At 41.6% G+C, this 104,302-nt stretch overlaps 1 protein-coding gene across 1 annotated transcript; it reads left to right on the forward strand.

The window, feature by feature from the left end:
• Window positions 1-6,194: 6,194 nt before the first annotated feature.
• PRDM6 (PR/SET domain 6) lies at window positions 6,195-78,147 on the forward strand. Its single transcript, XM_088534709.1, has 7 exons — window positions 6,195-6,696; window positions 14,305-14,612; window positions 54,446-54,573; window positions 58,309-58,433; window positions 61,427-61,769; window positions 71,087-71,263; window positions 78,033-78,147. Exons 1-7 carry the CDS (start codon window positions 6,195-6,197, stop codon window positions 78,145-78,147), a joined length of 1,698 nt encoding a protein of 565 aa, XP_088390835.1.
• Window positions 78,148-104,302: the final 26,155 nt, after the last annotated feature.

The following is a 104,302-nucleotide window of genomic DNA, read 5'->3' on the forward strand; positions in this document are numbered from 1 at the left end:
GGAAGAGTGCAGAATTTCACAGCAGGGTGTTTTAGGTAGGTTTCTAGCCTAAGGTGTATGGTTGTTCCAAGTGTTTGCAAGTTACATCAACCATTTTAGTTTTGGCTTCCTTGCCATGGATAACTCACTCTGGAAGATGTTATGGAGTAAGCCCTGCTGTAACAGGTTGCCAGCTGGAACCCTGTTGCTCTCTGTGCTGTAAAGCCAGTTGATTTATCTGTGTCATGTATTCCTTGAACAGCTGTATTTCAGACATACACCCTGGACTTGAGTTCCCATCTACTTGCAGTTCTAGATAACATTAGAGGAAGTACGTAGTAATGCAAAGAACTGAAGAAAAAACAAATCTGATAAAGCATCAGGAACTGAACCAAAACAGTGGTTGTGGAGTAGTAGGAAGTCTCCTGTGGTTTTTTAATTCCTTAAATTGTGCATTAACTATTTCTGCTTGACAGTTCATTTTATGTCCTGATCAGTTTAATTTATCTATATAAGGGAATTGGTCACTTGGTACTATTTACTTCTATTGCCATAGCATCCCAAAATTCTGTTTGGTGCTAAGGTTGACCAGACGTTTTCCACACTGAGCCTTACACAGCCATTTTGAATTCAGACGTGCACACTGGACGCAGATCAACAAAAAGATTACAGCTCACAGTTTCCTCGGAGGGTTAGTTGCTCAGGCCACCGCACACATATTCTCTTCCAAAAGAGCCATTCCCCCCTCCCAGAGACCTTGTCGACACATGGAATTTTACCAAAATAGCTATTCTTGAATAATGATATCAGAATGAGCACTTGTGTTCTGGAATTTGGCTTATTGGAATAAGACCCATATATGGACTTATTCTGAATAAGTTATTCCACTTTACCCTGGTCGTTCTGTGGAACTTCTTAGTGTAGATAAGAAGGAACAAAGATCACCTGCCTGCATGAGTCCACCAAAACCGAGGAATATTTCTGGAGCAGGTATTTCACACACGTATGTGCAGCCTTTTGTGACAACGGATGTGAGACAGAGGGAGACGTGGTCCCTGCCTTGAAGGCAGCTTTGGTCACCGGGGCTGCCAATCTTTTTCCTTTCAGTGTCAACAGATTCACTGGTGGCTTGCAAAAATAAAACCGTCAAAGTGTGAACCTAGAAAAAAATGATAGAAAATTGCCCTTTATGAAGAAGCAGTTATTAAATCAGAAATCTGAATTGTGGAGATTTTCTGTCAAAAAGCAGTGAGTTGTGATTTAAACTCTAAGCTAAAACAGAAAAAGGATTTTTAATTATTTCTACAAATGTCATGGTAAAACCGGTAAAACCATGGCGTTGTTGTGAGATAATACCAACCATACCAACTCTTGAATACCAACTGTTGAAATGTTCTCTTGACCTTATCATTCTAGTGTCATATGCAAACAATCATATTTAATAGATTCCTTATTTATGAGAGCTATTTATAGCTAAACTACAGGAAAACTTTCTAGACTGTGTTTTGCTATTTGAAGTAGCTCCTCGGTGCGTGAGCGTTCAAAATGTCTTTGTCTTGGGAAGCCTGAGGTTGCGTAGTGTAAAGGAGGCCTGATCCTCAGAGTGCTCCTTCCTGTCAGGCCTGAAACTCGGGTGAATGAGAGGCCTATGGAAATGAGCACTCAGCAATGCAGGAATCCAGGAATTATTAATCATGCTTAAAGATACCAGTATTCTTAGTCTTGTTATGATCTAGAGGATAGATTTTAAATTGTGTAGTCCTATCTAGATAATCTTACTAGATAATATTGGACTGGGTCTTTGACTAAAAAAAAAAAAAAAGAGCTCCAAAACAAAGCCTAGTTTTGAAAGTTTAACCTCTCATCTACCTGAGAATATTTTCAGAGGGGATGTGAGTGAAAGGAGGAATTAAATTACTCCCAAATTTCATGTTTTAATTCAACTTTATTTGTTCCCTGATGTATTCTACTTGGTCTTTACAGCTTCTCCCACACCTTGTTGGAGCAGAGCTGGTTTTGCTGATGGACATGAACATCTGAATCTGCCCGTTGGGGGCGTTGGTGCCTGTGGGAGTTGGCAGTGGATTTTAGAGCACTGCAGCCCAAGGAGCAGTATCCAGTCAATCATGGCCCAAAGTCATTACTGCTCTGGCTGGCACCTGCTTGGTGGTCACTGGCAAATCACTTAGCCATGGCACCCAGCGCAGAACTGAGCTGGGTGCCCAGCTCCATGCCCAGCTCCGTGCCCAACTCCGTGTCCAGCCCATGCCCAGCCCATGCCCAGCTCCATGCCCACCTCCATGCCCAGCTCCATGCCCAGCTCCATGCTCAGCCCCATGCCCAGCTCCATGCCCAGCTCCGTGTCCAGCTCCGTGTCCAGCCCATGCCCACCTCCATGCCCAGCTCCAAGCCCACCTCCATGCCCAGCTCCATGCCCAGCCCCATGCCCAGCTCCATGCCCAGCCTCGTGCCCAGCTCCGTGTCCAGCCCATGCTCAGCCCCATGCTCAGCCCCATGCTCAGCCCCATGCCCAGCTCCATGCTCAGCCCCATGCCCAGCTCCATGCCCAGCCCCATGCCCAGCCCATGCCCAGCTCCATGCCCAGCTCCACGCTCAGCCCCATGCCCAGCTCCATGCCCAGCTCCATGCCCAGCTCCATGCTCAGCCCCATGCTCAGCCCCATGCTCAGCCCCATGCCCAGCTCCATGCCCAGCTCCATGCCCAGCTCCATGCTCAGCCCCATGCTCAGCTCCGTGCCCAGCCCCATGCCCACCTCCATGCTCAGCCCCATGTCCAGCCCCATGCTCAGCTCCATGCCCAGCTCCATGCCCAACTCCGTGCCCAGCTCCATGCTCAGCCCCATGCCCAGCCCCATGCCCAGCCCCATGCCCAGCCCCATGCCCAGCTCCATGCTCAGCCCCATGCCCAGCCCCATGCTCAGCTCCATGCCCAGCTCCATGCTCAGCCCCACGCTCAGCCCCATGCCCAGCTCCATGCCCAGCCCTGTGCCCAGCGCGGTGCTCGCTGCCCCCACGCAGCACGCCCGTCCCGGGGAGGGGACCCCTCCGTGTCTGTGCATCCCACAGCGCCCCACGCAGCGGGACCTGCTCCCCGCGGGCGGCTTTTCCGCTTCTCCGCGGGGCTCACGCGCGCGGAGGCCGCTTCCCTTCCAGGATCGCGCTGAGGAAGCGGAGGGCACAGAGGGAGGGAGGGGAGGAGGGAGGCGGCTGCAGTGCAGGGAGCGCTTGAGAGGCGGCGGTGCCGCCGGGACGGCCCCTTCCCGGCTCCGAAACCTTGCGGAGCGCGAGTCCCATCTGAATAAGCGTCTGTGTTAATGAATTATTAACTCGGCTGCTCGTGACCTTAAAACGGGGATGAGGGACGCCTAGGGCAAGAAGGAAAGCTGCTGCATCCTTTATCGGACTCCTGTCAGATGGGACCGGCCATTCGTCTTCCCCAGATCAGGAGAATTCATTAATATGAAAGGCAAACTTTTTAATTGTGTGTCAAACGAAATCAGATAGGGTGTCCCCGATCCAATCCCTGCCCTAGAGGGCTTTGCTCCCTCTCCTGCTCCCAGCCCAAAATCTAAAATGAAACCCGCAGGTTCCCAAAGAGAGAGACATCCTTCCTAAAGACTATTCAAAAAAAAAAAAAAAAAAAAAAACCCAGGGAAAATGATGAATTTGGGTAGTTAATTTATCGATCTTGGCTCCTCTTCCCGCTTGTTTTATTTTAGAGGTCATTAATCAATGAAGAAAAACACCACCGTGTTCCCCCTTTGCATTTAATACACTTACCCTCCTTATTTATTTCTTTTGAGCAAATTCCTAGCAAATTTTCGCCAATCGATTCGGAGGCGATGGATTTCTATAAAGGTTTGATCGCTTTCTAAACGGTCAGTGTGATTTGTTTCAGCGCCCGTCCTCTAAATAATGAAAGAAAGAAAAAAGCAGCAAGAAGAAGAAAAACTCTCATTTTCTGCATCTCGACCCAGCGCAGCCTCATCGGGGCGGGGGATATTAACAATTAAGGGGCGCTACGGGGCAAAGCCAAAGCCGAGGGGCGGCCCGGGGGCTCCGGCCCCGCCGCCCGGACGCTGCTCCGCTCGCTGCACTGGGAAGGGAGAGGAAAATCCCAAGTGACCCTTTTATTTGTTTGTTTTGCTTATTTGCTGTTGCAGATTAAATCCCGCCTAATATGAACCCGCATGGAATATTTCTGTTAGCAACTCCAGGCAAATGCGGATATTGACAATGCACTTAAGCCCATTAGCTGGAAGCTTTCCCCCACTTCATCACGATTTTTTTTTTCCGTCGTGAAACGAATTTTTAGAGCCTGCTGCCACTAAAAGCAAATTGGTATTTTTAAAAGATGTCCGGTGGCGAAAACGGTTATAATTCATAGGTTCAGAACAAAAACTAAAAAGTGAAAATAATAGCAAACGAGGCGCTGCAATAGAAGCGTGACCAGGGGAAGAACTAGGGAAGGATAAAATATTGAATTAATGCAGTGAAAACGGGGAAAGCGTAAACCTTGATTCCCATGTGCAGCTCGGTATAGCTGTATATCCCTCGGCATTTCATACACATGATGTCGAGGACAGCAGCTCCGTCCCGCAGCTAAAGTCGCAACGTTTCACAACTTCTAAAAGTAGATTAGTAGAGCGCGAGGACTGAAAATTCATTATATCTGACACGCTGGAATTGATCAAAGACATTAAGAAGGTTTTTATAGGCTGGCTTTATAAGCCGTAAAAATCTTTTTTTTTTTCCTACGTGTGTTTGCCTTTGGCTAAGGTGTTATCAATCTATACAGCAGATGACGGATGACCTTGTCAAAAAGACGCCAGTCAAAACATTTTTTGCACCAGCTCCGTTGAAATTTCTGTTAAAATGTCCTGCCTTAGACGCAGACAGAACCTAAACAGGAGCCGCTTTCCCAGGCTCCGCCAGGACGGAGGGTGGGAAGGGAGTAGCTGGCAAACGAGCGGGGGCAGCGGCACCAAACGCGCACACGTCGCGCGCGGCGCCCACCCGCCCGGGCTGCGTTTCCCGCACGCGAGACGCGTTTTGACGCCGTAAGCACTTGGTGTTAACGCCTTGTCCCGAATGCACGGGACGCTCTATACGTGTGGTGACTGCAAGGCAAGCGGTAGCGCTCGCCCCGTTTTCCCAGGGACGCGGAGAGGAACCTGCTCGGTGCTCCCCGCGAGGCGACCTTTCCCAGCAGCCGGTGGAGGGAGGGATAAAGCTGAGCGGGCAACGGGAGAAGTAGTGGGAGACGGGAAGTTTGTGGCGCCTGGTCCCGCGCTCTGCTCAGCGCGGCGCGGAGGGGAAGGAGAACGAGGGTCTGCGAGCGAGGGGTGCCGGGGTCCTGCAGCAGCTCCCGGGAGCCTCGTGGGGAGCGCGGAAGCCGCGTGGGGAACGCGCGGGAGCCGCGTGGGGAGCGCGGGGCTCTGCCGAGCGCCGCGGGGCGGCCCGGGGCTTCGTGCGCTGCGTTGCGGTGCAGCCTTGCGCCTGGGGGGCACCTTTAAAACCTGAGCACGGAACAAAGTGGGGGAGGCTGCCAAAAAGAAAGGGGGGGGGTGGTGGTGGGGAGGGTTCTGCGCTCGCTGGTAACGTCCCGCTGCCTCCCCGCCCTCCCGCAGGCACCGCACACACTTGTATTTTGCGCTGTCGTAAAACCCACGTGTCCAGCCCGGAGCCTGCCAGAGCGCGGAGCGCGGAGCCCGGGGATGCGCGGCCCGCGCGCACGGAGCCCCGCGCCCCGCAGCTGAGCGGCTCCCGCCGCGACGAGAAACCCCCCCGGCCACGCGCCTCCGGCTTGGGCTCCCCGCGCAGCCGCCGGCCCCGCGCTCCCTGCCCAGGTAAGGGGACCGCGGGCTCCTTCCCCTCATACTCCTCCTCCTCTGGGCAAGCGGGAGGCGCGAGGAGCCGCGGCGCGCGCGAGATGAAGTGCCCTCCTCCTCCCCTCCGCGCACTTCGAGAGCGGAGAGGCGGGCAGCGCTGCGGGGACGGGGCAGCAGCCGAGGGGGCGGCCGAGCCGGGCCGCTTTGCCCCGCGCAGCCCGTGCTCCAGGCGAGGCTTTCGCGCCGCTGAGGGGTCCCAGGGTCCCCGGGCGGGCGGCGGGTCCGGGCGCTGCCGGGCAGCCCGGCCGGGGCGCGGGTCTCACGGGCACTCTCGCCTTCCCGCCCCGCTCTGCAGGCAGCGGCGATGCTGAAGCCCGGCGATCCCGGCGGCTCCGCGTTCCTCAAGGTGGATCCCGCCTATCTGCAGCACTGGCAGCAGCTCTTCCCGCAGGGCGGCCCGCTCAAGAGCAGCGCGGCCCTCGCCCAGCTCCAGCCGCCCGAGCGCGCAGAACCGACGGCCGACGGCGCGCGCCAGCGCCCGGCCTCCCTCTCCTCCGCCTCCTCCTCCTCTTCTTCGTCCACCCCGTCCTCCTCCAGCTCCTCCTGCGCCGCCGCTTCCCTGGCCGGCCTGGCCGCGCAGATCCCGGTGCTGGGGCCGCTGCCGAGCGCCGAGCCCGCGGGGGCGCCCGCGCCGCTGCCGCTGCCGCCGCCGCTGCCGCCGCCGCTGCCCAGGGACGTGTGCGCGGCGGGCGGAGGCAAATGCGGCCGCCCCCGCTGCACGGCCGAGGAGCTGGACTACTACCTGTACGGGCAGCAGCGCATGGAGATCATCCCGCTCAACCAGCATGCCAGCGACCCCAACAACCGTACGTATCGGGAGCGCCTCCCCCAGGGTGCCCTGGCCCGCTCTGCCCTGCGAAGCTCTTCCTGGAGCCGCGGTGCGGCTCCTCGCCGGGTAGGAGGCAGGGAGGGTGCTCCGGGACGGCTGCCCTCTGCATCCCAGGAAATGCAGCCCGAGACGGAGCGGGCGCCGCTCACGGCAAAGCGGCAGCTTCTAAGCTCCGGGAATGCACGCGGGCGCTGCGCCGGGCGCGGGGAAAGTTGCACTTTCCATCAGGAGGGCCAAGTTTTCCTTCCTCTCACCTCGGAGGATCGCTTTGCTTTCAAACCTTGTTGACACCTGGCTAGTTTTAATTTTTCATCCCCATCGAAAAGTGTGACACGGTCGCTTAGGATGGAAATCCACAAGATGGTTTTCGAGATAGGGGGAAAAGCTAGTCTGCCTGACTGACAGCATTATTTTGGGACGTGTGTTTAGGAGACATTTAATCCCGTTGTTGCCAATTATCGGCTTATTTTTTAAGGAAGGGTACAATGCCTCAGTTATTTACCGTCTGTATCGCCCGAGATCTGTGATTTTAGAAGCTGCTTCCCCCTGCGTTTTGTTGCTGTCTCTTAGATACTACACGGCCGAGGAAAATACCGGGGTGAAAACGGCTAGATTAACCGCATTGACTCACCAAATGTATCGCTCACAGTCTGAACACACAGATCTAACCCTGCTAAGACACTATAAGATGCCTTTAACTTGAGAACTTCTCCCCTCTTCTCCCTCTTCCCCTCCCCCCTTTCCTTCAAACACCCTCTCTTATTCTAGAGATTATTAAAATTCTTTATTTTTCTTCCCCCCCATTCCCATCTGAAATGCCCGTTCAAGGCAGGATGCTGAACTCACCAACGATCCCCAGGCCACGAGCACACGCCCGAGTCAGACGTGGCTCCACTGGGCTCCGTCTCGGGGCTGGAGTTTCCTGGGAACTTTGCGCGAGGCTCCGGCCGAGCCGCTCCACGGGCGCGGGGCGGGCGCCGTCTCGAGTGCCGAGTGTGTCGGGCTTCCCCCCGCCTCCTCTTCCTCGCATCGAAAAACTTCCGATGTTGGACACGCAGCGTGTCTCCGGCCTTGGTTTTACCCCACCGTGAGAGGTTGCCCTGTGTTCTCTGCTCTCGGCGCCCCAAACGCCGAGGTCTCGTAGGAGCCGGGCGCTCCATGCGCGGCGCCCGTTTTTGATCACCAGCCGCTCTGCGCGGACAGGACGTGCTTTATTTCCCAGGGCAGCTCCGCGAACCTGCGAGATAAAGGTCTTAATAACGAGAAATGAAAATTAAAAAATAATAATAAAAAAAGGAGGCCTGGGGAGCGAGGGGAGCCCTTTCAAGGCCCGGCGGCCGCCGAGAGCTGCGCGGGGCCCGGACGGCTCCTCCGCAGGCCGCGGCTCTCGCACAAAGGAGCCGCAGCGACCGCCGGGCCTCGCTCCTCCATCCGCCGTTATTTTTAATTATTGATATATATACATGTTATGTATATTTTTAAAGATCTAAAATCACCAAACTTGTTTGCTGAGCAACTTTTGCCGTGGCCGCTTTTTTTTTTTTTTTTTTAATATGTCTTTCAGGAGAGCTTTTCGCCCGAGAGTTTCACTCTTGCGGCAATTGGATGCGCTCGCTTTGGGACAGCGTGTTCTTAACAATAGACAAGGGGGAGCAAATAAATAAACAAATAAGCCAACTGGAAGTGGGGAAGGAGAAGGCTGCAGCCCGCCCGTGTCCCTCCATGGAAAGGCGAGCTGTAGGCGACCTGCTTGTCCGGGCAGAGGTCTCTGAGCGCCTTCTGAGTGGCGCCAGGAGTCCCCGGACAGGCGCGTTTTTATTTTTCAGTTTTTCGGCCCCTTAAATCCCTTCCGTGCAAGTGCTGCACTGGAGGTGCGCATCCGTGGGACAGGAAGGCGTCTTGGGTTGTGCAGGAGGTGAAAGTGGCGGCCTCGGAGCTCTCTTTGCTGCTCTGCTCCGCTTTTCAGCCCCCGAGGAGCCCCCGGGGCGCGTTACCCGCCCGCGGGCGCCCACAGCCGCCCGGCCCGGCCGGGCCCGATCCTCCCTCGGCCTCGGCCTCAAACTTTGCGCGGTCGCTGCCTCCCTTCCCCGAGCCCTGCCGTTCCTGCCCGGCCCTGAGCGCCCCTGCTCGGCCGGGTTGCCCCGCGGCGCCCGGGCCGCGCGAGCTCCTCGCCCCTCGCCGTGGTCTCGGGGCGCTGCAGCTGGGCAGCAGCGGCGGCCGCTCCCCGCGCACGCGGCCCAGGCGCCCAGTATCGGTTAAAACGGGCGCCGTTTAACTGATTAACGCCGCCCGCCGGGGAGCGGCGTGTCTGCACGGAGCGGTTTTAAGTTGAAAGGCATTTGCTAGGGGGTTAAATATATACAGCTAATTAGAGCCCCGCGGTCTTTGCTCGCAGAGGAGCGAAGGAGATCATGTTAAATCCCTGCTAATGTGGTAAGGGCTTGGAGACCGTTTTCCTTCCGAGCTGGGAATTTTCAGGAACGAGGTTGTTCCTCGGCCGCGGCGGGGAGGCACTGGCAGGGCCAAGGGGTGACGTCCTGGGCCGCGGACGGGGTCCGGGGGGCAGGACAGGGGCCGGAGAAGCAGCCGGGAAGCGGCCCCTTCCTCCGGGAGAAGCCGGCGGCTCCCGCCCCGCGCTGCAGAGCGCCGAGCTGCCCCCGCAGCGAACACGCGTGACATGTCACATAAGCAAGCGGCTCGCGCGCCCCTTCCCGCTCCGTTTGCGGGAGGACGGTGAAAATGTGCAACGTGTTGGGAAGCGGGGCGACCTGAGGAATAGTTGGATTTTTTTTTTATTTATTTTCCGGGCTGCTGGTAACCTATATGATTTAGCTATTTTACATCATTAGTTACCCAGCACCCTTAAACGTAGCAGATAGCCATATATTAGATTGAGGTTAGGGAAGGTGGTGACTGTTTATTTAGGGTGATAAAATGGTCCATCAGCAGTAATCTCCATCGATATGTGCCACCAGGAGATGAAGGATGAGGGGACAAGCCACAATTAATTGCCCTATAGTTTTGTAGGAGAGAGTGGAGCCGGTGCGGACTGAACTTCGATCCCCTCTCGCAGAGCCTATTCATCATCTCCGCATTGTGCAGGGGGGTCTCGCCGGGCCAGGGGGCGGCAAGGTTTATCTACGCGCAATATTCTTCTACCCTTCTCATACCTGACACGGGAATTTGATTCATTCATACGTTCAATCGAAGACAGCCAAAAAAAAAAAATAAAAACCAGCTCCCCCGCCGCCTCCGCCGTCCGCGGAAAGCGAGGGGGATCGCGCCGAAGTTGCTCGGGGCAGCGCGGCCCCTTCGCGCCTCCTCCCGCGGGCCCGGCGGGGTCGCGGCCGGGCCGGTCCGCGCTCGGCGCCGCTCGCAGCGCGGCGCGGGGAGACGCGGAAGCGCCGCGCGCCGCCCCGGCCCCCGCGGGGCTCCCCGGCGGAACCTGCGCGCCCTGCGCTCCGCGGCGCGGGTCAGAGGCCGCCGCGCGCCGCAGCCGCGAACTGCGGGTATCCAGCGCGGCTGCGCCCCCGAAGCCTGTCACCGAAATGTATTTCTTTTCGTTTATTGTTACAGCTGGTTTAGGCACGACGTTGGACTCTACTGACAAAAGATTTCTCCTCTCAGATTTCCTTTAAAATATGCGGTAGGGGTATTATTTAGCTTGGAAAGTGTTTAGAAGCTATTATATTTTGGGGGCAATGATGAGCCCTTTTTGTTTGGCCTAAGTTAGTCCTTTAAAGTGTACTCACATGGAGTTACAGTGCTGGCATGATGCTGTGTTCATTTTTATGGAGACAAATAAATGATAACATATTGCACTCCTCCCCAAAGGGCCATAGCAAGCAACTCTGCTAGGATATGTTTTCTTTCTTTTTTTTTCTTTCTTCTTCTATGTGATTCTTTCTTGCCTAAATCCTCCAATCTAGAGCAGATGAAGGTATAAAGTGAGAAACAGAACTGCTTCCAAAGAATCTGGTTGTGTTTGGGTCTGCAACACAGCGTTCCCATTGACCTTACCTGCAGAGTCTTCCGATTTGTTCAGGAGACACCGCTGGCTGCATACCTCCTTGCTTTTTCCATTTTCAACAATTCCCTTCATCTTCTCACATTTCTTGCATTTTTTTTTCCTCTTGGTTTGGGGCTCAACTGAATCTGCTACAGTCAGTTTTACAGTCAAGGTTTAATTTTGGTGGTCCTCAGATGAAGCTTATATTCATCACACAGATGCTCACTGAGGCCAAAAGAGGAGGGAGGCGACAGAGTGACTCTCCTTGCTGCCATGTGCAGCGGCTGCCTGGAAAGCTCGAACTTGCCCAGACACGTCCCTTTTGTGGGGTGAACGGAAGCAGCCCCTTCCTGTTGTAATCACAGATGCCATGCAGTCTGGACACTCCAGTCCTGTGATAAACAAGTGCTCCACGACCTGTGTTTTAGTGTCCATGAAGATGATCATGATGATCATCCTCATGAGACAGAGCAAGCCAGAGCCTGCTCTTGTGAATAAGTTTTTCTCCCTTTTCTTCTCCATCTGATATTAAGGACTTTCCACCCTTCTTCTTGAAGCCAAAGGAACATATGGGTGACTGTCTTTAAATGAATGGATATTTAAATGTACAACACTGTAGAAAGTATGCTTGGATATCCAAGTATCTGTAGATAAAAGTAAACTGCAGAAGGGGGAAAGGAGGAAAGGAGTGTGCTACTTTTTTTTTTTTTTTCTTTTTCTTCACCAAAATAAGGTAAAATGTGTCTAGCAGGGCACTGCATTCCTTATATACTGCCTGGGGAAATTTGGTTTTCTCAAAAGTAAATAAGAACTAAATAAGAACTAGAGATAGATTAAGCATGTGACTAGAAGAAGAAGGAGAATTTTAGTACTGGTTAGTATTAATGACTCCCTCTCATCCACAATCCATAAGCCAAAACAGTTTCAGAAGATGTCCCATTTTCCAAATTTTTGGCTTTGGCAGGACAAAGGGAAAGGAGCACAGCAGGAGATAAGATACTGCTACTGCCAAGCATTAGAACATTACCAGTGTTTTCAGAGAGTGGAAAATGATATCACTATGTGCAACTTACTTTCTGTAAAGGATGCCCCTCTTCAGTTTCTTAATCTCTTTTTTTTTCAAGAGATAGAAGTAAAATGATTTACCCAGATGTGTTGGTGGGACAAAGCGCAGAAATCATTGTCCTGGGCAGGTAATAAAAGTTGTGTGCAAGAAATTTTTGCCTGGCTAGTGGTGGGATGCAGGCGATCACTGCTGAAATTGCCTGAACAGAGCCATGAAGATGCCTTGGCATGTTTAATTTCAGTTGCTTCTGAGACTTGGTGTCTCCAAGAAAGCCATTAATAATCAGGCAGTTGGGAGGAGAGTTGGGCAGCTAAAAGATCGTCCAGCAAATGGGCCGGGTTTGAGGGCCTGCCCTGGCTGCTAGTGAAGGTCATGGTTGGACATCCGTTCTTTAAACCCTCAGCTTTCCTGTCAAATGTTTTCTTTCGAACTTGCATGGTGAGATGCCGGATTTGTTTAAAGTGTGCTTGCATGCCAATTTGTTTCTTTTTTTCCTATTTGGGATCCTGTCCCGTGTGATCTGTGTGTGCCAAACTCCAGCACAGCCCATGAGCGCTTTGGCTATGCCAAAAATGCTGTTTCTTGATCGCTGGGTTCGGAGGGGAAAGAAAAGATGTTGCGGTGAGGCTTCACTTTCCAAACTAGCTGTGGAAACAGCAACAACAAAAAAACCCCTCACCATGTGCTTGCTGCCCATTTTTTTCCTCTCATGCTTAGGAAGGGCTGTAGGAATATCTGCAGCATGAGAAGCTTCTCTCAGGACAACCCAGAAACGTTTTTCCTGGGGTCCTGCAAATCCTCCATCTCGAGCCGCCTCTGACTGATGTGGCCCAAGTGGGCAAAACCCCTCCATGCTTGTGGCCCAACCCAGCACAACAGTCGCATTGCGGTGGGGGCGATACTGTTAAGGGCCCCTTCGACCCTCCAGCTGCAGGGTGTCTTCCTGCTAAGCCGAGTCCCGTCCCCGCTAGGTGGCTTTGTGCCTCTCCTTGCTTCCTCATGGTGCAATTTCAGTGGGAATGGCTGGTAGTAGCTCTCAGAGAATGTGCCCCCAAATTTTCCAATCTGAGGCCATGTTTTCAAAAAGCAATTTTTACTGTCTAAAATGAACTGATGGGCAGATTTTCCTTTGAGGGCTCCGTAGGAAAGGGGCCTACATCACACAGTGCGTGGAGCTTCTCAATGCCTCTACCTTGGAAAGAGGAAAAGCTGAGTCAGTCCTGCTGAGAATTGAACCTGTGGTTACAGGCAATCTAGCAAGTCTAAATCTGCCGCTTAGACCGCTAAGCTCCGACTTCTATAGTGAATGCTTGGCTTTATTTTTATAAGGACAGTGTAGGTACTGTAAAATTGTTTGGGGAAAAAGCTGTGAGTACTACGGTGTTATTATTGTTTTTCTTTTGTTTGTGTTTCTGGACTTAATCTCTACAAAAACCTTTATTGTGCTACAAAATGTGAAACGTGCTGAAGACAGTAACCTATTTCAATAGAATTATTGTTATAATAACTCAGCATACCTCCAGAGAAATGGGTTTCCTGAACATGAAACATTTTCCTGGAAGTTGCACGGTTGTGGCATGTGCAATAGTGTGTAATGGAAACACTTTTCCTATATTTCCTTTACTTGTAAAAGAAAAATCACAGTTGGATCTTCCCAAAATAGAGAAACATCATCCATTAATAACAGCGGTTAGGGAAATTAACATTTCTACACACTGGTCTTTTTCATGGGAGCTGTTCACAAAACCAGACACGCTGGTTTTATTCCTAGCCTCAGCCACATGTACCAGGCAAAGGACATGTATTCCAGCTCAATAGAAAAAGCCTTTTTAAAGGTGTGCTGCAGATGTGGAATATTTGCCACATATTTTCAATTTCAAGATTAGATTAGGTTATGAGAAAGCAAGCATACATGAATGTTCCAATTTGTCATTCAAGAGGTTCTCTTTTTATTTATTTTATTTGCTAAATGGACTTCTAAATGGATTTCTAAATGTGTGCGCACACACATGTTAATGTGTAAAGTAGAGTGGATGTTGGTTCAGAATAAGGATCAAATTAAATCCCATTCCAGTTAAACCCTTGGGCTGAGCTGTGGTAAGCCGAATGAGGGAGACTTGTAAGAAATTACGAGTGTGATTTAAAATGCCTCATTGAAACATATTACAGAACCCTTCATCACAAGAGTGAGACGGTTTAAATGGTCTTTTTATTAGTCAAAAATTAATCTTAAAAATTGTGTCACAATAAATGAGTCTTGGCAAGACTGTGAACACACTGGGCTTGCAAAGTGTCTGCAGGGTTTCTGCGGAGCCTTTGGGATTTCTTATTAAGGGCTTTGGTAAGGTTAGGAAAGCTGTCCTAAGCGACATGCGAAAGGGCATGAAGTGTACAGACACAGGGCTGCTGTTAAATGCTGGGAGGGACCCCCGAGATCTCGCCTGGGGTAGCCATCATGATGGTAGCTGGCAGCACAGTATTAACAGAGGTTTTTCGTCCTTGCCTTCCAGGATGTGACATGTGTGCTGACAACCGCAACGGCGAGTGCCCCATGCACGGGCCCCTCCACTCGCTGCGCCGGCTCGTGGGCACCAGCAGCGCCGCCGCGGCGGGGCCCCCGCCTGACATCCCCGAGTGGCTCCGCGACCTGCCGCGCGAGGTGTGTCTGTGCACCAGCACGGTGCCCGGCCTGGCCTACGGCATCTGCGCGGCACAGCGCATCCAGCAGGGCACCTGGATAGGGCCTTTCCAAGGGGTCCTCCTCCTGCCGGAGAAGGTACAAACAGGAGCCATCCGCAACACTCAGCATCTCTGGGAAGTAAGTCATCACCTTCCCTTCCTTGTCACTGTTGATTATTTTGAAGTAGACATCATGAAGTGTGATTGTATATAGGAATGACACAATTTGATCCCAGCGGAAGAAAAACTTTGATTTAAGTAAAAAGTCCAGCCAGCAGATTTGGAAATGTAATCAATAGCCAGTGCAAGCCAAAACTTTGTCCCATGAAGAATACCCAGGAAACGAGTGGGCACCCGACAGATGAACTGGGCTTTTTTGGGAAGAGCAGGAGGTTGCAGAGGCTCTGACATGAAACACAGAGGCATTTCCAGAGAAAGCTGTAGGCTATAACAAAAAAAATTCTTCATATTTTGATCTGAGTATTAATAGCTCGTGCAGCTGTCAGGTCACAGTATGGGCTTCGTCATCTTAATTTGAGCAGAAGGCATGGGTAGAAATGGCAGATTGCATCCTGGGGCTGTCACTGTGGCCTGCAATGAGTCTGCTAAAGACGCTGAAACAAGAGAGGAAGCCTAGTCTCCAGCTCTGCCATTCCCACAGTGAAGGTGTCAGGGCTTGTTCACAATTTAGTGAAAGTCTAGACAAGTGTTGACTATTCATTCCCTAGTGGAGCCTTCAGTGCTGTTGTGTGAAAGCTACTTTTAGCTCTCCCTTTGAGATGGTCTTTTGTTTTTGTCACCATCTTAGAGAGGACAGCAGTGATGATCAATACGAAGGCATGCAGGGTGTGATAGTTCAGCTTATTTTGTGTTGAATACCGGCAGCAGTTGGACTGTAGACCCTCCAACACGTTCTTTCAGGCTTACAGGGACATCTACGGCTGTTGCTGGTCATAGCAATTTACAGTGGTCTCCAGTGAAGCACAGGAGTTTCATGCTTATTATACACATAAATGCTTATGAAAGCATGTCTTTTCTAGAAAGAAAAGACGATGTATGCTTATTTTGCATGTAGATGTGATAAAGGAACTTCTTATTTACAGGTATAGCCTCCTGTCTGCCCTACCTTTCACTGTTTATTTCCTCTTTGCTCTATGCTGGGAGGTAGCAGTTTTTCCTTCTCGTAAGTCCTCTGTGGCTGCAGCTCCTGCTGGTAGCAAGGGTAACTCCTACAGAGAGTTGGCAGGGCTCCGCCTGTAGAGACAGTGCTTACCTTCATTTGGACCGAATTGTACTCTTCCGAAAATAAGGGAACGTGCTTGATGATTAGAAACCTGACCAAAAGTCTGTGAAGATGCCAAGAGCATTCTTGATGTCTTCAGTGGATGTATATTAACAGGGAAAGGATTTTTCAAAGGCATTTGGTGTTATGGAGCCAATATGTTGCAAATATCAGTTATTCATAGAAAACCAGTGAAGATTTAGGTCATCAGTTCTTTGGTGCTGGTGATATCTCTTTTCATCATTCCCCCCCTGTTTTTTTGTTTTTGCAAAGTACCTGCTATGAGTGTCCTTATTCCGTTAGGAGGAGCTCCTATGCATTTCCTATATGCAAACAAATGCAAGTAATTCCTTAAGGACTTTGTTTTAAAGTATGAGTCATTGAGGCAGGAGAGACAGTTACACATAAAGGAGTAAAAGATCAGCCCCAGAAAGCACACACATACACTCAGAAAAATATTGGATAACTTGAAGTCTTTGTAGTTTTGTTGCTGCCTTCAGTGAGGCTGGAATTTCTCTTGCATAGCTTTTATTTTCTACCAAAGCCTAGTGATTTTGAAAAGAGAGTTTTGAGTTATGTTATTAATCAAATATATTTATGAGACACTTTGGTGATGTTGGCAGTTTTATTATCATTATGAGAAGGCATTGTGTGTTTAGATTATATTAATTAACAGAATATTAAACGAAAAGAATAAGCAAGACGACGCCTCAGCTTGCAGAAATCACTGGAATTTAGCTGAAGTCAATGGAATTAGAGTACTTAGCCTTAAATTATTAGCCTTAAATATTAATTAGCCTTAAATATTTAACTCATCATTAAAAAAACCATTGGACATGAATCAGTTTTATGCACATTAAATTAATATTGATACATATTCTTGTATTAAATAGGCATGATTTATTTTTTAGCCTAATTTGAGTTTAAATTAAAAATTGTTTGGAAACATCATCTGAAAACATCATATCTACCATGATAAATAACACAGAATGGGAAAGGGAAGCAGTACCCACTGCTAAAATTGTCCAACAAGCTAGAGCTCAGCTGTGAAGGGAGGGAGAGTGGTGGCAATGAAGGAAAGAGATGAGAACAAAGAATAAAAAGATGTTAAGGAAAAATAAGACACAGGACTGATGTGTATGTCAGATTCAGGCCACCAGCCTGGACTCAGCACTCAGCTGAGTTTTTTGTTTGAGTTTACTCTTTTGTTCTTAACACACAACGCAGATTTCCTGTTGGCTACGAACAATGTGTGTTGTGTGTGTGCGTATTTTAAGTGAATCATTTTCAAAATAGAAATTTTATTTCATATCTTGGAGAGGAGGTACTGTGGGTGGCTCACGGTGTCAGATGATTTCTGTTAATGCAAAAATGACTTGCAAGAGTCGTGCACTCTAAGCTATTAGAGGAATGTCTCATCGGTGTCCCTTTATAAAACTGACTGTAGTCAGTTCTTTTTTTCCACTGATCTTTTCAAGGTAGATGTAAACACAAAAATGTCAACAGACAGTTATTCGGTGGTAAGTCCTGATGGATCTTCAGAGGAAACTTATCTTTCTTAGCACCATAAATAGATTTCTAATATGTTTTTTTCTCTTCAGTGTTGCAAAGTTAGGTTGATAGATGTTTATTTTCATGTACAGTTCATTTTTTTCAGCTAGGCACTAAATAAGTAGAAGCACCATTGTAAAGACTTTTAAGCTTTGTTACTGATTTGGCGGCTTTTATTTAATTTGCTTTGTTGTGGGAAACATCAGAAGGATTGCGTTTGATATATAGCTCAACACTATGGAAATATGCTTCGGTCTGTCTGCACAAGTGTTCCCACCATGCACTCAGTGTTTGCTTTGTATGTAATCCATATAGCATAATGTACAGCCATTCAGAGTAAATTACATACCGTTCCATTACCTCACAACAGGCCTTGACACCTATGGGTGTTCATGGGAAATTATAGAGTTCTCTAGCAATCAGCCAAGATCATTTTTTATAACTTACAGAAATATCAGCCCTTCAGAAAGCCAAAAATATTAGTCATTTTTAGTTGTACTTCTTTTTCTTTCCCCTTTGGCCCCCTTCTATCCAATCCAGGGTTTGCTTATATTTTATAAAAATACAATAAACTCTGATTTGTCTAAAACAAAAACAGGACTGGGTGTATTAAGTAAACATGCTCTTTGGTACTACAGGCATTTGTTCCAACTGTGCTTGATAATATTTCTGATTTTTTTTTCTTTATTTTTTTCCATTTTGAAGTAACAAGAACAATTCCTTTCTAATGTTATTGCAAAGAAAAGAGACTTTCTCAGCAATTAGGTTTTATTGATGAGAATGAGATAATTTCCCTTAATGTGTTTTCTAATAAGGCATGTTTGATTCCAACATATATGAAAACATTATCTCAATTATTAATGTGTCCTTATTCCCTGGAGATAAATTAATCTAGTTGCACATGGTTTCCCCTTTCTGTTTAACATCAAAATTTAATAAGAGTAGACTTAAGGAATGTATACGATAAACGTTTAAAATTCTATTAGAAGAAAATACAGAAGTTCAAAAAGCATATGCATTTTAGTAGTCAAAGTTTTTCAGGCTCTGAACTTTAAACTGTGAATTTTGGAAAGAGCTAAATAGTAATGATCCTCTTCCCTGCAAATGCAGCTTAGATGAAGCAAGCTTTACTGACAGGGATACTAAAGGATGGAATCTTATAGTTTCCTTTCTTCTGTTCTCCTAGCAAACTGTTTGCTCTTCTCTTTTTTTTTTTTTTTTCCTTCCAGATACCAAGTTGCACTTTTTTTTGTGAGGTTGGAGAAATAGTCCAAGGATATCAAATCTGTAATTTTACCTTGTTTTAACTTGATTTAATTTAAAATTCTGTTTTTGTGAAATGATTGAGTTTTCATATATTAGGTTTTTTAAGGCATGAGTAAAATTTCCATGTAGCAGGATACTCATTAATAATTACAAAATGCTAAATATGGTCCCAATTTTCCTCGAACATGGACAGAATTAACTGATATGTCTTTTTTTTTTTTTTTTTTTTAAATAAAGTGCCACTTGGCACTTTACTGGCTCACTTGTGCTTCAAAGGAAGTCAAAAGCAATGATGGTGCATTGGACTTTGTGCGGACCTGGGACAGGCACGCTGTTGAGCTGTATGCTGGGCCAAAGCCGTGCAACAGATACTGCACATTTCTGTACCTATTAATCTGCAGATCCCATCCTTACCTTACAGATCAGGAACTCCCTGGTATTTTGGACCCAATTTGCTGTTACAACAAAACTCTAGGGGATTGAATTGTTTGCATACCGTAGTTGTATTAAAGTGAAATTCATGTTTCTCGGCAATCCATCATCTAGTATTCTAGACTGCTGTCAGCTCTGTTTCAAGCATGTCATGTTCATGAAATTCAAATAATTTTGGATCAAAAATAAACCTTAGCTGTCTTAATAATATATAATTATAATTATATATTAATAAAGCAGAGTAGCAGCTTGTTCCATTCCATAGTTGTTTTGCCTTTTCTGAGTATTTTGTGTGTGTGTCTGTGTGTGTAAGCCTCTCTTTCATTTTCCTTTTATTTGCTATTAAGAAAACACAAAGATTTTCACTTTTGGTGGATTTTAAACTCATACACTGCCTACAGGAAAAAAATGTGAACATTGTGCTCAGTAGCTCGCTGAACTAAAAGTTCACTGAGAATACATGTAGAACCACAGCTTCTTGAATTTATGTGCCTCCGAAGAAAATTACACTAAGCTGCTACAAAGCAGCTTGCCCCCATTAGTATTTCTGGATTGCTTAGTATCACATTTTTCCAAATAGCTTTTGTTAGTTACATACTGCTTCCCAAGGAACATCTAAGCTTACCTTGATCACAAATGTAAAAGTAAGTTTATATTTTATATATATATTTTTTTCCTTAGAACAGCTAAATTAAAAAATGAGATTTCTTTTAAAAATGTTGTCTGTTTACAGATAAGACTTTTTCTTGCCTCTCTCTTTGGTATATTTGTTCCGTGTTCACATCGCATCTATTGTATGTCTGGGCAGATATAAACCTGAGAATACATGGGATGAAAATAATTTAGCATGAAGATTAATCCTCCTCTTATTTAAATGAAGGGAAGTTTGGAAAAAATTTTGATGGGGTTTTGCACAGTGATCCAAAATCTCAACATTATTACTGCAAGCAAAAATTGTATGTATTGCACAGAGCATACACAACGACATTCGGAATTCTCCTTTTTTTTTTTTTCCCTGCTAAATTCCCATATCATGCAGCCCATTTTTTGCATGACATAAATAAAAATCTCACTTTGGAGACTTTATAATATAATGCACAAAATGTTGAAATGAAACAAATAAATATCAAGTTCATTTCTGTCCTTATTTGACCCACTACCTTTCCGTTGTGCTCAAAAGTGATTATGTCCCCGTCACAAAAATTCTAGAAGCATTTGAGTGCTATTATTATTATTATGTATTAGTAAGGGCAATCTTGACTGTGGGAGAATATCTAGTTTGTGAGGCTTTAAATTACACTTAATTTATGATACCATTAACAATGAATTATTTCTATTGACTTTTGATTAAATGTGGGTGAATAAAGGCAGCATTTTAATGACATATATGGATATCCAAAATATATTGCATACCAGATGCCAATAATATATTGGCGATAGCTGCAATAAACCAAAACTGCAGCACACCCTTTCCAGGGTGGTAAAGATGTTCAGTGTCTTCGTACATACATACATATGTACATATATACATACATGTATATACATGTGTATATATATGTATGGTGTTTTGTTCCCTCCGATTTTATGTCATCAAGCATGTAGTGACCGAAAATTGTAGCCCTTTAAATAATGTCAAAGCTGGCAAATTCAGCCTAACATATACTTTCTGTCTCCGCTCTTGGCACCTTTTCCAGATAAGTTACAGAATTCCATTATCCAAATTGTTACACATGTGTGACAGAGGTTGACCTTTAGTCATGTCAATCCTTTTTGTGTAGGCCTCAGGCTCCAGCCTAATGGCTCAAAGCCTGATTTACTCACTGTAATAAGGGCAGGAGGTCGAGCAATTGTCAGCTCGCCTGCTCGTACTCGTCTCCGAGCCTGCTTGAAGGCTGTTAACACAAAGCTTTTCAAAGTGAATTTACAACCACCACCACTGACAGAGGCCAATCAGTACACCATAAATGTCAGGTTAGTGAGATTGAGCAGTAAGTAAAGTACTGGCAGCCCACTATTGGCTCAAATCAATTGCTTAAGGTTTAACTGAGAATAGCAATCTATGTATAAGTACATCTGGGGAGCGGTATAAGGATAGAGAGCGAGCTGGAGCGCAGGTTAGGCAGAATTACCTGCTGGTTATAGCCATGCCACCAAGCCCGCCATTCGAGCTGCTGTGTGTCACTGGTGCCCGCACGCATGTGCGTCACCATCAGAAAGCTGTGCGCTCCACATGCCTCCTTGCAGCTAGAGAAATAAGGCCGTTTGTTTCTCTATGGGAAAAATAAGGAAAAAAAGTAAAACAGTAACTTATCATACATGACAAAGCAGGCTAGGAATATTTTTAAGTATCTGTGTTTACTAATGCTCCATGATTGTCTGTCCCCTGTTGCAAAGGAAACTGTGGCTTTTTGCTGCTGTTTTGTAACTAGAAACTACTGCAGAATTCAGTAAAGAGTGATTATGTACCCGATGGTGTGAATATCCATGAGATGTAGTTACCTGCAAGACTGAATGTTTTTATCATTTTGTGTAGTGACAGCTTGGACAACAATTCATTTGGCTTTGAAAGCATCAGCATTAAAATGTAAGAATCCATTAAAATGCCGTATGCCAGGATTTATAAATTAGGCAATTTCCTTGATTATTGCAATCATTTACAAAATTGATTGTCCCAGTGTGGTATAGGCAGATTTCAGCAACGCTCATTGACAAGAGGCACGTCCTCTAATATCTATACTCATTGTTCACTAAAAGAAAAGCCGCTCTATTATGAGGTTATTCTCCATCTCAAGGTCAATTATGCATTGAAATAACTCCACTAATGTAAAAGATCACACATCTTCAAAGGAGACCTACATCAGCTATTTATGGACTGCAATGATAACTGGAAAGCTATTTTTTTTTCTTTTGTTTGTAATTTGTTTGCTGATGGCCAAGGCATTCATTTGAGTCTGTAGTGCATATTCTCTTTGTGATCCATTATTGAAAGGTAATAATTTTAGCAAATTGAGGCTGTAAATATTTATTTGATTGAAGATATAAAAATCGATAATGTGTTTTATTTGTTGCATCTTAAAGGTCTAATTAACCAATAGATATAGTGTATAGTAACTTCATTTAGGTCAGTTATTTCTGGAAGACATAATAAAGACATTATGTCACATTACACACCCTTGAAATTTTCTTATATGGAAACCAGTACAATAAATCTGCAAAATACTGGCCATCAATCACACCTCTTTCTATTTGTGTGAAAATTAGCAATATGAGTGATGAAAATCTCTACCTGCTCTTACCTTAAAACACAGGTTGTTACTGAGTCTTTTTGCTAACCCTAGGTAAGCTGGCAACCCCATAGCTGGCAACCAGATAACTTGTCAAGCCTCATGCAGAGCAGTTCCAGGACTAATCTCTTGCAGTTGTTAATCCATCCTTGCTCAGACAACATTCCCATTGATGTCACTGGGAACTTTAATGAAGTCTTCAAGTATGAGTGAGTAATGCAGCATCACTTTAATTGCAATGCTTAAATCATCGTTTTCCAAGGTAGGTTGACTTTTCTTGCGGAAGCACAGAGCCACCTGCATGTTGCATGCCTCTGTACATGCAGCAGCAGCTACAGGTACTGTGGTCGGGAGGTGTTAATTTGACCTAAAGCTGATATTTTACTTCAAACGAAGAAAGGATTACATTGCCAGTGCGTTATGTACAGTTGGATAAATAGTAGCATCAAAGAAATATGTGTTTCATCTTTGGTGTCTTGTAAAAAATCTGTTGCTCTTAACTTTATTGTTTGTACTACACTGCATATTTATTGCATGGATTTAGCACGATGTGCATAAACAATTCCACATTTTACCAATAGCTCAACCTGATCTTTTTTTTGTAGAGATCTACTGGTGTATAAGCAAACTAATTTAGTGACCTTAGGGCATTTCCAGACATGTTTTGCTTTCAGTTATAAAACTATAAAGTAGAGAAAAGTTGTTTTATCATGAATCCTGTTCAGCCAAAGGTTACCTAAAGTCTCTACTCTTTACATCAGTCTCTTGTTTCACTTGCTGGAAATAGAAGAATGTTTAGTATTTCTTTCAATCTTAAACTAAAAAAGATAAAATCCACACTATGTGCCTTGTCATTCATAAAGTAGATGAGGTGAGCGAATCTAGAGTTCAAGATTTTTATCCAAGCATTCCACTAGGCGTTTATCTAGACGTTCCACTAAAGACCAGCATTTTAAAAAAGGGTGTATACGTTTTGCTTCTACTCTTTGTCTGATGTCACGTCAGCATTCACTATGGGACACAGCACAGTAAAAGCGCAGTATTAGCTTTTATCATTTTGTCAAAGAATGGTTATAGCAGCACAGATTGTAGGTGTTATTTCATGGGCCATGATTTTTACAAAGAAGTCATAACATTGGAGTCAAATTAAAAAAAGAAAAAAGAAAAGAAAAGAAAAGAAAAGAAAAGAAAAGAAAAGAAAAGAAAAGAAAAGAAAAGAAAAGAAAAGAAAAGAAAAGAAAAGAAAAGAAAATGAGGTTTTTGTGAGGGCCTGACTTCTGTCCCCAGTTTTGTTGTTCCTGGACAAGCAGGGCATGACAGAGATCTAATGTTGCTCGCAGATATATGAGAAGGGTTCAAGCGTAATTTTTATTTGCATCATCAGTTGCTAATAGAGAACATCTCCATTTTCAGTGGGAAATGTGTTATTTTGCTGAACTACTGATACTTGCCTGGGTTTGTGTTAATTTGTTTTACTGTGGGTAACAAGATTTCAGTGTCAGTTAAGGAAGCAGTGACAACATTTATTCACTTCTAGTGTGGAAAACAACTGGAAATGGCCACTGCATATTGCAAATAAATTTCAGGATAAAATTGATGTTAGTTTGAGCAGTGATGACTTTACACTGTTTTGGGGGTAATGATCTAAATTTATGTTTGGCCCAAATGTTGCAGTCACACTAAAAGTCAAAAGCTTTGTGGCTGTTTTTAGCACTCTTAAGTTTGGGTTCTTAATATACTGCTTTTGAGGTAGTTGTAGGCTCTTTCCAGGTCATTGGTGACTGCTCTCTGATTTTAGTGAAGAAGATACTTAAATGTCATTAAATAATAAGCAGCCTTTTGTCAGCAATAGTTCCTAGTCTCCAGCTGAGGCCAATGTGCCTTTCTTACGCTCTTACCAGCACCTCTGTCCAGTGACTCTATAGCTGGTGCTGTAGGAAGGTGTCATTGTCCGTTGTGTATTGCTTTAGGTGGTCTAATAGACAACATCTGCCGACTGCTAGCCTTGACTCTGTAATGCCACGTTTCTTCTGTGCTGTACTTTTAGAAACGGCCTGTGACAAATGTAACATCAGATAAGAGGTTGCAGTATCAGTCTGAGAGTGAGCACGATGTGTTAGGACACGGAGAGCGATGTTGCGCTTGCCGAGGCTCTTCCAGCTCAGCTGTTGGACGAGTGCTGCATCCTGCTGAATGAAACGACTTCTTTCCACTCAACTATACATCTTGGATGTGAACAAATTAGACTAGGCCAGCTATCACTGAGTGATGCAGTAGTGCTGGAATAACACTGCTGCCTTAAGGCAGGCAGATTGTAGATTGTGGCAATATCGTAAATCTACGGGATTTAGGATATTGCTTGGTTCTTTTGGATAGCATGGTGCAGTTTTTCTAATTGGCCATATTTTAGCCTGGATCTAACTCTTTGCATACTATGATGAATCCTTAATGAATATAGTGACTGACCTAAGGACACAGCTTTTTTTTTTTTTTTTCCAAAGTACTAAGTACGTGCAGTTAATTCAGTTTGAACTATGTTGTCTCCATATAAATGATTCATATTAGATGTTCTGTAAAATGGGGAATGAGAATTAATGTCCTAAACCTGATTTTAATCCTGTCCTAGTGGTTTAATCCTAATCCTAATAGTTTCCCTAAGAGGAATGATTGTTCTTATCTTGACCACATCTTGTGATCGCGTAGTCAGTCAAGTGGGCTGATTTCTGAATGGAAATTCATGCTAGTTCAAAATGGAAATATTGCTTTCTCATTTTACTTTATCCTGGCAAGGAGTGAAAAGGCAAAAAAATAAAGTTCTCTTTCAGAACAAACATTCTGAATAGAATTTGATACTTGATATCAAAATAAAGCATTTCATTTTCTTTAGATTCATTTTAACTCAGGACAAATGAAATTTGGAGCAGGAAAAAAACAGTTGGTCGGGTGCCTCTAAGACAGTATGCATTCAGGAAACTCAGAAGGAAAGACTAACACTTTATCAAAAGAAATGTGTTTCTTTTTAGCTAATGCAAAATATTATCAAAATACTTATGCAGAACTAGTAAGATCCTGCAAAATGGTTTGGTTTTGGACAAATGTATTTTTCAAGGAAAAAAGGCAGATTGCAGAATAGTTTTTGACTTATTTTAACAAAAAAGGAAAAGAGTTGCAGAGACTTAAAAATTACTTACTGCTCCTGTCATTTCTGGGTGCCATCGGCAAAGTTTACCATACCAAGACCTCAGCTGTACTTCCAGCAGTGTTTTCATTTCCAGTTTTCCTTCAGACTGTCCCCCACTCTTCATCCCCCTCTTTTTAGTCCCCATCCTGGAAATTGCTGAGTACCATAGTCTGGCTCTGGCTTTCTGCCAGAGGGAGACACTTACTAATAAACCCATTTCTGGGTTGGGAGCACAGCTTCGCTCCTGAGTCAACCTCTTCCATTGCTCATGGTCCATCACAGTACAGGTTAGTTTGATAAATCTAAATCATTCAGCACCTTAAAAGATAGGTAAAAGGGGTTTAGGAAGCTCAGAATTGAGTGCAATTTTATTGCAAAAATAATCAAAAGGAAGGTGGCCATTAAGTTACCCTGGACCCCACACTAATCACCAAGGATTTTTTTTTAGTAACTCTTCATTGATGTTTTAAATCTTTGAATCAATGTTGCTTTTTCTGAATTTCACTCTCCTTTTCTGACCAAACGAGGTTCATGCTTAGGTTTCCACATGCAGTATGGCAGATGGAATAGGAGGTGGCATTTTAGGAAGATTAACTTGTTTGCTTGTTTGTGTCGAATGGTGCCCGTTGCATCCCAAGCAGAGGGATTTGGCGTGTTTCTGCTGCCGAGCGATCTGCGGCAGAAGCCCCGTGTCCTGGGCTCGGAGGTGTCTCCAGCCCAGCGTGTGCTGAGTGCTCCTCCAAGCCTGGGTGGGCTCAGACAGCAACTGCCTGAGCAGTTATGTGACCTTGGGGTCTGCCATTCCCAACAAAAGATGGCTGAGGGTCAGGCTAAGGTCTGCAGCCTCCCTTTTCTCCAAAGACTACATTCATCTGTCTCTTTTCTTAACCTTAGTGGGTTTTGTTTATTTAATAAAATGTTAATCTTTTTGCCCTAAATTACCCTGAGGTGACAAGTCCTAGAGGCAATTGTGTCCCAGGAGTTTTACCTCACTGTGTGAAGTAGATTTTTCCATATATCTGAAAAGCTGTTTTGTACATTATTTCATTTTTTGCTACCAAGTCCAATCAAATGACATCTTTTTAAGGGTATAGCAACTGTCATGTTGGATCTCTTGAAGGGCTTTCTAGGGTCTTTATCTGCTTAATCCTTCATTCTGAGTTTATATTTCTTCCACATTATTACTTATCATTTCATGTCTTCTGAAATCTCATGGGTCCATTTGCTGTACTTCATGCTATTCATCCCCACTCAATGGCCTGTGAGCCATGCTGGCTGTATTTATGATTAGACGTAGCCTCTCAGGAGTCTATCAATCCCAATTTGAAATGACAAGGGTTGCTTCTAAAGAAGATGCCTTCTCCCCCTCTCTGAGGTTGAGCCAAGCACATAGCTTCCACACTGTGCCCAGCTACCGATTGGTAGATAATTCAGGTAAGCTGTGCCTCGCTCTGCTGTGTTTGACTTCCAAACTATGTTTTAAGGGATGTAAGACACCAAGGTTTTAAACCCACTGCTCTATCCCTGAAGAAAATGGCTGGTGCTAGCAATAGTTAAGTCAGGACAAGTCCATTTCTTGGCAATAATTTACAATCTGAGCAAACCTAGTGAAGCTATAGACCACTGTGGTGTTGATTTAAGTGTATTCTTACTGTCTTACACTAAACACGCCTTTTGTGATTCTCAAAAAGATGCGATTTTGTACAAAGAGGACAACCTGGCACTTCATTTCTACATGGAAGGTGACAGTTTATTTGGAAGGTTCACAGTAAGTTTGCTGTTGAGAGCATCCACTTCTAGCTGTCTCATCCCACATCAACCATGAAAGGAAAACATGTTTCTCTTTCACAGACAAAGCTGGGCTGATTGTATTTTAATACTTTGATAGTTATTTGATGGCTTTATTTAAATGATACCACAGCCAGTTCAACTCAATATTGATTTATTTGGTAAATCTCTAAAAGAAGTGATGCTATCTTATTTCTATGTAGGAAATACTTTGCAATGAAACATCCAAGGACCAGACTGCCACAGATTGAAAGACTGACTGAATTTCTACCTCTTTCAAGTTCTTTGATGGACTCACCGTAAAAATCAGAGAGCTAGATATTTATCTTCCACTTTTCCTCAGCAAATTCACATGTCTACGGGGCAAAAAAAAGCAGACGTTTAGATCATGGGAAAGATTGGGACAACAAACAAATGCAGGCTACTAGCACTATGTATTTTGAAGATGATGATGGAAAATAGGATAGCAAGGCAAGTAGTACCAGTGAGTTGGGAGAAGGAGCAAGGGTGCTCTCAGACCATATCTCTCCCACTGAAGATTACTCTCATTCTTTCTCTTTGTTCCCTGAGATTACAGGTAATTTCCCCTCTCTGTCACAAACTGGGCTAAAATTGTCTCTTGGGCACTACACTGATCATCTACCTGTTGGTTGGTTTTTGAGCAGCTGCTGCCTAAAGATGAGCTATGGCTATTCCGCAGAAAGGCATAAGCAAAAAGTTAAGAAATTATGGCATTCTGAGTTAATAATTTTTTCTCTATTTCTCATGGTTTCCTCCACTGTATTTTTCCTACTTTCTGTTGCCTCATTTAATTATTTTATCTGATTTTCCTAATTTATCTAGGTTTTGAGAGCTGCAGGTACTACAAAGGGTATCTTTGTTGAATGGTCCTGAACCTGCAAAGCTTTGCTTAGTTATCTTTAAGGGTGTCTTTAGTGCTTCACTTGGAAATACAATATCACCCCAAGGATGGACCAGAGGCAGGTGCAAATGGGCACAAGCTTGCTATGCCTATGGCCTAGACTGACCAGACACAAGCCTGCTGTGACCTGGAAGGTAGAAAGGAGTATGTCTGCCACTCCAGTGCCCAAGGAAGCTGGATTGTGCTCAGGCAGCTTTTATTACGACCAAAAGGAGCTTGGATGTCTTTGTGCCTTCTGATATAGCTATGTTCTCCTCTTGCCAGGGAGATGTTTCATGACTATTCAGCCAATGTCTTACTAGATTTTTTGTGAAAAGTTAAAAGATCAGATAGGGGTCTTCTCTTGCTTTAGCTGTAGGGGATTTACCCTAACAGTGCTTGTAATTTGTTCCACATCAACCGTGAGGAGATGATGCGATTGAAAATATTATCAATTAAAAATACTAGAAAATACTAGAGCAGACCTTTTGTGCTTTTATAGGAAGCAGTTTTGCACATACATGCAAGCGAAGTCACTACTAAAATTTGCTACTCCTACAAATCATACTGCTGAAAGTTGGATAGTTTCACATTATTGATTTGAAAAGTGCTGGTAACTACACTATTAAAAAAAAATCAATTACTGTGCCTAGCTACGATCAATTGCATAAGAATATTCTTCTTTGGTGTGCATGATGGATATAAATAGTACAAATGGAGGCCCGGGTGCTGTAAACTCATATACTTCAAAGTCTCTGCATGGTTCTGAACTCTCATTTACTCCTGTCAACCTTGTTGGGATCTGGTGATGCAGAGTAGCTTGCAGGAAACCTGGAGTGGCTTCCAAGACCAGGGACAGAGCCTCATCTTGATTTCAGACTCCAGGCTTTTATCACAGGCTGACTAGAAACAGCAGAGACAGCTTAAGTGAAAGTTCATTTCTGACATTGATGCTGAGAACCACAGAGCGTGGTATCAGAACCCATTTTGGAAAAATCTTTTACTTATGTGCTCACACATTTTTCGTATTGATTTTGACCATTTCCTATGGCTTTCAGTACTCTGTTTTCATGGTGATTGACTTGCTTTGTATTTGTAATGAATACAAAGACATTACTACCAGTTCTAGCAAAGCAAAAATGGTAGGAGTTTCAAAGTGGGAAAATATTGTAAAATCCTCCATCAGAGAGTTAAACTTTCCATCCTAGAGGAGCCTGGTAGAAAGGAATCAGGGGATGAGCAGAGAGATTTTGGTTCCATTTTTGTCTTTGTTCGTATGTATGGGAGGTGGCCCTTGAGTTCCCCAGTAGGCTTTGTGGCATTTGCCCTTAGCAAGTGAAACAGGCTTATGGTAGCTATAGCTATAAAGGGTGCAAACTGAGTGGTATCATTTGGCTGAATTATTTTTGAAGAATTACAATGTGTCTGGAGTCCCCAGACGGGGAGCTATGGGAAAATGGAACAGAGTTCAAGGCAGATATGGAGGTGATCAAACTCTGGAGAAAAAAAAAAAAAAAAACTTTGAATGGAAGGCTTAGTGGACCTTAGTATATTGTGTTCATTAAAGAAGAAGCTGAGTGGTGGTTTACTTTTTTGTGCAGATACATATAGAAAAAAAAATAGCAGAAGAGCTTGTCCATTCAGTGGATGAGACTGATACAGACAGCAGCTGAAAGCTGAAGTTAAACCTGTTGCTTCAGGTGGGATGACCTGAGCTCTTGCTCTCACAGGCTGTGAGCTCCTGAAGTCTTGGCTGTAGCTCCTGGACTGTGCATGAGCTTGAGAACCATGCATCTCCCTTGTAGCATTTCGTGTAAAGAGCACAATCAGATCTCGTAGTACAGGCCTTGAGTGGGTCGCTTGGTTGGGAATTTCTTCACTTAGTACTGTTGGCATTTGCTGCTTCCTTTTGCTTTTCAAGTGGGGCCACAGGGTTTGGGGCCAGGGCCAGTGTTCTGAGGTTTTCCAGGAAATCCTGTCTCTCGCCGCATAACTCGTTTGCTTGCGCCCTGGGCAGACTGCCATTGGCCCTGCAGGTTTGCAGGGCTCTCTATAGCGTAAGATGTGGCTGTCCTGACTCCTCTGGATGTTTCTTGTCTTAGCAGTCCCCACGGGGCATCAGGTATTTGTGACACGCTGGTCCTCGCCTTTTTTTGTGCCTCTTCCTGGTACAGGATAGTTTATGCTAGAAGATCGAGCAGTCCCCCATGGCTTTAAAATCTAAAAAGCTCTGGAGTAACTACAGAAAGTTACTGTGGCTGCGTAAACCTTATCAAAACTGAGTTCTGCTCAGTCTCCCAAGTAAGAGTTTCTGTGCTTATAAATTCCTCTCCACCCCCTTTTCTGACAGAGTGCAGCACATCAGAGGAATCGGCTGATAAAGACGGGGAGTGAGGAGAGGGATTATTATAAAAGCCAGCCATGTGGCTTTTACCCGGAAGTCTGCATATTACTCTTATACATGATGTGGCATACACAGGCTGCAGCTTAACCCAAAGCTCCAGAGAAATAATAATATGGGGAAAAAAAAAGTGATAGTAGCTCTTAATTTTCTTACAATGATCCCATTGCAACAACGCTGCGAATGACAAGACAGCCATAGTCTGCAACCCCCACTGTCACTTTGGCAAACCTTTTGATAAATTGGATCTTGATATTTACAGAATCTATTAAAATACAGCCCATCATGTGTTTGTTTATATGTTGACAAGATGATGTACACCCTGCAGGTCAAGGGTGATGTGAACTGTTTTGGTGTTCTTGTCAAAGCAGCTAAAAAAAGAGCATTTAAATAATTTTTGTGGAATAATTGTCCAAGAGTGTAAAAGCAATATACAGAATTCTTACTTTGAAAAAATCTCTCCCGATCTGACACAAAAATCTGCACTTGTTATCAATCAAAAAGACTTTCCTACTTCATCTCTAATATGTTAGAAAATTGGCAGCTCAGATAGAAAAACAAATAGCAAAATTAAACAGAAAGGAATTGATTTAACTACTTGGGTGGTTTATCCAATACCATAACAAATTTTTCATTCTGGCTTGTCATTTATTAATTATATATTTTTTTTCTTAAATGAGGCTATGCAGCATGTAAAAAGTCTTGAACTATTTAGCTATAAATATTCAAAGAGAAAATCAGCTTTCTGAGGGTATCAGATATATTTCTTTGAACATCATTCATATGTATTTGATTTTTCCTGAGCAAAATAGGAAGGAAAAATAGTGTCAGCAGCTAAATCACATCAGCCTACTTCTGCTTATAGATATGCCTTGTAAATCCAACAGAGGCTGCATCAAGGGTGATACCTGTGAAGAATTGCCCCCAAACTATATACAGAGCACTCTCATAACTTTATTGTATTTTAATTGTATTATATTGGCATTAATGGGCTGGGAGCTAAGGAGACAGTGTAGAAGAATCTTCTTTCCATCTCACATTTTTATTACATGTGTTTTCCTTGAAGTCAAGTGCCTGAGAAATAAACGAGACCTACTCCTGACCTGTCATAAAGCTCAAACACAATCGTATCAGTGTGATAAAATAAATAATGGAAGAGAGTGGGTAAGGAAGACGAGTTTTGTGGGAACAAATAATACGCAGTTTATTTGGTTGCATCATCTGCACATTATCAAATTATTGAGCATCCAAATATTTCACTCTGTGCTGACAACCACCATGTTTTAAAAGGGAACATGTGTATTTGAAGCAGAGAGTGGAGATCGAATGAAAAGTCTGAGAGAGCAGGATGAATGGAAAGCAGGAAAGAAAGAAAGGGCAGGTAAAGTTAGGGAAAGAAAGAGGTGGAGCTAAGCCATGTATTCAAACAGAGATCAGGAATGCTGCAGGTGAGGACTCGGCGTGGTTATGTGGCCACAGGGCATGAAATGTCCTGCAGTGTTGTGCTGACAAAGTGCCAGTGTAGGTTTGTGAGCAGCTCATGTTGGCTTTGGAGCTTCTTGTCCAGCAGGCAGGAGGTTGTGCTGATTTTGTTCCAGTGAGACCTTGTGCCTTGGCTCTGGTGCCCCTGAGAAAGCTGCCCTTTGGACTGGTCTAGGAAAAGGGAGCAGACTGTTCTTTTATTCATATTACCAAAAGGCAGCTGAAGGCTTTTCTGAGTTGGAATACTGCTAGTTTTCTTTCTTTTCTATTGTTACACATCTCCATGCCTGTTTTGGCAAGGAAAAGTGGTAATCATTCCGTTTCTAAGTGAAAGCCAAGATCCTCCTTCACATGCCCGGAAACTTCCCTCTTTCCCTTTGCTCCTTCAACTTGCCTTAACCTTGCTCCAGAAGCATTACTTCAAACATTTTGCTTCTTATTTGTTGTTTTAGACTTTGCTGTCCAAAGTGAACCAGCTAGAACCACTTGTGTTATTAGTTATGGTCTACAGATGATTAGTTGCCCTGTAGCAAGTGAACAAGTAGGAGCTGAGCTGATACCACCAAGGCAGAATCATCAGATGCTAATGTCATTTAGGTCACATTAGGCATATCTACACTTGCAGTGAGGTGTTGGGCTGGGGATACTGGAGTTGATATCATCCGGTGAATGTCAAATAAGAAAACCCGGTTAGATGATATTCTTTGATTTTAAATGTTAAGCTCACAACAGAATCAGAGTCATGATCAGGTCAGTGACAAACGCTGTGCTTATTTTCTGTAAGCTTATGTAAAGTTTTGCTGTGTAAAGCATTTATGTTGTATGGTGGAACATGAAGGAAGAGGATGAATGTGACCTGTAACTGGAGGGATATGCAAAAAAAATTATTTTATTTTATTTTATTTTATTTTATTTTATTTTATTTTATTTTATTTTATTTTATTTTATTTTATTTTATTTTATTTTATTTTATTTTATTTTATTTTATTTTATTTATTTCTAAACAGCTAACAAAGGCTGGAGTGCAGATTATACTCCTGTAAACTGAAAAAATGTATTAGAGACAAGTATCACCCTTGCATTTTTCATTACATTTTCCAGATTTTCTAAGTTTGTCAGACTGAATGCTCTTTGGACAATGTTTCTGGCAGCTTAATTAATTATAATGAAAATATGACAAAATGTGAATGCCTTTAGCTGTATTCTTTGGCAAGTATTACACTTTAAGAAGGACTTTATAGCTCTGAAAAGCAAAAAAAAAAATCCAATATATTAGCAAAGTTTTTTGTTTTTTATTAATCGTCTTTGTTATGTGCTTCCTTATGTGGGAACAGACTTGCAGACAAGAGGAAGAAAAACAAGCAAGAACAGAAGAGAGGTCTCTTTCAGTGTCAGGCTAACGGGCTCCCACGAGTACCAAGAGCACATCAGCTCCGTGGAGTGAGTGTGTGTAGAAATAAGGAGGTGCGGTACAAAACACAGTCGTCAATTAGAAGTACATATTCTTCCCAGTGTTAGCAATCACACATTATAAAACAAAAGAAAACCATTAAGTTGGCTGCTCCTGAGCGCAGCCTCTCCTGCCAGGATGGGGAAGCTGTTGTCCGCAGCTCCCTGGTGGTCTGCAGGGCCCTGCGGAAGGGATTATGTGGGGGCTGAGTTCAAAGGGGTCTTGCTAGGTGGTAGAGTCGGGAGCTGTATTTCAGCACCGGCGTGACAGATGCTTCCCCTGACACAAGGCAGGGCCGGGCACTGGTGTCCGCGCAGATTTCTGCTGTGTGTGCCTCAGGGTGGCTGTGTGCTCGCCCTGCTCGCTGGTCCCTGGCCTCATATCTGTGTGCGCAGGCACTTGGTATGTTCCTGCCGCCATGGCATAAGAGGAGCAAGTCTCAGTGCTTCTGCAGGGCATGGCTGGCCTTTCTCGTAGTCCCTTGCACAGTCCAGATCGTCAGATTATGGACAGAGTCACTGAATCACATGGCTACATGGTTTCACAGGTTCTTTTCTTAGTGTGTGTGCTGAGGCTTTGAGGATTTGTGGTGCCGTGTTCTGTGATTTGGCTCCTGCTCATTTATACTCTTGCAAGCACTGGGGAGATTTTCTGTCTGATTAGATCTTGCTGACTTGGCTGTGCCAGAGAGCAGAGTTGGTCCTTAGCGCCGGACAACACCAAAGCCCAAAGACCCAGATTTGACCGCACCAATTTCCCCTACCCCCTGGTAGGAAAGAAACCTCGTAGGAAAGACACCCTTTCAGGAGCCTTCTGGGAAGCTGAGGAGATGTCTGAGTATGTCTTGCAGTCGGCAGAAGGGCAGTGATGGTGCAGGGGCTGCCATTTGGGAGCCCCTAGAGAGAGCAGGACCGACGGGGAGCCGTGACCACTGCTGCCTGTGTGCTCCAAGGGCACCTGTGAGCCTCATCCAGCCCCGTGCCGCCTGGAGCAATGCTCTCTGCAGAGTCACCATCATCTTTCATGTAGAAACTATGCTTTCCCTTGGCTCATAGCCCTGGGGAAGGAAAAGAAGTCTCCATCCTGAAGTAAAGTCTCCTTTCTCCTCCATCTGATAAGGCTGGAATAGTTCAGCTCGCCAGGCTCTATTATTTTATTCTGTCATTCGTAATGTCAAGATTTTACAGCAATAGAAGCACTGGTATGCAATTATTGTCAGGCTCCAGACATGCTTATATTTCAGCCACTCGTGTATTATCTCAGGGCTTTCAAAGAATGACTTGAGGCATCCCAGCCAGTCAAGCCTTGAAATTAAAGCTGAGTGGAAGTGGCATGCTTTTGGGTTTTTCTTCTTTTCAGTATGTGCCTGAGAAACTTTCCCAACACAGTAGTTTTGTGAGCAATCTGACAAAAAGTGTTTCTCTTTGCTTTTGAGTTGCCCTGCTGGAATTGTTTATTGGCTAGGAGAGGTCATTTTAGGGAAGCAGCTTTCAGCAGTATTACAACCACAGCTCTCCTAAAAGCTGCTGTTGCTGCTGTGCACTGTGCAGAGAATAAAAAAAAAGCGAGAAGGATATTTTAGAAAGAAAGCTGAAAAAAGAAAAAAGAGAAACATGTTCTTTACATGTCAATGGCATGCTTACGTAGTCTGCTTATAACAGAGGCAACTGCAAATTTTTAAGACTGACATGATGCTATTTATTTATTTATTTATTTATCTAAAGAAGATATTTTTCAGTCAGAAAAAAACATTACTATAGTCACAACCTAACTTTAAGATGATAAAAATTATTTCTACCAATGTCATCCCTCCAAAACATGTGTGTACACAGCCAGCAACAGATAAACGGCTGACTTTTTTGTGAGCTTGTCTCAGTGAACCCTGAGGTGAGGCAGAATTACATTTGCAGTCACCAATATTCAGGATCTCTAAGTTAAGTCTCTAAGTCCGTTAACCTCGCTCATGATGAATTGCCCTCTGGAGAGGTCTGTTTCTCTGCTTTGCCTCTAAGAGGAGATTGGGCAACAGGGTTAGGTTTTATGCTTAACCCCAGGGACTTCACGTTGTGTTAGAAGATTCCTACCCTTAAGTCACTAACAATCTGCATTTTTAATTGAATGTGAATAAAGGATGTGATCAAAAGTGGCCCCATATTTATTACCACATTGCCCTACTGTAAGATCACCAGCAGGGCTATGCTAGATTTGCAGCCGAAGATGTGTCCACATCGCTGGGCAGACACCTACCAACTAGCCTTAATTGAAGTAGCTATTTCAGCCATTATTACTAAGGTTATTTTCAGCAATTGTGAGCTTATCATGGGAGGCAAATCTCTCCTTAAAGCTTGGTAAATAGCCTTAAGCATGTCCCACGCTGGTGTGGCTGCTCAGCTATCACTGCTAATTTACACCCACAGTACAAGCCCGTCTGCATCAGTCCCCGTCACAGACATGCTCTAAGTCAGTGGGATTTTAAATCTGGGGTTAGGTTTGCTGGGTATGAAAGCAGAATGAGGCCCATCTCTTTTCCTATTCAATGCATCTTATATGTCTAAGAAAGTAAATGCTGCCTAAATTAAGCATTCTCTGTTTTGCAAACACAGAGCCACTGATATTTTTCTTGCAAAGCATTTGTTCCCAGTTGTAGACATCAGAAGGTCAGAAGAAGTTCAGAATGACATGATGGAGTTTATCTATTTGTTTGGAAGAATGATCTGGTCATTGCCATAGCAAGTTGTATTAAATTCTTTTGGTTGTATGATAGAGGACTCTTATATTACTACCATATTTTAAATGTATTTATAAAACAGTTGAGCTTTGACTGTGATAGCTCAGATCTGTATAGTTTTATAATTGAGACATTTGCAAATTTACTGTTAAAATTATTTTGTTGGGGCCAAATATAGATGCATTTTAAAAGAAAAACTTTGGGTAATTGCATCATGATGGATCTTTTGAGTCCTATTCATTTCTACTCTCGAAGATATTAAATCAATACAACTCCCAGGATTGACTGTATGTAATAAGTGAATGATGTATGTGATGAGGTTTGGATTTTTTTTTTCATCTATATGCACGTTATATGAATATGTGCCATTAAAGTTGACAGAGCATTTAGACACATTTGCAGGGTTAACAGCTTGGCTTACCTGACCTGTAAAATGGGAATTACAATACACAGCTTTTACAATATTACAGGTGAAAGATACTACAATCATTTGTTAGAAATGAGGAAAGGTTTTTGTGCCCTTTCTCTCCCATCACTACAATTCTGTTTTTTAAAAAAGCCTGCTTTCAGCTTGCTTTTTTTTCCCCCTACTTTTTGGTTGTTTTTTAGAAGACTTGCACCCTTGCAAGCAGACAAATTCATATGCCCTGTCCGAATGGAAAAAATAGCACCTTCTGGCACTGCTTTAGTCCAGGCCTGGAATGCATTTAGTGTATTAGGAGTTGATTACATCATTATGATCTGGGGTCTGATTCAGACCCTATTTATAACATTAAATACTTTATTAGAAGCCAAGTTTTTGTTGTTTTTGTTGTTGTTTTGTTTTTCATTTTTAAGCCTGCTTGCTGATTTTGAAAGTTTTTAGTGAATTCATGCTTTACTTTGAGGAAATGAAAGTCACAAAAATAGCATTTTAAATTGGGTGATTGTGAAATATAACTACCAATTAAATGCATTTTTTAAATTGTACAAGTTTGTAAATTCATAGTTTTTATAATATTAAAACTTGTACTGATTTGCCTGTTGTGATTAAAACTGATGTAACTGATTTAACCATAGTCCTATCATGGTTAAATCTTGCTTTCATTTTCAGAGTTTGATGTAGTGGGTATTTCAGATGAAGTTAAATCTTCTGAAATGTGGAAAAAAAGCAGCAAAAAGCAAATCACAACAGGAAATGTCATTTGTTCTTTTGGGACTGCCAGACATTTTGCATAATACAGGATATCCTGTATATATAGTCAAGTCAAATATGGAAAGCATACAGGGCACGCTCGCTTATGTATTATCATGGCAACTGATGCTTTCCCAAACACTCAACAGCTTCAGCTTACGGGGGTTTAGAAAAGCAGCAACCGCATCTGGGCCTATTGCACGTGTGATTGATCCAGCACACGAGGTTTGTTGAGTTGGCACAAAATGTACCCAGTGATTTTTCTTACCCGGTGCTTCAGCAGATTTCACTGCTTCAAATTGGGTGACCTGACCTTCTTGTTGCTTCAGTTCCTGTGATGTGACTCCTGAAAGTAGTTGTGTGCTTTGGGGATGCTGCAGAGAAGAGCATCATAGATGCAGGCAGGCATTAATGCAAAAGAACAAATTCTCACTGCAGTCAAGGTTTGGGGACAATGGACACAAGTATGTAGAAAACAAACAAAAAAAAAACAGGCTTCATTAGTTCTGCTCCCTGAAAAACTAGCTTTGAAATTATGGAATGCTTCTGGATGTACCTCATTATTAAGCTTCTGGTAAGTGTCTTTTTCTGCTCAGGCAGTTTGTTTATTCATCCTTGATTCCAAGGATTTGCTCAATTTTCTAGTAAGTATCATATATTTCCTATCCAGATGCCACATGGGATTACCAGACAATTTACTTATCTGGACAAAATAAATGCTTTTCCTTTGAAGCCTGGAGTAACTCACATCCTTCTCTGCTCTCCAGTGGAGAGTGAAAAGTCTTTGAGGAAAAAGAAGCAAAATCTGCCATTATGAAATATTGTTGTATTCTGCTGGCCGATCCTTAGTATTTTTGACAGGATGAGTCAGCAGAGGCTAAAATCATAGTGCATTAACCTCTCCCATCTCACTCTCCCCATACTCCCAGTTTCTTGGAGAGGTTTTAGACACATTTGCACAGGCCAGGATGACAGTCCTGGGACTGCAGCAGCTGTTGGAGGCTGTCTCAGTACAGTGTCTTATCTAAAGTTGGCCGTGACTCTGTAATATCAATGACTCCTTAACGCTAAAGTACTTTTTCATCGTCTCCTCTCACCTTTTACTTTGATTTTTTGGCTGAAGATGCGGGGCTCTTTAGTTTACTGTTGTTAGGTGGAGTGAGTTCAAGACACTAAGCAACTGAGGGGTTTGAGTTGAGGAATGTTTTCAAAATAACTATAAAATATGAAATTTATGTTATCCACAATATGTTGGAGGTCAGTTCGCCCTCAAAACATACTGTCTGACAATCGTGCTTTCTTAGTGTGGGTTAGAAAAAGAATATAGTAGACTTAGGAAAACATCATAATTTAAGAAGTGACACATTTCAACAAAGACATAAAACTGTAGGCAGTACAGAAAAGAAGTAAAACCTTAGGAAACCATTACTTCATTAGGACAAATATTTTATATCTTTTAAAAGACTCCTTATTAAAAAGGGTGAGCTCTAGGACATTCATGTTTGTACGAAATCATAAATCTGCCACTTGAGAACCAGAGGGCTTCTTTCTATGGGTAGACTGATTTTTACTACAGCTTCATCAAATTCTTTGAAAAGAGTTTATCTGGGTAAATGGCTGAGGTGGCTCACAGATAGATATTTTTAATATTCTATCCCCTTGCAAGTGCCGCAGTGGAGTCAGCTATGAAAGCCAACACCATGCAGAGGCATAAAAAAAGGCTGAGGGAGGACAGAATTTCTTGCTCTTACCAGGAGCATGTTTCTTTATGATGAGCCCCGTATATCCAGCTTTGCTGCTGTATTTGCCACTTTGCTCAGCCTCTCCAGCCCTTTCTCCCTTTTCTTCCCTCTCCTCTAATATATGCATATGACTTGCAGTTACCTTCCCAACAGGCCAGCAGGCAGGGGAGGCCCCAAATTGCTTGGATTTTAACCTGTCCCCGTGGAGGGTCAGGCTTTACTTTCTCCTCAGAGAGGAGGAAGTTGGTGGAGCTCTGTACCCCACTGGGAAGCCCAAAGCTTTTATTTTCTGGCAGAGGGAAAGCAGAGCAATTTTAGCTTATCTTTGGAAAACTTTAAATTGCATTCTCTGTTGATCTCATTGCATTTAAGCAGCAGTTTTTTGTGATCGTATATGAGGGAAAAAGAGATAGAAAGTGTGTGGGGAAAGGTTACATTTTCATCACATTTGCTGGGTCTTCCAATTCATTTAGCCTTATCTGTGTCTTTCAGATTGTAAGCTCTTAGCTACTGTGACTGTTTTTATGTATGCCTGGAAGAGCCTATCCCTGGTGTGCAACATGTAACTAGTTGTGAATTGTCGGGGTTTTCCAAGAAAACCAGTATTTCTCCAGTGAAGGCAGATAAACTAAAACTTTGCAGAAAAATGTCAGTTTCAGATAAACTTCTGGTGAATAAAATTTTGAGGAAAATGGTTCAAAATCATCTAAATGTGCTGCTTTGACATTTTCTAAACAGCAAGTATTTCAGGTCAGAACTACTTTCACTTTGAAACTTTAGCAAGCTTATAATGAAACATTTGATTACAGGTTATGAAATCTTGCAATTATTCAAGCCAAAATTTTCCAGAAAACTTGCTTTAAAACATTTTGTTAATGTTACTCTTTTAGAAACGTAAGAAGGTTTTGACTATAGCCTGTCAGATCGTTCTGCATGCAGATCTGTTAGCCAGTGGTTAATTTCACCACTATATTAAATTTTGAGAATGTTGGGAAGGTAATTAAGAGATGGTTTATTTTGCTTTGTTTTTTCCCCCAAAAATTAAACCTGTAGAAAAATAAAACCATTTTTGCATCCATCATTTTATTGCTAAAATTGACAATTAGATTGTAATCACTGGCTCTACTGTTTTCTAATTAATTCATCTACTCTGATTTCCTTTGTGTAAAAATCAATATTTAAGGTGAGTACAATTACTCCTGCTCAAACTACTCTACTATTTCTGAAGTTTACTTGCTGTCTCTGTGCTAGCTGGCACAAGTAAATTGTGCTGTAAATGGTTGAGACAAAAAATGTGCCTTGTTGTCTAAAATTATTTTGGCACAGAGAGCTGTGCTGAGAAAGACTGGAAGGAGAAAGGAAAGCTGGATGGGGTTGAAGATGCGGAACTGAAATGGAAAATTGCAGAGTGGAATAGAGCAAATGCAAACAGCACAAACTTTTGTAGTCACTCCTTGGTTCTCATGCAGGTGAGGTGTTCTCAGGTGTTTGTTTGCTGTCTTGATGAACAGAGGGACAGAAAAAAAGAGCCTGATTAGACAGTGGAGAGTAGAGGCAAGGAAGGAGAATTTTGGATAATTTTCCATATCTATTTAAGAGGAAGCTGGAACTAATGGTAGGAAGAAGGCTTCTTAATTTAATTGGAACTAAGGATGGAGAAGAACTGTAAAGGCATAAATTACATTCTTGTAACAAGATAATATGCAGAAGAGCATACCATGTAGATCCATGCAAAACATGTAATCTTTCACAGAGCATATACATATGTTCTGGGTAACATTAGGAGTGGCAGTGAGTGACTCAGTCCCGGCACAAGGAAAAGTGCCTGATGCTGAATCACCAGCGCTGTCTCTGTCAGCATCTCAGCATCGGCACAGTTAGGTACCCGGCAGCTGCTGGGAACTGCTCAAAACACTGCAGCATGTAGCTCAGCTCCATGCATGTGCAGGAGTACTCTTACTCTGTACATCGTACCGTGTTGTACTACTTTTTGAGGTGTTAATTTATATTTATTTATAAATCTGTATGATTCTGTAACTATAAAATATGAGTTCATGAATTATACATATAGTGCTAATGAAAAGCAGTCTACAGTATTACTGTTTATTTTGAGACCAAATCTTCTTTGGACTATATTTTTTTTGGCATGAAACTAGAGTGTGAACATGTAAAAGAGAAAATGCTTCATTACTGTGCAGGTAATTTTCCAAAACAGATCCTTCCTTCCTCACCTGTGGAGGCTCTGGATCAGGTTTTAATTTTCACAGTGTGTTGATGTGATGAGTACATGAGCAGCTATTCATATCTGCTGTTCATAGTCTGAGATTAATTACAGGACATAGGTTTGCAATGATGAGCCTACCAGCATCTACCAAACATCGATCCCCTTTCCATGGAAATAAAAAAGGATGAGGGAAGGCTTGAACTAAAGAGAAGTTGAAACTTGTTGTGTTTCACCCACCTCAATAGATAGGAAAAACATTGTAATGCTGTGTCCACCCTTTATTTACAGTATACACAGTTCATGACAGCAGTTTTTATAACTCTAAAAATTGCACTTAATAAATATGAGATGATACAGGTTTTCTTGATTACTTAAACCTAAATGTTTATTCAAGCTTTCATGAGAAGTTTGTCTTAATTTAAACAGAGCTAGGGCCGCTGAACGGATGCCATTTTTTTGATGTGGACTCAGTACACATGAAACGAATCTTAATAACATACACATTCATTTAATTGGTAAATGTATCCTACAGAGGCTTTGCTTCATGGCTTGCCTACTGTAATCAGAATGAAACTGAAGTTGACATTTCATAGGTAGGTTATATTTATAGGTTTTATACTTCATTTCACATAATAAAATGATTGCTGGTTTTAATTTAAAAAATTCAGAGGAAATGTGTAAATATTGCTGCAGTAGTTCAGAGCAATGAGGTATTACTTGTATTTTCCCTTTGGTGTTGATGTTATGTAGAAGTTGGAGACACTAACACATTGTGGATATTGTTGCTGAGAAGGGGAAGGGAAAAAGATAGGCTTGAAACACAGCCCACGAGGTGGCACAAAGCCAACACACTGAAAAATGGCAAACGTCACATTTAACAGCTGGATGCAGAAATATTTCTCTTTAATTTGGAAGGAGAAAATTTTTTTCACAGCAGGGCACTCTCAAAAGAGCACAACATCAAAGAGGGTGGGTCTCCCCAGTCAAACATCATCTGGCTCCAGTGATGGAGCAAAATGAATGAACTGTCAGGACTTTTTTCCAGTGTGTATGTTTTTGCCAAGTGAAAAGTAAAAGGTTCAGTGGCTTGTTCTGATCACAGACCAAATCCTGATAATGGAAAGCTGATTCCTTAAAGTCTTCCTCTGATCAGCTGACAGGCCATGTCTGAAGAAGACCTCAGATTGATTGATGGTCCACTTTGTATTGATGGCCCCTGCCATCTTTAGAGATAAGTGAGATATGCCAAATGCTTAACAGCTCCGGAGGGCTCCTGTGATGGTGGCTCAAACAATGCTCTAATCTAACGTTACAACCCTCACAGAAACACACTCGCTTCCAAAGAAACTTAACATGATACTTACCAACAGCAGACCTGCGCTCTGGCAGGAAAAGAAATCATTTCTCATTCTCCGACATGCGCCCACTAGAAATACCAGTGTTAGTCCTTAATGCGTTCTTTTCAGCCGCTTTCGGCCTCTGACTTCAGCCTTGAAGAAGCTGCAAACTAAACATCACCATGCTGGTTTTCTAAGAATTCTAGAATTGAGCAAATTTGAAGAAGTAATACTGTGCAGGCATTTTTTAGTATTAAAACATGGCAAGACAGTTTGTACAGCCATTACTCATTTGTTTTATGAGGAATCTCAGGCATAGTTTATCATATACTTTATTACTTGACCTTTTAATCATCATCTGGGGAACTTGAGCATTCCAGACATTCCAAAATATTCCAAACTAAAAATAACAGTGCGCCTCATTATTGAAAACCCGCACAAAGGAGCTAAGTATATTTTCTAAAATATGTCATTTGTCTTGAAAACACTCATTTATGGCTAGTCTTAATGGTTCTCCCCAAAATGAGAGATTTAGAAAGGACTGAAAGAATTATTTAGTGGTACGGCAGAATCCCCAGATCACTGCTGTGCTGAGATGCATGCTCTGCGTAATGCAAAGACAATCCCTACCGCTATTTACTTACAGTCTCAGAGTGAAGATAAACAAAGGATTCACAAAAAGAATATCAATCCCTGTTTTTCTACAGCTTAAGGATCAAGATACAGAATTTTAAATGCTTGGATTAAGTAACATAACAAGCCTATTTCAGAACAAGACCTGAACCCAGACATCTTGAGGAGCAATGCCAGTATCTAAAGAGATTTTTTGACTGTGGTTTAGATCCCACAGAATTACCTAAGATGTCCAGACAAGATTCACAGGTGAGGCACAGGACTTAGAGCTGCCTAGCTTCTGAAGCTGTAGCTGGAGGTGCAGCAGCATGTACAGCGGCATGAAAAATAGGAGTAAACACATAAGTTTTAGATGGTAGAATTTAACTCTTTGCAACTCAGTCCATTTCCAGACTCTTATCCATTGGTCACAACTGTTACATGTGGATGTTAGCTGTGCAAGGAGTTTTATAGAAGAATTTATTTATGTTTATTTTATTTTCCAAGTAATTTATTCTTGAGTTAGGTTTACTTTTCAGTTTCAGTTCCTTTTTTTTTTTTTTTTTTTGGAGCATCCACAAAGCGTGAGTTGGGAATTTCCAAGTGAAGATGGTGGCAATCTTTACTATCTTGCAAAATTCTTGGTTTGCAGTTCTTGAAATTGCAGGACTCAAATGCATTTAAGCTGGAGGAGACTAGCTGATCATTCCTATAGATTATGTTCCCTGTGGCTAGACCTTCACACAGGGATAACAAATTACAGAGGAGTAAGTTGGCTCTCATGTCAACCTGCCTGTTTCATGAATTATGTCCTGACCCAGAAATCACTGCAGTGAATGTTTCTGTGTTCTTTTCACTGATTAAAATGAGTTTTCGATCCAGCATATCATGCAGGCCCTGCAGATCACTGCATTAGGTCAGATGCTCCTAATACAAAGTGAACATGTGCAGCAAAGAGAGACGTGCTGGCCTGTCTGTGTGCGAACACGTACAGAAGTAAATGAAATTTCCCCTCCTTTCACCCAAACTAGTTCTGTGTGGAGCTAGTGACTCATTTCAGTGGGAATAACCTGTGAAATCTATTTATTTGAAAATGAAATTTAATTGCTTTGGGGATTTCTGGACTTCTTGCTCTAGCTGATGATGATAGTCATCTTTTTGGAAGTCACAATATTTGATCTGGTCAGAGGAGGATTCTGAAGTAAAAAGCTATAAACTAACTTTCAGTGAGCAGTAAAGGAAAAAGATGCAGAATGGTTGTCATTCAGCATTTCTGTAGCTCTGCTGATGTAAAATATTAACATTACTCTTGTTTTCAACTTTCAAAAATATTTCTGTAGTTGCCTTACCTCACTTTCTGTCTCCACTATTCTGCTTCAAATCCATTTATGCTGTCAGTCCAGTTTATGCACACAATTTTCTTAAGTACTTCGTCCTGTGCCTCGTTTGTGGAGCAGTCTTGGGGCATGAGGAGACTATGAACAAAACTGCCTCTGTGACCCTTTTTTCATAGTGGTATTGATTTTTCTTTTATTTATGCTCAGTCACCACTGTGACTGTTTTTACTCTTCCAAGATCTCAGTCCTCCTTTGTCATCTCTAGAGATACTCAAAACCCAACTGCAACTGCGCAAGGTCCAGCAACTGGCCACCCAGCTGCAGCTGACCTTGCTTTGCACAGGAGGGTTGAACTAGAGGACTGTGAGAAGTCCACCTTCAACCTCAGCTATGCCACAATTCCATGAAATGCCCGATTTCAAATGAAACCGAAGCCTCTGACAATACATGCAAAGCAAGCAGAATAATTTCCAGTCTCAAGGTAAAAATCTTGCTTAGGAAGTTGGACCAAATTCAAATACCATTTACTTGCCCCCAAAGTGAAAGGGTCTGTAGGCAGTTTTCCGAAGAGCCCAGCTGACTTCTGTGGCAGATTTAAGTCTAACATGCTAGAGGACTTTTGTCAGTTCTGCTGTAAGAGTGTCCAGCATAATTCTGTGCCTGAGAAGCTAAGTACCTTTCTAAATTTGGTCCTTAAAAAGCCTATGGAGATAGACTGCTAGAGCTCTAAAATATTCTAACCCCCAAGGAACATTCAAGAACGGATCTTCCTCCCTCTCCCTGCAACTTCCTTCCTTGTGTATTAGAGTCAAGGCAAGTTAGAAATCTCCATTTATTACTGTATTTTCAATCTGAGTGATTTCTTTAAGATCACTGAGTGAGTCAAGCTAGGTACCTGTTCACCCACTTCAGCTGCATTGCTTAGCTCGATGGTGAGTGATGAAATTTGCTAAAACTTATTTCTGTACACACTGTTGGGGACTGCTGTGCTCTGTCATATTATGCCTGTGGCTAGATACACTGCTGTTTTAATTCTTCACCCAAGTGGATGGGTGTACTGACTATGTGGAAAAATGCTGAAAGAACATGAACATCTCAGCTGAATGACAAGGAACCTTTCTGGAGGTGAGTATTTGGTTGATTGTCAGAGAATGAATGGTGAAATAATTTTTTTTTTGAATTTTCATTTTGCCATATCTAAGAGTTTCAAGAAGCACCAAGACACTGGCTAAAAGCCTGTTGTTACTTTGGGCAGGCATGAATTGCATTTTCAGAGATACTGAGGCAACAAATGTCAGCATAAGTGTCGATCATCTGTCTGTGAACAGTGAGGATTTCCAAACAAGTGAGGATTTTCAGCATCAGACCCATACTGGGTTTCTGAAACTCCTTTCCTGATAGACATGTTGGGGCCTGCTTCTACCAGCCAGCTGGTGTGAGGTGGTTCTGCTAGAGTTATTTCAGCTTTGATTATTTGCTTCCTTCTTTTTAAAACATCTTTTGGTTTTATTCTACTTTGTTTTGCTTTTTTTTTTCCCTGACTCCTCTGACACTGAGCCTACAGAGCAATATTTTTTCTCTTTGTGCTGCATGTGCTGTAGAAATGAGATGTCAGAGAACAGTCTGTTGTCTCCTCATGTCCCTGCTGCTAGGGAGGCAGCACAGTAAGCAGTGCGGAGATGCCAATCCTAAGCCAAATTTTTTCCATTTTGGAACAGTCTGTGCCTGGAGCACTGCTGCTTTTCCTGCCACATCACTGGAACTGGCAAAAGAGCACAGAAACACACACTAAGGAGGCCGTGTCGTGCCGCCGGGTACCCATGGGTGCTTGTCCCTAACAGGCTTGTGTGGATGTGCATATCTCTTTCCAATTTCTGCATTGTGTTTTCTGCCATAGCTGAGTAACCCTGACTGGTGAGTTATTCCCTCTGATTCCCAACCTCCACAGGCTAGCATCAAAACAAACCGTTGAGACTCGTCTTTAAAAAAGTAACATAATGAAGTCTGCTTAATCGGCAGCGCATTGCTCTTGTGACACTCGCTGGAGTAAGGCCCCAGTCCTCCTACCACTTGCACAGATGCTTGATTTCACACACGAGTAGTCCCATTGAGATCAATGGGCCGACAACATGTGCGCAAGTGTTTGCTGGACCACGCTGCAAGTGAGACATGAAGCCTTTCACCTAACACAGACAGTTCAAAACAATGTTTATAGTTTCATATGCTACAATCCTTTGAGAAACATTAAATCTAAATAGTTTTTAATATTGGTTGGCAAGTATTCTCTTTTTAAAAATTTGCTAGATGATGCCTGCTAGATTAAAGAGAAGAAACATTAAGCAGAGATTACAAGATGTACAGTCCATATCAGATACGGCTAATTGTAGAAAATTGCTTTGAATAGCATGAGCAGTTAAAGATCATTGGCTGTCAGCATACGTTTCTCTGTGTTTTCACAGAGATGTTGCATCTGAGGGAGAGTATTGCCAGCAAATGTTGGAGAAAATTTTAGTCTGACTCTCCAGTATGGTCTCCTGATGTTTCCTCTGAGCTCACTTGCTTCAAATTTCTCCTCTGCTATGTGTTCCAGTGCAGCAAAAAAGTGTGGAAATCCTATATTAATGTAGAGAGTATAAGAAAACTGATATTTTGCATGTAATATAAAAATTACAAAAGCAAAAAAAAAGTTCTTTAAATAAACTTATATTTTCCAAATAAAAACAAAATAATTTTAATAATAATAATAATTTAATAAATAAGAACTATATACAAAACTGAAGTATTTCAAAGTAATCAAGTAGTTATTGCCATGGATTTATTCTGTAAATTAATATAGCTGACAGAAACTAGATTTCACTAGTTCATAACCATAATTTCATCATTAGCCAACAAACTTAGATGTTATCCACGGTATTTATGTATATTTTTTTACTCCGATGCCTGTCCATAAATACTCTGAAGGCATATTTTAAAAGGAAAAATAAGTCAGTTAATCTTATCAAGCAGCATTAGTATATATGAGGAGCATACACAACTAATATTTTTCTGAAATAATATCTGCATAAATGAATAGGGAGCTGGTCCAATTGGTTCATCTTAGAGTAAAATTATGTTACATGTATACTAATATTTTTTCATATCACTTTTATGTTTGTAAGTTGAAAATTATAGATTTATTAGTAATATAATGCATTAGGGTTAGGGTTACTACAATGTGATGAACAGGCATTTATTTATCCTACCTAAGAATGATTTAATTATTTACGGTATAGGTAATATAAAATATAGTATGCCATTAACAAAAATACTCTCTTATAAAGTATATGGTTATACAATAAAACATACGACTTTATTAGTATCTGTCAACAACACTGTTTCTTCTCCGATAAGCTATATTAGGAGAATTTTCCATGTTATCGAGCTTGATTCTGTCTTTCATTTTATTTCACATTTTCTTTTGTACAGGCAGACTAGTAGCTGTTCCTAAAGTGTTTGCTAAGTGGATTAGTTTGGCCACCAACTTAGTGAATGAAAGAAGAAAACTGTGATAGCTAAATGTGCAATTACTTCCACACAGTTTTGTCATTCAATGATTGTCAATGGAAAGCTACAAATTCAGAAAGGCCCTCCTCTGTAGCAGCTCCTTACATTTTGAATATTGGAAATCCTCAAAGCTTACATTGTTTACATTTGTCAGCATCAAACATGAACCCAGTTGTAGTTTGATTTTCAGCCTAAACTGCTCTCCTTCCACGTAATCTGTTGAAGGAATATTGTCAATTGTCTCTTCTCTTCTAGTCCCTGCAATGTTTCCCTATGAACTCTTCAAGTTTTCCAGTTAGGAGCTCCTTTGGCAACATGCTGGTTTCAGAAGGAGTAAGGCGCCAGTGTACTGCACTGAATCCAACCTAAACAAGCAAGTTTGCAAGTGATGCACCCCACCCAATTTGCTTTTGGTGGGATGTCATCAGAAATGCTAGCAAATAAATAATGTATACATGCCATAACACTAAAGCCATATGTTAGACAAGTCAAACCACTGAATTTTACTGTGCCTTTTCTCATTTGTGTCTCAGAGCATCAGAAAGAAGGTCCCTCAGGCACCCTGTGCCAGCTGATGCTCTGCAGACCCCTCTAACGGGGCAACATGAGCAGGGACAATGTCTCCAGTATGTAGAACACAGGCTGTATAGACCTAGTTCCCAAGGTAGCCTTCCAAAATCGCTTAACCCCTAAAAAAATAGCCATTATGCACCCCTGCAAGGCTGTGCAGCACAAGGTAAAGTCGACCCAGTTGCGATGTCTGGGCCAACAAAGATGGATGGCATTTGATGTTGTTGTGGCCTATACGCTCATACATTGCTATGGAAAGAATGTAATTTATGTGGATGCTACGCATGGGACATGTCAGTCTGTTTAATCACAACCTACTTCTCCATCCTTCCAATGGAGTTTAGAGTATAGCCATGGGTTTTAACTGCATGACTAATGATCTGTGAAAGGTTTGTGCTATCCTAACTCTTCCGATTGAAATCAAGGGTAAATATTCTTGTGGGAGAAGGCGGCTAATGCTGAGTACTTTTGAAAATCCTGTGACCTTATGCATGTGATGTCACCAAGAATAGCAATGAGCAGCAAAAAGATACCCGACTAATGGTAAGAAATAATTCTTGCATGTGTTGTGGTTTTCTTCACATCTCTTTTGATGTCTTGAAACACAAAAATGATTCTAATAGTATAAATGTGCAACAGTCCAAATTTTCTCCAGGAAAAAATCCACTTTGTGGACGAGTCTTTCTTCCTTCTGCCGGCAAGGAAAACAAGAGGTCAATTAAGTTGCACGCTAATACCTTTTTTATTTGACTAAATGGAAAAATAAAATGCAGGCAGAATTTCAAAAGACACAATCTTTCACCAGGCCATGGAAAGAGAACAAAGCAAAGCAACAGATAGAGAGGAAAGAGCTCCAATGAACTAACCATTTTTCCTCTCCCTGGCTCTTCTGCGAAATTGTTTTTAATTGCTTCACAGCTTGGCTTTCTCTGTGGCTGAGCTTGTATGTTCTGGCTTCTTTCTAAATTCATGGGGCACTCATGCCAGCAACTCACATGATAATCTTTAGCAGGAGAATTACATTTTGCCCTCATCTCGCTAAGGAAGGAGAGAGCACACACACACAAAAAAGAAGTGTCAGTACTGAAATGATTCAGTGTTCTCAAAAGGTTCTTTAATGGTCTTCCCTATCTTTTATACTACTTAACTCTTACATGGTCCTTCCTAGGTAGGTTGCCAGTGTGACAGATGTTCTGACGAGGACTGTTTATTTTATTAAGTAATAATTGTTTGTGGATTTCAGAGTACGGCTTATGTGAGATGTTACCTGCTGTAGACATGGTATTATTATTGTTGCCCTTAGGTATTTCTGCCATTGTCATCATAAATGTGTCTGCTGGATCCAATCAATTGTCAATAATCAATCCAATAAATAATAGTCATTTGTATTGGGCTTATATTTGCATGTCATTACAAGGTGATATGTAAGTGTCCATTCCAGTATTGCCCAGCTGGAAATCTCCTATGTTTTCTGAGGAAGAGAAGTGAAACTTGGTAAGAAATTGTATTTCGTACTTGAACACTGAATCAAAAAATAGAAAAGGGAAGACTTGGATTATGGTGTGCTGATTATGTTTGGGACTTCCTTTCTTGGAAAATGAAGCTGTTTCCGTCTGAAATCTAATAATGAAAAATTAGTGTTTAATAGTGCTCTACATATTGAATTTCTTCATCTGTAAAATACTGATAATCTACTAGTAATAGTTCGCAACCTATTAATTTTGGAGTCAGAAGAGGAAAAAGATACAGTAGGCATCTTAGATGACGCTTCCACGTACAACCAAAGTAGAAAGGAACAGTAACTAATATTCTTATACTACATAGACCAAGGACACTTACGGAGTTGGGGAAATGATATTTTGGCATGAGAGTCCTGCAATTTCCTAAAAGCTGTGTTAGAATAAATTGGATATAGTGATTTCATGAGGTGGACAAAGATTTTAAGTGAATTCAGTTTATCACAGAATTCTGCAAGTTTTTTAAATAGCAGCTACATGTGCAATTTGTTAGTGAGTGTTTAGGTACATACACACGTAATACAAGTGCCAGTGCATAGTGAATCTGCATAGTTTGTTATGATGTTCAGGTTCACAGTTGTGCTACAGGCTTTCTTTCTTATGATTCGTCATGGTTTGCTCCGTCATGTCTGTTTCTTTAGGTAAATATATAGTGGTTGCCAGATTTAGGCAAATGTATGACTGAGACCTGTTGCACTATGGTAATAGGAATAATAACCACATCAGTTAAGTTTTTCCAACTCTTACCTGGGGTTATGTGGTTTATTAAGTAAGCAGATACAAGGTAGTGTTGCTCTTTTCCTTTTAATGTTATGATTTCTTTTTCATTGCAGCTGGTTTTCTTCCCTGTAGGACAGGGCTGGGAGTGCTGGGGCACCCCTGGTTGGGTCTGGGGCTAGGATTCTGCCATGGTGGCTTTGTGTGTAGTGTCATTCACATCCTTAGAGGAAAGAGAGCACATATCACTGAGGCATGAATATCTGCAAGGGTAAATGATTTGAAAATCCTTAGATCTTCAAGATGAAGCGCTTAGATGAAGTGCTGCTTGGAAGCATTTGTCTTGTGTCTCTTTCTTACCGCTACTGCCATTGATTCAATGTGATAGGGGTGATAATGTCGCAGTTGGAGAAGGCAGAATTATGAACTGTTCCCTACTTTGCTTTTCCTATTTGATTCCACAGAACCTGCTGCTACAGTATGGCACAATATGGAGACTAACAGCAGGCTAAACCACTGATACCAAACAGAAAGACAAAGTGATGTTCTTGAATCTACTGTAGATCCTGCAACACTGGTAGAGCACTTGTTCCTACTCCAGGCCAAAGCTGGAGAGAAGGCCCAGATTCTGCATTTTCATGACACGATTTTCACTTCTCATGTCAGTCTGTGTCATATTCAGAAAGTGGTGGATAGGTCCTGGTGTGTACAGATTCAGCTGTCAGTACCACTTATGGCAGTCATCTTCCTTTTTCTCCTTCCTGTTTCACAGCATGTGGGGATTAGGAAGTTACAGATTTATATTTGGTTTTGCATATTTAGAATACTCTCAAATACTTACATAAGAGGTCCTGATTAGCAACAAGATACTATATATGAAAAATGAAGTACTCCTCCCAGTATTGGGGTATTTGTTTGCCTCTGAGGATTCCTCTTGCTTTGTCCCCAACTTTATTTCATCTGCCAGTGCAGGCTGGAGTAGGCAGTCCTGTAGCCCAGGAGCTTCAGGCAGGGTTGCACCTGGTCATCATCACAGACACTCAGGAACCAGTGGCAGCAATCTCAGATCTTCAGACATTTAATTCCCTGTTTTTTACGCCCTAGCTATGCAATTATTGTTCTTGAGCACTCCCAATCTCTCTTGGTCTAGAGCAAAAGCAAGGTTAGCTCTTAAACTTGAAACTCATGTGGCAAATTCTGAACCTTGCATATGTCTGCTAGTGCATTGTGAGAAACACCTTTTCTGTACTCTCAGAAATGTTCACAGAATCACAGAATGCTTAAGGTTGGAAGGGATCTCTAGGGATTATCTTGTCCAACCCCCCTGCACACGCGGGGTCACCTAGAGCACGTGGCACAGGACTGCGTCCAAGTGGGTTTGGAAGGTGTCCAGAGAAGGAGACTCCACAACCTCTCTGGGCAGCCTGTTCCAGTGCTCTGTCACCCTCACTGTTAAGAAATTTTTCCTTAAGTTCCCGTGGAACTTTTGATGCTTCAGTTTCTGGCCGTTTCCTCTAGTTCTATCAGTGGCCACGATTGAAAAGAGGCCAGCACCATCCTCCTCACTGCCTCCCTTGACACTGATTAGATCCCCTCTCAGCCTTCTCTTCTCCAGGCTGAGCAGGCCCAGCTCCCTCAGCCTCTCCTCATAGGGCAGATGTTCCAGGGCCCTGATCATGGGCTCCGTGCTGGCCTCTCTCCAGCAGCTCCACATCCCTCTTACAAGAGCCCAGAACTGGACACAATGCTCCAGGCCTCACCAGGGGCCTGCCCCCAGTAGAGGGGCAGGATCACCTCCCTCGACCTCCTGGAGACGCTCTTCTTAATGCACCCCAGGATTCCATTGGCCTTCTTGGCCACAAGGGCACACTGCTGCCTCATGGTCAACTTGTTGTCCACCATGACACCCAGGTCCTTCTCTGCAGAGCTGCTCTCCAGGAGATCGCTCCCCAGCCTGTACTGGTGTCTGGGGTTATTCCTCCCCAGGTGCAGGACCTTGCAGTTGGCCTTGTTGAATTGCATGAGGTTTTTGACCGCCCAGTTGTCCAATCTGTCCAGATCCCTCTGGATGGCAGCGCAGCCCTCTGGGGTATCAACTACTCCTCCCAGTTTGGTATCATCAGCAAACTTGCTGAGGGAGCACTCTGTGCCTTCATCCAGGTCATTGATGAATAAATTGAACAGGACTGGATCAAGGACTGACCCCTGGGGATCACCGCTACCTACCGGCCTCCAACTAGACTCTGCACATGTTAAATGTATTCACGTAATTTCCAAGATGATTTTCTTGATATTGAGATAGAATTACAGAATGGTTAATGCACTTATTTACAGCTGCTCAATTGAATGTAATAAATCTGTTTCCTGTTCAGTTAACAGAATTAGCACTCCTAAGTGTGCAGATCAAGTTAGGTTTAACCACTTTCAAAAGCAAAAACATTTTTGGACAGGATTACTAAAGCACGTTCCTCTGAGAAGGAACAATAGGCTTGAAGGTCAGGTTTGCTTTAGATAAGCACCTAATTGTTCTGATACAACTATGAAGCTTAACAAAGTAATTGCAAAAATTACTGCACTATAAAGCTTGTGAGACCACAAAAAGCTTGTGAGACCACAAGCTTTTACTACCAGTAGTACTTCCTAGATAGCATTTTTAATTGGATCAGACCTGAGGAGGGCAGGTGTGCATGCAGTATGAAATTTAACATTTCAGTGTCCAGAGCAATTTTATTCTTCGGCTTCAGAGGGAGGGCCCAGTGCAGAAGAGAGATATGATACTTTTCTTTTAAATTACCCTAGCTGGCTCTTATGTCTTAGCAGGGATGTCATATTTAAGAAAACTGTGATTCTCTCCGGACTGATTTCTCATTCACTACTACAGAAAATTATACTTCCCTAGGGAGCTCCTAAAGGAGTCTCACACTGCTCTTTTTCCTTCCAGTCCCATTTGTTTTGGTACTGAGAGTCCTATGGTTATGAATCTCTAATGCTTAGTATGTGCCGTGTGAGACTGCTGAAGTACATGCTCTGGCTGTGTCAGACATGTGAAAAAAGGGATACTCGTTTGGGGATTATGCGTACCCCTAGCTCAGATGTTCAGGCTGTTTCAACGCAGGCTTTCTATCCAGATTTTCTTGTTTATCTGGCAGTTCATTATTTAAGGCCAGCCTGTCAAAATAGGTTAAATATTCTTTGGGAAACATGGTCACATCTTTGAGACGCCACAAATATGTTTAATATAAAAAAGATTGGCTTGATAAGAGAAACAAGATAAACTTGCATCCTCCCAATACTTCTCTGTTGTTTCACTTAGGTTTGTAAGAGCCTCACTTCATAAGCACAGACCTCATGGCAATAAATTCCTGGAAAAGGCACGGATAGACACCAGCAAAGCAGTGAAAATGATTGCTGATGATTTGCTCTAACTACTTGACCTTGTGCCCTCTTCCCCAGATATATGACCAAGATGGGACACTGCAGCACTTTATTGATGGTGGAGAACCCAGCAAGTCAAGCTGGATGAGGTATATCCGATGTGCGAGGCACTGTGGGGAGCAGAACCTAACAGTAGTTCAGTACAGGTAAAGTATGCTTCAATTTACTCAGGGCAAGAAAAAGAAAAGATTTTTAGTGAAGAGTCTGACTGCGACTGTCACTGGTGCTATTGCCTTTGAATACAAATAGTAGCGCTTTAGCGCACATGTTCACTTTCGCTGGAGTAAAGTCAGGTTAAGCTTTGCTTTCCCAGAGCTGTGGCCGTTGCAGCAAGTACATCCGACCTGGTGCTCATGGGAGCGGGTTCAGCTCTGTGTCCCGTGTGAGCGCATCGCAGCGCACACAACACCCCACTCAGTTACAGTCTGAGCTGGAAGGAGCCAGCACTAGTCATCTCCTGCCCTGCTGAAGATGCATGTGCAGCAGCAAAGGCAGGAAGGAAAGAGCCTCACTCGAAATGAAAGTAGCAGCTTCCAGTTTTGAATCCAGAGGCTGCTTGGAAGAGTCCTAGGACACAAATGCACCACAATGTTATATGTCATGTGCACCTGCTAGTCAGAGGGGTCTTTGCGCTGATGCCTGGGATATTACTAACTGGAGAAGGTCAAAAAGTGAAAAAAGTGCAAAGAACTTACAGCACGTTTTACTTTCAGTGCACAAATGGATCCAGAAAACCTAGACAACGTGTTGTATAAATACATGAGCTCAGCTCCAAACAAGCCTTTTGCCTCAATCAGAAGCAACTGCTTGGCACCATTAAACATAATAGGAAGTACATCAAAGGATGCCCTGTGTTTGGTAGTCACAGCGAGCAATCCTGGGTTTTGGAGAGGGCAGGAGTTTCTTTTCTTTAGGAAGAACCTTAGACATCTTTGGAGTCTCTTTAAAATTAAAAATAAAACATACAAAAGCAAGCTAAAATGAAATATATATAAAGTTTGACTCCCCCATAGGGTTCCAATTTAACAATGGTAAAATTCTTCAATTGGATTTTTAGGTTTTTTTTTTATTCTACGGCCAGTGGACTAAGTAATGCCATAATCAAAAAAGACCAATGTTATTTATGCATTACACAGCTTTTATTATACCCTCAAACATTTGCTGTTCATAGCTAAAATCCTGTCAGATTCTAAATAAACACAATGGATAATGAATGGAGATCACTGTGATGAGAGAGTGTTTTTGTGGGTATCTTGTGAACTGTTTCTCAGTGTCGTTGTGTGTGTGCATGCATTTATATATACATACATATATATATATATATGTGAGTAGATATGTGGATGACAAACCTAAATGAAACGTGAGCATGAGAAAGTCATTACACATCTGTCAATATTAAGTGGATTTTACAACTCTCCTTTCATGATGGAGTTTTTACTTAGAGTTCCCTCTGTTGATCTGTTTTCGATTACTTCAGATCTTTATAAAATGAACTACAAAAACACAATTTAAAAAACTGGCATCCATCACTGGTGACTGCGTCCAAGTGTAAGAAAATAGAAAAGTTGGACACTGGAAAAGCAGCCTAATTTTTATTGTACATGGACGTCCTCCTCACAGAAAGTCAGCTGGTTTAAATTCATTCTGTTATGATTTGTAATATCTAAGTGGAATTTTCTTCAAAGCGCTCTTGATTGATTGACCCTTAGCTGAACGTTTTGTTTTTATTTTGAGGCTGACAATAATGTTTGTTGGCATGTGTTCTGCTTCAACTGCGTTGGGACACCATGAAGCTATCTTTATGAGTCATCCAACCACAATACTAAATACATGTCAGCAAAGGAAATATTATCCGAAAAGGGAAAAATCCCTTTGATGTACTTCAGCATGCAGAGATTTCTGCGAGTTTTGGAAGCTCTGTACGCTTGTAAGGAACGGTGTTCACTTACACGTTTTTTTTCCGGCCTACTCCAAGCCTCACAGACCACCCATTGCTCCAAAACAGTCCTGCTCTTTCAGCGGCAAAGCGTGGTATTTGGTTTTAGCACATTCATTTGCTGGGCTGCCGTGTTTATGTTAGGAGAAGCCAAACTGAGAGACAAAATGTTACAAGGGTGAAGTACAAAGTGGACTCAATTTTTCTCAAGTTAGGAGATGCTGGTAATTTATAGCACAGCCTTGCTTGTGATTTTTATGTAGTAGTGGAGAGGGCTAATGAAACACACAACTCTGGTAAGAAAGGGTGAGAGAAGACAGGAGGAGGAGGAAGGATGGAGTATGCATGAGGAAGAGAAGGAGAAACACAAAAGGGAGAGTTTTTGTCACACATTCCCAGAACCATCAGGAAACCATTCTGCTTAGCTAGCAGTGCCCTCCTGAGACAGGGTGGCAGTAAGTGAGAAAAATAACAAGATAAATGAATTTTTTGCAGCTGCTAGTAAAATATTGAGAATCTGCACTTTTTTATTGATCTTTATGATCCTGTTGCCAAGAGCCACTTTGCGGTGACAAAATATGTTGACAAGTGCATATCTCACTGCCATGAAAAATGTGGTAAAGGATTCTCCTTATGTCTGCAGTGTTATACAAGGAACAAATTGCATCACTACGGCCAATTCTTTACAGAAAGTCTAAATTTAAGGCTTACCAACCCTAAACACTTTTATCTTGAGCTTCAGGCCAACGTTGGTAGCAATTCTTCACTGAGAAAACCAGTTGAGGCCTAACATTTTTTTTTTGGTCTATAGATATTTTTCTGCCTTACATAAGCTGTTATAAAAAATGGTCATTTCTTGGTACTTTGACTGTATCATTTTGGTATGTAATCCTTCAGCCAGAGTGGAGTGTTCTACTTGTATGTATTGAATTTCTATCCATCTCACACAAGGGTGTTTTACTGCTGTGTACAAAGCCTAAAGGGAAAAGCCACTGCAAGCTTACAGTGTTTTTATTTAATCTCTTAGGTGCCTGATTCTGAGCTTTCACAATGATTGTCCCTATGTAAATCTCATAACCATAGACATATCACTCTGAACCTATTCACATTGATGCAACATCAGGATAAATCCCTACTTTTCACTCTACAAAACTTTTTTTCTTTTTTCTTTTTTTTCCCCCAAGATCCAGGTTCATAGTTTTGCAATATCAAGAGTCTTTTCCCTCAGAGTAAGGCAGATAAAAGGCATCACTTTTCTTGTAACAGCAGTTCATACTTCCTGAAGGGTCATCTGTGTTACCCTCACGTTGCAGGCAGGGGAAGATTTTTGTGACTGCATGTTCAGATTAACTTCCTTTTTTTTATTTTTTACCGGGCCAAAGTCTATCTTATTCTATAAGCCAAGATCTCTCTTTTTGGTGATGTATCACCGCAATGAAAGCCATCCAAGAAATCCACAAACTCTGTCGCTAAAAGCACATATTCAAGTGAAAAGGCTTGTTGCCTCTTTACCCCTGTATGCTAGCTATGCCAGTCTATGTAACAAATGCAAAGCCGTGTCAGTTGCTTCCCTTCTTGCCACGTGAGCACCAACAGAGCACTCTGATGCCTATACAGGATGAACAAAATGCAGCATTTCTAAAACCCCTCTAAAAGGCATTGCAAGAAAACAGCAGTTTTTATAGCATCTTGAGGTTTGTAAAATCTTGATGTTTAACATATTTTAATTTCAAAATGCCCATTTGTCACTCTATACTACAGTAAGTTGTAGTAAGTATAGTGCTTCACCAATTATAAATTCTGTTTAAAAATAATTGTTAAGATATTCTCTTGGTTTTCTGCTGAAATGCTTCCAAAACAGTGGATTTCTACCACAGCACTGTGTATATCAGAAGGAATGGAGTCTATTCCTAAACTAGGCTTTCTTTCTTTTTGTTTTGATTAGGTCAAACATATTCTATCGGGCTTGTATAGATATTCCCCGGGGCACCGAGCTGTTGGTGTGGTACAATGACAGCTACACATCTTTCTTCGGAATCCCACTGCAGTGTATTGCACAGGATGAAAATTGTAAGTTGTTCATTGTATTTCTATATGTGTAGCTGTAATTCCTGTTTTACAGCTGATCAGTTACATTCCTCAAGTTCTTTTAAGACATACTAAGTGAATGTGGTAAGCTTCATGTATACAAGATAAAACCCTGATTCTGATATACTTAAGGTATGTAACATCATGGTATAATTACCTAAACAAACTCAGGTGTTTGAAAATGTGTAGAACTTTGCAACCACATAGCAGATTTCCCAACATAGCAGCCCCACATAGCTTGGTAGCATGTGCAATCACTCTTCCTCATAAGTGATTAGTTATCATTTTATCCTTAATTGATTTGCTTGGCCCTTTCCATTATTATCAGACCCATTACAGGAGACTGTCTAGCCAAAACAGTAATGTATTGCAGCTCCATGAGGCCTCTGTTAGCAATTCCTCATTCTGTTACCACAGAGTATGTTGAGAAAAATCTTCGACTGATTGTTGAGATGAGGTCTTTGTGGTTAAAAAGCAAAACCCAGCTCCTCTGGCTACAGGATAAGTATAAGTAGCCTGAAACAACAATGAGTCTCTGTTCCATCATGTCCATCCCCATTTCCATTCATATTTTATTTTTATTTTATGAGAAGCAACCACAAAATTAAATGTACAACCCAGGCCTGGTGCAACCAAGCCCTGGATGCTGCTGTCTGCAACGGATAGGAGAGCCAAACATGCCCTTAAGTTTCCCTGCTTGCATGTGGAGCTCGGTTAGAGCTGTCTCAAAGACATCTTCTCCATTTTGACAGCTTATGTGGTGGAAGAAACCAATAATAGATGCTTGATTGACTTTGGTCTAAAGTCCCTCTGTGACTGCCCATACATAATCAATTATATATGAAATATATTTTTTTCAGTAGAGTACTTGCATATTTAAATAGCTATGCTGAAATGAATGCATGTCTCCTAGTAACTTAAATATTGAACCATGCAGCAATAGAACAGCAAGATGCTGAGGATTAAACTGTTGAAAATAAATACCCTTTTTCATCTTCAGTTTTCAAATCTTTCGGGCTTGAGAAGAATTTAAAATAAATGAAGTTACTGGCAGGAATTTTTGCTGATAAAACTTAACTCTCTGCAGTATACAATAAAGAAATATTTCTACTTCCGTGAGTAAATCTACTTTCTAGGTTACAAAACCTTTACTTAAAAAGCAAAGCATCATAATTACAATCTCTAAATAATTCACCTGCTGTTTTGCTGTGACAGAAACCAGAGTTTCATCCACAGAGAGACTAAGAGTAGATGAAATGCATCTTTGAGCATGGAGCTGGCCCCAAGCCGGTATATGACTTGCCTGTCTCTTTAACAATCAGGGTAGCCCTTCTGCTCCTTCTGCTCATTTTCTGCAGAGGGTATTTTCAGCCGGTGCAACCTCTGTTTATATTATTTAGGTCTTAGGGTAAAAAATCAAGTGCAGAAATCACCCCTTGTGCTGAACACTTTTAGAGACATGTAGGGTATATTATAGCTCTGGAAACCTGTGCTGTGACACCTTGAATAATACAAATTTACTCTGTGGGACAGGAAGGTTTTGGGGCGGATGTTGGGCCCTGTAAGGCCTGAATGTCCCCATTCCAAGACAAGGCAGGGACCCTACCCATGCTGTGCCAGCAGAGGGGCCCCCATTCCTAGCAGGAGGTGTGGGGTACCATGGACACCAAGCAGGAATTGGAGGGCCAGCCTCATGCCAGTCCCAGATGCACCAGATGCTGCACAGGGCCATGCAATGTATTCAGCACCTGAATTTTTGAAGTGAATTCTTATTATTCAAGGTGTTGCATAATGTATTCCCATATGCAGTCTTAGAAAACTGTTATAATCACTTACCTAGGTACAAGGGCGTTTCAAATCACCTGTTTAACTAGGTAATTTATACTTGTGTATAGATAGACACATGCAGACACGCTCTGTGACTGTAGCTAATTGTGAATGAACATACATAGACGCATGCACATGTACATATTTAAAAATTACATTAAAATATAATGCCATGAAAGCATGAGACTGTTCTTGGTGCAGGTGACCCAAATGCTGCCTCTTCTGCATTGTGACACAGCCTTTCAATACCTGATTCCATGGCTTATTTTCCCATAGGACCTTTGTTTCATTCACTGCGTGGTCTAGATAGTACCCAAGGAATGAGGCAGCAGCTCAATCCTCTTTATGTTGGACCAGCCGCCTTTCATTATCATGCAACATCCAAATGCAGTACTGAGTCATTTCTTTCTGAGAACAGGGTGTTGCACTGGTGCTGAAATGTCTAAGTGCTTCAAAAGCTGTAGTTAATACAAGACTTCCACACAACTAGAAACTATTCTCCTTCCTCTTTTGCAGGTGGACAATTGAGGCAAAAAGATCTCTCTATATTTTGCATTGTTTTGTGGTGATCTGACTTCCCCTAGCCTTAATCATACCAGTCATGGTGTAGTTCCTGGCTTTGCATTGTATTGGCTGGGTGGTTGTGTATGAGTTGTACTAATAATAATATCCTTGGGGGCTGCCTTTTGCTAGGATGGGGGAATTACTACTGCAGTAGATTTTCAAACTCAAGGAGTGTCTGAGCACAGGGCTTTTTCCCCATGCTCTCAGAAGTCATGCTTATCAGTGATACAACAATTGCACATGCTGAGTGCAACATGTAAAGTCAGCGTATTGTGAGTGCTGCAGCATTTTCTCTCAGACGACAATTTCACTGAATAACAAATGTGCATCACAGTCAGGATCCTCTGAGTCCTTGCAAACTCCCAGGCATCCCTTTGCATGAGCTTTTGTTTCAGGGTCACTGAATCACCACCATCCATTCAGATTACTGTCTCATTCAAACCCTTTTTATGTGCATTGTTAAAATAAGTGTTTAGTTCATGTAACAAAATAATGGATATTGATATTTTTTGGTGTCTCCCAAGACTGTATTGGTTTTAAAAAGCATAAAAAGGATCTTATTTACTTTTTTTGTTTTCTCTCAGTGAATGTCCCTTCGACTGTAATGGAGGCCATGTCCAGACAAGACACACTACAGCCATTTAATAAAAGTAGCAAACTGTCCCCTGCCACTCCACAGCGCTCCATAGTATTTCCACAGACTCCGTGTAGCAGAAATTTTTCTCTCCTGGATAAGTCTGGGTCCATCGAGTCAGGATTTAACCAGATCAGTGTTAAAAACCAACGAGTTCTTGCAAGCCCAACTTCAACGAGCCAACTAAATTCTGAGTTCAGTGACTGGCACCTTTGGAAATGTGGGCAATGCTTTAAGACTTTCACCCAGCGGATCCTCTTACAGATGCATGTGTGTACGCAGAACCCTGACAGGTAAAACCCAGGCTCTCTTTATTTCTGTATCTACTGATAGTCACATCACTGCTTTCTCCTTTTATCAGGCTGTTATCGTTTCCAAAACCAAGCCATTACTAGGAGGAGTCTGTACAACATAATTCATCTGCAGCTGTGTGAAGTAAGCCGATAAAAGCCATTGTTTGACTTCACTATTTGTAAAAACATTTGGTGCCTAAATGTACAGATAAAAGGAAATAGCTAAGGATATAATCTTGTTTTCTGAATGGTTTGGTTCATCTGTTGGAGGGAACAAAATAGAAGGAAAATTTATGAATATCATAGATGGAAAAATGAGGTCAAGATAATTAAAAGTCTCTCTGTCTTCCAAAGATAATCTTACTTGCTTCTCAGTGGCTGTCATAGTCATTTCAGGGTTCACCTATAGTGTGCAATGTGTATGAACTTAATTAAGTACTAAGAGGTAATGAATTGGAATTTTTTGCTTAGTACTATTTTTCTTCAGAGCATGCAAACCCATAAATCGTGCAAAGCTGTCAAAAGGAAATACCTACTCTACTAGTGATGTGGAGGAAAACAGATGCCACTTATTCAATAAACTAATATCCACACAGAAGAAAAATGTTGACTAGATACCTCAGAGTCAAAGTTGGTTTGAAAGTTCGTCAATACAGAATTTTATGGCCATGAACTGAGGATGAAATTTAGCTGAACAAGTGAATTAAAATTTCAGGTACTCTGACCGGTGGCACAGTAAATATAATGGAACCATTATTTATGAATCAAAGCTGGTTTATTTGACAATTTTGATAGGTGGCAGGACAAAAGATAAAAATCAAATTAATTCAATAAAAAAGGCTGCACGTGTTTTGTCTCTTCTTCACCTATTAAGAAGGTTTCAGCAGAACATCAGAATCCCCACAAAATCATTGTAAAAGCAGCATGTGAATGTGAATTACACGTAACCAAGTGCTACAGAAAATAGTCACCATGACTCTGAATGTGTGTATGCAGAAGTACTCATGTCTCTATGTATATGTGATTGCCTATGCATACACCTATGCTTGTGTACTTATGTGGGTGCACGCACATTGGAGCATAAATCCAGTTTTCCAGCAAAAAGCACCAAGGGCCCTTGGACAAGCTAATCCCATGTAAGTCTACATGAAATTTAAAGAATTCATAATATTTTGAATGTAACAAAAGTCTTTTATGTTCTTTCAGTGTTTTATTTTTGACTTTTACACTGGCCTTGGCAAAGTAAGCCTATGCTAAGGAAACCCATGGACACAGTTGCCAACTTAAGGTACTATAAAGACCACTCTTCCAGGTTGTGAGGGCTCTCTTATTTCCTGTGTTATAGCCTATAGCCACTTACAGCATAAAATACTGCCCCAAAAGGTAAAGAAGAGGTATGTCAATAAGCTCCACCACATATTTTTTCATTGATTGATCTGGTCAGGTGCAAGGTCCGGACTTCATTCTTTCCATTACCTGAACCTGTGTCTCCTTCTTAATAGACCCAATTTGCAGCTGCTCTTAGTACAGAGGCGTTTCTACTAGCAGGGCTCTTCCCCACTGTAAGAAGAAGTTAAATATTCATTTTGACAGAGAGAAAAGGTAAAGTGGTCTATCCTACAGCAGAGGCTGTCACCCTAGAGGGGAGAGCTTTGCTTTCCTATTTTATTCTTATAAGTGTTTTATATTAAGTATTCCTGAACCTTAGGTCTTTCCTTCCTTCATTGGTAGGTTACTGGTGCAAGATGTCTTATTTTTTTCCCTCTCTCTCTTCAATGAATTTTTAATTTTTAATTTAGTATTTTTAATTAGAACACTAAACTTCACGTAGAGAGTTCAGAGCAACTCATAGTATATTAGACTCAGGTTGCCTACATCAGGGACTTGGATAGATGGTCCATTTGAGGATGCTTGAGTTGGAGGGGGTGGTTAACTGTGGTAAGGATGGAATTGTAGGTGCTGAATCCCAGAAAAATGTTCAGAAAGTCTCGAAGCTTCAACTTAATGCCTCTGTCTCAGTATTCATACTGGATAATACAGCTGATTTCGTCTTTGGTGTTTGGGGTTTTGTGAATCCCATTTTTAAGCACCTTTTGCTTTTGTGTTACACAGAACACCTAAAATCCAACTGAGCTGATGCAAGGTACATTTAGGATCAATCCATTGCATAAATTTTAGATGCTGGCATGCTCTGTTTTGTGACACCTATGATCCCTCTGTAATGGCTTTTCATTCTATAAATTGAATAGACTCCATGTGGAGGCTAGTTTTGTTATGCTTCTTGGCTCCTGAGAGATGTGCCATGAACAAAGCTGTCATAAAAAATCCCAACAGTTCTTCTTTAGGGCACTGTATGGGAGTTTGGTCATGCAAATATCACTAGGCTCAATGCATTTATCACTTGAAACTAAGAGTCAATGTTACCATATATCATAACTGTCTTAGGATCTCGGTTCCCATAAACTCAGTAAGAATTCACTGTAGTCAACTTAGGTCATTGCCAGCCTTTTGTCCTTTAGTGAGTATTGGTAGATCCACTATTTAGGGATATAGTGGCTGGAAAAAAGTTGTCTTTGATTTCTTAAGTATGCCTGATTTCTCCAAGGGAAGAATTCCTAGTGTTGTACAAAAACTTCTTGTAGTCAAGCCAATAGGGTGCAATCAATCTGTGAGATAGCACCTACCTGCCAGCCCGCAGTGCTGGGCCCAGCTCTCTGGGCTGCATATTCTTGCTCGTGTCCACAGGCCTTCACCAGCCAATATGCAGCTCCCTGTTTACTGTCACAATTTTGGGCAATACATTGCTGCTGGGGCTGGAGCTGCCTGCTCCACAACATGACTTTAAGCCACTTCTCATGGCTTTGCATTTGGTTTTGAATGATCCTGATTACCTCTAGCATGAGGTACAAAGAAAATGTCTCTGAGTCTATTGAGGAGTCCACTTTGAGGACTGAAATTTGAGTAAAGCAAATTTGGGGGGTTTGCTGGGGGGGAGGAAAAAATTGCTTTAAAGCCACTCTGATTCAGAAAACATCTGTGTGAGAGCATAAGGGTGGTCAGATATATATAAACATATATATAAAAGCTTCTTTCAGATAGATGGTGAGGGAAAAAATGTCTCATTTAAAAGGCAGATGGTTTTAAAAAAGTACTAACAATGATGAGCCTAAAATAGGGAGAATTTTCAAGATCATCTGCTGCATTTACTGTTTTATAGTGAGATGAAGATTTTATTTTAAGTTAAAATTATCTTTAAACAATATGCTAGTTTGGTTGCAATTGACTTCTTGCTTTCTATGGAGGTTTTTTCTTTTGTTCTGTTAAACTTTGTAGGGTTTCTTTTGGAAGCTAGTGGTAGATGGAGCTAGAGAGGAGTGAAGATTCAAATCTGCCTAGATTTGAACCATGGGACTTTCTAAGCCCTTTTTAAGCCTTGTCCAGGAAGAAGCAAATTGAACAGCTATCCCTTAAAGCAGGAGTCAGAATTTTTTTTTCTCTCTCTTTTTTTTTTTTCTCTTTTGCTGTTGCAGAAATTCCCAACTCATGTATTTGGGGGGCGGGATTCAGACAGGGGTAAGCGAAAACTTTCGATCACAGTGAATCATTTTTAGAGCAATTTTTTTTTCTTTTTTTTGTTTTATTTTTCAACAGCAATGTTTTTTTCTAATAACGACCCCTATTTTTTTTTTAAAGACGTCTTTCTTCTTCCTCACTTTGATCGTCCTGTTCAGTATGTATTGGTGTTAAGGGAAGGCAGATGCATGCAATTCCCAGGGGCTGTTCGTGGCACGTTTTCATGTACAATCTGTACATCTGTGTGATATTTACTCTCATTGATTGTCATATATTTAAGGTGGTAGTTTGAGGGAAGACCCTCTGTATGTATGTGCATGGCTGGTGGATTGTGAATGTTACCCAGCTCATGTTGTTTCATGTTTATCTGAAAGATGATATTGTACTCATGTTTTGTTCCTATGCTCCAGCATTAAATGTGTAGACCTTTTAAAAAAGGGGAGCTATGAGGCTGAAGTTGTCGATAGATCCTTTTCTCTGAGATCATGGCTTGGTCCATTTCTTTGTAGGTTTTTGCCTCTGACCTTGATGCCCAAGTGGGCTGTCCCCAAGCCTACTTATTAATTTAAATGTCTCTCCATGATGGGAAAAAAAAATAGTGAACAAGAGCTTTCTATTTCTGTTTGAAGAGAGGCTGTGGAATACTGCTCAATTAAAGTAAATATCCTGCTAAATGTAATGGTCGTTCTTGCATAATCTTTTCACGAAGGTTTGCAAACTTCCAGCACCAGCAGCGAGTAATACAGCAGGGCTGTATTATTATTCAATCCACACCTGCAAAAGCTTGGCAGCGCTTGCAGAAGCTGCCTTTCCTGGTTCCTTCATGAGCGCTAGGGAGGCCGCGCGGGAGCTCGGCTCCATGGCCGCCGTGCAGACCGCTTGGGCGCTCTTGCTGACGCGTTGTGTTGGTGGGAACCCAAGGCACAGAGCTGTCGTGCTGCTGGTAGGGATGCTTCGGTGCGCAAGCGGGCAGCATGCTTCACCGCCACCTCGCTCTCTGGCCTCAAGTCGGCTTGCTAGAGGCAGGCCCAAGCATGGGCAGAAAACCCTTGAAACGTGCTCGTGATTAGCAAGTTCAGGCTCTGAATTTGATAGAGTGTGTTACTGGTCGTTTTCCTTGGCTAGGGTATCTTTGGAGACTTCCTCACTCGTGCGCTCCTGGAAAGGGCTCTAGGGCAGGAAGAGCTTTTTGCTTAAGCAGGCCCAAAGGCTACTAAGAAAGGCTTTGGAATGTGCCACAGGTGCCTTCCCTTTCGGTTATATCCCACTTTTCTTTGTCACTGTGTGAAGATGACCAAGGCCTGGCCCTGAGATCTGAAGGGACAGCTCTCCAGCGTGTCCCGCTTTCACACCTTGCAGCAGCTGTGTTGCGGCAGCTGCCCCCATCCTTGCCCTGAAACCCTGCCTGGCGTGCTGCGGCCTGCTCTGTCTTGGCTGTGTCCCACCCCAATGCTTTGGCATTGACCTGTTTGGCTTCTTCTCCTTAGCCCTAAACAGTGGGGAAAGCACTTTCAATGACATGTCATTCTTTCCTCTTTCAGCTGGTGTTTTTCTAGACTTTTCTAAGTGAGAAAAAAAAAAGAACAATGTGCTGTTTTGTCTCCCTGACAGTGTTTCAATTATGGGTATGGGCAAATCGTCTCTGAAAGACTGGCTTGGAATCCCACTTGACCCCAGAAGATAGCAAGTGGCATTTCTGCAGAGGTCTCACTGCAAAACTAGCTCACCGTAAAACACAGAATTTAAAAATTAAATGGAATATAATTCTGAGATTTTTCACATTGTAAGGATTCAGCCTACTTCAAGCGTTCTCCTCAGTTTGTGAAGTAGGCAGTATTTAATGTTGGCTGGATTTTTTTAGGATGTTGGGTTTGGAAGGTACGTTGTTCCAGGAGAGAAGCAGTGCAAGATAAGTAAAGGGCTCTGTCTCTTCTGCTAAATGAAAATCTAAGAAGAACCAAACCAAATGCACAGCTCTCTGTCAGCAGTTTTTCCGGCTGAGAAGGAATGCTCTCTCTGTTATCTCCCAACATGCTGCCTCCCTGCTGCAGGAGCATGGATAGAAATGATACTCAGTTAAGCTCCATAGGGGTACACGGGCTTTTTACTGATGATCTGTGTGATGTAATATCACCCAAAAGGAAAAGTTACAAATGTGGGGAAACTATGTAAGTGGAAAAGACATCACTAAACAGCAGTTACTCAAGGGTTATCAAAATTGAGGAGTCAAAAATATTCATTATTTTTTCTGAGACTTTGGAAATGCAACTTGAGGAACTTGCAAAAAGTGAAACTAAATAATCACAGAAACCTGAAAGCTGTTGTGGGCTGCTCTCTGAATTTCACTTTAAATAGCCTGTCCTCATACAGCTGGAAACTGTAAGGTCAGGGTCTCTAGAGAAAGCTGAAGGACACTATCCGCTGGTGCATTAAGTTTGTCTGCAGACGTTAGGAAAGCGACATAACAGATTAGAGGTGCATAAGGCCTATGGCACCATGGCAATTTTTCTAATGTTAGAATTTGCTTCTAGGTAAGTAGCTGTCCTTCCTCTAAGATTGGCCAGGAAGAGAGAGAATCAGGAAAACATGTAGCTGGGTGTTTAATGAAAAGCCTTGGAACTTCTCGTCTTGGCTGTCAGCATATGGCTGCATGCACATCACTTTAGCTGCTTTTAAATGTAACTTTCTTTAAAAATAAAATACTGACTCAGAAGAAGTTTGATCAGGCCGAATTAGCATCTGCAAGGCACTACAGGATCCCTCATGGCAAAAATCATGAAGTAGAATTTCAAAGATATGCTAGTTCTAGTCTATGTGTCAGATGCAGAGAAAAGATTTTTATAGAAAGATTTCAGATAGTCAGTGTGTACTTTTGAGCCCCAGTGCACCTGTTTTATTCAAATAATCTCATTTATGTTTGCAAATCTGCATGTACTTGTGCAGAGACACAAGACAGACTTGCGGGCTTCTGCCTATGAAGTAGCCAACATTCATTTTGCTGAATATGTATTTTCTGGAGCACAGCACCAACCTGCTCCTGGGCTTATATTCACACAGATACCATAGATTTCAAGGTGTGACCGAAGACATGTTCTCGGTTGTTCTGATGGCTCTGCAGTGCCTTGCACTGGGGACACGTTCAGCCACGCGGCACCGCTTTGCCAGCTCAGCCTGTGAAGAGACCCAGTTTTGTTTCCTTCTCCTTGCACTTTCTCCCGTTGGAGCACAGAGGGTCCCTGCTCTGCCAGGGTTGCTGTTCTTGTGGAATCAAGCACCACTTACGTCCAGGGTTTTCTGCATTGCTTTATTTTTTTTATTTATTTCTTTTTTTCATAAGCAACATATTGATTTTATCTTCTGCCAAGAGAAATTTCTGAGTGCAGTAAAATGTTCACCAGAAAACAAAATGATAACTTTTCAAATCACTGAATGTCTTTTACTTTTGCCCTTGGAAAAATATTGTCGTGTCCAAACATTCACTGTGAACCAGTTCACAGGACAAATTAGATGTGATGTTTATAAATTGTTATAGTGCCTGAATGTATATATCAGCTTTCCCTTTAAAATGAGCTTTGCTTACTTTGTGTCATTTATCTAGTTTGGAAAAAATTACTTTCTCTGACCATTTTGGAATTAATCAGAATCACCTGTGTATAAACTGCAGAACTACCCCCCTAAAGAGCAGGAGACCATTCTTTGATAGCTCTTCTGCCAAGGTTTTTGCGAAGGGAAAAAATACATTTTCAGCATGCTAATTTTATTTATTTATTTATTTATTTAAGCTCTTTGTCTTGTTCACCAGCCAGTGAACTGTATCTTGGGTGCATATAGTAATATGCTTTGTAAACAAGCCCCTTTTGAGCCAGTGAAGGGGATAGAAACTTTTTAATTGGCATCTGAATGCTCAGCTATTACTGATTTGGATTTTTGACTCTTTGCAAACAAATAATGCTGTGAATTTTCACCTCATGAAATTAATCACATTGACTGTTAAAAAAAAATAAAAGATTAATTGGTTTTGCTTAGTGTTTTATTGTTAATGGTGGTAGCTGTTAAAAATAGATAACCAGAGGCTAATAGATGTTAATGGTCCCTTTCACTATTAAAAAATCAATGTTTCTTGGATACAGAATATCTTAATATGTTCTTCCTGGTTAAAGTGTTTAATTTGAAAACAAGAAAACATTTTTTTAAGTCTACATTCACAAATCAGTTTTGTTTTACCAGCACTTGAATTTTCATGTCAAGTTTGATAAATATTTCCTGTGCAAACTAAGCATGCACTCGAAGAAAGGAGAAGGCTGAAAAACATGTTGCTTCTTGTCTTCTGACAATGGAAACAGATATTCAGTAGACGTCATTGTTTATGTAAAATATTATTTTGCATGTGTTTATGTAATTTTTAGAAGGCCACATCAACCACGTTAAGTAACCCTTTTGCAACTTTTGTATACATCTTTCAAAGTTGTTGGAGAGCAGTTAAAATTTCAAATGTCAGTAATTAAAACTGTAAACTATTGAGTTATTGACCAATACTGAGCTAATAATCAAGCTAAAAAATTCTACAATCAGTGCTCTAAAGCACTGTAAAATAATAGTGTGTGTGAGCAGTGATGCAAGTAGCTGCAATTAAGCAGCTCACTTGACAAATGAGATAGTTTGCTTTATTTTGCACTTAATTGAATTGTTGTCCATGCTCGGTCACCATTGTCTCATTCTCTTGAGTTTGGGTTTCTTCCAGTTAAACCTATGGCTAAGCCTTTCTCTCTTCTTAGGGAGAGAAGAATTAAGTTGCTGGTGGCCATCACTTACTTCTAGAAATGTGGCCACTGAGAGCTTTTCTTCCATGCTGGTGGGCAGTGTAAAAAAACACATGTATATTCCCAGAAAAATTCTTATTTTTCTTAACAAGTGGTCTCATAAACCTGCAGGACTCTGCCACTAACTCAACCTTCTGTGTTTACTATATGTTTGTTAGGATTCTGAATTTGCAGCATCATTTTTTTTCCTTGTTTGTCTTTAACAAAACAATAACAACAAAAAAACAAAAACAAAGATATGAGTTTCATTTCAGGTTCACAAAAAAGGTTTTTTCAGTCTCGGATGGGGAAACTCATTATTTCAGTACCAATACTGAGTTCTTACTAGCAGTAAGAAAACACAAAAAATAATAGTAAAGAGGGTGGCTATTTTTCCCCCAAAGGGTCTCATTGGAAAAGATGATCTTAAAATACAGGTAAATAAAAAGAGAGTGAGCCTAGCCATATCCAAAGCAATGTGAAAAACTCTTATGTGAGTAGTCACTGAATCCATGGGAATATATTACATCAAGTAGACACGTCTGTAGGCAAGACTGTGGCTGGCATCCACAGATGGAGAATGCCTTGGGGCTGTTAACTCAAGGGTTTTTGTGAGTAAGAGGTGCAGTGTTAAACTTAGGAGAAATGCCAGAATATGATGTGTAGGACAAGTTTGTTAGCTTTCTGCTGATTATTTCATTTATTTATTTATCGCAAATGCCCTGCTTTGTTGCCCGTAGACTCTCGGGTAATTTTGGCATAAAGACTTCACATTTGCTTACGGGGTTCTGCAGTTCTTGTTGGTCTCCCAGAAGAGTCCCAGGGAGCTGCACCTGCCATTCCCTTTGGAAACTACCAGGAAGATTAGGTGTTCCTACCCGCACAGCCTCCCGCTCCCTACGGCAGAAAGCGCTGACGGTGCCGCGTGTCCGTGTCCCGTTGCAGGCCCTACCAGTGCGGCCACTGCTCGCAGTCCTTCTCGCAGCCGTCGGAGCTGAGGAACCACGTGGTCACGCACTCCAGCGACAGGCCCTTCAAGTGCGGCTACTGCGGCCGTGCCTTTGCCGGTGCTACGACGCTCAACAACCACATCCGCACGCACACCGGGGAAAAGCCTTTCAAGTAAGTGCTCGCGTCTGCCTGCCGGCACCCGGGAGGGAAACGCGTAGCTGCTGTTCGCCGTTCGCAGGTCCCCACCAGCCCAGCACGTAGGAGAGGTTCCCCTGCAAAGCAAGGTCAGAGCACCAGCCAAATCCATTAGTGGCGTGACTAAAAATGGGGCTCAGCATTAAATGGGGCTTGTTTTCACATACCTTGCATGCCCAGAGCAATTTCCTGTCCTCTGATGAGAACTTGATTGTTTTAATCAAATGACAGCTAAGCTACCGTCAGGGAACCATAGCTGAAAATACACTCGAGACTGGGACAGGCTGCACTGTAAGAAGATTAATACGATTCTTTGATGTCAATTTGTTGAGGTAGATGAAGCTTCACGTAACAGCTAATTTGGACCTGGTTAAAATGCAGGGGGAGAACATGCATCTCTTTTTTTAGTCTCAGAACCACTGCCTAAAAAACCCAACTCTGTCTTGTGGTGTAAGTCTGGTAAGCTCAAAATAATAAATTGCAAATGCTTAGCTGTCCAAATGATTAAAAAAAGAAATATGTCTCCTGGTCAAGATATTTTTTTAATTAAACAGACTCTGCTGACTTCTGCAGTTTATTGACTTCTGCTCTTTATTGAAAGAAAAAGCCAAGCACACATTTTGGGCTCAGAAACCTTCTGTCCTCTCTTGTCATCTCCTGCCGTAGCACAGCTGAACCAGGTAGAATTTACCAGGACTCTATCTGCCTAACAGAAGGTGTGCTCAGAGGCAGAACACATTTCTTCCATGTTTGGGCCTGTGTCCTTGCTACCTGACAAACACTAGTTCACATGTGTATTGTACCTACAAGCAATCCCACTCTTGAAGAAAAACAACGTTAAAAAAATCTCTTCTGTAAACCAGCTGATTTTCCTAGGAGGAAGGGGAATCAGGCTTGCAGAAGGTGTGAGCCCGTGCCCCTTCACCAGAGGACGGTGTTTCCTTAGTCTGCTTTTCTACACTTGTCTTCCTGTCCCCTTTTGTCTCCTCATGCCTATGTCTGGTTAATGTAAGAGAGCTGAGTCCCGGGGGCTGTCAGGACCTGTGCTTTGGTACAAGCGCAGCAGAGATACCTCTAGAGATGCTTTGCCTCCATATATGGCTGGAAGGATGCATGGCCTCCATACATGTGTCTGCTGGGGGCAGGAGGACGGAGCCGGCCACCAAATGCCGTGCATCCTGCAAGGAAGAGTTTGCATACCAGAAATCACAGCCAGGGTAGCGCTTTAGGGGGAAAAGCTTGGAAACACAGACAAGGTGCCTTGACAAGAACTCCACCAGAGCTGGGCTGGTTCGTACTCAGAGCCTGGAGAAAGTGAAGCCAAAAATAGTGTGAGCAATCAGATTGATTTTATCTAGTTGCTGTGTAAATAGATTTTAGTAATTAATGGAGGAGGTTTCCAGGTCAAAATGGAAAATAGATTTCTTTTAATGTTAAGGTGTTACTTATGTGTAACCTTGTTGACTCCACTTAATTTTTTTCCTTAACATCCTGTTTTTGTCATGTTTCCAATAGATCTGCTATTTTGCCCCATTTAGAGTCATTATTTTTCCCCTTTGGTTTGGTAATTTTTTCCCCTTCTCCAAAATGGTCTCGACTACTGCGCCATTTCATTTGTGAAAGAAACAGTTTAATGTATATACTCCAATTAACCAGTGCTCTAGGATTTGTTTTTCACTGCTTATACAAAGGTATTCATGTATTCCATATACCTGCCCTTTTGGCAAGGTATAGTGCAGAGCAACAAAAAATATGCATGCTTTGTACTGCTTCTTTTTTGTATAGGCCCAAATTTTTCAGTCTTACAGGGTTTTATTTAGTTTCTTCCTTAAATACAGGAAAGAGCAGTCCCAGTTGTACTCTGCAAGACTCAGTGAGGTCTTTGGAGGAGGTCGCCTGGTAAAGTCACACGGAGCTAAAACTGGAGCTGCAGTTCCTCCGGGCTCTGCTAGTCAGATAAGGAGGCAAATGTGCCCTGATCCTGCCAGCTGCTCAAGAAGGCAGAGCTGCCCTCTGTGCAGGACAGCTTGAATCGAGGGAGAGAGGTGGACAGTTTACCTAGAAATCAATTCTCCCACTTTGCGGGTACAAAATAGAGATAACTGCAGCTCATCTTGATGTCACAGATACCATTGAGATCCTCCTCTGAAACAGTGGGGTCCAAGACCTGATACTATATAAGCTAATAAAAATAAAGCAGTAATTTCCAGGAATAAAGAACCATAGGTAGGACAAAAAATATTTTTTTGTGGCTTGGGAGTGCAATTTAGATTTGAAATGTATGTTCGCAAAGGGGGCTGAGGGGGCTTATTTAAAAAGCGCAAAACCAGGAAGTCAGTGGATATAAATGTTCTGTACCTCACAAAGCTCTGTATTTCTGGCAACATACATTCTTCTGTTGAATAATATTTTTCTTGCTAACAAGCGAGATCTGTAAAAGTGCTTGGAAACTATTTACATTTTAGATAAGTTTGACTAAAAATACAGGCATCGTCTTAACAGTATTACTAACTTCAGTTTCACAGATGAAAATATACTCTCAACTGCACGGTTAACTTGCATTAACTCTTTCTCATTAATACCTCATTAATTTCTAATGCAGTAAGCCATTTATGCTTGTATGTGGTATTGGAACAAATTGTGGTGTGTATGGATTAAGCAGGCAATGTCAAACACTAAATGTATATTTTTGTGTATATTGTTTTCAGAAGGTGATTTTAAAACTGGTGAACATGTGATGAAAGGAGTCTAAAACATTTCAGAATTAATTGTTATTTAAAAGGAAATCTGTGAATGGTTATAAGGCTGCTTATGTGAGAAAGCCTTCATAGGTATTAGGTTACTTTGGATGTATGGTGGAAGAGTTTTCTATTTGCTTTTCCTTATAGATAACGATGCTAAGTGAGGTTATCTGTAGTTAAAGCTTTAGCTACATTGCCCGGACTGCAGGTCCAACTGGAAGGGATTTCTTTTCATGTCATCACAAACTATCAAGTCAGCCTCACCATTGTAATGGTTTTGTGTATTCTTATCTTGCTGCAGTCTCCACTATGGCTGCTAGTCTGGGAACAAAGCTCTTGAGCAAGTAAAAAGGTAGGAGAAAATGGAAAACTGTTGGCCATTCCCATTTTCTTAAATCTTTTTCTACCATCTTTCCCATTTCAGCAAAATTGGAGGCTAGTTAAACAAACTGATATTGCTGCTTGCAGAATCAGTAACCGAGCAAAAAAGAAAATAATAATAACAACAAATTAAGAGAGAGAGAGAAGATTCCTTCAGATTGGGATAAGTCTGGTGTTTTTTCATTTTCTTATTGAAACACAAAGCCATGGAGCATTCGTTTAGGGTTGAATATAGACATTGCACCTGCAGTGACATCTCAGCTTATTTATTTATTTATGTATTTATTTTTATTTTATATTTTAAAGACTCTCAGATTAGGTTAAAATTTAAATTTAGATGTAGTTTTGAATGAAATCTTTACTGTGTTTTTTGAAACTATGAGAAAAAAACATTTTTCTTAAAATGGACCCTCAATGTGTTCTTCATTCGGAGCCATTCACTGAAGTTGAAATGAACATGGTAGTTAAACTCGTTCTGATTTTAACTGTTAATGTGATTATTTTGAAGTTATCATGCAGCAAACAAGCATACCATGTCTATAAGGACTATTTAACCAAGCTATGCCTCAGAAAACCCAACAAAAACACTGCTGTTGGTGTTGTTAGTGCAATTCAGAAACACAAAAGTTGCCCTTGTTTACCTCCCTTTCAACCAAACAAATCACAACAAATAAGGTTGTAGAAGTAGGTCTTTTGTATGATAGGCTGAATGTTGCAGTAAATCATTGCTCCTTACAATTAAAATGAAGGCATGTCTGTTATGAAAAAGATAAAAAGGATACAGGTTTCAGTCATGGCATCTAACTTGGCGAGGAGTCTTAAACTACTTAAATTTGAATCTATATTGTGTCCAGGGGCTGTTCAAGTGCCATCAAATGGCGTTACGTGTAAATTAAGTAGCATCTGAATTAGTAGGAAGCAATATTGCTGATACTAGCATGTACAGTGGAGGCTTATGCCAAAATTTAATTCTGATAGCCACGTTTTGGTGGAGTCTTGAGCCTTTACTTTGTGAGTGATCACAGGATAGATGGATTGGTTTTCCTTCTTCATTGTTATGGCTATTTTTAAACCTCCCAACACATTATAAGCTGCATGTGGTTAATATATAAATGCATGCATGCACACATGCTCACCAGGCTCGTGGATGTGGGTAACCGCAGCAGTTACTCTGCCACGATTGGGTTGGGGAGGATGTTCTTTTACAGGATAAAATCTGCAGTATAATTCAGGAAAAAAAAAAAAAAAGAGTCCTCTTTTTCTCACATTTCTGTTTACCATGAGATGTTACACTGACTGCTGTGATGCTCTTATCCTCACCTTTCCCATCAGTTTATATAAGGCAATGCCTTCTTTGGGTCAAACTGAAAAGAGGAATCAGGAGGATAACACAGTCCCTTTCAGTAACCCAGGTACTATAATACTGTGTATTCAATGCTGCAACCCAGGAAGCACCACCAATGCTCTGCCAGTGCCTAGAAATACCTTGGGTGCTACCTGAGGGTTAGCTCAGGGCATTAGGTGCCTGTGCAGTCTTTATTCTGACTGTTGCCCGTGGGCTGCGGAGCGCGGACAGCACAGCCAGACCAGCAGCCAGGCTTGGCATACACCTCCCTCCTGTCCAGAGGGCAGATGCCCTTGGCCACAAATTAATTCTTTGCTCCCATCTTTCAGCCTTTTTTGCATCTCTGTGGAAGTGTCCTGGAGGTCTATCACTGTCCGGGGGGAGCGGCTAGTGGCTGCAGTGCGGGAAATGTGAGTTGAGAGGAGTAAGGTGTTGCCTCCCTTGATTTGCAGGCGGCCATTCTTCTCCAACTGTATCTTTTACAGCTTGGTTATCCAAGGAGCCAAACCCCCTAGTCCTCAGCAAGCAAAGCACTTGTCTTGGTAGACATCAAAATAACAAAACTATCAAGTAGGTGGTGATATCTCATACAGACTAAGTTAACCACCTGCAGCCTTAAAATTGATTCAGATTCTTCTGTGATATATATACATATACGTATATGTATGCATATAAAAATAATATGATAATTTGCAAGTTTGTCAGGCAATGAAAGGTAGTATATTTTGACACACTAATCCAGTAACTAATGAGTTTTCTAATAAACAATCAGCAGTACACTAATGTGTCATCAGCACTTCAGGAGCTCTGGAGAGTGGATGATCTGCACACAGACGTTAATGAATACACTGAAAATCATTAAGTGATCAATACTTCTGAGTTATTTTCATTGAGCTGATAGGTCTGATACATTAAAGCTGACATTTTACATTTGTCAAGATCACAGTGCAGTTTTTAGCAGTGGAATACACTGCTAAAAATATTCCCTGAAAGACAATCAAAGAAACACAACTTAAAAGTGTTGACACTTCAGATTGGTACAGTAGCCTGGATGAATGACTCTGTAATGTCTGTGCTCAGTGTTCCTGAAGCAGAAATTACTTACTAAAATTTACTAATGTGAATAACATTCCACAGTTATGCATGTATGTAAAACTGTCTATCTTTGCTTTCTCTCTCTCTCTTTGTTTTTGTAAACAGCTAGCTCAGTTACAGTTCACTTTTTATCATTCATATCAGAGAGAAACAGGAATATGAATTAGTCGAGATCATTGTTTTCCTTGTTTCTCCTTTGAAGGTGAAGAATTCATCATAGCGATGCTTTTATGATAATCTTCTTTGAAGATAAAACATCTCACAGCACCGTTAAATCAAAGGTGGCTTCTGGAGTGAGTGCCTTTACAGGGAGAGTCTGCTCTATCCATACTTGCAACTCATCAAACACCTCTATCTGGCATTCAGAATGCAAATTGAGAGGCTAGTATTTGGGAGATTAGATGCAATAGATTCCCTTTAGAACAGGGAGCGAGGTTTCACGCCAAGCTAGCAACATGCCCATCCTGTCCCCTTAGAAATGCAGCACCTTTGATCGTTCATTTGCACATTATTTTCATGGCAGCTCTCTAAGGAGAGAGAAGACAGAAAGACAGTAAAGAAAACACTGGTGACTGTTAAAAGTTCTTTCTTGCTCACCCCCCAGTTTTGTCAAATACTGTGGATGTTTTCAGATAATTAAGCAATCGCTAACTCTGCATGCCTGTTTAAAATGAACCCCACTACATAGTCAGATGAGATAAACACAGAGGTTTCTCTTGTTCTAACACTAAACGATTATTACTTTGTGATTTCTCTTCCTCCAATAGGCAATTGTGGATTTTAAATTAGCAGAAGGTGAAATTCTATTTGTCATCAATTTCTTCCAGGGGTTACAGAGCAGAAAACTGCAGACAAGCCACTTCTTTGATGGCTCACTCCTAAAAATCTCTTTTTGTTCTTTATCTATTTGAACTGACAGTGATCAGAGCTCCAGCAGGACAGCCCTCTCTGGAGAAATCACCTTCCCCCTGCCTATTGACAGATTCCTCTGTTCTGAATCAGACAGGCCTTGTCCCATCACGGGCATCAAGGCCTTGGAAGTAGCCACCAATTAAACCTCTTGAGCCAGTAAAATCTGAAGCCACTTTTGAGTGTCTGTTCCGATTAGGCAGGATGAGACGAAGCCCGTCGCCCCCCGCCAGAGCAGCTCCCCGATCTCAATTTTCTCTCTTGCCTTCACCAGGTGCGAGAGGTGTGAGAGGAGCTTCACACAAGCCACCCAGCTGAGTCGACACCAGAGGATGCCCAATGAGTGCAAGCCAATAACAGAGAGCACAGAATCAATTGAAGTGGATTAACTGATTGACTGGTTGGAATTAAACTGCAAGGAAAGTCATGATTAAATGTCATGGACACTTAAGCAAAACCAAAGATTTCCTCTGAGCAACTTTCAATCAGTCCCAGAAAACCAAAAGCAGTAATAAAATAAGTAAGATGTTAAGAGATATTGATCCTGGCATGAAAGTGAGACCAGGAAAGAGATTATTTATTTATGACTGGGGATGAGTCTTATTTCAGTGGACAAGTTACTTGGGACTGTTAACATTTCAAGTCCCACCATGTATTGCTTTATTTCTAAAAGCCTTTATTTAATACCAAAGTGAGGAATCTGAAGGGTTCTTCTGCTCATAGTTATGACTGAGAATGCACATGGACTTGTTTATTGTTGCACCTTTCTTTGTAGCATGACTCAAAAAACCCAGATGTAATCCTTAGATTAGGCTGGGCTGGGCTAAGTTGGTCTTGACTTGGCTGTAACAGAAATTGTGTGGAATGAAAAGTAATCAAGAACTGTATCTGGGTCAGTGTCAGCCTCCTCAGACCAAAGGGCATTTCATTTCCATAGTCTCATGCCTCACACTCTGTGCACTTTTTCATGCAGGTAGCTTCATTTGACAGCATTGCAATTGGCACAGATATTCTGGCGGGAAAAAAAAAAAAAAAAAAAAAACCACAACCCAGGAAGTGTTGTGTATCTGCAAATATACATACATAAAGAAGCCAGTAGGAAAACGGGGTTAAACTAACAGAACTCCTGAATTCAATCTTATGGGTTTAAAAGACAAAGATGATAATAAGTGTTTTAAACACCACTCTACTTGCAAATCCTCTTGTAAGGAGCAAAATGAAAAGGTAATGTTTATTTATTAGGGTATTTGATTTAATACCTTGCTGGTTTCCACGAAAACAAATTTGAAATCCAAGATATAGGCCGTTGATGTTTTTAAATCTGTTGTTTAATCTGATGTTTAAATCATTTTCAACTGAAGATGCTCTTCTATTAGATGATTTTTTAAACATTCTTGAAATAAACTTCAAAACCAAAACTAAGTTGGAACCCAGATGCCATGTAATGGTTTGGGTGCTTTGTAGCAGCCACTACGGAGGCATTCTTGGTGCAGTCATGAAGGGAACCAAAATACTCCCAATATCAAAATAAAAGAGTTCAGATGTCACTACATTGGTTTGGTTTAACAATTTATGTTTTCAGTTAGAATGGCTTCATATTTTATAATTTTGTGTAATTAAAGAATATTCTTCACTTTTAGAGACCAGCAGTGCTTACATGTTGTTTGTCTCAACATATCTTAGAATTGTAATTCGATGCAAAGGTAAAATTCACAAACCAAAAACCCTCAGTAGTATGAGGAGATGTCGTATCATGAAATAGCAAAATATATTTGGTGAGATTTTGGGAAATAAATTCATTTGCTTTTGCATCAAAGCTGAAGTGTTGGATGGCTTAAAAGGGCTCTATTGTTTATAGCAATTATTTTTAAAACATTTTGGTGAGGATTTTACATGTATAGAGATTTAAGTATCCAATTCTGCAAAGGGCTAGACAAGATCAGCTAAATTTTACTCGCAGGTTCAGACCGCTTGTGCAAACAGATCAAGCAGAAAAAGAGCCTACAGTAAAATATGAATAAAATCAAAATTAATTAAAAATCTAGCATATGCTTATCTCAGATACATCTGTTTTATTATACTGTATAACTACACTGTAGAGTCTAGAGCTCCCAAAGCTTTGCAGGGAATAACTTCAGGAGTTACTGTTTTTGTGTTTGTCTATTAAAAAAAATAATAATGTGGGGATAACAATGGGGATTTTTATCATTGTTCTAGCATGTAGCAGATTTCCTCATAGAGAACTTTCTGCCTTGTGAGTTTTTCAGCTATTTTTCAATGCAGAGATACAGGGAGTGAACAATTCCGGAGTCACTTGCCTGATTTTAACCATCAAACTATGAGAAGTTCTCAGCTACTATATAAATGTGTTTTGTTTTGTTTTAGGTTCTGAGAAGCATGGGAAGCTGAGTAGGAAGAATTATAACATAAAGGTGATGATTTGAACATCATTCTGTTACCAGCAAGGCAAATTTAGCAAAGAACACAAAAACTGATCCTAAACCTTCCCGACCCACTCCTGGAAATTCACATCCTTCATTCTTTTAGAGAATTAAAGTAAAAAAAAAGCTTTTGGGGAGAAGGAGTTGAGGGAGGCTGCATTTTATTTGGCATTTGGTTTGAACAGTAGCTTTATGCCATTTCTGTAAGTACACAAGGTGTTGCCCCCCAAAAATGGAGGATGCAGTAAATACAAGATTTGGGAATGAGATATGAAAAGCAAATGGGAGCTATCTGCTGGATCAGTGACTTGGGCTGCTGCACTATCTAAGTGTGTTCTCCTCATCAGGGACTTCAAAGCACTCAGCCTTGTGCAGAGAGGGATTTATATTTGAAGTCTGTGATGCAAATAGCACATAAGAATGTGCTTACAGATACGCCAAGCTCCCTGGTGAAGAGAGATAGGCTTATTCATATGTTTTTAATTACATGTGTCCAGGCATTCTCCCGAATGGGCTTAAAATAAAGATCAATTATTTCAAGATTTTACTGGATTTTTTTAAAATGCACCAGAGTGAGATTTCTGCAGATCTTATTATTTTCTTACAAGTAATTCTTTCTTGTACAAATCACTACGTTGTGCCAAATGTTTAAGCACAATTTCCTTTATTGTATTATTTTATATATGACACTTTCATAACAGATTTGGCAGCATGCAAGAGCAATTCAGTGAAAGACCATGATTTTATAGTGAGTTTTTCTCAAGTACGACATTTGGCATTCAGTTACAATATAGTGAACATAAAAGTAATATGGATAAGGCAAAATACATCCTAGATTTGGACTAAGAAGAATCTAGTTTCTCTCTGCTCTTTCTGAATGCTGAGTGAGTTTCTGTTCATGTATTGACAGACCATTTAGGTCTTTTACAGATACAATATGTGCTTGAAAACATTAAACTAAAGCAGTAAGTACAGTACAATTATCTTTAAATTCTTTAAATGTAGTGAATATGTGCCTGCCATTTTAGACTTTCTGGAGCACTTGGGGATCTCTGTTTTGTAGTTTAGTAAATAAATACAAGACAGTTTTGTTTTATCTTGCCTTTTTTTTTTTTTTTTTGTCCAACCCTGAGCGAGTTGGAAGTCATATTTAAAACCTGTGCCTAGTTCTAATTTTGTTCACTGTGTGGAAAGGAAAGTTTATACACCCATGGGGATATTCCTTTCAGAACAAAGTTAGATCCAGTATAAGTCTGCAGTTATGTAGTCGTAGTGATGATTTTTTGTTTTTTTATACAAGTTGATTGTTTTCTCTTGAAAGAAAGTTGAGAATAATAATTGTAACTCATTATATACTAGAAAGTTAAAGGCAATGACGTGTGTATCTGTTATTTTATTTTGGTAACATCATCTCTCCTTTTAATAACTATTTATTGTTTGTATGGTGCCATTAGGTTATATGATGCTGTCTTATAGATGACAAAATGATGTGGTTTCATAAGAATAAATAGGTGTAAGTCTTCATTGCATTTGAAAGACATCAGTTGCTATGATTTATCTTAAATTTACCATTAGTGCACTCTTCGGTTCCATCTTAGTCGTTTCTGTGGATAAGTTTCCAGGAAATAAAATATTCTGGGGCAGCATGAAGTCTTTTTTTTCCTAAATTTTGTCTAGTTTTTGGAAGTTTAGACATGATCAAAACAATCCAAAAAAGGGAAAAAAGAAAAAAAAAAAAAAAACAGCACACACACAGTAGATGTAGGATATGCTGGAGGGGTCCTCTGTTGTAATAAAAATGATAATGACACTGTAATTAGAAAGGTAAACAGCTTGCTTGCATTTTTCTTTTTAACTTCATAAAGCTGCATCTTTTTTACTGCAAAGGACCAATTAAGTCATGCATGTAGCTGTATTCTTGTGATATAATCTGTAAAGATTACATTGTGTTTAAATGAAAATAACAGGCACACATTTAAAAAAAGAAGACAAATGTAAATATATTTGAGTAATAAAACATTTCTATTACTATATCTTAAGCCTTTGTCTTGTATTAAGGTTGCAAGAAGAAGTTTGTGCATGGTGTGGACAAAAAGTGTACACAGTTAAATACACACAGCTGTGAAGGCAGCCTCAAATGATCCAGAGGCCCTTGCTGTAGTTTTCACTGGGTTTCTGAAAGGATGTTGCAGCCTGGATGGTGAGAAGAGGGTTGAGAGGAATCTCAGCTTTCTTGGTGACTGGTGGGTCATTCCCTGTAACCAAGTTTTGCTCCATACTCTGGACTGTTCTTGTTTATTTACCTGAATCTAGGTTTACAAGGATCACCATCTAGTGGACTAAGACAGAATTTCAAAACTTGGGTTGATTTGATATTAAAGCTCCTCCTTTAAAATTATTCTAAAACCAAAGCTAAAAGCACTAACCATGCTCTGCTGCAAGGGACCCTCAGTGCCTTTTGCAACATTATTTCACTGCTGTCGTATTCGTGTCAAAGATCAGTGATTAGTTCACTAAGTCAACCCCTGTTCCACTTGAAAAAATACCACTTGAGTATGAGAAAAATATGTCAGTTTCTGTTGTTTTTCATGTTATATGACCTTTTACATAAGCACCAGAACCACCACGGTAGAATAATTGTGCAAAACTACTGTACTTGAGAAAATACTCAAGTAATTGGCCAGCAGACTGCCTGCTGGTTTGCAAGTAGCATGGATAGTCAATCATTTGAGGCAAGCTGCTATTCATGCAAGGAAAATTCCTTATAACAAGAGATTGTATTGAGTCATGCTGTATGAGATTATATCGCCAAACCCATGTAATCTGTCATGAGCTAATGAGACACAAATGTCTAAAGGGGACAGCGGGTGGAGAAGTCCTTTGGCTGACGGCCCAAACTATGGTAGAAGAGTCCTGGGGTCCACGTTCTTGCAACCATTTCAGTGCGTGACTTAGAAGGGGTGAGAGTCAGGTCTGCTGATATTTTCCTTTTAAATCATTTACTGAACTTCTTTAGCTGAGTTTAGGGCTAGGGAGTTTGGTGCCCTCTTGCTTCCACCTCTACAGGTCTTCATGAGCTCTTGCAAAGGACCAAACTAAGGCTTAAAGGGCAGGAGGCCAACAGAGCTAGATAGTGGCAGTTTTTATTATTATTATTATTTTTTTTTAATGAGGTGAACAGTTGCTCCCAAGTAAATATAGCAAGATTAGTAGCTTCTGTGTAATTTGAATAGCTTGTTTGGCACTGCCTCGGTTAATTCCAACCCAGTTACTTCCAATGGCCATAAATCCAAGGTAGATTTGAACTGGTGAAACAGAGATCATAGAATCATAGAATCATAGAATGCTTAGGGTTGGAAGGGACCTCTAGAGATCATCTAGTCCAACCCCCCTGCATACGCAGGGACACCTAGAGCACGTGGCACAGGACTGCATCCAAGCGGGTTTTGAAGATCTCCAGAGAAGGAGACTCCACAACCTCTCTGGGCAGCCTGTTCCAGTGCTCTGTCACCCTCACTGTTAAGAAATTTTTCCTTAAGTTCCGATGATGTTGGACGTGCTCCACTCCAGTGTCTCATCCTGCAGCCAGATGCCCATTTGTAACTGATGAACAACCATCTGCACAATATTTTTGACTGTGAGCTTTGTCAGTCCCATCTGCCATGGTTGTAAGGGACCTGATAGTTGTCTGGCCTGAACTGGCAATGTAGGGGCTTAGCATACCCAGCTACTGAAGTAGAGATATAGACCCTCCAACATACAGCGAACATTCTGTGATTGACAGGTTTCTAAGAAGAGGCTGTGCCCAAGGCAATGTACTGAACAGGGGCTTTGCCTTTTCCCTCAGTGTTTTCTATTAGCCCACCCGAGGTAGTTCTCTGACCAGCTAGTCAAGAGATAGCCCTCTTTTGATAGTAAGTGTTTACACTTAACTCTCCCTCATTTTCATGAGCATAAAAAACAAGAAAGCTTTTGATAGCTCTGAAAAAAGTAACAGCTGGTTTCCCTTCTGTAAGGTCAAGAATAAACTAATGCTGCAGTATCCCTGGATCTCCAAACACAAATGGAATCAGCCAAAGGACATGGGGAAGAATGAGGGGAGTAGAGTCTCTCATAGGAAGGTAGATGTGTTTTCTGGGATCAGAATCTTTGCATGCAACTTAGCAGGCTTCACCTTTGAAGGCTGCATTGACAAACCTTGATTTATTTTATTTTACTATTACAGCCAAGCTTAATTTGAGAGACTCCCACAGTAAGTGCTTGGAGAGCCATATCAGTGAATCCTAGGCCATCCTCTGTAGCCATAGCTGGATCACTCTAGCTTTCTCCCAGATGTCCTCTTCTCCATCGACCAAGGCAGATGAGTTTTAGCAGTACTTCCCCATGGGTTTAAATTTTTCCATTATTTAGGCTTCTCCCCCTCACAACTTGGCTCTCATCATTTCCATCTATTATACTTTTATTTTTCTCTTCAACGGTCCCTCATCCCCTCTCCGACATTACTACATTCAATCACTCTCCCCCTCTCTTGAGTTTCTCCAAATGAGCTTGCAAATGACTAAGGAAAGAACTTGCATTTGTTTATATTGGCACAATGAGTCACATAAATACATTTTTCTACTCTAGGCCTCCATAGAATGAGTCAAAATATAATGGTCATGCAGAGCCTTTGACCTGGATTTTTTTTTTTTTTTTAGAGAGCCAAGAACATTTTGGCTTACAGAAGACACACTACTAGCGATCAAATATTCTTCTGGAAACTATTTAGATTTTTTTCTTTAACCTTTTATACAGGCAACTGTTTTCTGGTTTTCTTACAGCATAAAATGTAATTAGTTAGCTAGTAAATAAAAAGTTTCACATAGAAAATCATTTTTAGAAACAAAAATCATAGTTAAACGCATGCATACAACTGCACTTGTAGTATCTGTTTTGTCTCTCTGTGTCTTTTCCTCTGTTTGTTTTTACTTTTTTTTTTACTATAAAACATTAAAAATCTACTTCTGCTTACAGGTAAGATCTTCAAGAAAAAGGATAAAATATTGCTGTAACACTGCACAATTGTTCTGCTCAATGAAATACAGTGATTTAATCAATCAGTGATAAGAACACCATGTATCTTCCATCTCATTTTTGAAATTACTTACTTGATGAAGATGTGCGTACCTTGAAGGTGGGCATCTTCTAGTTTTTCTTTGCCCTGTGCTAATAGCAGAGCTCCTAGGAGACGATCCTAAGATTGTTTTACATTTTTCACTCTCGGAAATTATACTTTAAAGAGAGCTTGCTTGAAATGCAATAAACAGAAGAAAAAAAAAGTGCCTTTTTTTTATTTTCAGCAGAAAGAAAAAAAAAAAGAATCTGCATTAAAAATGAATGTTTTGTGCTTGATTCCTGCTCTTCAGGAAGTCCATTCCAGCTATAGATATTTTGAGCAAAACATCCTGCCTAGGTGTAATTACTAGAGAAAAAAAAAATAAAGTACTATTTGTATACTTCAAATCATGTCTCTCCATAGTTTTTAATGGTTAGTCATTCTGTGGAATCTTCTTAATAACATTCTTGATTGTTAAATTATTTTTTTTACTATGTCTACAAAGATCATCTATCTCTGTGTTGCATGCTCATATGGTCTTAATTCCCCTTAAATCCTAACGAAGGTAGTGCATTGTGCAGTTTTTCTTAGACATAAACATGCCATATTATAGGTCATAGAAGATTTTTAAGCAGCTTGGAGCTTTTCTCTTCCCTCCCTTTGCTTTGCAGTACCTCTGTGGTTTAGAGTGTTCCTGTGCTGCATATGGTTGCTCTGAGGGCCACTGATGAACAGAGGAGGGTTTTGCAAGCAGCCCATGTACGACAGCTCTTGGCCTGTAAAATCCCATGGCAAACTCATGGCCACTTCATTACGCTTCTAAATTTCCATCAGATGTGGAAGTTTCCAGATTCGATTCCCTCCCATTAAAGAACAGAAAAATCTCCCTTCTATCATTTACACTCTAGGTAAAAAGGGGTGAAGCAACCCCAAGGGAATGAATCAGAAGCTGTTTGCAGATATATCTGACTCATTCCTGCTTGCTGTCGTTACCTAAAACATATTTCAGGAACTGCAGATAAGAGAAAGAATCTGCATCACTGTTTACATATGGTTAATTTTCACTTCTTTACACAATAGTTTGTTCTCTATCCTGCTCACTTTTGGATGTGTCATTGACAGAACAGGTAAAATCACACATACCAGTACAAATTACCCAATTTAATTAGGATAATAGCCTTATTATAAGAACATACTGTGTACATGTTAATATAGTAATGCCATTAAAAACAACATTTCATGACATGCTTGGCCAAAGGTGGAGCTGTCATAGCACTAGAAAATATTTTTTAACCCCTGCAAGCTTTTACATACACAGTAAATAATGTGTGTTTCAACATTCTCACTAATGTGTACCTCGGAACGATGGCTTCATTTTGAAAGATTTTGAGTGGGTTGTTTTTCACAAAATGCTCAACCCATTCAGCCCAGGAAGGCTGAGAAGATGAAATCTATCCCCAAATCTGTCACAAGCAGAGCTGTAGTCGTTTAAAATAACCAATCCAATCATCCAAGTCTTGATTGTTTGATGTTCCTTCTGGCTTTACACTGTTGATTAAGAGGCTCAGCAAAGAGGTGAAGTTGCAGAATAGCAAAGGGTGCCTTGACCTCAAGAACTTGAAGTCAGCAGGTCACTTATAGTGACTGTGATTTATTGATCAATAAACACAGCCTCTCCAAACCCATTTCTTTCTTCAGCAGCCTATTTTTGCAGGCATCATACTTTCATTCAGAGGACACATGCAGGGGATTTTCTCACAGATTGTGCATTCTCACATATAAAAATAAAACCTATCCACAATTGTGCTTCACCTTAATGACTTCTTTTAATAAGCTCAATTCTTGGGAACAGGATGAACTGACAATCCTTGAGTTTTATAGATGCTACTGAAGATTTCTAGCATAGTATACTGGAAGAAAAATGCTAGTTCTCACTTCCTTAAGGAAAAAAAAAAAAAGATCCTTAGCCATAAGGCTCCTGTGGAGTGAATCATATGAAAAATTTTAGCGAGAAAGTAAAAGCATTTTTCTTGTGTAACTTTTTGTTACTGAGGTCCTGTGTGTAGCACAAGGACAATAGTTTGTAAAAATGAAAGGGATGTTTTTCAAGGTGAAATATTATTTTAAAAAGTACATTAAAATAACTGAAAGAAAAAGAGAAAGCAAAGGGAGAAAAAATCATGAGGGCTTGAAAATGAATGTTTATACTGGAAATATAGTATGATTTATAACAATTCCAAGAGATGGCTTTGAAGCACAAGAAAATAAATCACACTTTACTAAAGATCTAGGCCAGACTTAGGCGATCAAAATGTATGATGATTTTAATACTATTTTTATCTGACACATTTTTCTTAATAAGTGTTGACTCCTACTGCTTATAGTCTTGATGAATTATGTAATTCATGGGTTACTCATACAAGCTCTCCCCATATAGGTATAATGTACACATGTATATGTATAGTCTTATTTTTTTATCTCTCTCTTTTTATCTCTCTCTTTCTAACCTTTAGTAGGTCTCTCTTCCTCCATAAGTGAAAAGAAAATGGAAATGGAGAGGAAGCAAGTAATAAAATTGAGTGTTCATAAAAATAAGGAAAAAAAGCTTTTAACCAGGCAATCTTAAAGTCTAACTTTAATAGGCTTCACCAGAAGGACATGTATACACCACACACAGTTTTTTCATTAAAATTACTCTTCAGTTAAGTCCTTCGTTTGTCTCTGGGTTCAAGATACTGCATTTTGCCTTGCATCAAAATAAGGTAATCTTCCACATGATAGATCATCTGGCTACTGTTCTTAGACATGGTCATATTTGGGAACTTTTTGACAATCTTTACCCTATGTTTAAAATTAAATGCTCCATGAAGGAATAATAAATAAGTTTCTTCTAACCATTTCTGAGAGAGATGAATTATTTCTGTTCTGTTTCTAGAGAGTCAGTCCAACCCACGCTGCCTCTGAGAAGGCTATTGCTCTCTCACTGCCCCAGTTCTCTGATCTTGGAGTTCTCATCCTGCTCAGCAAGCCCTGATACCCTAATGGGACACCAAATTGACCAGATTCTTTCCTAAACCTGAAGGTGGCAGAGGATTTAAAAATCCAGGAAGAGAAATCCCACATGCTGCATTCCATGCCAAACTAAACCACATTAAAAATAGAGGTTTATATAGATAAACACAAATGCCTTTAAATGCCAGTTGTCTAATAGAAATGCCAGTTGTCTAGTAGAGACAATCATGTATTCTGCCTGCAATACTAAGTTCAGCAGCTAAGGACTCCCGCTTACTCATTTGCTGGCAACTTTGCTTTGAGTGCATGCGGCCTGAGGCAGAAGGTGGGTGAGCTGGGGGCTGGCCCCACCTCTGACAGTGCCTGGTCCACATAGGGGCTGTTTGCTGCCTGTGCCCACTCTTGTCACTACAGAACTGCCATCTGAGAGGAGACATACCCACCACCAGAGCTGAGCCCACGTGTGACATAATTTATGGTCTAAATGCTCTTCCATGGTACCCCTGTGTTTCTAAATGCTTAATGCTGCTAGGAGTAAATGATTTCTTTCCACTCCTGCTCAAAGTGCCAGAAGGCAGGCGAAATTTAAACACACCTAAGATCAACACTGTGAGTTTACTTGGCCTCCACATCTAGCAACACTGCCATAAATTTCTTAGGCTTCTTATTTGAGAATTTAAAAGGCCCTATAGACTTGGAAAAGTTTTTATAACAATGTTTCTTCTATATGGATTGTAAACGCTGGAAATCTCAAGAGCTGCACATTGTATTGTATTTGGTCAGAGAGTGAGAATGCGACCAAAGCCATCCCATTAGATGCTCCTTCACCATCAACCATTGCAGTGCTGGCAGCATCCCAATGCCAGCAGCAGCCAGGCATCCCAGCATTTTGCTTTCCAATATTCTTTCAGATAATGCTCCTGGTTGGCAGAAACAATTTTCTATTTAAACTTCAGATCTTTTTAGGTTTAGGAGTTTCTTTTGTTGCCTCTGCCAGGCACGCACATATCTCAGAGCCTTGTGACTGACCTCACAGCACTTAATAATCTGGTATCTCGACAGCATGGGACACCGTAAGCAGCCCAAAGCGACCAGGCCTAGCTCCTGGTGGGGTTCCTGGTTCCTGCAGATCAGCACATCACATACCTAACCGTGCTGCTCTGCGGCGTCTGCGGTAACCGGCAGCCTTGGGATGGCCTGCAACTAACACCAGTTTAATTCTATCAAAGAGCCCTTTATTGCAGAGAGTCTATGTGAGCTCCTCTACCCGCAGTTGGATTATGTTTTCCTCCTTAAAAAATATACTGTGGTTGAAGTCAGTGAAGCGTTCTTTCCCAATTTGCGTATTATGCAATATGGAAAGTATTTCTCAAAGGATCCACTATTGTTTGCTGCGAGTGACCGAGCCCCCGAAGGGAAGATGGTGCCAGGCTTTCACGCGGCGCAGAGGCTGCTTCAGCAGAGCTGTTGCTGAGCGCAGCGAAGGAAATGGTTCTTCCTCACCCGCTGAAAGGCAACGCAGCACTGTGCACTGCATTCAGGCCACCTTATATATTACTGCCACCGCTGCAAGGTTACTGCTACCGTAGGTAGCAGTGTCTCAGCTTACCCTGAGGAGTGCCGTCCTGCTGGTCCTGGGCCAGCGGCCCGTGGTTACCTCAGGAACACGGACATGTTACACAGTGAGCGAGGGTTTGGGTCCCTCCCCGCTCCTCACTCCTGTGCGTTGCTGAGGCGCAAGTGAACTCCAAGGCTAATGATACTCGTGACCACAAGCCGGCCTTCCTGAGGCCCACGTGCTGCGGGAGGTTCAAACACAGGCCCAGGGGAGCAGAAAGACTGCCCAACAGCATCCCCATTAATTTCTTCCACCTCCCCCCACCGTGGCATTGACTCCAGCCTCAGCGTCATGAGTCATCATTTATGATCTCTATAATTTATTGCAACGGGCATGAGATATACTACAAAATCAATGACAATGAAGGCAAATTCAGAACTGAGAGCAGGGCCTGTAAGTCACTAACACTTGAAAATGATACAGTGAGAATTATTACTCGGCCTCCTTCCTGCCACTGCTGTTGGGGCGTAACGCACGTGCGACAGCAGGCAGAGACCAGTCACTGCATCGAGCTGCCGGCTCTGCTGAACCACTCGGACTCCTTAGCACTTAAAGATGAACTGCAAATCAATTATGAAAATAGAGTTTAGTCCATATTTATGGGCTGAATGTCCCCACCAGCCAAGGCTCTAGGGGACATTCAGAGCAGAAACACATTTCAGCTGCTCTTTTAAATAATTCCTCTTCCTCCGTGAAATCCTCTTGCTAATTCCTGGCTCTCTGCAGATATTTCAGAATTCATCGGTCCACGATGCCACAAATACAGTGGGCTTCAGGGTAATGCTCATGGCTCTTAAACATGCTGTATCCTTGAAGAGCATGTTCAGGAAATGCCGAGTGTCACTGTGGAAGGGAAGGCATCTGCACGGGGTGCTCCTACTCATCACTCTGGGAGTCTAGAAAGACATTTGGGCCTCAGTGGCTTTTATGTTTATTTTTCACATAAGCTGAATAACATTAAGGAGTGATTTTCAATGAATATCACATTAGAAGTGCTTGCCTGCCTATTAGAGTGATCACTAGCTCAAGATTGAAAAGTCTTGAACGTGTCATTTCAAAAGGTAAATCCTCCAGTTATAAGGCCCAGGAAAAGCACATCTGCATCCCTTGTTATTTGTCCACATCAAGAAAACTGTTCTGAAATAAACCTACTCTCTCTGATAAGGTTATTCTAAATATTAAGGCTCATCTTCAGTAAGGAAGAGAGAAACAGAAGAATTAATTGGGAAGATATAGTTCCTAATTTTGTGGCACTTTTATTATTTCTTTTGCCTAATATAACTTGCTTTCCAAATTGCAGTCTTTCCAGTCTTTCTCTCCTCCTAATCTCAGTTTGGGTCTTCCTTATAGAGCAAAATCTATTAACAAGGCTTGTGGAAGTGTGAATTTAATACAAGAGAAATGCTTGTTTCAGAAAGGGAGAAATAAGAAACAGAAGATAGACTAAGAAATGGAAATAGAGAAAGTTCAGGGAAGAGCAATGAAAGTGTAAGCAGTGGGCTGGGAGAAAGTTGTTCCACATGTGTAAAGGGTGGAAAAGTTATGAAGTTAGAAAGGGGAATATTTTTAAAGCAAATGTGACAGAAGCAAATCATTTTAAATTTTGGTGCAAAGCTTTCACTAATTTTTTGGAGTTTAAATTCATCCTTCAGACTCCATTAGGGACAGGTGCTCTCCATGGCCACGCCCCACATCCAGCCCTATTTCTCACCTGGATGTGGAGGGATGACGAAGGGTATAAGAAGCTGTTTGTTCCCAAACCTATTGCAGTTTGGGATCAAAAACACTGTCAGTGCAGATGCTGGACTGGGAGCTGGACAGCTGTCCCAGGTCCCTCAGGTGAGACCCAGGCTTATCATGGGAAGGGGCTTCTTTTGTTTTTGCTTTCCTAACAATGCCAGAGGGCCAACAGGATTAAAAGCAATTCTGTGGAAAGTAACATAAAAACAGTATGTAACAAATCAAATTTTTTTTTCCTTTTATAAATCAGCTGATTGCCAGGTCTCTTACAGGAGTTAACTGGATCTTTAAATCTGCTGTATTTTAAATAAATATACTTTTTTTTCTTTTTTTCTTTTTTTAAAGAGAAAACAGGGGAAAAGTGAATAATAAGTTCAAGGCATGAATAGTTTTCCTGATTGTCAGAGGACTCACCCATTAGTTCTTCCCTACAGATCATCTTTGAGGAAGGCAAGTAATTCCCTCTGGCTTCACCAAGAGCTCAGAGTTACACATCTGCATTAGTTCTCTGTGGCAAGAGAACTTTTCCTGACTCAGGGCCTGTAGTCTACTTCACTCAGAGCTATATGCATGCTTCTAAAAAATCGTATGCTAACACCCAAAGCAGCTTTAGATTGGTCTATAATGTTGTAGGACTCTGAGGGATGCTTGGATTTATCTTTTGTGTCCTAACTGTAAGATCTCTATCCAGTATTTCAAGACTATTACAGGATTTTCATAAGGGAAAACATGTTTTTGGCAAAACCACAACAAAACATATCCTTTTGTCTTCATTCAAGGTTACTTTTCATATAAATTTGTTTGTTGCAGAAACTAAGAAAAACTGAAAGAAAAATGCTTTGGGATCTTGTCTTCCAAGTTTTGAATAAAAAGATAAAAGGGAGTGGAAACAAATTATAATCAATATTTTTCATTTTGCACTGCAGAAAGGAAAATGACTCTGCTAAGAGACTATGCACAACCTTAAGCAATACCAGATGTGGTATGGGGAGAAATATTAACTACTGATCACAATTTGGAGTTTCTTTCAAGGCAGTTATGAACAGGTAAATTTGCTGAGTGAAAGCGAGATGCCAGAAGCAGCAGCCAGGTAATTAAACAGAGTCAGACCTTCTGTTTAAAAAAAGAAAAAAAAATCCCACAAGCCTCCTGCAACTTGTAAAGCATTATATTATTTTTCTGAAGTGATGATTCTACGTGAGATCAATGTAATGTTGTTCTCACGCACTTCCCAAGCTTTGATGTAGCTGAGGGGAAGTTTCATGCACATCGCAGCTGCTGATAAGCTCCTTTGCAGCCTTTCTGCCCCAGTGAGGCCGTGGGTGCTGGCTTGGAGCCCAGCCACTTGCCAGGTGGGTTTCAAAGGGCTAAGCCTGTGCCCACATGCTGCTGGGGAGAGCAGGGAGAGCTGCCTCAGCCCCAGTGCCACAGGGGTTTCTGCCCCCGCAGAGGCAGAACCGCTGCCTCTTTTTGGGTGGCCATGGGGGCAGCGGTGCTGCTGTGGTCCTGTGGGGTCCTGTGGGGCAGCCACGCTGGGTGCATCTGGATGTGCTCTCCTAAGTGCTTCTCCATCTTCTAGACTGTGCAATCATCTGAAGCGCCGGTTGTTGTGTTACTGTCACAGCTTTGGTATGTACTGCTCATGTGTGTCTCTGTGTATCTTGATTAACTGGGAAGTGCTACTATGGTGTGAATACTACGTTACAGTGTCTGCTGTGCTGCATTAGTCATGTGAGGATGTGCAACAGTCATCTCATCTTGGGTGAAAATCAGATGATGGTTAGTAGTTGCTTCAGCTTTGATTTGAAACATGGTCTAGAGTAGCTCTAGAAAATCTTTGCTTCGCTTTATTGCACACACAGAGAGGTTCTAGGGTGTTGTCTGGACTGCAGTATCTTCCTCCCAGACAATAAAAACCTACCACAAAGCAATTCTTCCCCTGCCCAGCCCCAGCTACACGCCTGACTCTTCTGAACAAATTTTCCCCTTTTCACCAGTTCTAGATTGTGTTACAAACACTACAAAAACTCTACAAATACTACAAAGACTCTAGGGAACAATCCTTCACAGACAGGCAGACAGGCTAAATGAGGTAGGGTTTTGCCAGCTATATTTATTTTTCTGATCTGTGATCTGTGCAGTATATTGTAAAAAGCCAAAAAAATCCACATAGTCTCAGAGGATAGCTCAGACCTAGATGGAAGGCCAAGAAAAGTCCACAAGTTTCAACTTCAGAGCAGGCCAAGATAAGAGAGCTTGGGCTCATTAGATCTCCAGCTCTCAGATTTGGGTTCTTCTAAGCCTCTGCCTGCAGCTCTGTCATCTTTCCTCCAGTCCTGTTCTGCATGAGGCAGGGAGAGGAACCTTTGCACACTCCCTCTGATTTTAATGAACTGTGCCTGTGCTCGGAACATCTCTATCAGCTGCTGTATGAGACTGCGTGATAATGCAGAATTATAATAGCTCAAATATACATGGCTAGCGAGTGGCTTTTAAAACTTGCTGTATAACCTCCCTGTGAAAGCAGTCAGTGAAAGCTGCTGCTCCAGGCCGAGGGCTTGATTCACCCTTAGTGCAAGGTAGACTCAAGAGACTTACACCAAGGTTGGACTTGACTGTAAGTGCAAAACCTTTTAAAACTCCTCTTGTATTTCCTCTGTAACTTAAAAAATGCACCCCAGTACATTTTAATGCTGTTGCAGTAGGTCAGCAGCCCAGCAAAACACACACGATTCCATTAAATGTAATGAATTGGAGTCATCATTCTGTACATATATATTTGTGACAGGCCTGTATTTGTGTGGTCGTGTTTGTAGGCTGGGGAATGCACTAAATAATTCCTTTGTAATCGCATAACTTCTCTCCCATTGATCACTCCAAGGGTGTTATGTAGATTGTCTTTTTCTTCAAAAGATTAGTTTCCTACCTTCTACCTCACAAACACATTGAAGAGATAATTACTTTGCATCATATTGCTTAAGTTATTATCATTCATCTACTTCTATAGGTTTCATGTAAATGAAGATCTTTCTATAGGAAAGTATACCTAAATGGTATTTAAGATATTCCGTTAGAAGCCTGCGATCCTTGTTCAATCTTTATCCTGGCAGAGCTCTTACTGAGGTCAGTGGGCATTTAGCCTGAATAAAGACTAAAAGTTGTGAAATGCAGCCCACTGGGCAAAATTACTAGAGACGGATAAATTAGCTTGGAGAGACTTGTAACGAAACAAAATCTATGCTCAAAACCCAGAGCAAATGAAGCCAATGCTTTGCATTAGCTGTGGGTATACCTGTTGTGAATATTCATATTCACAGCTTGTGTCCCTCCCTCCTGGCCTCAAGCATGTGTGAACTGTGGCTTCCTGCTGTGGTGGCTGCTTTTCAGGAGAAGGCTGAAATCAGGAATTTCTACCTCCTTACTGGAGCTCGGCTCTGCAGAAAGGCCCAGAATCTGCTGGGGCCTACAAGGGCAATGCTGGGGCATGAAGGAGGCAGCTCTTGCTGCAGGACAGTGGTTTTCTTTACTAAATAATCAGAAAAGGCCCCCAAATGCAAATATATATATGTTTTTGAGAAAGAGTAAATTAATTCCAACACTCTACCCATTATCGCTTTCTCTGTTGTTTAGTGCCTCTGATCTTTCTGCATCTCCACAGCTTTCTACCTGGGGCCAAAACTGACTTTCTTCTCACTCTGGGTCAGAGAAGGAGCTCTTCCAGCTTCAGCCAGGGAACAAGGGAACGAGAGTGCTGTGATGAAGCATTCTTAGCCCATGCCAAGGTGAGGTACAGAGACCTTTTCTCTGAATCAAGAATCACGTGCACACTGCTTTGCTCTTTGTGCGTTCTGTATATTTATCTAAAAGGAGATGCCCACACATACTGTTTTTAACTCTGAACTTTAAGGTGAACCCTGAAATCGTAATTCACATATGTACACAACTTTGTGCTCAGTAGAGGAGGTAGGACTGTGATGGGATTGTGCAGATGGAAGGATAGTCACGACAGCAAAATATTTGACCAGAGACTATAAAAAGTTTAGATGAAATCTTGTTGACAGTGTGGTCCAGTTGTATTTTGTAACCAAAAAAGGTTTAGATAGGCTAAAGAAAAAGCATCATACCAGTGGGCATTTAGCCAAACAGAATCCTCTCAGGCTTGGCTTCTACCTCTTACACTTAGTTTTTGTGCTGCATAGGGAACAAAAAAAATGCCTTACCTCTCCTGTTCAAGCAAAAAGACAGCAGATCATTTATATAAATTCTAGTTAGAAAATATATTTTAAAAGCCCCATGTTCTCAATGTCTGCCTGGAAAATGTTCATTAATATTCTTGAAGGTATTGAAGACAAGCATTATAAATTTAATCTTCAGATATTATGGATCTTCAGTGATAAAACTCAAAAATAAATAATAAAGCATCTCTTCCAGATTATTTAAACTGCAAAAGCAAATGTACCTGCTATATATTAACACTGTCAGGCACCTAGGCATTACAGTGGATTTTTAATGTGTTTCATCAAACACTTAAAGGCACTTTTTAAAATATATGACCCCCTAAATAAAAAACATAGGACGTAATCTTCAAGGCACACTGATTAATGCAAAATTGACTTGAACAAATGCAGTTTGTGGCCATAGTCCAGGAAGGTCTCTTGGTGCTAAAGAGTTTCATACAATAGTTTTCCATTTTCAAAATCACATCAATTTTTACTTACAACGTTTTGAAAACAGGTACAGCTACTTTCAATCAACTGCCCAGCAATAATTTAAATTCCCTTACCATTAAATTGTGAAAGTTTGAGTCAAAGGAAGAAGACAACACAGAGCTGACTTTGTGGCTGCCATCACCCCCAGAGCTGTCAGCTGCTGTGCAGGCTTGCCTGTGTGGAGATAGCGTGGGTAAAATTGTTCATTGCAAACAAGATACATGTTGAGTTTATCCTTTTTTATTTCCGCTTTTTGTGGACCAATACTAATTTCTCCAGATATTCCTGACAACTGGTTACAAAATATTTACATGACCAGACCAGCATTTACATGTGAACCCACGCTTCCAACTGATGCTGAATGAGTATATAATAGTAATCATTGTCTGAGATGGTCTCTTCCTTACTTCTGCAGCACTTGTTTGAGGATCCTGTGATCCTCTGAGGATTTGTGATCCTTTCCTGTAATAATTTCCTATATGATTTTGTGTAGTTAGCAGCAGTCACCCAGCCGCCAGCCAGAATAAAAGCTGATATCAACACTGGCTTTGTATTTATGAGAAGGGTTGAAACTACAAAGATCTCAGGCAGTGTACATAAAATGGGGAATATAAATAAACATACAAAAACATAAAATAATTAAGCATTTCCTGAAAAAAAATGCTTTCATATAAGATGGTCACAACACATGAACCTTGGGTCTGCCTGCGCAGAGTGTACTGTGGTGTGCTGTGGAGTGGGACACATCTTCTTGAGGGCAAGAAGTAAAGTGCGAGGAAAGGCTGTATTGCAGTTCATGTGGTCAGGGAACCCTGACCTGAGTCTGCTGGGTAAAATACATGACTTTCCCCTGGGCTCCCCTCCTGGTGCTGCTGCCTCCCTCGTGGCAGTGGGGTCACTAAGGCTCCTGGGGCACCTGGCAAGAGCAATGAAATTGCTCGCGCTTCTACCCCATGGCAGGGTGAGGCGAGGCTCGACCAGGACAGATAATCCACTTCTGGCTTCCACAGAGGAAGAAAATGTTGAGATGGAATTGAAATTGTGGCAATAAACACACAACTTAAAACCTCGCAGAAATAACATTTTTCTTGTGAAACCAGTGAGCAGATCATTCCGTGTAGGCACTATTCACAACGCTCTTTCCGAGGCACTTGGAAATACTAGAGGAGTTTCTGGAGCAATTTTCTTCCCCATCAAATTTCCCATCCTTCTACTCATTTGAGGGAAAAGCAGGCCTAACTGTGACGTCCCCATCACAGGTTCTTAGAGTTCATGGCTGCCTCGTGACCTGCTGGTGGAAATCAGAGATAGGCAACATGGAGGTGTTATTTGAGGCACCTCACTCGTAAGTGGATCAAAAAGCATTAAAGCACTCATGAAAGAGTTCACCACATACAAAGAAAAGAAAAACAGGAAATGAAAAGAGAAGCAGAGAGAATAAAAGTTCAGACAAAGTTTTCAGGGTTCCAACATCAATATTCTTTTTATAAGACAAAAATGTTTGAGCCATTTTTTATGAAAAGAAAAGCCTGTTTTATTGACTGATGAAAGCTTTATGATAGCTCTATGATCTGGTCTATAATTTCTAAATCGTTCCTGAAATTCTCTCTCAGGAGACCCCCCTGTGACAGCCTGGGGAACTTGCAAACTTGCATTTCAACAAAGTCACAGCCATCTTCACTGCTACAAGATAGGAATTGTGGTTACTAATGCAGTTATGTCTCGATCATTTAACCTGTACCAACTATATGGCTTAGGAAAACACATGGATAGCAGGACGATTTTGGCCATTAGTGCCTTGTGGTTGAATTGCTGTAATGCTGCTGATTCTCGATAACAGTTTGGGGGTGTTGCAAGTATTTCATGTGAGGAAAAATGGACAAGCTAGAGACAGAAAAAGCAAACCCTTCTACGACAAGACTTGAGTCAGTGTTTAGAAATCGCTAACACTTTCAACGATCAAGGGAAACTGTACACAACTAGAGCGAATCAGAACCATCATCCTGCAACAGGGAGATCCCAACCATGGCTCCTGAAGTGATTTCTAGCATCACACTGGTTTCTTTAAAACCACTGGAAAGACAGGGTGCAGAAGGATGTATGCTAAGAGAGCAGCAGCCTACAGAGTTCCCATGCCCAAGGACCAGGAAAGCTTTACAACCCAAACTTTAAGTCCTAATGAAAGGCTTGCCCCCGCTGGGTCAGGCCTTTGGAGAAAAACAGAACAAAAGTATACAGTAAGGACATTTTCTCCTCCACAGTGATTCACGGCTGCCTCCTGGGGCTTCTGCAATAAACTGGATGAGCAGACTCAGACTTCGCAGCCCTAGTAGTGGGTGGGAACCAAGGGTCATCCCATGGAAATCCCCTCTTCAGCTGCCCCCCATCACAAGAGCTACAAAGCTGCTTTTTGCACAAAGAGCATGTTTTAGATCATCCCCCTGCCTTGATATATGAATGGGTCCAGAGAAATGGCACGCAGGCCATGTAGTGAGGTGGGGCAGAAGAAAAGATAGAGATGATATATTTTCCTGAATTTTCAGCTAATAAGTCTCTAGTCTGTGGGAAACTAGTAGATTTTTTGTGTGTGTGTATGCCATGTGTGCCTATATGATGTGAGAATTAATAAGTCTTTCCTCGTCTAAAAGAGTTAGTGTATTTTGTATTGGCATAGAAATAACCAGATATATCTTCCAATTTAGTCCAGCACTATACATTTCTTTTTTCTTTTCTTTTTTTTTTTTTGTTGCTGTTTTTACTTCCCTTCCCCTCCCCACCCCCACCCTGGGTAATTTCCAAACCTTTCTGTACACTGCAGTTGTGAAAGCTGGTAATTTTATGCATATTCTGCCCATTATTTTATGCAGATCTCTGTGCAGAGCTTAATGAGCCCATGCAACGTGAGAACTATGGCAGAGGACCTTGGTGGGCATTTGCCAGGCCAAACACAGTTGGTCCAGTCCAAATAAAGCTTTCAGTGGTATCTTGAACTATGAGATGCACTTAGAAATGACACATTTCTTTACAGAGAGGGGTTTACAGAGGGTCCAAGAGCTCTTGGGGCACCTTGGGGGCTTGACTCATGTCAGGGTGCTGAAGCACACTCCAGCTGAGAAGAGTGACCAAATGCAAGCCCTGGTGCAGGGGTGTTTTCCCCCGTGCTGTGAGGGGAACGATGCTCCTCCTGTGCTTGCTGTGGGATCCAGCAAGCGCGCTGTGTCCGGTGCCACCAGCAGCCTGGCGGGCGATGGCCTTGTGCCAAGGGGGCTCAGGACGGCGCCGCTGCCTCGCAGTGTGTTCAGAGCTCCGGCCTCTCCACCCCACGCCCGGGCGCCCCAAGCTCAGCCAAGGGAACTGCCTAGAGCTAGTCGAGGGATGCCAAAGCCTGTGCAGCTCCTCACTCTGTAACCCAGCTTGCGCTCGAGGCAGAGCTAAAGGCATGGACTGAAGGCTCCTTCGGGGTAGCTTCACAAGTGAGCAGGGTGGCTCTTGCTCTGAAGGCAGCAGTACTGAAGTGCTTCCCAAACTTGGCTTGGGTTACGGCTGAGACACCCTTATATTCGTTTTTTCATGGGGAAAAATGAGTTGGAAGTAGCCAAACTTATATAATGTTTTTCTTTCCTTCCCCTGCCCCCCATTCCCTCTGAATCTTGCATTCTTTTGCGTTGTTTGAGTTCCCTAGTGTTTTATAGGCGAATTCAGAAGTCTGGTGCTCTGGAAACAATTGTTATGTCAGCTGACATTAGCGCAGCAAGCACTTTAACTATTTTTCCAACATATCCATCAAGTGCAATGGCCAAAACATTAATTCTCATTACTCTTCAACAAAGTCTCTCATTTTCCTCTAATTCTGTCACCAGACTGCCTCTATGCAGTTTTGCTTTATGAATATATCAAGTCACTTAACTGAAAGGACTTTGGGAAGCTTTTTTTAGGGATTTTTGTGAACATAATGTTTGTGAATATGCTAGGTCATTTATGAAACAAATTTGAGATCCTCATGTCCTAAACTAATAAAAAACACATATGCATCAAATCAGCTGAACAATATAAAATTATGTATCACTGCTACTAGCTTGTAAACTAAAGACGACACTCAGCAGAAAACACACGGGGAGGATCCCAGCAGTGGCAACCTGGATGAAGACTTCCTTGCTGCCTGCAAGCGCAGGTTCGTGCACACAGCTATGAAAGCTTCATCAGCCAGTTTCAGACCTTCCTGCTCTAAATCTTTGTTATGAACAATGTTCAAGGCAGCACAAACAAAAAGTTGGTGGAATATTAATTTGTTTTAGCTGTAATGAAGCAGTTACAGACTCAAGTCACTTAATACTGAAGACATGCTTTTCTAGTGTTTGAGAGCTCTGAAGTTCAGAGCACTGGTGTAGATGAGCTGGTGTCCAATGTAGCAGAGCACAGTTTCTTGACAATATCTCAGATACTCTTATAACAATTGATAAAAATGGATAAATGTTGCCATTTTAGAATTATGACCAAAGCAAAGCAGTCTATGGCTAATTTTTAAATGATACATCCATGTAGCTCCATCATACTTACAAAGCTGAATTTTTACCTTCAAATGCCACATTAAAAATGTGTGCAAGAAGTAGAAGATAAAGGAAACTGGACACTGGAACATGTCACTGGATTTGTTTAAGGAGAAGAATCAGGGCAGTTTAACTCCAATGTCCTGTCTTGGTGCACTGAAGATTTATAAAACAAACTCCCACCAACATTAACAGAGGTTACTATAGGTAACTGGCCTTGTAAATCAAGAATAGAATAGACTCTATAATGCATAATATTTTGAGGTATTTATCACTTCACTGAGGCAGACAGGATTTGAGCATGTAAATCCTAATAATGGTAACAGTAATTCTTCATTCCTGCGCTTGCATACCAGGGAGAATACACCACCGGTTCTGCAGAGGGCTTCTATTTACACCCCCTCATGCTGCTCCGGCACTTTGCAGACGAAGCACTTTCCAGTGGTCCATAGAGACCAGCACAAATGGGACCAAGGAGCATTCAAAATTGTGCTGCCTTTCTTGCTACTATTGCAAGCACACATCTAATTTTGTGTGTTTCTTGATCAGTCTGCTATTTTCTCTAACTTTCTTCCCTGTTCCACAGCACTTTCTTTCCTAAGGAGCATGTATATTTAGGTTATTCTCTATTCAATCCCATATCATGACAGAAAAAATAACATATACAAACCACAGCTGAATCTATATTCAAAAACCTCAAAACATTTGAAGTAGGAGAAAATAAATGATTCTGGGGTGAACAATGTGTTAAAGTCTCCAGTTCTGCTAATATGTTCCAGAAATGCCCAATGACTTTAAGAATACATTGCAACCTTCAGATAATCGTTAATGCGCGTAAGTGTTTTGCAGGAAAAAAGACATTTTGTGTTATCTGCAAAAAGCCCTCTTGAGTAAGGCTCCGTATCTCCAGGTATTTCTTTTAAAGGAGAGCAGTTTAATAAGAATAACAAAGCTAGAAACCAAGAACATTAACTTTCACTTTGCCTAGCTACATGCTAGTACTCTTGCTGTAATTATAACACAGAGGTCATTCCAAAGGAATTACCAGCCTTCAAATGATATGAGACAATTATTCTCCAGGGAGTCGGACAAATTTGTAAGACAAATACAGTTGAAATTTCAGACATCAATCTCTTTTTTGCCATAGCATGGGAACAAGGGAGCTGTGAAATGTAATTTTACCCTAAGGCCCAACAAATGATCACATTAAAATGATTTAAAAAAAGAAAGAAAAAGAAAAAAAGATTTTACATGCGATTATATCTTAGAAGTGAATGTAGTGTTAGATTTTGTAAGGCTTCCTATGAATAATAGTCTTTAACAGTACAGATGTTGGTATTATTCAATAGCCGCGGCCTATATGCAGGCCAACTACCTAGTCATTAAAGACAGAATCAAGTGTCAGCATACAGGCCAGTGTGTCCAGCTCCTCAAATTCAGATGTGTTTGTAAGCAGGACGGGCAGCAGTGGATTGTCAGGATCCTCCTGGCAAAAAATCTTGCCTCCTTGGGTTCAGGCTGAATTTTGTTTTACCACCTCAGGTTGCTACTTACGGATTTTTTATGGTAGTTCTGTATACTGGGGCATTTTCAGAAATGGCTATGTTTAACCCTGCCTGTTACACCTTGTTCTGAAAGAAGCCAAGCTGGTTTCACATCTGTTATGGGAAGCTGCGCGGACCAAGAGTCTTTTTGCTTTGGTCTCGATAACTGTGATGGAAAACTTGTAGGGTAAAAACTTCTACCGGTCTCAAAGGAGGTCCAAAGGCTTTCAGTGATCGCAGTATCAGAACGCATTCCTTGAGGATGTACAAGGGTTGTAAAAGCAGGAAAGGTGGCAGCTGTGGACCCACTGCATCTTACTCTTCAGGCATCTTACCCTTAGGCTCTCTATCACTTCTCTGGCTCAGTTTAATAGTAACAGTTCAAGGCTGTGCAATGAAGGAAATTTCCTTTTCACCAGTCTTCTCTGCAAGTGGTAAGATCTGTCCTGAAAATTAGCTCTTGCCTTGCATGGAGTCTGTGTGCCCAGGAACACCGTTATGAATATTCATGTATAGCAAGAAGCCAATCCTCCGGTCTGTGCTCAAATGCTGTCACTCAATCTGTCTTCAAGGTTTATATAGTGCCAGTCATACCAGTATTGATTTAAGTGGATTCCTTGCGTGAGTTGAGCAGGATTTAGCCCAGTGTGTGTGTTGTAGTCAAAAGTGGTGAAGTGGAAAATGGATATTAGGGAACTGCTCTTTGGCTAAGATTTGATTTACAGAAACCTATAACAGTCTCATTCTTCAGATAAGTGCATTTCTCCAACTGCTATTACTCAAGAAAACAGGCTCCTTAGAAATCTTTACAGCCGACACATTGCAATGTGACCTTGCACAATTTGGCAATGCAGCTCTTCATGTTTTTATTGTATTTAAATAGTACCATTAGTTTTATTCATGTGTGGAAGTTCAACTTGAGCTCCAGCATTATTTCTGCATTACGCATGCATTATGTGCATATGCATCTATGTAGGTAGTCGTTTTTTTTTGCAGAGAGAGTATGTGAGGGTAGAACGTGTGTGTATGCCAGCGCGCGTTCTTGTAGCCGTCTTTGCAAGGATGGATTTCTGTCCCTGTGACACCTACTGTCAACGGCTGTCTAAATGATCTCATTAGGTATAGCCTGTGCAAATATTTAGGTTTACCTGCTGACTTCCATTGATTGTACAAGAATGTTTCCCAAATGGAAACTGACAAATTAATGAGAAACGCAAACACATCCTGGTTTAAATGAGAGCAAACAGAGTAGTGCCTGTCTGATTGATGGGGATGATTGACTGTGGAGAGCTGTGCAAGTGACCTTCTTTGGGACTTTGGATGGGCAAAGTGGTTGAAATGTCATGTTTCCATTTACCAGGCAAAATCATCTCTTTCTACCTCACAAAGGGCTTCCTAAGGTACAGTAACTTTCCCAAGAGATCTAATGAATTGTTAGGAAAAAATAAAACCCCACATGATGAGTGATAGGCATCCTGAAGCGGCCATGTGATGTCTCACTTTGTCCACCTTATTGTGGGAACACTTACAGCGCCACAGCAAATTCCCAGAATTATGGAAAATTATGAGTCCCTGAAGCTACATAGTTTCCTAAGTTAGCTTTAAACTAATATGCTGTTGTATTATTAGACAAGCAAAAATGGAGTAACACAAACCAGTAAAAAAAAAAAATAGAAATGCACATACATATAAACGTATATTTTGCACATGCATGTATCTTTTATTTGATTCAAACTACTCTTACATCACAGTGAAGGTGGTATATCTTTAATCATTAACCTCTTGTCTGCATTTCATTTTAAAAGCAGAGGAAGTTCCGTTTGGTGAATTCAATGGCC

The sequence above is a fragment of the Tinamus guttatus genome, unplaced genomic scaffold (genome assembly GCF_059628265.1).
Source record: "Tinamus guttatus ecotype Peru unplaced genomic scaffold, ASM5962826v1 Tinamus_guttatus_pri_ptg000591l, whole genome shotgun sequence".
NCBI classification, from domain to species: Eukaryota; Metazoa; Chordata; class Aves; order Tinamiformes; family Tinamidae; genus Tinamus; species Tinamus guttatus.

What these genes read in the sequence shown, in the direction of transcription:
- PRDM6 (XM_088534709.1), top strand. Translation starts at nt 6,195, where the DNA reads ATGCTGAAGCCCGGCGATCCCGGCGGCTCCGCGTTCCTCAAGGTGGAT. An exon ending in ACACTCAGCATCTCTGGGAA is followed by an intron (nt 14,613 to 54,445) that starts GTAAGTCATCAC and finishes CCTCTTCCCCAG; the next exon opens with ATATATGACCAAGATGGGAC. An exon ending in ACCGGGGAAAAGCCTTTCAA is followed by an intron (nt 71,264 to 78,032) that starts GTAAGTGCTCGC and finishes TGCCTTCACCAG; the next exon opens with GTGCGAGAGGTGTGAGAGGA.